Source organism: Dermacentor andersoni, chromosome 5, assembly GCF_023375885.2.
Source record: "Dermacentor andersoni chromosome 5, qqDerAnde1_hic_scaffold, whole genome shotgun sequence".
Classification (NCBI taxonomy): domain Eukaryota; kingdom Metazoa; phylum Arthropoda; class Arachnida; order Ixodida; family Ixodidae; genus Dermacentor; species Dermacentor andersoni.
Window position 1 is genome coordinate 3,165,883 of NC_092818.1, and position 144,179 is coordinate 3,310,061.

A 144,179-nucleotide genomic window follows, 5' to 3' on the forward strand; every position below is an offset into this window, starting at 1 on the left:
CCCAATTGCATAATGCCTGCATGACTGCTGAGGTTTTGACTGAATCAAACACTTGTAATCAATGAAAGCTATGTATAAGGGGTGGTATTAAAATTAGATCTTTCGTCTCCTGCGATAGCTTACTGGTATCCTGTCTAACGAAGTTACAACTGACTTCTATTGCATACTCCTTAATGATGCCCATAAGATTTTCGTTCATTGCTTCAACACTAAGGTTCTCTTCCCTAGTTAAAGCCCTATACCTCTTCTGTAGCTTGATCCGAAATTCCTCTATTTCCCCTCTTACCGCTTACTCATTGATCGGCTTCTTATGTACCAGTTTTTTCCATTCCCTCCTCAAGTCTAGGCTAATTCGAGATCTTACCATCCTATGGTCACTGCAGCGCACCTTGCCAAGCACATACACATCTTGTATGATGCCAGGGTTAGCACAGGGTATGAGGTCTATATCATTTTTAGTCTCGCCATTAGGGCTCCTCCACGTCCACTTTCGGTTATCCCGCTTGCGGAAGAAGGTATTCATTGTCCGCAAATTATTCCATTCTAATACTAATAATAACTACTAATAACTCTTCCCTACTATTCCTAGAACCTTTCCCATATTCCCCCAATGACTTTTCTCCAGCCTGCTTCTTGCCTACCCTGGCATTGAAGTCGCCCATCAGTATAGTGTATTTTGTTTTGACTTTACCTAGCTCGATTCCACGTCTTCATAGAAGCTTTCGACTTCCTGGTTATCATGACTAGATGTAGGGGCGTAGACCTGTATGACCTTCAATTTGTACCTCTTATTAAGTTTCACAGCAAGACCTGCCACCCTCTCGTTAATGCTATACAATTCCTGTATGTTACCAGCTATATCCTTATTAAACAGGAATCCGACTCCTAGTTCTCGTCTCTCCGCTAAGCCCTGGTGGCACAGCATGTGCCCGCTTTTTAGCACTGTATATGCTTCATTTGTCCTCCCAACCTCACTGAGCTCTATTATATCCCATTTAATGCCCGCTAATTCCTCCAATAGCACTGTTAGACTCTCCTCACTAGAAAACGTTCTAGCGTTAAACATTGCCAGGTTCAGATTCCAATGGCGGCCTGTCCAGATCCAGAGATTCTTAGCACGCTCTGCTGCATCACAGGTCTGACCGCCGCAATGGTCAGTTGCTTAGTAGCTGCTGGGGACTGAGGGCCGAGGTTTGATTGTTCTATTCATACAGAAGGTCAAGGACTGGCCAAGAACTGCACCAAGGTGGCCAATCCTGCTCTGGTGAGGGAGTGCATTACCGGTTCTGGTCACCGGGGTCAGGCCACCAGGCCTGTTTATACAGCTGTATCAACATGTGGATTTTTTTTTGTCCAGTGGAAAATTGCGTGGCACCGGGATTTGAATCACAGTCCTTTTGCACGTGAGGCAGATGCTCTACCTCTACGCTATCGCATCGGGGCGCAAGTAGTAAGTAATTATACAGAAAGCGTTTTATTTACTGTAATTGGAGGATTGGAGCAGATTAGTTCGACCACTCAAGGAGTGGGAATGGTTCAACTGTCAGAACCCCAACAAAAGGACTGGAATCACATAAACCACAACTCTGAAGGAATGAAGTGGGAATAGAATGGAGCGCCCCACTCTGCAATTCTGCACCATGCCGATATATCCTGTTCTTGGGCAATGCCAGCGCAGCTCTAGAACCACAAAGACGACCGCACTACCAGGGCGAAACACATCGAAGGCCCGTCAGCTGCTGCATGAGCACGTGCTGCCAACGAGCAATCCTGCACAACATATTATATATATATATATATATATATATATATATATATATACACACGCGCAGTGCACAGACTGGTGCCCTAGGTAGGGGCTAGGACTCGCAAAAACTATAGTGTTCTCCACAAATGTGACGAGTACCAGGCCACCAAACTCCTTGCCCTGTGCACGTTGCTGTCTATCTTCATGAGCCTAGATCCTGATGCAACCACTGGTGCCACACTGCTATTTTCAAAGGCCACCACTAGGTGAAGCGCCAGGGACCGCCCAGGCCAGGGGACATCGGCTTGGTCCGATACACAAACGACAGTAAACTTCGAATTGACAGGACTACGAATTGGATTAGTAAATTCTTAACTAACCGGTACCAATTTGTAACTACTAATTAACTTTCTTCTCCGCGATCGCTAGTAAGATCTGGTGTGGCACAAAGCTCTGTATTGGGACCAATTTTATTCCACCACAAACATGGCTCCACACAATAATTTTGTTTGAAAACATATGTGAGTGCATATGCTTGTATTGGACAGCGAGAATAATTAAGAGTCAGTAAGCAATGCCAAACACATGCAATCCGGCTTACAAAACAAAAGGAACTGGTCACTATTTAGTAATAGTTTTCCTTTGTGTGAAACAACTTCACCCTTGAAAAGTTCCTCATTTTCTCTTCAACATGGCGATGTGTCGCCTCGCGCGCGATCTGGATCGGATACCCGACCTAGGTTACACGCTCTACGCAGAGGACATCACGCTGTGGACGAGCAGAGGTTCACTAGGGGATAAGGAATATACGCTCCAAAGTGCAGTATTAGCGGTGGAGAAATTTTCTAGATGGAGTGGCCTGAAGTGCGCACCCGAAAAATCTGAGGTTATCCAGATACACGCGAAAGGCTACAAATCCAGAGGATCGATTAACATCGTGGTTGAGGGCCAATCAGTCCGAGAGGTACCCATGACGCGAGTCCTGGGATTGTGGCTTCAGAGCGACGGGAGAGCAGTACAGACACTCAAGACCCTCAAATCCACAGCCAACAACATAGCCCAAATGATACGTCGCGTGACGTATCGAAAAGCGGGAATGCGAGAAGACGATACCCTAAGGCTCGTACAGGCTTTAGTGGTTAGTCGAATAACGTATGGCTTACCGTACCAAATCGTGAACAGGGAGGAGGAAAAGCAGGCTAACACAATAATCCGAACCGCTTTCAAAGCTGCTCTGGGCCTGCCTAAATGTACTTCAACGGAGCGCATGTTAGCTTTGGGAGTGCACAATACTTTCGACGAACTGAGGCAAGCCACCCTGATGCGGCAGAGGGAGCGCCTCAGCTTCACAAAAACTGGTAGGGCAATATTGGCTAGACTCAATATCCCAGCATACCCCATTTATCTCACAGAGCAGGCCGTACCTCACCCTCCTTCGATGAGATCCAAAATTACAGTAGCCCCAATTCCAAAGAATATGCATCCCGAGTACAACAAAGAAAGGCGCAAAGCACACGTACAACACATTCAATCAGCCTACTCTAATAACCATAGGTACAACACGTACTACACAGACGCAGCTCTGTATGCAGAGGCGACTGGGCAGCGCTACCAAAGGAGGTACGCCCTGGCAGTCGTGAACGCTATCAGCCAACAGCATATTACTGCGTCGGCCTCGGCGGGATCCCCCACCTCGGCTGAAATATTAGCAGTGGCGATCGCACTCGCTCACGCGGAGCGTTCGCAAAGGGACTCGGTCGTGGTCACGGACTCCCAGGAGACATGTCGCATGTTTCTCAAGGGGCATGTGACTGCGGCTAGCCCCGCGATAATCCCCAAATCTTTCAACCACCATCATCGCCTACTCTGGTGCCCGGGCCACGCGGGGGTACAGGGGAACAAAAAGGCTAACGCGTTAGCTCGAGGGTTCACTAACCGAGCGACGGCGTCCTCTTCTAACCCCAACCACCCGCACTACCCCTCACAAAATTCCACCAATTTAAATGCCAAAGACATCCTTGCTGATCAGCGTGGAGTCTGAAGAAAATACCCGCCACCTCACCCACAACTTAACGGGAAAGAGGCCGCCGATTGGCGTAAAATACAGACCGGGGTGTTCCCCCATTTAAAGTTGCTAAACGCCATGTATCCCACTCGTTATAGGGCCAACTGTCCTTGGTGCGGTGGCATACCTACCCTAATACACATAACCTGGGAGTGCACTAAGCACCCTCATAGGCCAAATGCCAGTAGGACAATGGAGCAGTGGGAGGCACAGCTCGCCAGCTCCGACCTGGCAGGACAAAAGTCCTTAATTAGCCAGGTCAGGCAGGTGGCAGAGGCCAGTGAGGCCCTGGAATGAGAGGCTCCGACCACCCCTCCTTCAACTTTTTACAATTTCAATAAAGTTTCTCTCTCTCTCTCTCCTCATTCTACAAAGGTTTATATAGTGAAATATAGAAATATTTGGATGTATTTGAGTTATCACCTGGCCCAAGGAACTTCTAGTGGCAGCCTGTCTCGATCTCGCAATTCCTGGCACTGCCCAATATACAGCATGCTTGACTGCTGCAGTGGTCAAGTGCTCTGCAGCTGTAGGAAATCGAGGGATAAGGGTTGATTGCACAATTTATGGCATTTCCAAATTTTTAACTTAGTACCATCTCTATACTATGTCGACACTATGCCACTAGACCATTGCTGTGCTGCAGTCATCATAATATTAATTACTCATCGTATACACAAGCTAGACAACTGCTTAGGCAAAATATTAAACTGCGCGAGGAAGACAGGACGTGAACTGAAACATAGACACACACAAAGCACAGGCTTCCAACTGGTTTTATTTTGTGAAAGCAAAGAATATATAAGGTACTTCAATATAGCAAAACAAGGAGCAATTGCAAATAATTTGTGCACGAGGTATTGACGAAAAATATCAAGGCCATGTATGCATTAAGAGTGCAGGAGAGTCTTAATGTGCCCATCTAAGACTTCAATTCTTTCCTTGAGAATCTCCTCTTGCAGTGCAGGAGCTGCGACAGCAAAAGCTGCCTGCCTTATGAGGAACAGAATAAATTCCTTTCGAAGGCAAACTCAAGAACAGAAAGAGAAGTCATCAAGGCATTCCACATCGCTAAAAGGTGTGACAACTAAGTTAGCTCACCTTCTTGATCCCTATCAAGGAAAGAAATAGAATTCTTAGATGGGCACATTGGGACTCTACTGCGCTCTGAATGCACAGGTGGCCTTGCTATTTTTTGTCACTTCCTCGTGCACAACTTCATTGCGAATGTTCTTTGTTTTGCCATATTGAAGAACCTTATAAACTCTCTGCCTTCACCAAACAAAGCCAGTCGGAAGTCTACACTTTGTGCATGCATCTATGTTTTTGTTCATGTCCTGTCTTCCTCGCAGAGTTTAAAATTTTGCTGAAGCTACGAGCTGACTAGCCCAAAACATGCCTTACTTCAGTGTACAGCTGGGCTTGTTGGTAAAGCTACACAACGCAGCTCAAGTGTGTGTCTGCTCTTCCGTGTTCTCATGATGTGGCTCAGCCTTGAGTGCATGTGTAGTTTCAATACTGGCTACTACATTTTAACGACTAATACAATTTCTATCTTCAACTTCCAGCCAGACAGAGTACTTCATACTACATTCTGAACATTGCTGCAGTGTAGCAGGATTTCTGTCTAATGCATTGGCCTCTACCACCAAATGCCTGAGAAATTAAAAAAAGTTATGTAGATTCCAAGCACAGTGGGGATTCATGTTACAGGAGGCATACTGCAGGTAAATGGCTACATAGTGTTGGTTCGGGTTCTTCCAAACATTGCAGTGTTGACCAATGTGTTTGTGTATGGTGAGTGATTGCATATATGACACAAGCTTTGTGAGGAGAGTACGAATGCAAAGGCATGGTTTCTTTGCCTCTTTCCTAACACTGTGTGGCGGCTGCTGTTTTGACGAGTGGAAAACTTGGCTTATGCAGTATGCGCAAATGGGTTTGAGACTTTTAAGACCAATTTCCTTGAGGCAAAGTTTAGCATGGAGTCAGTTTTGTCACAAGGAAGTTATTCCTATTCACACATGCCTGTTTTGTTTTTTGTTTTTTCATTTAGTTTCAGGTCCACCTAAATTATTGCCGTCATGACAGCCGTCACATATATGGTAGCATCAATCTTTGTATTAATCATTCGAGTATTGAAATCTAAAAGTTTGCAGCAGTGTAAAAGGACAGGAGGACAAGAGGAGAGAGGAGAAGAGAGGTTGCAGTGTAACAGAAATAGGCAAGCACTAATTGAGCGACAAGACCACTGGACACAGGAAAAGCAGATTTAGCTGAAACACAGCAGCCTGTAAGGAAGAGACGGAACATAATTCTTTGTGAAGCTTAGTCTGCATCAGTTTTATATACCATCGGAGATCATGAACATGCCAGAGGCAAAGCATACTGTTACGGGGATGTTGGGAGTATAGAAAGACTGTATTTACAATATATATTGTCACGTGGTAGTGACGGTTGAGAAGGCAGCAAAACTATGATTGATGAAACAAGCGTTTTATTGGGCGAACTTGTGCCCTCAAAAGAGGCTACACTCAAAGAAGGATGGTAGCGGCGAACACAATCGGCGGTCGTCGAAAATCTGATGAGCGGGTCAAGCGCATCGGCTTTTATACATCTGTCGTCGAATGTTCCAGAGCAGTCACTGGGACCTGCGTGCCTTCCACAATGTTCCACATTATTCGCGTCGCGCACACATGCAATCAGATAACACAAGTTGCAGTGAAAGACAGTGGATGGAACCATCGATAACATTCCAGAAACTTCTTTTACATGCAGGCGCGTCCTGTGCTGTGCGATAACACTTGTTAGGTGGCGAGAAGTGGTCACCCAATAAAGATAAAGAAGTACACGTGTCAATATACAAGATGAGGCAGAGTAGTTAAGATGGCTGACCACCAACAGCACGCAGCAGCCAGCGTGCTGCAGTCTTCTTCCTCTCTTTTTTCATCCTTCCGTAACAGGACCCCCGGGTGGTGAAGCGCCGTCTTGGCTCATGGTAGGCAAAGAGTCGCGAGCGAAGTACGGCTTCAGCCGCGAAACATGCACGACATCAACAGGCGTCAGACTTGAGGATGCATCAAACTGAAGTGGTGAAATCTCGTAATTTACGTTGTTAACTTGACTTAGGACTTCATAAGGCCCTGTGTAGTGAGAGAGAAGCTTCTGGAAGAGGCCAACCCGACGACATGGTGACCTAAGGAGCATCCAAGCACCTGGTGCAAACTTAAAATCGCGATGGCATCAGTCATAACTCTTTTGGTATATGCTGCGGGGCTAATAAACGAGATCGGGCGACTTGACATGCCCTGTGAGCGCGATCGATGACTTCATGAGCATGGTCAGTTGCAACACGTGGCACAGAAGGGATTATGATGTCAAAGGGCAAAGTGGGGTTGCAACCATACAAAAGATAAAAGGGTGAATATCCTGCAGTGTCACGTCGGGACAAGTTATACACAAACGGCAGTAAGGCCAGCGTGGTGTCCCAGTCGCGGTGATCGTTGGAGACCTACATCGACAGCATCTCTGTGATCGTTCGGTTGAGACATTCCATAAGACCGTTTGTTTGTGGGTGGTAGGCGGACAGCTTATGCTCAGTGGCACAAGAGCGGACGAGGCCGTCGACAACTAGAGACAAGAATGAGCAGCTGCGGTCTGTAATAACTGTCGAGGTGCACCATGGTGGAGAATGACGTCGTGGAGGAGAATATCGACGACGTCTGTTGCACAGCTAGTCGGCAACGCCTTTGTTATCGCATAGCGTGTCATGTAATCAGTAGCGATGGCAGTCGACTTGTTAGCTCTAGTCGTCGTCGGAAAAGTGCCAGGTAAGTCAAGGCCTAAGCGAGAGAACGGTTCACAGGGAACTTCAACTGGATGGAGTCATCCGACAGGTGGTAGGGGAGGTTTCTTCCGGCACTGACACAATTCGCAAGTTGCGACATAACAGTGCACAAAGCAGTAGAGACCTGGCCAGAAGAACCGGCATTGTACATGATCGTATGTATGCAAAACTTCAAGGTGTCCCACCGTCGGTGCATTGTGAAGTTGTTCAAGAGCAACAGATTGCACATGATGAGGACGGCCAAGGAGCAACTCAGGGCCATCAGCGTTCATATTGCGGTGGTAGAAGATGCCGTTGCGTGGCAAGAACATGCAGCATGTGCCGTCAGTGCTGTCGGAGTGATTGCACTCCGGCAATGATGGACTGTAAGGACTCGTTGCGTTGTTGTTCGGTGCGCATGTCAGTCATGTCAGTGAAAGCCATCACGCAGGTCACCGGATCTTGCACAGAAGGATCAAGTGGATCCACGGGGTGACGAGAGGCAGTTAGTGTCCTTGTGGAGGCATCCAGCCTTGTAATTGACAATAAATGCAAATTCCTGGAGCCACAAAGCCCAGCCACCAAGCCGTCCTGTTGGGTCCCAAAGGGAAGACAGCCGGCAGAGTGCGTGGTGGTCTGTAACGACCGAAAATGTACGGCCGTACAAATATGGCCGGAACTTGACAACAGCCCAAACTAAAGCGAAGCACTCCCACTCGGTGATGGGGTAATTTCTCTCGGCAGGTGACAGCAGGCTGCTGGCGTAAGCTATCACGCACTCCGTACCATTCTGCTGTTGATCGAGAACAGCGCCGATGCCATGGCTGCTTGCGCCAGTGTAGACTTCGGTCGGTGCAGATGGATCAAAGTGGGCAAGTATGGGAAGGGTGGTCAGAAACCTGATGAGAGCGGCAAACGCATGAGCCTGCTCCGGGCCCCATGAGAATGGTGTGTTCTTCTTTTTGATCTGTCAAAGGCCGAGCAATGTTGGCAAGGTTTTTGATGAAATGATTAAAGTAAGAACACAGGCCGAAGAAGCAGCGCACGTCAGAAGCAGAATGTGGCACAGGGAAACTCGTATGGCACGAACTTTTTCCGAATCTGGTTGGAGACCGGATGCGTCAATGAGGTGCCCCAACACGGTAATCTGACGGTGCCCAAATTGACACTTCGTGGAGTTGGAGGCCAGCTTTTCAGAAGACCGCAATAATGGCAGTGAGTCGGGTAAGGCAGCTGCCCAACATGGGAGAAAAAACAGCTTCGTCAAGGTAACAAAGACAGGTGGTCCATTTGTAGCATCGCAAAAGAGAGTCCATCACAAGTTCAAATGTCGCAGGAGCATTGCATAGGCAAAAGGGCATGACTTTGAATTGATATAAGCCATCCGGTGTGATGAAGGCTGTCTTCTCCAACCATTTCATCAACCGAAATCTGCCAGTAGCTGGATCGAAGATCGATGGACGATAAGTATTTAGCTCTGTGCAAGCAGTCCAAGGCGTCATCGATGCATGGTAGTGGGTAGACGTCTTTTCGCGTGATCTCATTTAAGTGGCAATAATCGACGAAAATATGCCAGGCACCATCTTTCTTTTTTCACACGGACGACAGGCGTAGGGCTGGCTGCTGGCTAATGGCTCGATGACCCCTTTGCGGAGCGTTTTGCCCACCTCTGATTGGATGACTCGACGTTCAGCATGCGATGCACGATAGGGACGCTGACAAATAGGATTTGTGTCTCCAGTGTTTATATGGTAGTGAACAACAGATGTTCAGCCTAAAGGCCTGTTGCCGAAATCAAAGATTCCACTGTACGATTCAAGCAGGAGACGTATGTCCCTGGCCTGTGCAGAGGTGAGGTTAAGTGCAGTCATTTTCGCAAAGTCGTCCGTTAAGGAACCAGAGCTGGGCACTGCGATTGGCACTAATAAACCACTCTCAGAATTCAGACTCACAATATCAAATTCAGAACCACTAGAAACGGTGTCCAAGAACATGCTGGCCGGAATCACTTGAGGGCACAGGCTCAATTTCAGAAGAGGTAAAACAATGTCATTATTAGTAACCGTGACCGGTTCAAAGCACATCGATGATGGGGCCAAGCACATATTCACCATCAGGAAACTGTGGCTGGGCGGTCAAAGTGACGTAAGTAACTGCTTCGAGTGACAGACGCACATCACGAAGGAGCATCGGCGAGTTGAGGCAGTTCTAACTGAAGAACGTCGGCCGTGCAATCGAGGAGAGCAGAACGAGTGGATAAAAAGTCAAATCCTAGAATAACGTTGTGAGGGAAGATGTTGCTCACAGTAAAGAGAACAGAAGTAGGGCGGCCAGCTATACTTGCAGTACACATTCCAAGAACCAGCATTCCACCGTCAGCCATATGAAGCACTCGGGCAGCTGCTGGGGTGAGGACCTTCTTTAAACGACTACGCAGGCTAGCACACATCACAGGTATGTGGGCTCCACTGTCGATGAGTGCTTGGACAGCTATGCTGTCTATTTTAACACCAATTACACTTCTCCTTGTGTGCATAGACAGAGGATTTGCTGCAGCATTAGGCAATGCAGCACCACCTCCGAGGGCTGCATTTCTTAGTTTTACGAACGGGTGCGGCCAAACGCCACAGGGGACGAAAGGCGACGTGGCTGTGGCGAAAGCGAAGATGGGCGACGTGTTTGCGGTGAACGAGACTGGTGTCCGTGCGGCGATGGTGAGCGACTGTACCACATGTTCCTAGCAGAGTTGGCGCTGTTAGATTCGGCGGTGGGCGAAACATTGCGGGCATTTTCATCACAACGGCTCAGGTTGGTCGGCATGCGAAGTGTTAAGGGCCACGAGTTGTGACAGTATCAGGCGACATGACCAATGCGGCAGCAGGTGAAACATATCGGCTGGTCGTCCGCAGTGCTCTACTCAGTCGGGTTGCGATAACGCGGAGAGAAGCGTCGGGGTGGAGCAAAAATAGTAGAAGGGCGTTTGTTAGCTCTGGGATTGGCAACAGCACAGACAGAACGTAAGCCAATGTTTTCAAGTTCCTGGTGAATGATGGCTTGTAAGAAGGGGACTGAAAATGTTGTAGCATCAGGGATAGGCAAACAGAAATGCAGGCGCCATCGCATCCAGTTCACATCAACGATTCGCACCACATCCTCCGATGGCGACGCATGCTGCTGTGTGGGTTGATCTTCACACGTTGGCGTTGCAGCAGTAGTGGGAAGTCTGGCGAATGGTTGCAAGACGCATCGGCTTTTGGCGTGCTGGAATTGTTGGCACTCTTTAAAGATAACATCAACTGTAGAGCAGCTTTTGTTTGCACATGAGCAGATTAAAGGCGTCGTCAGCAACCCTTCAGCACATGCCCGACCTTCTCAGCTTCTGTCATGTCGTGATCGTGTTTGCTTTACGACAAAGTGCCAGCATGTCTTGGATGTACAAGAGATAGGACTCCGTGGGAGATTGGGTACAGGAGGCCTATTCCTGTTTTGCGTCAATTTTACGGCCGGCTGGTTTGCCAAACAACTCTGTCAACTTCTCTTTGCATTGGTCCCAGCTGGTTAGCTCCTTTTCGTGGTTTTCATACCACACCTTTGCCGTGCCTCTTAGGTAGAACAACAGGTTAACTAGCACACGCGTGGGGTCCCATCTGTTGATTCCACTCACACGTTCGTACATAGCCACCCACTTTTCAACATCGGTGCCATTGGTCCCACAGAAAGTTCCAGGATCCTTGGGTTGTGCAACCACAACCTTGGCTATGCCCGATGACAAGGTACAGCAAGATGCTACTTTACCCCCAGATGTCACCTCTTATGACATTTCAAGGCGAGACTGAGACTGCACTGTATTCAGCAGCACTGACAACCATGATGTAGAGGATTGACTTTCCCCCTATGTACAACACATCAGCAGAATAAGAACGAGGAAATGCCCCACACAGGTGCATGGCACTAAACTGGACGCACTACCTGCTGTATGCAAGAGAGAATGAGGAAGAATGAGCTTCCCGTTACTCCTGAGCACCTACCTACAACTGCTTTTATGGGCACAGCATTGAAGCAGCAATTGAGGTAATGCCTAACACCACATGAAATGCAAAGCACACTACGTCAACACAGGGAAACCAAAACAACTGCACACACTTCTCACCGAAATAGACACAACACCTGCTTTGTTGCATCTGAGCTGAAACGGGTGAATCCCAAACTCTGTGTCACATAACATCTGAAAAAATTAGATGCTACGAGAGAACCAATGAGATTAATCTGGCGCACTATGCATGCATATTTAGCCTAATGGGTAAAGAATTGGGCTGCTGCACTAAGGACCCAGATTAACGACCCACCATCAGGCACGTTACTAACTGTTATTGAGCCTATCTGACCGGATGTACCAAGAAGCCAGGAGACAGCTCATGATAATGCTTTGCATAAGAGACAACGAAGCTGAACCCACGTTTTCGGCCTTGTGCTTGCAATGCTCTACCAAGTGAGCTTCAACGGTAGTTGTCCCGATGTCAATTTTCTTGGATAGCTACGCATATGTACTAAGCAAAGCCATGGGAGTGCTAGGCAGCAGCACTCACAGTTATGATGGCAGACGTGTAGTATCCTTTAAAACACCCACATTACAAAGCACACGATCTTAGAAGCTGACAACTGGCTAATAAACACTCGTTTTCTACCATGAGGCCCCAAGGCAGCCGAAATCAAAACATTTGTATGTTATGAGCGAGAAAAATCAGGGGAATCATGCAGCTCAATTTTTTGTTTATAACAAGCATGTGATGGCAACAGACAATGAAGCAACAGTGACTATATAGAAAAATGGGTTAGCTGACGATAATCATTGGCAGCTCACACTATAATGCTTTCTGAAGTTTATTGTCGCAAGACATCTGGCAGCAAATCCTCTGGATTCTTCTTCTACTATGTCTTTTGCAACTGAAATTTTAAATGTGTGTAATACTTCATGGCAACTTAGAACACTTAAATGGTTAAGCATCTCCATACCTTAAATTTGTGGACCAGCTTTGTCACCTTTCTAGAACAATAACTCTCTGGTGTCATACATCACTCAAAGCAACTAATTCCCACTCAAACCACTACTTATTAAATCTACCTTTAGATGAGCAGTACCTGCATTAGACGCAGCTGCATACCCTTTTAGCAAATGGATATACATACCACGCTCAGACTGAGCACACATCAAACCAACAGCAACCAGTACTTGTGTCCATTTGTCTTCAACGAGGCAGAGACAGGCACAGGTCTTGACAAACAACAAATATAAGGTGCAGGCAGAGGAAATAAGCAGAAGCTGTAAAGACAGCAGCAAAGTGAAACAAATTAGACAAGTTCGCAGACAGTCAGCGATCTGGGCCGAGGACAATTCACAACGTTACTGCCACAATTAGAAGCAAATGCTCCTCATGCAACAAGAAAAAACACGTTTTAGCTGTAAACAGCACGACTGCACGGGGTTGGTTGATATTCTAAACACAGCACATACAACAATTAAAGCAGACACATTACTTGTGCCATCTGTCTTCTTGCTGTTTTTACAATATCGGTCACGGTTGCAAAGCTACGCACATGATCTATGAACGAAAGCAACGGACGTGCATATAAAGTTTGGTGAGCCGATTCATACTCATATAGGTTTAATTTTGAAAGTTCCCGTAAAAGTGATAGTAGCAGCAGCAGTAAAGTGGTTTCGTTTACCAGCTCGCTCACAACGTACGCATTGTATGATTTAACTCCACGGCTCGCAAAGGAGCTACTAAGAAGCTTTAAGTGAAGGAAATACGCTTTCGTTATCTCACTGCAACGAATGAAAGCCTCTGACGCCCATACCGCGGTCAGCAGTGAGAAAGGTAATTAAATGCAGCAATGCGCTGCATGGGTAAATAAGAAGGGCATAGCGTAGTCATCCTATAGAGATGGAGAAAAATAGACTTAAGAACGCGATAAACATCATAGGACGACATCCACGCTAGTTGAGTGCATGCATTTCTGGCGCGTGGAAGATGTCGCTGTTTTTTTGTTCATTTTTTTACATCGGTGCAACGCGTAGGAACTGCAGCGTTGAAGGCACGAACGAATAAATTATACTGCGATCACTGCGGGACCTGCGACAACCGTTTCGTGTTCCTTCGAATTTCGAGATCACATCGACCACAGCTCGAATGCGCAACCGGTTTTTTACGTGTCAGCAAGAGAACGGGTAATCGCACAACGCTTACCGTTGTTCCAAGTACGTCGCGGTAGCACCAGCAGCTGGGCAACAAATGTCATCAAGCCCTGGCCCACCGCAGTGTCCGCAACTTGAAGCTTCTAAGCATTCGCCAAAAACTAAAAGCGGACCACATCCATACGTACGCGCGCGAACCAGACGCGAGCCATGCCGTCTCAGTTCGAGAGTAGTTATTTCATAAAAGCAAAAACAAACAACAATGTGACGTCAGATCCGGTAAAGCCAACTTGTCCTCCTTTCTCACCTTCTCTCAGCTAACGCATGCGCAGCGACCACGGAGCCCTCGGGGGCGATGTTCAGGTGGCATGGTCGCCGGTCTCGGCGTGGCATAGCTGTAGTGCGCTGTGGTGCTCCCTCAAATCGTGCCCACGTGCGTGTGCACGCCTTGAAGAGATATATGCGGATCATGCGACCGCTAAGCGGTTGCATTTTTGCGCTCTTCTAGGTGTAATGAAACGGGACGAAGTACACGGATAAATTTCTTCGGTTGTCAGCAGAGGAAACATGGTAGACACCGGTTTGTTTCCTGCTCTCTCTGGCGATGATCCGCAGGTAACGGAACTGGAAAGCCTGTGCCTGCAATGCCGGGAAAACGGCATCACACGGTTGCTGCTCATCAAAATTCCTTTCTACAAGGAAGTCGTGGTGATGTCTTTCCGTTGTGAGCACTGCGGTTGGCAGAACAGCGATCTGCAGCCAGCTGCGACCATTCAGCCGACGGGGATCCGCTTCGAGCTTCTTGTGCGCACCAAGCAGGACTTGAACCGACAGGTGGTGAAGACAAAAGATGCTGCGGTGGTGGTGCCCGAAGTGGAACTCGAGATACCCGCGAGAACGCAGGAAGGCAGCGTCACTACTGTCGAAGGTGTGTTGCAGCGAGTGGCTCTAGGCCTGGAAACCGCTATGGCCGACTGTTCAGAAGGCGAGGGTCGTGATAAGCTTTCGGACTTTGTGTCCCGGCTGAAGAAGCTGCAGGAGCTGAAAACGCCGTTCCGTCTCATTTTGGATGACCCGTCGGGCAACAGTTTTGTGGAGAACCCGCAAGCTCCTGGTGCCGACCCGTCTATGACAGTGCGCCGATACCAGCGAACAGCCGACCAGGACTCCTCCTTGGGCATTGTTGCCTCGTCGGAGTCCAGCGAGCAAGACTTGCGCGACGACGTGCTGGGCTTTGCGACCAGCTGCAGCGAGTGCCAGGCGCCGTGCGAGACGCGGATGAAGCTCACGCAGGTTAGCTTTGCTGCAAAGCACACATTGTGCGATCATCATTGTGCGCATTGTTTTTCCACTGCAGCACAGTGTTCAGCGCCGGGAACTGCATTGATGCATCGGGTCTGTTCGATTCGCCTGCACCACTGTGAACCAGTTCACGGCGGTTCACGAGAAGTTCAGAAACTGCAGCTCGATTCCGGAGGTGCAGGCCCAGCGAAACACTCGAAACGAATGCAAAGGTGCAGACGCGGTGTAGGCGTTATGCTATGGGTCTGTTCGATTCGCCTGCACCAAAGTGAACCAGTTCACGGCGGTTCACGAGAATTTCAGAAACTGTGCAGCTCGATTCCGGAGGTGCAGGTCTAGTGAAACACTCGAAACGAATGCAAAGGTGCAGACGCGGTGTAGACGTTATGCTATGTCAGACTAATGTGCATGGAGTGCGTAAGCTTGAGAGGTCCTGAACTGCAGGTATGATCGGTTTCTGGGGCGTAAATAGACACTACAGTTGCGTATACACATCACACGTGTGTAAGCGGGCTTTTTACGGTGCTCGCGCCCGTGTGCTGCGTCGTCTGCTGCGTCGCTGCTTCGCACCTGTATGCCTGCACCAAGTCGGCACCGACAGTGGAGCGGGTGCAGCAAAATCATGAACCAGCCCTGCACCTTTCCTGCACCTTTTGAAACGAACGTCGGGGTTCTGCGGGCGCCATTGCAGCACCGCTGAAACGAATGGCAGGGTGCAGCACCTCGTGAACTGGTTCAAGTGGTGCAAGCGAATCGAACGTACCCTATGTCAGACTAGTGTGCACGGAGTGCGTAAGTTTGAGAGTTCCTGAACTGCAGGTATGATCAGTTTTTGGGGCGTAGTACACACCACAGTTGCGTAGACACATCAGACATGTGTAAGCGGGGTTTTAACGGTGCTCGTGTCCGTGTGCTGCGTCGTCTGCTGCGCCGCTGCTTCGCACCTGTACGCCTGCACCAAGTCGGCACTGACAGTGGAGCGGCTGCAGCAAAATCATGAACCAGTCTTGCACCTTTTGAAACGAACGTCGTGGTTCTGCGGGCGCCATTGCTGCACCACTGAAACGAATGGCATGGTGCAGCACCTCGCGAACTGGTTCAAGTGATGCAGGCGAATCGAACGTACCCATCGTATGCTTGTACGTTTGCAGTAAGGTAGTGGTATGATCGAGCTTGGGCATGTGAGGAATAATGCTATTTAATATTCATTGCGCAATGATTGCTCGATGCCCCGACCTTAATAAGGTGACATTAAGGAGTTGAAAGTAAAACATGCCCATATAACGATAGTAAAGTCGCATATGAGCCTGAATAGTATATGCTGGAGCGTGGTGGCTCACACCACCGCCTCGTTTCAAAGGGGCGTCACTCATCAACACTATACACCATAAAACATTTGGCCACTTGAGGTTCATTGTTGACACAGAAGCTTTTGCAGTGCGACTGACGAGGACAGAGACAAAGACTCACGGGAGCTGCACTTCGAATTAAGTTTATTGGAAAGATGCCATGCAACTTTACACAGTAATGCAGCAGAGCATGTATGAATATATCTTTTGGTCGTAAATCAAAGATGATTTCCATTGTTTTCGTGATCTTCGTGTACTCGATTAAATTTCGGTCAAATCTGATATACATATCGAATTGCTGCTGGAGAGTGGGCTGGTGTAACTATACTTACATGTGCATTTCGTTCTGCAAGCTTCATTTAGTGAAATGTACAATCACTATTTTAATTATATTGTCGAGTATTGGGGGGTTTACTCCTTGCACTGCCATCATATTGATCTTGTAGCTCATCAAAACTGAGCTGGGATAGCTGGGGTGGTTCCATCTTAACAAAGACTATGAGAAAGAGATGCAGTTTTTTTTTTATGATTCTGTAGCGTTTATAGCAAGTACTAAAGTCGGATTAATGTTATGTAAATATGTCACTGCTACAGGCAGTACTTGGAATTTGAGACTTTGAACTGATCTTGCATTTGCAACTTTCTTGCATAAAAATGTTACCATGGTTTTGTTGAGTGCACTAGTCTTCAATCAATGGGCATGATTTGAATAATGTTATTTTGTCACTGTATAACTCTACAAGGGGTAGCGATGTTGCTATGCTTTATTTTGTCTTAAGGTTTTTGACCGATATTCTCCTATGCACTCGGTCACCCATGAAGATCTAATTCCGAGATTCTTTATGAGTGGAAAAACCATGTAGAACAAATGAGTAGGATTAGTGTTAATGCAAATTTGCTGTATTTATAGTATGGAAACAAGAATTCATGATCGCCAGCCAGCCTCTAGAGTCTGTACAGGAACATGTTTATCTAGGTCAATTACTCAAACCTGACCCTGACCATGAGAAGGAAAGTTACAGAAGAATAAGAATGAGCTGGTATGCATACGGCAGGCATTACCAAATTCTGACTGGGATCAAAAATAACGTACAGCGCGAAGGACAAGGATTGCGAGAGACGACATACACAGCGCTGACTTCCAACAATATTTTATTGCGTTGCCACATCGTGTGTATATACACAAGAGAGGGCATGCGCAAAAAATGAAAGGCAGTCACAAGGGGTGTTCTAACAACAAGTCACTGTACTAAGAGCATGGCCACTTGGAAAAAAACTAACATTACGATTTCTATCTGTTTAGATATGTGACTTCACTAGGGGTGAGCGTAATAGAGGGGGCACTAATGCACATACTTGGTAGTATTGCTCCTTTTTCCTCTGTACAGCAGCGCATATCTTACCTAGCTTATTGCTAAGAATAGGGGCTAAGAATAAATATTGTTAAGAACAGCCCCTATTATTAGCAATATTTACCTGAGTAAGGTTGACAGCTGCTTAGAGAGTTAGGCTGCTGAGCACGAGGTCGCGGGATCGAATCCCGGCCACGGCGGCCGCATTTCGATGGGGGCGAAATGCGAAAACACCCGTGTACTTAGATTTAGGTGCACGTTAAAGAACCCCAGGTGGTCGAAATTTCCGGAGTCCTCCACTACGGCGTGCCTCATAATCAGAAAGTGGTTTTGGCACGTAAAATCCCATAACTTAACTTAGCTGCTTAGAGAAAGCCTTAGGTGATAGCGTTATCAAGATATTGACATGTGTACTTATCTTTATCGGGCAATCACGTTTCGCCGCCTAAAAAATGTAATCGCACAGCGTGGGACGCGCCTGCATGTATCCGAAGTTTCTGGAAAGTTATCGATGCTTCTATCCGCTGTCTCTTGTTGCCGAACCTTATGTTATCTGATTTCATCACCTGACGCGAATGGTGTAGAACTTTGTGGAAGGCACGCGGGTCCGAATAATTAGTCTGGAACATTCGACGACTGTTCTTTAAAAGCCGACGCGCTTGACCCGCTGATCAGATTTCCGACGATTGCCGACCGTGTTCGCCGCTATCGTTGTGCTATAAGTGTAGCCTGTTTTTGTGGGCACAGGTTCGCCCAATAAAAGCTAGTTTTGTATTCCACCGTATTGCTGCTTTCTTCTCCGTCACTGCCACGTGACATCTGGTGGAGCTGCTTGTGCGTTCATGTACCGAACGCCCCCACAAAGCCGCGATCCAAGCCTGAAGCCCGAGGACAGAACCAACATCGCGCAAGACCAGCATGCTAGCCGCAGACTGCAAGGACTGCCCCCAGAGCACGGACTTCTACCTGAGACGACAAAGAAGATCGTGGTCAAGACAACCCCAATGGCTACCCCAGCGTCCCCCGTTATCCTACAACAACCTCGGGACCCACCAACCTTCCATGGAGCAGCAACTGAAGACCCGGAAGCATGGCTGAAGACCTACGAACGAATCGCGACATTCAACAACTGGGACTCCGACGACAAGCTGCGGCATGTCTACTTCGCCTTAGAAGACGCCGCCAGAACGTGGTTTGAGAACAGGGAGTCGAGCTTGACAATGTGGGACCTGTTCCGTAGCGGCTTCCTGCGCTTCCTTTACAAGCGTCGTGCGCAAGGAAAGGGCCGAAGCTATGCTGGACGCCCGAGTGCAGCTACCGAACGAGAACGTTGCCATCTTTACGGAAGAAATGAGCCGTTTGTTCCGCCACGCCGACCCGGATATGGCCGAGGAAAAGAAAGTCCGCCTACTGATGCGTGGTGTAAAGGAGGAACTTTTTGCCGGAATGGTAAGAAGCCCACCGAAGACCGTCAAGTTTCTTCGTGAGGCGACGAACATTGAGAAGACACTCGAGATCCGAAACCGGCAATTCGATCGCCGCACAAACTCTACAAACTACGCCGGGGTTCAATCACTGGCTACCGACGATCTACGTGAGACTATCAGAGCGGTCGTACGAGAGGAGCTGCAGAAGTTCTACCCAAGGACGCAGTCCCAAGTGGATCCAATCGCTGAAATCGTCAAAGAAGAGGTTCAGCGATCGCTTGGAGTCCCTGAGGTGCAACCACGATCACCGCAACCTCAGCCGGAAGCGATGACCTACGCCGCCGTCAAGGTCCCCCTCCGCAACAACGCCAGGGCCCTGTAACACCGCAATTCTGTCGTCCACCGCCGCTGCCGCCAGCACGCCCACCCGTCGCCCAGCGCAGCTACGCGAGGATGACGGACATTTGGCAAGCCCCCGACCACCGCCCGCTCTGCTACCACTGCGGCGAAGCCGGCCATGTGTACGACCGATGCCCATACCGTCACCTGGGATTGCGAGGGTTCGCCGTCAATGCAACGCGCCCTCGGGAAGGTGAACGCCCTTGTGACATTGCCGACTACCTCGCCGCTACTCAGTGGAGCCCTCGACGACCATCCCGTTCGCCGTCACCAGGCCGCTACCTGTCGTCGCAGCGTCGACCATACACTGGCCCAGCCAGGGGCCGGTCAGCGAGCCCATATCCGGAAAACTAAAAGCAGCAATCGATGGAGATGCGGTGGCTGTTCGTCGAACTGACGAAGATCCTCCGCCGCCGACGAAGACGACGAAGAGACCATCTCGACATAATAACGACGCGCCGCCGTCCCGACGAAGTCAGGAAGCCAAGACTACACTGACGAAAGACGACTTGACGATGCCACGTTTCAGCTTCAGTTCAACACGATGCAGCCGTGATCTGACGCCAAAACCTAATTGCAATGCCAGACAAAGAACCACCGACCTCGACGTGCTTCTCAACAGCCACGCAGTCACCGCTTTAGTGGACACAGGAGTGGATTACTCCGTCATGAGTGGACCCATCGCCGCGCAGTTGAAGAAAGTTAAAACTGCATGGGAAGGCCCTCAAATTCGGACCGCTGGAGGACACCTCATCATGCCGACTGGAATCTGCATGGCAAGAATAACCATTCGTGACCGGACTTACCCTGCCACCTTCGTTATCCTCCAACAGTGTTCACGAGAAGTCATTCTCGGTATGGACTTCAATGACCAACACGGCGCAATCATCGACCTGAAGTTGAAGTCAATAACGCTGTCGGAAGATAAAGCGATACCGCCGGAGAGTCCTCGTAGTCACCACGCCTTGAGTGTGCTCGAAGATCAAGTGAGCATCCCGCCTCGCTCCAGCATTGTTATTTTGGTCGGCACCGAAACACCCGCTGACGTAGAAGGCGTCATCGAAGGCGACCAGCGTCTACTGCTCGACCGTGAAATTTGCGTCGCAAGAGGGATCGCTCGACTGCACGGAGGAAACACGAAAGTGTTGCTGACAAACTTCAGCAAGGAGTTCAAGCACATCAACAAGGGCACGACGATCACATACATCGAGGAAATTGTGGAAACCAGCGATGCCTTTGTCCTCTCGGATTCTGTCGCATCTACCCCGACGACCGTAGTTCCCGAACCAGACTACGACATTAATCCAAGTCTCCCCGTGATTAAGCAACAGCAGCTGAGAAGTCTGCTCCGACGATACAAAGGCTGCTTTTCAACGTCATCGAGGATTCGACGAACACCAGTCGCCAAGCATCGCATCATCACCGAGGAGTGCGCTCGACCACTTCGCCAGAGCCCTTACCGAGTTTTGCCGCGAGAACATAAAGCTATAAGAGAACAAGTGGACGAAATGCTGCGCGACGACATCATCCAGCCGTCGAAAAGCCTGTGGGCATCCCCTGTTGTCCTGGTGAAGAAAAAGGACGGAACCCTACGTTTCTGCGTCGATTATCATCGTCTGAACAAGATCACGAAGAAGGACGTATACCCCCTCCCACGGATTGACGACGCATTGGATCGGCTCTGCAACGCTAAATAATTCTCGTCAGTGGACCTCAAGTCTGGCTATTGGCAAATAGAAGTCAACGAAAGAGATCGCAAAAAGACGGCCTTCATCACCCTAGACAGCCTCTACGAGTTCAAGGTTATGTCATTCGGACTGTGCTCGGCGCCTGCAACGTTCCAGCGCGTGATGGACACGGTTTTAGCAGGATTGAAGTGGCAGACCTGTCTCGCTTAGTTGGATGACGTCGTCGTTTTCGCCGGAAATTTCGACGATCAACTGAGGCGGCTTGCGACAGTACTAGAGGCCATCAAGTCATCAGGGCTTACTCTGAAGCCAGAAAAGTGCCGCTTCGCTTACGATGAGCTTCTGTTCCTAGGCCACATCATCAGCAAGTCTGGAGTCCGCCCCGACCCGCAGAAGACAGCTGCCATTGCAAAGTTCCCGCAGCCCATCGATAAGAAGGCAGTGCGTAGATTTCTTCGTAGATCCATAGCATCCATGTGCCTACTACAGGCGATTTGTCAAGGACTTTTCACGCATCGCTGAGCCGCTGACAAAGCTAACTAAATGTGACATCAAGTTCAAGTGGGAAACGCTGCAGGCTGACGCATTTCAAGAACTCAAACGACGCATGCAGTCGCCGCCCGTACTTGCGCACTTCAACGAGCACGCCGATACCGAAATACACACTGACGCCAGTAGCCTAGTCCTCGGTGCCGTCCTAGACCAGAGAAAAGATGGACATGAACATGTGGTAGCTTACGCTAGCCGGTCGTTGTCAAAAGCGGAAGGCAATTATTCTACAACCGAAAAGGAATGCCTCGCCATCGTTTGGGCTACAGCGAAATTTCGCCCGTACCTATGTGGCAGGCCATTCAAAGTCGTCAGCGACCATCACGCTTTGTGTTGGCTAGCGAATTTAAAGGACCCTTCAGGACGGCTGGCACGGTGGAGCCTCAGACTACAAGAATACTACATCACTGTAACATACAAGTCCGGACGAAAACACTCAGATGCCGATTGCCTATCACGCGCCCCCATTGACCCGCCGCCGCAAGATGACGAGGATGACAACGCAAGTACTGCACGCCCTACATGACGATCCGACCGCCGGGCACCTTGGTTTCTCCCAGACGCTATCGAGGATACAAGACAGGTATTACTGGTCGCACCTAACCGCTGATGTCTTACGTCAAGACATGCCAAGACTGTCAGCGACGCAAGACACCACCGACAAGGCCAGCGGGATTACTACAGCCGATCAAGCCTCCTTACCGACCTTTTCAGCAGATTGGAATGGACTTGTTAGGACCGTTTCCGACATCAACATCCGGAAATAAGTGGATTGTCGTGGCGACGGACTATCTCACCCGCTTCGCTGAAACTAAAGCTCTACCGAAAGGCAGCGCAGCCGAAGTGGCGAAATTTTTCGTCGAGAACATCCTGCTGCGGCATGGTGCTCCAGAAGTCCTCATCACCGACAGAGGAACGGCTTTTACAGCAGAGCTCACGCAAGCCATTCTGCAATACAGCCAGACAAGTCACAGGAGGACAACTGCCAACCATCCGCAGACGAATGGTCTCGCGGAGCGCCTGAACAAGACCCTCGCCGACATGCTAGCAATGTACGTCGACGTCGAGCACAAGACGTGGGACGCGGTCCTGCCGTACGTAACCTTTGCTTACAACACAGCAGTACAAGAAACAACACAGATCACGCCGTTTAAGCTGGTTTACGGCAGGAACCCGACAACGACGCTTGACGCCATGCTGCCGTACGTCACCGACGAAGAGAATCTTGACCTCGCGACCTTTCTCCAGCGCGCCGAAGAAGCCTGGCAATTCGCCCGCCTACGGATCAAGAACCAGCAGCGTACCGACAGCCGACACTACAACCTCCAACGATGCTTCATCGAGTACTAGTCCGGTGACCGTGTTTGGGTTTGGGCCCCTATACGCCGACGAGGACTGAGCGAGAAGCTTTTGCGTCGCTATTTCAGACCGTGCAAGATCATCCGACGTATTGGCGCACTGGACTATGAGGTCGTGCCAGATGGCATTTCGCTATCACAGTGGCGCCGCTCACGACCTGAAATAGTCCACGTTGTGCGACTCAAGCGGTACTACCAGCGTTAATGAACTTTGGGACTTCACGTAACTACTGACCTTTGGACTTTGTTTCTTTTCGTTGTTTGTTACTTTTGTTTAATATGTGTCTTTTTGTTTTTTGCTCTCTTATATTTGTAGCATCGGGACGATGCTCTTTAAGAGGGGGGTAATGACACGTGTACTTCTTTATCTTTATCGGGCGACCACTTCTCACCGCCTAACAAATGTTATCGCACAGCGCAGGACGCGCCTGCATGTAAAAGAAGTTTCTGGAATGTTATTGATGGTTCCATCCGCTGTCTTTCCCCGCAACTTGTGTAATCTGATTGCACGTATGCGCAACGCGAATAGTGTAGAACTTTGTGGAAGACACGCGGGTCCCAGCGGTTACTCTGGAACATTCGACGACTGATCTATAAAAGCCGATGCGCTTGACCTGCTGGTCAGATTTTCGACGATCGCCGACCGGGTTCGCCGCTATCGTTGTGCTATAAGTGTAGCCTGTTTTTGTGGGCACTGGTTCGCCCAATAAACGTTAGTTTTGTCTTTCACAGTATTTGCTACTGTGTTCTTCAACGTCACCACCACGTGACATCTAGGACAGCTAGACGTGCCCCTTAGAGGCTCTTGCTCCAATTTTTGCAAGGACAAACACGTATAAATAGCTTCTTTCCGAAAACTGTCTTAGACTGGAACACTTTACCATCCCGTATTTTTGATGCAAATGACCCTGTAGGTAAATAAAGCGCCTTTATTGTGATTGTAATGTATGTTTTTCTTTCTTTCATAGCATCCATGTTTTCATTTTTCCTTTTCCGGCTAATCTGGTTGCCACTTGCTCGTTACGACTCTTGCTTGCTACTTGTATGGCCCCTCTGGCATGGACCACTCTGCAGTGGTCTGCAGTATTGACATAAAATTTTTCAAATGAGCACGCAATTTGGAGTGACTGTGTGTGCAGGTGCCGCACTTCAAGGAGGTACTGATTATGGCAACCATGTGTGACCGTTGTGGCCATCGTACCAACGAGGTGAAGAGTGGCGCGGGCATTGAGCCACAGGGGGTGCGACTGGAGCTGCGTGTCCTGGATCCTGCCGACCTGGCCCGGGACGTGCTCAAGTCTGAGACATGCACGGTACACGTGCCTGAACTAGAGCTGGAGGCTGGTGCGGGCCTCCTGTCGGGTCGCTTCACCACAGTTGAGGGCTTGCTGGACAGCATGCGCCGGCAGCTGGCCCAGGAGAACCCTTTCTTCCAGGCAAGTTTTTGCATTGCTTTATTTAATAAACACTTGGCTCTCTTGTTTGTGTGATCTGTCTAGACAGTCGTCGACCGGTAGCAAAATCGGCCCACTTCACTGTGGCAGTTTACTTCTTCAGCAGCAAAGGGTGCACGTGACAAGCAAGGTTGCAGATGCTTTAGCAAATGATATAGAGCAAGGAATTCAGTCTTGTGAAACTTATGCAAAAACAAAGCAGTGGCTAGGGCAGAATCCTTTTTGAAGCTATTGGAAGAAAAACGCAAGGCGCTCTGTAGCTTTTCAGTTGTTTATGCATACTAATGGCTACCGTTCTGCACTGCCAATGCTAACAACGCTGAATGCTTTCCCAGCTTCTGTCAGACAGGGCACTTTCACGGAAGCAGTGGCCCCTGACAGCATCATGACAGACAAGTTGTTCTAGAAAGCGATGCATCATTGCTATAACGGCAATCACTGGCGTACGGCGCCACAGTCGTAACCAGTCTTACTCTGTAGAGATAGACACTATTGTCAAGTGTTGGGGGTTTGTCCATGCATGAGTTCTTACTAGTACAAGCATGACAACCCGAGACTGTCGAGCACAGTTGTTTTGAATGAGCTGCTGATATTTTACTTAGTTTTTTTCTTTGCACGCACCATTTCCGAAATTAACTGTAAGTGGGGGTGATGGTTGGAGCTTTTTGCCCACCAAATGTGTAAAGGGGTCCAAAGTACCCTATAATCACTTTTGACCAATGATTATTTGCTTTGAAGAAAATATGTGCACGAATAAAAGGCAGGCGTGACGTGTAGCTTCAGTGCTCAATTGTAAATGAAATGTTTCAAGGCCCGGCGACTCAAATAGTATATACAACAAACAGTACAAGTCGTTTCATAATAAATGCAGAATTTACTGCACAACATATACATCCTGAGAAACACAACTTCAGTCATTACCAGAATATGTTATATTAATGAAGAAAAAGGCACCCAGTACTGTGGTGTGGGATATACAGTATACTTCAGCTTGTTTGACTTTGATTATTAGATTTTTCTGTTAATTTGTTTTCTACCGAAGATCCCGGATGGCACTCATGCATTTCTATGGGCAATGCTTTTGTGATTTCAATACTAAAATTGGCTTTCACTGGGTAATTCCACCTGACCCCTATGGTGACTACAATAGCGACTGTTGTAGTGGCAGTGTCTGTCTAGACACTGGGACAACAACGCTTATAGGACAGTGAATGTGTGAACACGTCATCTCCCATCGAAAACACCTATTTTCAAAACACACAAGATTCTCAAGCACTAAGTGTAGCTCACAATGTCTGATTACAGTATTTACCCCAATCTAATGTGCGCCCCCTTTTTTTTCTTATCTTTTTTTTTCAAGGAAATTGGGCCAAAATTTCTCTCAGCGGTACAATCGGATACAAAACCAAAATCACGTTGGCGGTGTCTGTGTGCTTTGCTGCGCAACACAGTGGTACTGTGGCAAAGCTGACTTTAACCCTTGCGGACCTGACAGTGTCAGTTGACGATATTACAGAAAACATACCACATGGTTCGTGTAACAAAGTAAATAGAAAAAGTTATGCTTTCATTGTAAAGCCATCATAGTCCTCAGGCAATTGCCAGAAGTTTAGGTCGAATGGAGCAAGACAACAATTGTTAATAAAGGGAAAATCAGACATCCACCCATTCGTAGCAATTGCTATGAAGAAAACCCCCATACGGGTTCCTCGAAAGGAAAGGAAAGGAAAGTTGAAGAAAAATTCGTCCTGTTCTGGGACTCAAACCCGGGACCACTGCCTTTCCGGGGCAGCCGCTCTACCATCTGAGCTAACCAGGCGGCTAGCAGATGGCAGGGCGAAGTCAAATTTGTTGACAACACGAAGCAAAGGCAAGAGTTTGATGTAATAGTTCTGTGGAAACTCGCAAGGTGGAGAAAAGTAATTAATAAAGGGAAAATCAGACATCCACCCATTCGTAGCAATTGCTACGAATGGCTTAGTACAACCTTGTCTTGTCTTACCACTAAAATTAATCTGGAGTGCCACCCACCATGGGGTCATAGTGGCTTTGCATGGCGTCGCACTGCTAAGCCTGAGGACGCGGGATCGAATCCTGGCCACGGCAGCGGCATTTCGATGGCGAAATCCAAAGATGCCTGGGTACTGTGCGTTGGGTACAGGTTAAAGAACTATAGGTGGTCAAAATTAGTCCGGAGTCCCCCACTATGGCATGCCTCATAATCATATCCTTGTTTTGGCCCGTAAAATACCAGAATTTAATCAATCTGGAGACCTCTTTTATGGTGTGCCTCATAAACAAGTCATAGTGTTTGCATTTAAAAGCCCAGGATTGAAGTAATTTTTTTTTCTTACTCTCAAGGTGAATTGTCATTTGAGCGTTTTATAACAGGATTCTTGCAAGGCAGCGCTTGTCTTGTTCATTTACTGTTCTTGTCCTGATGTGAGCTTTAATTCACAGTAATATGAAACACCGAAAAACAACAAAATCCCGATAAAGAAGGGCATCAGGCAGGGAGATACGATCTCTCCAATGCTATTCACAGCGTGTTTACAAGAGGTATTAGAGACCTGGATTGGGAAGTATTGGGGATAAGAGTTAATAGAGAATACCTTAGTAGCTTGCGATTCGCTGATGATATTGCCTTGCCTAGTAACTCAGGGGACCAATTGGAATGCATGCTCACTGACCTGGACAGGCAAACCAGAAGGCTGAGTCTAAAAATTAATCTGCAGAACACTAAAGTAATGTTTAACAGTCGCGGAAGAGAACAGCAGTTTACAATAGGTAGTGAGGCACTGGAAGTGGTAAGGTAATGCATCTACTTACGCAGGTAGTGACCGTGGATCCGGATCATGAGACTGAAATAATCAAAATAAGAATGGGCTGGGGTGCGTTTGGCGGGCATTCTCAGGTCATCAACAGCAGGTTGCCATTATCCCTCAAGAGAAAAGTGTATAACAGCTGTGCCTTAAGATGTCAACTAAGATGTCATTAACACGAGTTAATGACATCTTAGTTGAAATCAAGAAAAACAAATGGGCCTGGGCAGGGCATGTAATGAGGAGGGAAGATAACTGATGGTCGTTAAGGGTTACGGACTGGATTCCAAGAGAAGGGAATCGTAGCAGGGGACGGGAGAAAGTTAGGTGGGCGGATGAGATTAGGAAGTCTGCAGAACCAACATGGCCACAATTAGCACATGACCGGGGTATTTGGAGAAGTATGGGAGAGGCCTTTTCACTGCAGTGGGCAAAGGCCAGGCTGAGGATGATGATGAATATTAAATGCCAACTGGCCTGGCCTCAAACCATCTTGCAATAGTTTGCAACAGTCTTTGAAAGCCTTGAAAACCATTAAATTTTATCAAGTGCTTAAAAATCTTCGAGTTTATTTATTTTGTTTCAACACCTGGCCACAAAGTTACTGAAATCTGCAATTCATGCCAATCAAATCTTGTTAGCAGCTAGCTTTATGGTTGATGGTGAAGGTAAATATTAGTGGTAGTTTGCTCACTAAACTGTTCTCATATATACTAGAGGGGTTATAATAGTGAGTATGAATATTTGAGAAAAATTATCTTTGAATATCAAATCTTATGCCGAGTTTCATGGAGTCAGTTTAGTGAAGAAAAAAATGACAGGTTTATTTAAATTATATTTTGATACATGGAGTGCCATTCAAAACTGTGATTGAAGCATGATTGCAGCTGATGCACTATGACATGAAAGTAATAAACTAGACATCACTAGATGCACATTGTAGTTCTTTTAAGGAATTACTGCAGCAGCCCAGGCCAGTTTAAAGGGATGAAAACGTGGTGAAGTACTGAATAAATAATCAATTGCTTTGCCTGAACTGGGATGGCAAATTCATAGGATGTCTAATGCAGAGGCATTCTTGTTCGAATGACTGGAAATTAGAGCATAAGTTATTTCCTCCATGTGTTCACTAAGGAACTGGAGCTTTGAACAATTGCTGCTGTCCTGTAGCAGAATCATAAGGAATATCCACCATTTGCACCATTTATTCTGTCACTTTCGTCACTTCTTCCATACTAAGGAGTCTGACAATCAAGTTTTATGGAACCCACCCCCCCCCTTTTTTTAGTGCTTACTGGTCAGAATGTTCAATCTACAATGGTAATATGAAAAATGCTGCAAAAAATTTTTGCTCAGAAGTATTGAATCTGGAATCGCGATTGGGTATCATGAAGTCGTATGCTGGAAGATAATAGATGCATGCAATAGCAATTTTTTTCTTTATTTATTTAGAACATAAAATATAGTCAAATATTTTGTCAGCCCACCAAAGCAATGATGCTTTTGAGCGGGACTGGGCAGTGCTGTGGCCCAAATGACACAGTCTTGCGCTCTAAGAACAGAGGGAGCAATAGGAAAAGAGAAAAAATAAAAGTACAATAGCAAAATTAAGTTTCTTATATGTGCCACAAACAGTAACTTATAGTCTGCGAAAGCATCGATGCTTTTATGCGGACCACTGTGTATTTGCCTTCAACAAGGCATAATACAAGTACGCAATTTCAATCCCTCCTCCCTTCTATTCCCTTACCCTTTTCTTCCATCGCTCGGCTAATTTCTAGTATTTGTTCCTGCTATAGTTTAAGCAAAGACATATTACAGCAGCAAAATATATGTACAGCACAACCCTCTGTTTCATCATATACAGTTGTCAATGTTATGGAAAAGTAGCAGTCATCAATCACTATTAGAAAGTAAAAAGAACACAATACACATAGAAAGAACACAATACTCTAGTCTGTTTTAAACAATTGTTAGTACTGGCAATTGTGCACTGGCATTGGTGAGAAACAGACAAGTGCAGCCCTAGCTGTGAGAATAATATTTTGTTTATCAAGCTGATGTTCTTGCGCTTCGTGATTTCTCAAGTGCTCAATATTTCTACAATAATAGCTACATGCTTTCATGGTTACCTGTCCAACTGCTTTAATCACTGAGGTTTTTTAGCACACGAAAAGGGACGAAAGACAGTGGCAAGGCGCGGACACAGCGCTAACTTCCAACAATTGTTTTATTCCACGAAGCGGTACACATATATATAGGTAACACACACAACCGTACGCATGCGCATATGTACTGATTTCTAGTCAAATGAGACAGCAACGAGACGTGTAATGGAAAGTTAAGATGATATCAAAGATGAAAGAACGACCATGCATAGCCAAAAAAAATTTTTTTTTGTAATTGCAAGATTAAAATGTAATCTCCATCAGGCCACCCTCTGTGTCACGTTTAAAAAATCGAATTCTTTACTTGAAAGATCTATTGAAGGCGCGCTAACACAAGCGCTCCCTAAACTAGCGATCTTCGCCGCTTCAATAATCTCACGTGTTGTTTTGCGCTGGGCTTCTTCCTATCACCGTGTACTGTTTATAAATGGGACTGCACCCATGCTTTCTGCAGTGAAAAGCCAGATGCCCCACTGCTCCAGTTCGCACATTATTTGCGTGTTCACGCAACCTGTCATTTACGCACCTTCCGGTTTGGCCGATGTATTTTTTGCCGCACGACAGGGGCAGTTCATACACGATATTACTCTCACAATGAACATAGCGTTCCTAGTGATTTGTCTGGCAACCGGGCTTCTCAGAACCACAGTAGCTGGCCTTGCACAAGTTAGGAGCGGGACTTTAATCATATACTCTTGCCCGCTCCCACCTTGCACAAGGTGGAAGCGGGCTTTAATCATATACAGTAAAAGCTCGTTAATTCACTACTCGTTAATTCGAAATTTCGGATAATTCGAACTAGTTGCCGCGGTCCGTCCCACAATGTATTGAAAGCGATATGTAACACATCCCGCTAATTCACACTGAAATCCGCACCGCCACCGATAATTCGAACTCCGCATCATCGTGGATGGGGAGAGTGCTAGTGCGCGGGAGCACGCTGGCGTCGCCGCGCGGGTCGCGCAGCTTTGCTTTTTCGATCAGTGGCAAGGACGATAACACCCTCGCCGCGCGCCATGTTCTTTGCGTACGAGCGTGCGAGGGTGAGCCGGCGAACGCGGCTCAATCTCGCGTGCGCGAGAGGGGAAGGTGGGGCGGAGCACGCCCTCTCTTGTCGCGCGCGAGGCGAGGGAGGGACCGGGGGACGATCTTCGGCGGCTGAGGCGGCTGCTGCTTACGGCGCGGCCATGCGGCAGCCGCATCTTGAAAGCGATCTGCGTCGTGGCCAAAGTGCGCGCCCGCGTGGGCCTCGTCTTCAAAGCGATCTGCGATGTTTGCAGAGTGCGCGTATTGCCGGTAGCTTCATATGCGATGTGCTTTCTACGTTTCGTTCGCGTTAAAGCGAGGGCTGTACGAACGTCAATTCGCTCGCTGCTACTGCTGCGTGCCCTCACTCCAGCGTTTTTCAGCGAGTTTCCGCGGTCATCGAGCGAGATGCGTTCATGCTCACCTGTGCGCGCGTGACACAGTGCTTGTTAATTTAGTTGGTAAGCAAATGCTCACAAGTTTATACGTCCGATAAAACTATTATCCTTACTTCGTATAGCTATCTACTAATTTTCTATTGCAATCGATGCTTCGCTTTTCGCGTGAGACCGAGACTTCTTTTTTTTTCTCCGTCCCAGTCAGCGCGACAAACGCGCGGATGGAGCAAGAGCCATCTCGACGTCGGGCGCGTCGGACCGCGCTGGCCGCGTCCGGTTACGTTGGCTGCGCTAGAGCTTCGAAGTATAGACGTTGTTCACGCCAACGTGACGTAGCGTGTGCGCGCCTGCTCACGCCACGTCAGACTATATATGCGCCTTAACCGAGCGATTTTTTTCTCTGACTTTCATTAGTTCGAATTTTCATAGCATCCCCGCGGAATTCGAATTAACGAGCTTTTACTGTACAAGTGAAGGCATTCATTTTAGCCAAGCCAAGCTAAGTTTAGAAAGTGAAATGATGCTTTTACATGTGATACGCAGTTTACCGTGTTGCTGTAGTGCGCCTAATTTCGATTTAGAAGCATGGCTTGTGTATATCGCAGGGAGACCACAGAACTCTGGGTACTTGCATGCACACAAAAGCACTCGTGTGCACCACTGCACAAGGAGGAATGCCACAACTTCCCATGGGTCTGCCATTCCACTCGTTACCATGAAAGCAGCACCGCTTGTTAGCATGGACTTTCTTTAGCATCACATAAAGCATAAACTTTCCCCTAAATGCGAAGGGGCTCGAAAATTTGTTCGAGCTAAAAGAAGCTTGAATTAAAAAAAGGACTTGTTTGTGAAGTATTCGTGCATTGTAGCAAGATGCACGAGCGGTTCGAGTCACGAAATATTGCGGCGCACAAGCACACAGCGAGCGAGGACCACGAAACTGCCCACTCCGGCCAAAGCTCATTTCCCGATAACGGCAGTAAATGAAACGTAAAGGAGCGGGCTAAGCTGTCGCTGTGCCTGCTCTGAGGCGGGCGCACGTGGAGACCTTCGAAGATGAGAAGTTACGAGGGAGGGTGAGGAGAGCATAGTTGTGAGGAAGGACGGGAGGGAAGTGGATATGCTTTCCCACCAGCTCGCTGGATGGCTTTAGTTATGTCTGCCGCCTACTGCCACTGAAGCAGCGGAGTTGCCAAGGCCAGGACTGGGCCACCACTGCTGCTTCCCTTGCATGCTCGTGTTTTTTTTTTCGTCTGCTGACAGATAAAAGCTGTGTTTATGTTCTTCATCCTGCATTCTTAACGCGAGTCATGTCTTATGAAGAAGACAAAGTTGTTGCCCCTGATCATAATCATGTTGGTGTGCTCTCTTCTGTTGCGGTGCTGCCGTGTTAAAAAGACAAGGAGAATGAGGTACTGGGTGTCGCCTTCGCATCCTTGCTTCGTATTCAGGCTCTGTCTTGTCGTACAGAATCATACATGGCGCGCTGTCTCCAATAACCTTTCCATCCGGATGTCTGGGTTTAGACTCATCGTGGTTGACTTTACGACTATAGATCATAGTCTTTTTATTGTCACCAACATCGACTGCAAAAATAGTGACTGGCATATTAAGAAATGGAATGAATCTGTGTGACCAAGTTCACGGACCGCTGCTACATTAGCACTGCCTGTGTTACCAGCCCTTTGCGAAGTGCGGCTTTCCCTGAGGTTAAAAAAAATTCGCTCATCCGCCAGCGTTATATTGTTAGCCTTCAAACAAAGGACTTCAACCCCGGAATGTTGGCAAGAGTGAGTACCACTCGTTACTTAGTTGCAAAGAGAGTAGCGCCACTACCTGGCATAGTAAGCTTCTCGCACATTTACACACATACACTCCAACTCACACGTAAATTTACACCCAATCTATTGCCAGTGTATAAATAATAAATGAATGATGGTGCACACTTCAATCAATGCGCCGAAGCATCGGTAGAGCTGGATGTTTCATAATGGTCCACAGAATAAGCGAGTGATCAGTGGTAGTGCACCTTTGCTACAAGCTATTAAAAAGTACAGAACATCTACGTTCTAAGCTTTAGGTATAGCAAGAACAAATCTATCACAACAAAGCACACCACAAGCAATTATGCAGAAAATGACCAATTGGATAGTGACTGCACCAAGGAAGTTTAAGTCAGAAACTTGACAAGCTGCTGCTTCAAAGTGTTTGCCGAACGAAGAGCAAAACACACTGATCCTGATTTAATTCGCAATCGCAAAGTTTGGACAGGTTGGAATACATTTCTAGCCCCACATTTAGTACAAGCACCGTATGAGCTGCTTGCACAATTTTAACAATGTGTAATGAGCTCGCAAATCACTTGCATGTCTTTTGAAGGTATGGCCAAAGCTTTGTGTCCAACCAGTCATCGTCTGCAATATCTGTCGATACAGAGGTTTGCTGAGCCGCACCATGTGTCACACATATCAATTGTGAACATGGAAGCAACGGAGGCAAGCAATGGACGCCTCACCACAGTATCAAACATGGCCACAACACTCGCTTCATCGCTCTGAAATGGATCTATATGCTTCTTTTTGCTAGTGCATAATAAAAAGTTATCTTAGTGTTGACATTGGTATGTTTTCAAACTCTCAAAAATAATGTTCCCTTATTCCCAATTCCCAGAGTCTTGCATTTCTTTGCCCAAAAACTTCTACAAGAGCTATTTGTGCATGCCAAACTGGAGTACCACTATGTCTCAAATTTTACAATATGTAAAATTAAATTAATATGTTAAATACTGTGGCTATACACATTTAATTCTGATTATTAGTTACGAGTATTATTGTACATAATGAAGTTCAGTGTTTGACGGAAGCCCGTCTGGTTCGGATAAAACATGGTGAAAAGGTAGACAAAACCCGAGGCACTACGCCGACCAGATTAAAATCTTAAATAAAAGAAGACTTTTCGGCTCCCACACAGGAGCCCTGTTCACAGGTAAAATAAACAAAGGTGTTCGAACAGCTCGTCTAAATAGTCTTGAACACGTGACGCAGGCAGCGTGCATACACTGACGGCAGATTGCCATCACTCCTGTTCAGAGTGTGTGGCGTAGTCTGAATCATGAACGACTCAAGATAAAAGCGTCGAGATAGCTCTTTTTCCCTGGCAAAGACATGTGCCTTCCCCCAGTTGATTTCGTGGCCACTTGAAGTGGCATGCTCAGCCAAAGCACTGGATCTCACATTTTCTTTTCTCACGTCATAATTGTGCTGTTTAAGACGCTTTCAAAGTCGCCAGTTTCGCCAATATACACATAGTCACCATCCGTGCATGGGACAACGTACACAACAACTAGGAATTTCTCTTTTGGTAATTTGTCCTTAACATTGACGAGTGATTGTCGTAGTTTCTGGTTTGGAATGTGTGCCACTTGAACATTGTAAGAATGCAGAACACGGCTTAGAGCTTCACTTGTGGACAGGATATATGGTATTCCAGCGCACTTCTGACTTTTGACAACAATATTCGCAGACTTCAAGCCCACCGAAGTGACGTTCAACGCAAAGCAGGGAAGTGCACGGTTCTCAACAAGTCCTCGTACGAACCCGATGAAACTGAGCTTTCGGTCCTCAGCCTTGGGCTCAATTTCAACGCCAGAGCTGCAACGGATAAAAAGAAGTTTGTATGTGCTGTAGAGAACGTCGTTAGTCAAGTTGATCCAGCGCACAGTGATGAGGCCTGCACTTGTGTTGTGTCTGTTCTCTCCATACTCCGAGGCCCCCCTTCTTTGTCCCTGTCTTCAGGAGAGCATCGAGCGGTAAAGAGGCTTCGCGGCAACTGCAAGGTTGTGATCCTTCCTGCGGACAAGGCGAATGTGACTGTTCTGTTAGACAAAGTCGACTACTCCCAGAAGATGTTGACGCTGTTAGAGGACACGAACACGTACGTTCAGCTTGACCAAGATCCTACGCCCAAGGTGCGGAGACTACCAGAAGCTTTTGGCCGATGTCTTCCGCGGGGTCACCCCTGAACCCCAGTCACTGTGTTTCACATTACTTTGTCATAATGGTTCGGCATCAGCTCTTTATGGCCTCCCCAAGGTTCACAAGCCAGGCATCCCCATGCGTCCAATTGTAGATTTTATGTGTTCCCCCCTGCACAAGCTATCAGGATTTTTGCATCATGTCATTTCGCCCCTTGTCAGACAACGTGCCACTCACATACACAACTCCTATGACTTGATGGACAAAGTCCGTAACGTCATACTGGATAAAAATAACATCTTCGTCTCTTTTGACGTGAAATCGCTTTTCACTTGTGTGTCAACGGAACTGGCCATGGATGTATACAAGACCGCTCTGGAGTCGGATGAAGCTCTACCCGAAAGATCGCCCATCGATGCACCAGACCTGGCTCGGCTGTTGCAGTTCTGTTTGTCAAACACATACTTTACGTTCCAAAAGTGTTTCTATAAACAGGGCCATGGAACGGCTATGGGAGCTTCTATATCGGTAACCGCCGGTAATTTGACAATGGAAGCTCTTGAATGTAGAGCGCTGTCTTCATTCAGCCCTGCTCCAAAGGCATTTTTTCGCCACGTGGATGACTGTTTTTGCATCATTCACAAAGAAGCAGTTCACTCGTTCACTTCGCGCCTGAGCAGCGTGGAAGCAGCAATCCAGTTCACGGTGGAAGAGGAAGTCGACGGCAAGCTCCTGTTCCTTGATATGCTGATTGAAATAAAGGGGTCTACTTTCTCGTTCGGAGTTTTAAAAAAGCCAACTCACACAGGATGCTACTTGCATTTCGGCTCTATGCAACCTGCTTCTCACAAAAGGGCAGTGGTTTCTATGCTTCTACGACACGCAGAGAAAATCTGCACAAGACAGGAAGACTACGCAGCCGACATAAGTGTGGTACGGCAGGAACTATCCACCTGTCGTTAGCCGTGTTCTTTCTTGAATGCTGTTGAATGACATATGGCACGTCCACAGTTATCCTATGTTGCCTGTAGTCAAAAGCGTGCCTGAATACCATATATCCCGTCTACAAGTGAAGCTCTAAGCCGTGTTCTGCGTTCTTACACTGTTCAAGTGGCACACATTCCAAGCCAGCAGCTACAACAATCGCTCGTCAATGTTAAGGACAAATTACCAGAAGAGAAAGTCCCAGGTGTTGTGTACGTTGTCCCTTGCGCGGATTGTGACAACGTGTATATTGGCGAAACTGGTGACTTTGAAAGGCGTACTATTATGACGTGCAGGCGTACAGTACAATTATGACGTGAGAAAAGAAAATGTGAAATCCAGTGCTTTGGCTGAGCATGCTGCTTCAAGCGGCCACGCAATCAACTGGGGGAAGGCACGTGCCCTTGCCAGGAAAAAAGGGCTATCTTGATGCCTTTATCTTGAGTAGCTCATGATTCAGACTACGCCACGCACTCTGAACAGGAGTGACGGCAATCTGCCATCGGTGTATGTGCGCTGCCTGCATCACGTGTTCAAGACTATTTAAATTAGCTGTTCGAACACCTTCGTTTATTTTACCTGTGAACAAGGTTCCCGTGTGGGAGCCGAAACGTCTTTTAAATTTTACTTTGGTCAGCGTAGTCCCCCGGGGTTTGTCTGCCTTTTCACCATTGTACATAATTGTGAGACTATTACCCAGCTTTCATTGTGTTTGGGTACGTATCTCCTTCTGTTCACTCGTAAAAGCTTGTTTTTTAGATGCCTGCTTTTTCTTGGAATCTACACCGAATCTTCTGATACAAAGCTTTTGGAAGCTTTATATCTAGCCCACTATCGTGCACTGTGTGACATGGTGTGGCATCATCTGCAGCTGAGCTTTCAGTGACGATGTGGTGTGATCACATGACAAGAGCAACAGAGCATTTCACTGCCTCGAGAGGTTTTCCATGTGTGGCAGGGTCAACAGCCTTCTAGCATTTTATCTCTTTTATGGTGTTGCGTGGACGGCCCTTTGGCCACCATTGTGACATATGCTGCAAATTTATGCACTTTCTGCAGCATCAAGTGGCTTGTGCTTAAAAAAACAAGTCTTATTGTCACTCAGCTGGTATATTCACTTATTCATTCAGTATGAATTTATTAGCACGACAACAGGGCGGCTCAAGAAAAATGTATGTATTCTTCAATATGATGCAGGGATGTTCTGCTCATGCTCGATACTACGAAAAAATCTTTCATTTGGCATTTCATTTCAATTCACACAACACCTGTGTATGCATTTCATTCACAACTAGGCCTATAAAATATGCTTTATGCTTTCAGGCATGTAATTTCTGTTGGCATCATTTGGAGTTTCAGACTCTTTCTGCATCTGTGTCCTTAGTTGCCCAGGGAATACCGCATTATTAACACCCGAAAAAATTTGGCCACTATCTTTGTTACTTCCTTACACACGCTTTCATTCCATAAACATGCCCAGGTTTGTCACATTTTAATGCTATATATCTGTCTTGGCTCGTAGATAAGAAGTCAAAGCACTATATTGAGTGTTTCTTTAGACTACCATACACAGAATTTTTTTTTTAATTGCCTGTGGCAGATAGCACAGTTGCAGTTGTTGGGATGGATTACTCAAGGAGGCGGACCTTTTTGCCTGAGAAATTGAATGGTGCAATGGACTAATAAAAAAATATAATTAAGGCTTCAAATAATTATTTTACAGCATATATTGCAATTGAGCTGTTGCGAATTTCACAACTAATAGGACCCGAGAAAGGTGCTCACCGCACCTTTTTTATTTGGTGACTAGAATTATTTCACCTGCTACACAGCATTGTGCCGTAAGGTACATAGTATCTTGCACAGAACCATTACTGCCTAGATAGACACCTCTCACATTGCCCATCTTCATTGCCTTGGTGATATTCTTTATTTGGAGATGCCAGTTTTAGGTTTCACAATAAATGTAGTCGGTATCCTCGGACAAGTGCAAAATGCTTTCTTTGCTTTGCAAAATGATGTCACCTTCTTCTTTGTGTGCGCTGAATTTAAATAATTCTATTCACTCTCTTTGGTTCTGTGTATGTGCTCCTAGTAAGCAGTCCAAACTTGTGGCACTTCACAATTGAGCTGTGAAAGAATTGCTAAATCCAAAATTGCGAAACACACAAACAAACCACATCGCTCTGCTTCCAACAATTTAGCTTTGTCTGTCTCGTTGTGTTTGCAATGCAATGCAAACACAGCGAGCATTTAGCAATGCAATACCACAAGCCCAAGCATTCGCTATTGTGAACTCTGTGAAAGAGGTTAAAAACATTTTTGTGTGCAGGCAGCATGTAGGCATGAAAGGTTAAGCAGAAACAAGCTATGTATTTCTAATGACAGAGAGAGTTTAGGCATCGCTGCTGTTGCTTGGCTCTTGGCATCCCTTGAGACCAGAGCTGCTTAAAACTATTCAGTGCTAGGCTCACTGCTTGGAGCCAATAAACCCTGTTACACTATAGTGCTCTAAGACGTGGCCAGTTTAACATTTGTTGAAACAAGATGAATTATATACTGCAGCTTTACATTGTGAGACTATTTCAGAAATGAGCTACTCAAGTATTGTTTTGACTTCATGGAACAAAGTAAATCTTTTATTCAAATTGTGCTGTGTTGGTCACCATCTTGTGGCATGCAAGAGGCACATGGTCAAAGCCGTGTTGATAGTGATCTTTAAGGACTTCTGAGGCCCTGACAAAGCATTTGGAATGGCTAAAATAACATTTTGTTTTATAGCTTGAAAACAAAAGGCATTGTCGCCAGCAATGAGCAAAGGAGCACAAATGGAAAAGCTACATAAAGAAGGCTTATTGGATAGCCACCACCACTCACCACCGCCGTGCTGACAGGATTGGATAGTCTTGAGTTTAGGTAGCGCCAACCTTGTGGCCATATGTCGAAATTATATCTGCGAAGCATTGAATGCACTTGAACATTTTTACGAAGACACAGGCACCCTTAACAAGTATTAGGTATTGCACTGAATAGCCGCACAATGCAAGATTGCAGGGAGAGGCCTTCGTCCTGCAGCGGACATAAAACAGGCTGCTGCTACTGCTGCTGCTGCTGATGATGATGATGTAACTATAAGTTGCTTCTATTATTTGTAATTATTAGCGCATGTATATTACGTGTTATACATTTTTGTATTCTGCACGTGCATTATTTAACTTTGTGTAATTCCTCGTCTGTTTACGTGCTCATTGCAGTCTACATCACAGCCGCTTGTGTGTGTTTGTGACTGTTTACGAACTCATTGTGGTGCGACTTGCATTTGCCTTTTATATTTATGTTCTTATGGTTAATGTTGAACCGGCTTTATTTAAGGATGAAGTTGATGGTGAAGTAAAGATGGCGTCCCGAGGCTGCGCCAGCTGTCTTCCTCCTCTTCTCCTCGCCCGGCTCATGCCGTAGCTATCCCCGGTTACCAGACGAAGCCCGCTGGGCAAGTCCAAATCACTCAGAAAGCATAGGGTGAAACTGCTTAAGACGAGCAACATGTACTAACTGGGTCTGGCTAGACCGACGACCAGCAGACGTCAAGTGTGCCACCACGTACGTCAAGTCACTCAAGCAATCTACAATGACGAATGGGCCCGTGTACTGGGGTAAAAACTTTTCGCATAAGCCACATTTACGTTCCGGAATCCGCAACCACACAAAGTCTCCTTTAGCGTACAAGACAGACTGGTGTTGGCTGTCACAGCGCTCTTTCGATCAGTGTTGCAATGCCACAGTATGAAGACGAGCAATACGCCGGGCTTCTTCGGCAAGACAAAGTGTCTTGGCAGCAAAGTACTCGCTGTGAAAGTCAAACGGCAGTATAGTGTCAATGCAGCTTAGCGGTGAACATGCGTAAAGGAGATAAAAAGGACTGTAATCGGTCGTCTCATGCTTTGCAGTATTATAAGCATAGGTGGTGAAGAGGAGTATGTCATCCCAGTCTCTGTGATCGGAAGATACGTATGTGGCCAGCATGTTGGAGTTCTGTTCGTACGTTCTACAAGCTCATTTGTCTTAGGGTGATAAGGCGTTGAATGGCTGAACTGCGAACTGCAGAGATGAAGCAGTTCTTCTACGGCGTCCGCAATGGACAACCGCGATTGCTAATGATAACACGGGGGGGACCATGCTGAAGAATACTGAATCGAAGCAAAAACGTTGCTATGGGCGCAGTTGTTGAAGATAGTATGGCCGCCGTTTCTGCGTAACGGGTCTACACATACGATCACCCATCAGTTGTCATTAGATTATCGGGGAAATGGGCCCAGAAGATCGATACCCTGTTGTTCAAATGGCAGGCAATGCGGCAGCAGAAGTTGGAGAAGACCTGGCGGAGTGGTCATAGGGCGCTTGTAGCATTGACATCGTTCGTAACTGGCGACGTAGTGCTTGACTGTGTCCCGCATTCTGGGCCAGTAAAAATGCTCCTGTGTCCGGTTTAAGGTTCTGATGAATCCTAGATGGCCAGAGGTTGCATCGTCATGCATGGCTCTCAGTATGTCCGCTGGCAGACTCTGCAGCACCACCAGAAGGAAGCTTGCGCCTTTAGCCGAATAATTGGTCTTGTAAAGCAGGCCGTCACGGACACAAAATCGGCTGGTGGCTCCAGGACGCGATGCGGCTGCAAATAGAGGTTTCAAACTAATATCATTTTCCTGCTCTGCCTTGAAAGTCATCGAGTCTGAGAATGTAGAAGAAATGAGAGCAAAAAAGTCATCAAAATTGTCTTCTTCACACTCCGTCGTTGTCAGAGCAAAGCGGGAGAGACAGCCCGCATCTGCATGGTGACGCCCAGACTTGTAGGAAATAACGAAGTCGTACTCCTGCAGTTGAAGAGCCCAACGTGCCAGTCGTCCATTCAGGTCACGGAAATTCACCAACCAGCATAATGTGTGGTGGTCAGTAACGATAGTAAATGGGCGACCGTAGATATAGGGCCAAAATTTGTGGACTGCAAAAACAGCTGCCAAGCATTCTTGCTCGGTCACAGTGTAATTGCGTTCTGCCTTAGTCAAAGAGCAACTAGCATAAGCCACAACGTGTTCAGCTCCTTGATGATGTTGCACTAGTACAGCACCGATGCCGATACCACTGGCATCCGCGTGCACTTCCGTAGGTGAGGATGCATCGAAGTGATGCAATATGGGCCCTGACATTAGTAGAAACTTTAGCTGGAGGAACGCGTCGTTGCAAGTTGATGTCCAGTTGAAAGGGACGGCTTTTTGGAGAAGACGTGTTAGGGGGTACACCACGTTTGCGAATCTTCGGACGAAGCGACGAAAATACGAGCACAGGCCCAAGAATCTCAACTCCCGCACTGACTTCGATGCTTCGAAGAAGCTGACTGCCTCAATCTTTCGTGGATCTGGCCTCGCACCGTTTTTGTTGACTAGATGCCCAAGTACTAACGTCTCGATTTCCTCAAAACGACATTTCTTGGAATTTAGGATCAAGCCGGCTTGTTTGACACAATCCAGAACAAGACTGAGGTGGCTGTTATGCTCACTCAATGTGCTGCCAAAATCACCACATCATCGAGGTAGCACAAACAAATTTCCCATTTCAGTCCTCGGAGAGTAATGTCCATGAATCGTTCGAATGTTGCTGGCGCATTACAAAGGCCGAACGGCATAACATTAAATTCATAAAGACAGTCTGGTGTCATGAAGGCCGTTTTCTCCTTATCGTTTGGGGTGCATGGGTATCTGCCAATAATGATCGCAAATCCAGTGATGAAAAGTAGGCAGCGGAATGTAGACAGTCGATGACATCATCAATTCTAGGAAGCGCATTGTTACGTTTCGCCTACGACGCGCGGTATAGCCGGCGCGGATGCAACGGACGCCGGGGCTTCGTTCAAAGCGGCGGACATTTTGGCCCGTTCAGCGCCGCCGATACGCCTCCCCGCCAAGCGCGTCCAGGCGTGTTTCAGTGCCACGTGTCTTCGTGTGTGCGTGTGTGTGTGTGTGCCCACGCTTGTCAAAGCGCGGCAGCCGGGGAGAGGAGCTCCCCAAGAGTGAAGCGAGGAGGTCTGACCACGGCGCCGGCCTGGCGATGCGTCACTACACTCGTCTCAACCTGTCTCTCAGCGTGTCCGTGGCGCCGTCACGTGCGCCAGTGACGAGGCGTTCCTTCTCGCCCTCAACTCCGAGACTATAAGAGCAGCTGCCCCCGGACGCCGAGAGAGAGGCTCCGATTTCTTCTGTCGAGTTACGTGCTCTCCCGTCTCTCACTTCGGTCGACCTGACCGCCCGCTCTTTTGCGATGTTAGAATAAACCAGTTGTTCTGTTACCAGTCGACTCATGCTTTGCCGAGACCTTCAGATGCTTCCAGTGCCCCAGGCCGCCAGGCCAACGCTACCCTTGGGGCTTGCGACCCGATTGCAACAACGGGTGTCAGCGCTGAGTTTGCAACAACTCGTGCCAGCGGTGCGATTCTAACAACTGGCTGGTAGCGGTGAGATCGCGACAACGGAGGCCAGCAGCGAAGATATGCGGTTGACTGTATGCTGAGCAGCACAACGACCATCCGGGAGCAGTGCAACGAGCCCTGTGTGATGACTGGTTGCCTGCAGCGGAACGACTGCGCTGAGGTCTTGGCTGCAAGGTTTGGTGAGTGCGGGACTTTCTTCTTCTGAGTTTTGCCAGGCTTTTGTTAGTGTCAGAAACAGAGCTGGTAATTGTGGTTGTCGTTGCTGCCGGGTTAGTTTGCGGCAAGACAATAGAAGGCAGTAGAGAAAGCAGCATTCATAGCAGCCATGGATTTGAAGTCGTTGCGCAAACCGAAATTGCTGGAGCTTGCAAGAGAGTTGGGTCTCGAAGTCTCAGACAAACTCAGAAAACCAGAACTGCTAAGGGCTATTCTTGAGTTAGAGGCTGAGGATGACGAGCTGTCGGAATGCCTTGAGACCATTGAGGAGAGGGAGACGGCAAAAAGACAGGAGCGCGAACGTACAGAACAGAAAGAGAAAGATGAGCGCGAACGAAAAGAACAAAAAGAGAGACAGGAGCGCGAACTTAAAGAACAGAAAGAAAAAGATGAGCGCGAACGAAAAGAACAAAAAGAGAAAGAAAAAGAAGAGCGCGACCGTCAACACGCTTTGGAAATGAAGCGTCTCGAGGTAGAGATGGAACGCGCTCGTAATGGAAGTCAGGCACACGGTGCAGGAGAACGAGTATCGTTCAAAATGACTGACCTGATGCGGCCGTTTAAGCTTGGAGAGGACATTGGTTTGTTCCTGGTTAACTTTGAGCGAACGTGTGAGAAGCAGGGGTTCTCTCGGGAAACGTGGCCACAGCGCTTGCTCACTTTGTTACCCGGCGAGGCGGCCGACGTAGTCGCTCGCTTGAAGAGAGAGGAGGCAGAGGATTTCGACCAAGTGAAATCGAGTCTGCTAAAAAAGTACAGGCTGTCCGCGGAGGCGTTCCGTCGGAAGTTTCGGGAAAATGAGAAAGGCAAAAGTGAGTCATATACAGAGTTTGCCTACAGGCTAATGTCAAACATGCAGGAGTGGCTCAAAGAAGAGAAAGCGTTTGGTGACCACGAGAAAGTTCTGCAGTGTTTCGGGCTGGAACAGTTTTATAGTCGGTTACCTGAGAACGTGCGGTACTGGGTCTTGGATAGGCCAGACGTTAGTACGGTGGCTAGAGCCGCTGAGCTAGCCGAGGAGTTTGTGACGCGTCGGGCTCGCGGAGCTAAGGACGGTCAAAAGGGTGAATTTGGCTCCAAGTTTGAGAGGCCGAAGTTCACACCCATGAGAGCAAAGGGGGACACACGTAGTGCGGATGCGAGTCAAAGCAGTCCGACCGAACGTAAGGAGACGGCGGCAGCCGAAGCCGAACGCAGAAAGCGGTTCGAGACGAGGCAAGTGCGCGTGTGTTATACGTGTCAGAAGCCGGGTCACTTTTCGGCGCAGTGTCCAGAAACAAAAACAAAAGTCGTGTTTTTGTCCTTATGCAGCACTGACGAGAACATGAAGCTTCTCGAGCCTTACATGCGAGACCTCCTCGTGAACGGGAAAGAGTGCCGAGTGCTTCGCGATTCCGCAGCTACAATGGATGTAGTTCACCCCTCTTACGTAGAACCCGATATGTTCACGGGCGAGTGCGCATGGATCAAGCAAGCCGTGGAAGCTCATAGCGTGTGTCTGCCCGTAGCAAAAGTGCTTATTGAAGGACCTTTCGGAGCACTTGAGACGGAGGCCGCAGTGTCATCTATGCTGCCCCCCCAGTACCCGTACCTATTTTCGAACAGGTCCGATCACCTCCTGCGCGAGAAAGGGCTTTTGTTTGGTGAGGCTAGCGTTCAGGCCTTAACCAGATCGAAGGTTCGGGAGCTCGCTGCAAAGGCGGTAGTTGCGGGACCGACGTTGTCGAACGATGAGAAAGGGTCAGAGGCGCAGCAAGCTGATATTCAGAGCACGCCCGAACTGAATAAGATTGAGCCTGTAGCGTTAAAGGCACCAGATACTGGAGAGGAAATTCCCGATGCGGGAAAGTTAGAAGAGCTATCTGCAGATTTGCTCATCGCGCCTACGTCAGATGGACTTAATAGGTTGCTAAAAGTCAGCCGGTCGGCTTTGATAGCCGAGCAAAAGAAGGATGGCAGCCTAGAAAACATCCGCTGCATTGTCAAGGAAGGTATCGCCAAGAAAAATGCTCGCTTTGTGGAAAGAGGTGGGGTCCTGTACCGGAAGTATCTAGACCGCAGGGGAGTGGAGTTCGATCAGCTGATCGTGCCTCAGTGCTACCGTCAGGATCTGTTGCGCTTGTCGCATGGGGGTTCGTGGTCCGGACACCTAGGAGTTAAGAAAACTAAGGACCGTCTCTTGCAAGAGTACTATTGGCCAGGGTGTTTTCGGGACGCAGACCACTTTGTGAGGACATGTGACACCTGTCAGCGGGTGGGCAAACCAGGGGACAAATCGAGGGCGCCGTTGAAGTTGGTGCCTATCATTACGGAGCCTTTCAGACGGCTCGTTATTGATACAGTGGGACCTCTGCCGGTAACAGCCACGGGGTACAGACACATTTTGACTGTGATCTGCCCAGCGACAAAGTTCCCTGAAGCAGTGCCGCTTAAAGAACTAAGCTCAGTTGAGATAGTCAATGCACTACTGTCCATAATTGCGCGAGTTGGTTTTCCTGCGGAAATCCAGTCAGATCAGGACACAGTGTTTGCTAGCCCTTTGACGACAGCCTTTCTCGAAAGGTGTGGGGTAAAGCTGTTAGACAGCTCAGTGCACCACCCCCAGTCGAATTCCGTTGAGAAGCTCCACTCCGTCATGAAGCGCGTGTTGAGAGCATTGTGGTTTGAACAACAAACTGACTGGGAGCTGTGTCTGCCTGGGGTGACGTTGGCATTAAAGACCGCGCCGCATGCGGCTACGGGGTTTTCGCCAGCTGAGCTAGTGTACGGTCGCTCGCTGCGATCTCCGCTTCGCATGCTTCGAGACGGATCACTGCCCTCTCCAATGGCTGCAGACTATCTCTTCCACAAATGGCCGCCTCCTGCGCTGGAGCCTCGCTTTGCAACAACATTCCTTTGAGGTGCGTTACAAAAAGGGGAGTCTCAACGGTAACGCCGATGGCTTAAGTCGAAGCCCCTAACGTGGGAATCAGCCTCAAAATTGTTTGTTACTGATGTTTTTCTTCCTGAGGCAGGATTTTTAACATATTGCTTTTGTGTAGTGTTTCAAAGTGATGATGTGCTTTCTAGTGCAATTTTCCGATTTATGGACGCGTTCTGAGTGCTGCTAAACTACTTTAAGGAACTAGGCAGTAGTATAAAAGGGGAAAGAGCCTGGCAGGGCTTAGTGAGGGTTGTGCCGTGCTTGCTGACTGAGCGGTTGACTTTCGGCGTAGTTCTAGCGCTTGCCGGGAACGAGAACAAAAATGTCAACTCTCCCGAAGTCACATTGCAGTGTCCTGTGTGAACCTGAACGAGAGAACGAGGCCTTCTCCGTGCGCTGCGCTCAAGAAACGCCGACGGACGCCCGACTTCGGTTATGTGCATCATCGAGCGACATCCCTCCGGACAGCGGATGCAGTCCCCTGACCATCGGGATCTCCTTCCCCCGGCGGGGCGGTCTGTTACGTTTCGCCTACGACGCGCGGTATAGCCGGCGCGGATGCAACGGACGCCGGGGCTTCGTTCAAAGCGGCGGACATTTTGGCCCGTTCAGCGCCGCCGATACGCCTCCCCGCCAAGCGCGTCCAGGCGTGTTTCAGTGCCACGTGTCTTCGTGTGTGCGTGTGTGTGTGTGTGCCCACGCTTGTCAAAGCGCGGCAGCCGGGGAGAGGAGCTCCCCAAGAGTGAAGCGAGGAGGTCTGACCACGGCGCCGGCCTGGCGATGCGTCACTACACTCGTCTCAACCTGTCTCTCAGCGTGTCCGTGGCGCCGTCACGTGCGCCAGTGACGAGGCGTTCCTTCTCGCCCTCAACTCCGAGACTATAAGAGCAGCTGCCCCCGGACGCCGAGAGAGAGGCTCCGATTTCTTCTGTCGAGTTACGTGCTCTCCCGTCTCTCACTTCGGTCGACCTGACCGCCCGCTCTTTTGCGATGTTAGAATAAACCAGTTGTTCTGTTACCAGTCGACTCATGCTTTGCCGAGACCTTCAGATGCTTCCAGTGCCCCAGGCCGCCAGGCCAACGCTACCCTTGGGGCTTGCGACCCGATTGCAACAACGGGTGTCAGCGCTGAGTTTGCAACAACTCGTGCCAGCGGTGCGATTCTAACAGCATACACATCCTTTTTGGTGACCGCGTTCAGTTTCCTGTAATCAACGCAGAACCGCCACAATCCATCCTTCTTTACTAAGGTTACTGGTGCTGCCCACGGGCTAAAGGACTCTTGAACACTTTTCCGTAGCATGTCTTTCACCTGTGCAGCGATAACTATCCTCTCTGTTGAAGAAACGCAGTAAGGCTTTTGCCGAATAGGGTGCGCAGATCTGGTGTCAATTCTGTGGTGAGCACGAGAATGCGGGAGTGAAGACTGCTAGTCGCCTTGTGTGAAATCGAACACAAAAAGATGTGCTCGCAAAACTTGTGCGAGAGTGTGGCACTCATGTGAGGGCAGCACCTTGTTGATCATCCGTAGGATCTGCTCTTAAGAAGTGCTTCGGTGGGGATCGCTAGTATGAGACTGCTCCTCCTCGCTGTAACTGTAATGGAGGTGTAAGTAATCTCTACAGATTCAGTGAGCTTCATACCATGCGAGAGAACAGTAGGGACGCAAACTGTCCGGCGACCTTACCTCCATTGGCCGCGCCGGCTAGTTTCCCGACGGTGGTGGTGACGGTGAACGGCGTTGTTGGGGGAGTCAGGCTGCGGTCTGAAGCTGGCGCGCCATTCCTACTATATTGACGGAAGGTATTCCGGGGTGGCGGGCCTGTGGTGCGTGCAGTATCGGGGTCTGTTGGCCAACGATCATCATAACTGTCACGTTCAAAATTAGGTGAAGCTGGTGGTGGGCCATATGTTGTCTGTCGGCACCGGCGACAAAAACGAGCAATGTGTCCTGAGGCGCCACAGCTGTAACACACAGGCGATGCGTAGCCAACATTGTAAACCTCAGGGTCAACCCTGGGACGCTGCGAATAATAAACACGGTCTTCCGAATTCTAATTCGTGGTGGTAGCTCGACGAGTGTGTTGATTGTGCATCCTGTCGTCAGGAAAGAAACGTCGGTGCTGTCGCAGCTGATTGACTCAACAGTCTGCAACGCCTGGCATGGCAGACAATGCAGACACAGCAGATGCATGTTCTTGAGGTTGGTTGGAAGCGCAACCAAGCCGTTCTACATCCGCCTCTTTGGTCTGTCGTTCAAGTTGTTCGCGGACAATTTGCCTTATAGTTGCCGCAAGGTCAAATTGAAAACTAGTTGTCGTTATAGTCAACGCTTGCCACCGTTGTGACATTCGCTAACCTGCCGAACTTTGGCGTGATACGGCGCAGCTTCGAGGCCTCAAATGGACGGCAATGCTTGATGAGGTCGGCGACCGAGGTGAGACTCTCCTTTCCGATTAAATCATTGTAAACATCGTTGGCTATGCCTTTGAGAAGGTGTCCAACTTTGTCCTCTTAAGACATTCGAGGATTGACCATTTTGCAAAGCTTCAGGATCGCCTCTGTGTACGTAGTACAGGTCTCACCTGGGACCTGAGCGTGCTGAAGCAATGTCTGCTCCGCCCGCTTCCTTTTCGTGGTGGAATCGCCAAAGCACTCTGTGAGGTCAGTAACGAAGCTGTCCCACGTTGTGAAGGTATCTTCATGGTTCTCGAACCACACTAGCGCAGTGTCTGTGAGGAACAGAATGACATTGTCGAGCTGAGCCGTGGAGTTCCAGCCGTTGTACTTGCTCACAAGCTTGTAGTGGGTGAGCCATTTCTCCAGGTACTCGCCGAATTTTCCTGAGAAAGGGCGGGGCTCCATCTGATGCATCCAGCTGCCAGTTCACACTGGAGGAGCCAGAGAAGGCTGTTGGTCGCCACCGTGGGACATCGGGATCTCAAGTGGTGTCGGAGGCAGTCGAGTGATGCGTTAGCTCCGGCATGGCACTTGCTACAGCAGCTCCGTCGTCTTGGTCGAAGTACCCAGCACCTCCACCACAAAACTGTTACGGTTAATGTTGAACCAGCTTTATTTAAAGGATGAGGTTGATGGTGAAGTAAAGATGGCATCCTGAGGCTGCGCCAGCTAACGTCTTCCTCCTCTTCTCCTTGCCCGGCTCATGCCGTAGCCATATGTTTGTGGGTGTATAGGACTGTGTGCCGTGGATTCTTGGCCCTATGACATGGTTTCTTTTCATTTTCTTACTACATGTTGCCGCGACGCCATCTGTGCCCAATCACGCTGACGACGAAGACGACGACCGCGTGTGTGCAAGCAAGGTGCTACAGAAAAAGAAGCCTGAACTGAATGCTCATTCTAACTGTCTCGATTAAATACCGGTCTCCACTCTTGTCTCAAGTGAGCCGTGATACTAGCGGAGGGGCTGGGTATCGCATCATTGCCTAATGATAGGGATGAATCCTGCGAGTAGCCCTGCATCCAGCTCTTCAAGACATCATCCACGCGTAGAGACACCTGTGCACCACGCAAGCCACCGCCTGCAAGGTCAGTGCCCGGAATTCGGTCTCTTGCAAGGAACTTTTTCAGCGACCTCACCGACTCAGGAAATGGGGCTTGCAAGTCAAACACAGGAGACTGTTCAAAACAATCTAGTCCCCAAAAGCTTCCACGATGACACGTATGAAGACGCCGAAGGCTGGCTGGACCAGTACGAATGCGTAGCTAAGGTCAATCAGTGGCGTCCGGACCAGAAGCTTTCCAATGTGTACTTCGCTCTTGAAGGTAGCGCAAGGACGTGGTTCCAAAACCGCGAGGCCAATTTGACAACGTGGGACGAATTTTGCCATCGGCTACTTGATACCTCCGGAAGCACTGATCGCCGAGATAATGCACAACGCCTTCTTGAGTGGCGCATTCAGAAGGCCAACGAAAGTCTCTCCATGTTTGCCGAGGACATGTCTCGTTTGTTTCGCCATGTGGATCCCAAACATGCCTGATTCGAAGAAGCTGAGCCATCTCATGCGTGGTGTCAAAGAACAACTATTCGCTGATCTCGTGCGTAGCCCACCTACAACAGTGGAAGTTTTCATTAAACAATCGAGCGGGCGCTCCAGCAGCGTTGCCGGCAATACGAACGCCTGACTAACGATGCACCTGCAGGAGCCGCGGTACTGACAGTGACAGACGAGACCTCGCTGCGTCAACTGATAAAAGACATTGTGCGCAAGGATATTGCGAAGCAAACTGTGACACCGAAGGAGTTTACTGTTGCTTCGGTCGCTGAAGTTGTTCGTCAAGAAATTCGGCAAGCATTTGCATCTCCTGAGCCACTCCCTGTACCTTGTCCCGAGCCGCGCTTCGAGCCACGCGCATATAGCTACGCAGACCCTGTCCATCGCCCGCTTTCTACCGTGCCAGTACAGCAGTACCACCAGCGGCCATCTATTGGTGCCTGGATACAGAGGGAGCATTTGAGGTGACCCCAGCTTCGCAGGACCGACGTATGGCGCACTGCTGATTGCCGACCATTGTGTTTTCATTGTGGCGAACCTGGACACATTTATCATTTTTGCCCTCATCGCCAGGGTGGCACTCAGGAAATGTCACCTGCCACTCTGCGGCAGTTTCCAGAGAGACATCCACGCTTCCATGACAGTGTCACTCGGGAACAAGGCAGCTCAGCTAATCTTTGGTCGCGCTCGGCGTCTCCATTACATTATTCTTTGCCGAGCCGTCGCAGTTTCGCCGATGTGGTAAGAGGCCGCTCTCCAAGCCCACGGCGGGGAAACTGAAATCAGTGACCTCCAGGGGGAAGGTTGCAAGTCGTTGAACTGCCAAAAATCCCCCATTATTACTGAGAAACGAGCAGAGCAACCCAGCGAAATGGAACGCCGACGAATTTGTTAGTGACGACCTACTCTTAACGATTGATGGACACGACGTAACAGCTTTACTTGATACTGGCGCAGACTTTTCGATAATGAGTGAGCAGTTGGCAGACCAGCTTAAGAAAGTCAAAATGCAATGGGGCGAGCCCTTATATTCGAAATGCCGGAGGCCAGGTAATGATACCTACAGGAAGATGTACAGCACGGCTCCAGATAGGAAATACAGCTTTTGTCGCCACTTTTATGATTTTAAAAGAGTGCTGCAGATCACTCATCCTTGGAATGGACTTCTTGTGGGAGTACGGCGCCGTGGTTAACATACAGGACAATGAAATAACCTTGTCAACTAGTACAGACACGAGCCACGACGAAGAGAGCCAACCTACATTGTTACATGTCGCCGACGACGACGTCTGCATACCACCACTATCATGCAGTCTTGTCTCCGTCAGTTGCGGAGAACAGTTTAAGAAGGACAATGTAGCCGAACAACTAACTGCACTTCTGTTCCATCAAGGTGTTGCCATTGCTCGGGGTATCGTCGGCCTAATCGGTGGTCGCACAGAGGTACTACTGACAAATTTTACCAATGAACGCCGGCACTTCAGTAAAGGCACCGCTGTGGCATACTTTGACGAAATTTACCACATCCAATACTGCTTTGCTGTAAACGAGGAATCAACCACCGATACGGTGCCACCTGCACCCGTCATCGACATTGACCCAGGTTTAGCGCCGCAACAGAAACAAAGGCTCGGGGAACTGCTTGACTATTTTAAAGACTGCTTCTCTACAACGTCGAGTGCGCCAAACGCCACTGACGAAACACCACATCATTACCTTAAAAACCTGAATATAGGTTGAACTTTTTTTCAAAAAGCCATTGCGAAAAGTCGACCGTCGACTTTTATATACCGGACTTTGGTGGAAAAACTATGGAAGTCTTGCAATAAAGGGTGGATGAAGTAAACAGCCGCCTTCGCCATCAGCAGCAGCTTGGCGTGGCAACATTGTGGCACCGGCATTTTGAGTTTCCATTGTCACAAAGTTATATTGGTTAAAGGCTGCTTTTTCACATTTTGTTTCAAAATCAGTGGAAGCCGACGTCAATTCAGCATCGCCTTCAAGAATAAAGTGATTGAGTACGTGGAAGCCCACGGCAACCTGGCGGCACAGCGCAAATTTGGAGTATCCAAAAAGAGCATTCGGTAGTGGCGGAGGCAAAAGCAATGTATTACAACTTGCAGCAACCAAAAGAAAACGTGATTTCGTGGGCGGATCGCAGTGCAGGCCGCAGAACTGGAAGACAAGGTTGCAGAGTTTGTCCGGGAGCTGCGTGTAAGATTGCTGCCTGTGACTGCCTATGGACTGGGCAGTGAAAAGCACTCGTCATCCGACGTTAGTTCGGATGACTCTGATCAAAGGCGTTGCTCTGATCTGGAGTAGCGCTTACGCACTTCGTGCCCTTCTGTGTACTGTACACCCGGCCAATTTTTAACAGTATCGCGCGACCATCGACCCACGTGTTTGTCAGCACCTTATCACGGCACGGAGCGGAGAAATAGCGAAAGTAAGCGCATATGTACACATGCGCACGAATCGATGGTCGCACAATACTGTTAAAAACTTGGCCAGGTGCACATGCAAGCAGCGTTTAAATAAATACTGTCACCATTGTGCAACTTGCTAAGTCGCATTTGTTTCAAGGTAAGGGTGTCTTTCGGTACTTTTGCCATTGAAAAATATTTTTTTCATTTTTAGAATTCGTTAGTTGGGGGTCGACCTATAGTCCAGTTTTTAGGGTACGGAGGAAACAGCAATACCCATCCGACAGCATCCGTATCGCGTGGCTGAGAAAGAGCGTGAAGCAATACAGCAGCAAGTCAAGAAAATGCTAGAAGGTGATGTCATCCAGCCATCAAAAAGCCCTTGGGCATTGCCTGTGGTACTCGTTAAGAAGAAGGATGGTAGCCCGCAGTTTTGTATTGATTATCGCAAGCTCAATCGGGTTACGAAAAAAGATGCGTATCCCTTACCACGCATAGACGATTCCCTCGACAGGCTACGACATGCACGTTACTTCTCATCCATGGACCTAAAAAATAGATACTGGCAAATAGAGGGCGATGAGCAGGATCGTGAAAAGACTGCTTTTGTGACGTCTCATGGGCTCTATGAATTCAAAGCTCTCCTGTTTGGTTTGTGCTCTGCCCCAGCGATGTTCCAAAGGCTAATGGATACTGTTCTCTCAGTCCTTAAGTGGAAGACTTGCTTAGTGTACCTAGACGATGTGATTGTTTATTCTGCCACATTTGATGAACATCTCAGACGGCTACGGTCAGTTCTTCAAGCCATACAGTCCGCTGGGCTTACCTTAAAGCCTGAAAAGTGCCACTTTGGCTATAAAGAACTACAGTTTTTGGGCCACGTTGTCAGTCACATAGGTATCAGACCTGATCCTGAGTGTTAGCGTTGGGGCACGCAGGAGTGAAGAGCTTTAGAATAGGGTTTTACGTTTGCGGATAGCGTCTTGCGCTGACAGCACCACTACGGCGTCAAAGAAAAGCTATTAGAAATAATAAAAAAATATATACCATTTTATGATAGGAATAGTAATTTTGACTTGCGTGTATTCGCGTTTAATTACAATTTAGAGGTCATTCTGTAAGCAACAAATTAGTTTTGAGCAAACCAACTTTACGTGCCTTCACAAGCCAAGCTTAGCCGTGTTATGCCTACGAGCTATAAAATCCACAATCGAATTCGGAATCAGCGGCATCTAATGAATCTTGATAACACATGCTAGTTGGGAGAAAGCGATAACCACAGTCACTTCTCCTAGCTTGCAAACTTCATGCGTTACCACGAATTGAACCCAGTTTGGTGCTAGGTTAGAGCCGTCGCTTCGATGGGTGCTGCCATGTTTGCTGACGCAAAGCTTTTGGGGCCGCTATTTGGGCTCCCGCTAAATCGGCGAAATAGCGTTCCCAACGCAAAACCCAGACACAGTTTGCGTCTTGCGCATGCGCAGTGGCTTCAACGCTATTTCTTTGGGGCCCCGAAACGTTTGGGGCCCATATTCTAAAGCTCTCTTTTGTGTTCAAGGAGACCACTATTAACCCTGTCAATTGTGTTCTGCTGGCAATCTGCAGGGCGACTCGGCCACAGGGACTAGCCGGCTGCGTATGGGTGCTGTGGTGGACCAGCTGGCAAAAGCAGCAGCCGGCACACTACCAGTCACCTTAGTGCTGGATGACCCTTGCGGCAACAGCTATGTGCAGAGTCTGTGTGCCCCGGACCCCGATCCAGCCCTGAGGGTGACTCACTATGAGCGCACTTTCGAGCAGAATGACGAGCTTGGGTTGAACGACATGAGGACTGAGGACTACTCTTGACTTCTGCCTGCATCCAGAAAAATTGTGCAACAGTGTGCCTGCTATGAAAGTAATTAAACCCATGAGAAACATTGTACAGCAATGTGCCCTTGCCTTCTGTGCATTGACCATGTCATTTGTAGTCCAGCTTAATCACCACTATTTTCACAAGCAGTTTTTGTACGCAGTTTAAATACAGGATTTCACTATTCATGCATTATCACACACTCGATAGAACATGCACACTGCAAGAATGCTTTAATAGCCTGGAATAACTTTGAGCTGGTCTGGGTGGTATGCTAGATTGATGTTCGTATTTTTCAGTGTCGTAGCTTACCTTGTCTCCTGTCAGTCTTATTCTTAGTGGTACTGAAAAGCATCGTCAATTAGCTACATGTCTATAGTGTGTGAATGTAAAGCATGCTGCTGGCACTTTACAGAAACCAGAAATAAAGACCCTATAAAATTGAAAGAACTAGGATAAGAAACAAGGAGAGATTACAATAAAAATAAATTCAAGGGGCACTTAGTTATCCCTATGTGAATGAATGCGAAAGCATTGCGGCCACATTCGACAACGTCCGGTGGCACCACTGGCGGAATCTCGTGACTGGAGCACCCTTGCCAGCAGAAGCACTGCAACATGACCAATGGTGTTCATCACAACGTGCGCACAACATAATGTCATGAATTCAATGCCCACCAAAGGTTATGAATTCATAGCCTTCTTGGACCACAGCATGGTCACGCCAACTACACCCGATTTTCCGCCGTATAATGCTTTCGCGTTAAAACTATCTGTCTCTGTGTATGGATGGTGGTGCTTTCCAAGAACAATGATGATAAGTTGTTGATACATTCCTCACATGCCATGAGTGTAGCCTTGGGAATGACATGAATACAATCATCTTTATACCTGCTGACTACACGGGTACTCTCAAAACACTGGTCTACGGCCAGCGATGTAAGTGCCAGGAAACCCTGTATACAACCAAAGCTAGATAAGTTGCAGCCGATGAGCTTGGATGGCACCTGCATATTAATCCTTCGGGTTAATTTTTTACTGATTGTGCTGAAAGGAACTTCAGCAGATGTTTGCTGTCTGCAAAGAATGCCCGAATTCACTTGATTGAATTCACTTGATCACGAGGTGCCAGAAAATAACTCAATCAGATCACTGGATCCAATACAGTTCATCTTTACTCTGATCTACACCTGTTGGAAGTAGAAGGTTTGAGCACAGGAACCCTACGACGTGTGTACAGCACATGTTGACACGGCAAGTCAAGGGGGGCATCATTTTCGCACACTGCGAATGTGCTAGATAAATCTTGCCATCGCAAGAACAAACAGCAGTTTTGCCGAGCACGATGTATCTACACTCATTGCTCATCTCGGTCACAGAGGCGATTCACAGGAAGTTAAACTGTCGCACTGAAAGCAAGAAAGTAGCTGCTAGGCATGTGTGTAGGCATGGCAAGATTGCATGTCTCATAACTGGCTGGGCCAGCAGTCAGGAGTCCAGTTTTCTTATTGCATTGGCATTCTTTGGGTACTTCACGCACTTTTCAGGGCCTATCTATCATCTATTTTTATATCAACTTTTCCTGCCTACCTGGGTCACTGGGTAGCTCGTGGTCAGATTGGTAGCACATCGGGCTGCTGTGCTGAGATAACAGGGTTTTAAACCAACCGTTGGAAGAACTTGGGTCACAGAGTATGTGGCAATGTGTACATACGTGCCGCTCTTTAAGGAACCTTTTGCTTGTCAACATGGGTCACTAGGCACAGGACTAGGTAGGTACCACTGTTTAAAGAAACTCTGACGCTGACTTGGAACACTGGGTATGCACCACTCTGTCTGTGCTGGTCTCCAGTGAACCTCCTTGATGCTGACTTTGATGCCAGTAGGTGTGTGCCACCCTTCAATGGATGTCTTTGATGCCAACTTGTATAACTAGGTATGGGAATGTGTCACCATACAATGACAAAAAAGATCCCTTAAATTTCTCCGATGCTGAGCAGAAATGAACTCGCATCACAAGAATTTTGACATTTTCAGACTGCGCCCCAAATATGCTGGGTATGTGCTGCTCTTCAGTGAAGGCCTTTCATGCCAATGCTTTAGCCAGCTGTGCCATTAATGCACTGGGTATGTGCCACTCTTCAAAGAAGGCTTCGCCAACTTGGATAAATGAATATGTACCACTGAGTGTGCGGCAAGCAAGGGAACAATTTTCGTCGTTCGTAGGCACTGGCATGCCACACTTCTTGGAGGCCATGCGCACACTTCTCGGCAGCGCCACTGAAACACACACCTTGAAAACACACGTGACAATGCTGATACTGTTTCAATTTTGGATCTTGTATTTCTTAGCAAAAATATGACAGAGCTCGATGTCCGAGTGGAGGAGGGCATATCAGACCACAAGCTTGTGCTGGTCAGTAGTAGGCTTGATAGTTGTGAAAGGAAGCACATTAAGCCCTGCAAAACTGTTAAAGACTTTATTAATGCCAACGATCAATCTATCCTTGATAAACTTTGGAAGCTGGTCGACAACTTACCAAAAACTGATGTTACCTCACTGTGGCGTGCGTTTGTGACCTGCGTTAACTACTGTATTGATGCCTTCGTGCCAACTAAACTTATTAAACCACAACAAAGAAGCCCATGGATTGAAAGAAAAATTATACATATAAAACGCAGGTTAAAATGCGCCAAAATATGCTGGAACAAAAACCCTGAAGTTATTAGCCACCTGCAAGTCCAGCTTTCAGACGCATTGTCTTTTGCTCGTCAAAAATATTTTTCCAATACTTTGCCGAATTACATAAAAACCAGTCCCGATAAATTTTGGCGATATCTTGGCAGTGGAAACACGCATTTGCAATAAGGCAACGCGACATTGTGATCACCGATCCTCAGGAAATATCTAACATAATGAATGAATATTTCCATTCTGTGTTCACCCGCGCTGATAGAGCCATGGAGGCTTCTTCTCCATGCCAAGTGTCAGACTTCATATCTTTTGAAAGTGTGTTTTCCTTATTGCTTAATGTTAGAAAAATCTGGGGGACCGGATGGCATACCAAATACTTTTCTTTACCGTTAGGCCTAGCCTGTTGCACACATCTCAACAGCTGTCTTTTCTTTATGAGCACAGCGACTTTACCTGATGACTGGCGTGTGGCTCGTGTCATTGCAGTCCACAAAAAGGGTGATCGCCTAAGCATTGAAAACTATCGTCCCATTTCGTTGACATCCACGTGCTGTAAAACACTAGAACACATCATCGCTCATTATATAACTAATTTTCTTGACAGTAACAACTTGCTCTATCCATTTCAGCATGGCTTTCGAAAGAAACTGTCAACATCTATGCAACTTTTAACAACTGTTCACGAAATCGCTCTAACGTTTGATTCTTCCGGACAAGTTGATCTTATCTTCCTTGATTTCAGTAAAGCGTTTGATCGCCTCCCTTATGGTAAACTTCTTGGAAAACTTACTAAGCTCGGCCTTCCTACATTTATAATAAATTGGATAAGAGCCTACCTTTCAAACCATAGTCAGTTCGTAGATGTTAACGGCCATGCTTCTACTGCATTACCAGTTCCGTCCGGAGTACCCCAAGGAAGCGTACTCAGCCCAATCCTTTTCTTAATCTATGTTGATGATATAACTAGCACAACTCATCCACACGTTAGCATCAGATTGTTCGCAGATGATTGTCTTGTCTTTAAAGAGATTACTTGCCTTGATGATCAAGTTCAGTTAAGCACTAGCTTAGTCAGACTTAATGAATGGTGCACCACCTGGTCTATGACCCTAAATGATGACAAAACTGTCTTACTTCGTGTCACGAACAAAAAGCAACCGACGGCATTTCCATATTGCATCAATAGTACACAAATAAAGGAAGTCTCTGAATATAAATATCTAAGCATAACGATTACCAATACTCTATCGTGGTCGAAACGTATTGCAAACGTTTGTGCATCCGCCTCTCGAAAGCTTGGCTTTCTGCGTCATAAACTGAAAACAGCACCTTCAAATTTAAAACTTCTAGCATACAGAACTTATATATTGCCAAAACTAGAATACGCCTCAATAGTATGGGACCCCTATTACATAAAGGATAAGCACAAGCTTGAAATGGTTCAGAGGCGAGCAGTGCGGTTCATTTTCAACAAGTTTAGGTCCACTGATTCGCCGTCACAACTTGGCAGCGGCGGCAGCAACGTGTCTACATCACTAACGGCGAAACTGCTCCTGTTGCAGATCGTACTTCACCTTCCTGAGCACTCCTGCGGCCGGGAACCTGGAAAACCGACAGTTCTGCTGCTGGGAACCTACGGCATTTTGAAGCCATCACCACTGAGCTTGATCATCGAATGCCAGGTGTGCTACTGTCTGCGCAATCTGCCGTCAGCGCGCTGCCGTCAGCCCTGAGACAATCTGCGCAGGCGCTGACTGGGAGCCCGTACAAGATAAAACGCGAGCACTTGGACCGTTCGGCTACTTGGCAGCGGCGGCAGCAACGTCTCTACATCGCTAACGGCGAAACTGCTCCTGTTGCAGATTGTACTTCACCTTTCTGAGCACTCCTGCGGCCGGGAACCTGGAAAACCGACAGTTCTGCTGCTGGGAACCTACGGCATTTTTGAAGCCATCACCACTGAGCTTGATCATCGAATGCCAGGTGTGCTACTGTCTGCGCAATCTGCCGTCAGCGCGCTGCCGTCAGCCCTGAGACAATCTGCGCAGGCGCTGACTGGGAGCCCGTACAAGATAAAACGCGAGCGCTTGGACCGTTCGGCTACTTGGCAGCGGCGGCAGCAACGTGTCTACATCGCTAACGGCGAAACTGCTCCTGTTGCACATTGTACTTCACCTTCCTGAGCACTCCTGCGGCCGGGAACCTGGAAAACCGACAGTTCTGCTGCTGGGAACCTACGGCATTTTTGAAGCCATCACCACTGAGCTTGATCATCGAATGCCAGGTGTGCTACTGTCTGCGCAATCTGCCGTCAGCGCGCTGCCGTCAGCCCTGAGACAATCTGCGCAGGCGCTGACTGGGAGCCCGTACAAGATAAAACGCGAGCGCTTGGACCGTTCGACTACTTGGCAGCGGCGGCAGCAACGTGTCTACATCGCTAACGGCGAAACTGCTCCTGTTGCAGATTGTACTTCACCTTCCTGAGCACTCCTGCGGCCGGGAACCTGGAAAACCGACAGTTCTGCTGCTGGGAACCTACGGCATTTTTGAAGCCATCACCACTGAGCTTGATCATCGAATGCCAGGTGTGCTACTGTCTGCGCAATCTGCCGTCAGCGCGCTGCCGTCAGCCCTGAGACAATCCGCGCAGGCGCTGACTGGGAGCCCGTACAAGATAAAACGCGAGCGCTTGGACCGTTCGGCTACTTGGCAGCGGCGGCAGCAACGTGTCTACATCGCTAACGGCGAAACTGTTCCTGTTGCAGATTGTACTTCACCTTTCTGAGCACTCCTGCGGCCGGGAACCTGGAAAACCGACAGTTCTGCTGCTGGGAACCTACGCCATTTTTGAAGCCATCACCACTGAGCTTGATCATCGAATGCCAGGTGTGCTACTGTCTGCGCAATCTGCCGTCAGCGCGCTGCCGTCAACCCTGAGACAATCTGCGCAGGCACCAACTGGGAGCCTGTACAAAATAAAACGCGAGCGCTTGGACCGTTCGGCTACTTGGCAGCGGCGGTAGCAACGTGTCTACATCGCTAACAGCGAAACTGCTCTTGTTGCAGGTTAGTGCAATATTACTTAAAGTTGAACTGGATTGTGCCAAAAGCCACTACCGCTGCTGCCTCCTCTGCTGTTATTGATTGCTTGTCTGAACGTACTTTGTGCCATTTTGCTGAAATGTCCGATCACGAAAACCAAGTGTCTAGCGTGTGTTCGTCCTGTAAGTCACCTATTTGTGACGATGGGCCGAGAGGGACATGCACGGAGTGTCAATACGCATATCATTTTGGTAAATGTGCGGGCGTGACGGAGAAATCATTTAGAGCAAAAAACAATGCTGCAAAGCAATCGTGGTGCTGTCTCATGTGCAGGGAAAATGTTTCTCGCAGAAGTAGCAAAGTAGGCAATGATCCTGATCTTGATGTCAGGCATGCTCTTGCCTCTATCCTCGAGAAACTTGATAATTTGCCAGAATTAACAAAAAAAGTAGCAGAAATGGAAGAATCTGTGCAACATATGTCTAAAAAGTTTGATAAATTTGAAAGACATGTTTCCCGCCAGGACACTGAGATCAAGGTGCTGAAGAAGAAAGTAGTGGAACTAGAAGCAAACGACGACATGACCCAAGTAGTGCAAACAAAGCTGCAACAAGATGTTAACGACCTTGAGTACCGAAGCAGGAAGCTTAACTTGGAGATACACGGCATTGCGGTTGCACCCAACGAAAATCTACTTTCCTTATTATACGCGATTGCCCCGAAGCTTGAAGTCCCGCTCTTAACGGCAGAAGACATTCAAACAATACACAGATTGCCTGCTCGACAGGGTAGGACGCCGGGAATAATCGCACGTTTCGCCAGACAACAAGAGACTCATGGCTGAAAGCTAAGAACAAAGCTAAAAATGGTGAACCGCGCATCATTATCCAGGAAAACATGACTCGATATAACAGAGACTTGCTTCGAACTGCGAAAGAAAGGGCAAAAGATAGCGGTTATCGTTTTGTCTGGCATACGAATGGGAAGATCCTCGTCCGCAAAGATCAAGGAATGAATGTAATTCATATCAAAGGAGCAAACGACCTGGACGATCTTAAATAAGTACTACGTAAGCACAGTACGTCAAGAAAGAAAAAATGATACAGTGTCCGTATCACCTTCCGAATGACCTGAACTGCATTGCTTCGTCTTTTTCATCTGCATCCATTAAAGCGGTACATATCAATGCACGATCAGTGAAAAATAAAGCAGAATTGCTAGAAGAATTCTTTGGTGAGTTTCAATTTAAGTTCTCTGTGATAATGTTGAGTGAAACATGGAGCACTAGCGCAGATAATGTCTATAGAATGGCAAATTATAGAACATACTACCTTAACAGACCTGTTGGTCGTGGTGGGGGAGTAGCACTACTGCTGGATGAGAATGAAAATTGTGAAATTTTGAACCCGTTCAGTACAATTACACTGGATTATGAGATAATGTCATTGTGTTTGGGTAAATTTCTTTACTCTGTCTGTTACCGCCCACCAAGTGGAAATGTAGCTTCTTTTTTTAAATTCGACGACAATTTTTTGTGTTATGTAGCAGACGGTGGTTACACGCTTATTGCTGGAGGTGATTTCAACATAGATTTGAGCAGTGATAATCATTGTACTAGAGAATTTAAGATGTTATTGGCTTCGAATGGTTTTATGAATGTGCTCGAAACACCTACTAGAATAGCAGCTGAAAGTCAGTCTACTTTAGATTTGTTCATTACAAATTTCTCCCATCCTAAATTCGAGACTGGTGCCTTATCATGCCCTATCAGCGACCATCTACCAGTGTTCTTGTGCATGGAGACAGTAACCGAAACACTAAAACAGTCAAAAGGTATTACATACCAACGTATAACCAATGTTACTCTTGATAATTTTTGGGATGCTGTTAAGCAAGTTGATTTTACGTATATTGCTTGCCTTAATAATGCCAATGAAGCCTATGATAAGTTTATTCATCTCTTTAAACAGCTATACCACTCCTACTTTCCCTCTAAAACATGTAAACAATCTCAAAAAATTCGCAAACCGTGGATCACCCCTGAGTTGCGGAATGAAATTAAGTATAAAAATAAGCTATAAAGAAGGTTTATAATGACACGTGCCGCAGAAGATCTGCATTTATTTGAACAGTTTCAATATAGGTTAACAAAGACACTGCGATCAGCTCGAACGGAATATTACTCCACATATCTAGACGTGAAGAAGGGCTGCCATTATGTGATTTGGACCTGTCTAAACTCACTGCTACATTGTAATCAGTCACAAAACCATGTGCACAATTTAAATATTGGTGGTAAAGAGCTAACGGGAACTAAACTCGCAAACGCCTTCAATGATTCTTTTACAAATAGAAAAACTAATGGGTCGTTGTCAGAAATATATGAGTACATAAACTTTCATAATGATAATACAGTATTTTTAGATCCTGTGACAAGGGATGAAATACTAACTGTTATACTCAGCCTAAATAATAGTAGATGCCGAGATATTGACGACATTCAGTTAAAGCCTGTAAAATATGTTGCAGATATCATAGCGCCAACCATCACACATATTTTTAACCTTTGTTTAGCTACATCGATAATTCCAGAACAAATGCAGATTGCAAAAGTAACTGTTTTATTTAAAAAGGGAGATAGAAATGACTTCGGCAATTATAGACCTGTGTCCGTACTACCTGTCTTCTCCAAAGCACTAGAGAAAATTTTGCACTCTAGATTTACTAAATTTATAGATAAATACAATTTGCTAACACCATGTCAATTCGAATTCCAAAAAAACAAATTTACTGAACTGGCGCTCTTAGAACAAAAAGAGTATATTCTGTCACAATTTGAAAACAGATCTTTTGTGATCGGAATGTTCGTCGACTTCTCGAAAGCATTTGATCTTGTAAACCATGAATTACTTCTAGAGAAACTATGGTACTATGGAATCCGAGGACAGGCTGCAAAACTAATAAAATCTTACTTGTCTAAAAGGCAACAAACGGTTAACATACATAATGCATATTCAGAAGTAAAACCTGTTTATTCTGGTGTCCCACAAGGCAGTATATTAGGACCACTACTTTTCAGCATTTACCTTAATGACATTGTAAACATTAACCCAAATGCCAGATTCATAACATATGCAGATGATACAAGCATTTTTTTCTCCGGAAGTGACATTCACGAACTGATACAATCGTGCAACACGACGATGATCTCGCTGGAAAAATGGTCCCAGTCTAATCATATGCATGTTAATGAGGGCAAGACAAAAGCGGTAATCTTCAGGACGAAAAATAAACTTGTTCCTCCTCACAAAAGTATCCTATTTAACTCCAAACAAATAGAAATAGTTGACTATTTTAAATGTCTTGGTGTAGTATTTTCTTCAACTTTGTCATGGACAGCACATGTGGACCAAGTTGTCAAGCAATTCGCTAGAATAACTGGCGCAATTGGCTGCATTAGATACATTCTTCCTAAACCAATTAAACTGCTTCTCTACAACTCATTATCTTATTCTCACATTAACTATTGCGAGCTGGTATGGGGCACTGCAACACCGTCCTGCCTACAGAAAATTTATATTTTGCAAAAAAAGTTTCTTCGCAATGTCTTTAATGCAAATTACGGAACAACCACCAAACGCATTTTTCTTGAAACTGATATAATCAAAATTTTTAATTTGTATCAGTATTGGCTCAGCGTTCGTTTTAAAATAGAAACAAGAAATAATATAAGTAACATTCGGCATCTAGCAAACTTACAAGAAAATAAAAAGAATTACCCTTTTAGACACCCCGAAAACTGGTTGGTGCCAACAACATGCATCAATACCGGGAAAGAGCGCCTTCAACAAACACTTCCTTCCCTACTCAACGCGTACGAATCTGCTTACATCAACTTGTTTACCTGTACCCAACGAGATATACGTGCCATATGCAATTCATATGCAAAGGAATGTGCCACTGAATCATCATTAGGTATAGTTAATGCTTAATATAGGATGTATTCTTTGTCATTTGTGCTTTTATTTGATTAATGTTATTTGACGATTATGTTAAGTGTAATCCTGCTTGTGACGAAGCAACTTGGTTTCTGCACATGTAAGTGCAGATAAGATTTTGTTTAGTCTTCGTATGTTCTTGCTATATCGTTCTTCTTTTTTTTTCTTTATCATGAAGCCATCATGTCTGCGATGAGATTGCCTGTCGCTGCTGCTTTGTATTTCGGGGCTGCGGCCGAGTCAAGCTGTTTATGACAGCTTTTTCTGCAGCTCCCCCTGTCTGTATTTTTTGAGGCAGAATTTTGAGGCATTATAACTAATGACCGAAAACCATATCCCTACCTTAGAAGCACGAAGAACTGTGGCACGACTAAAATTTATTTTCGCTATGTACGAAAAGTCGCTTGAATTTAATGGACGAACATACATTCAATGTTACCTGTCAGTGCGTCTTGACACTGTCACGCTCACAACTTGCTCCCTTTCCGTGCACGCACTAACCTAATTAAAATTCGTTCTTTCCTCGTACTGTTGTTCAGTGGAATGATCTACTCTCAGAAATTTTCTCTGCTGATAATTTTGAGCAGGCACTACTCATGTATTTTGCACAATGATATGGACTGTTATTTTTCCCCCTCTTTTATTCGTGTTATTTTTACTATCGCCTATGCAAGTGCATTTTGTTCTGATGAGAACTTGTTATTTTGATGTGATATTGACTATCCCAGTGCATTTTTCTGATGGTGTGAATATCGTCCTTTGCAATACAAAAAGGCCAACTTGTTACTTTTTTTTTCCTCTTTGCTCTCATCCTTTTTCTGTTCCATATGTCTAGCACAAGAGCACATATTATTCTTGTCCTACATGAGTGTTTGCAGAAATACACCCACCTGCTTGGTCTGTATAGACTGCAGTATGTACAAATAAATGAATAAATTAGCTGGTGCAGCATGTCCAGAAAGAAGCACGAGAGAAGAGCCCAGCTGTCCCATGATGCATTTCTCAGCGTTTGCATGCGCTGGCACGCCATTCATCGGAGGTCACGCGCAGACTTTGCGATGGCGGTGTTAGATGGCAGTGTGTGTTCTTAGGGAAGCACAAAAGAGGAGTCCCGCTGCAGTACACACCTCATACATAATTTGTTTCGACTGTGGCAATACCTTGCATTGCTATGCTGATTCAATGCTAACGCATTGCTGTCGACAGTCATTGTGAGATGAGTCCTGCCACAATTTTTTTTTTCAGTTTCACATTAGCTATCAGAAATAGCAAAGAGCACCTGTCTATGCAAGGTAAGGTATTGCACACAACATGTAAACTATTTGTACCATGGTTTCTACAGAATACCACTTTCGTATGGTGCATGCTATGCCGGTAAGTCTGGCAGACGTTCGAATGTGCAAAATGCAATAGAGGGACTGTAGACTCTTGGACTAGTTGGTCATGCATATGTATCATTGTGCTGAGCGGGAAAATTGTCTGGAAAAGAGAGGTCAGGTGGATTTATTGAAACCTTCCTGTGAGCAACAGAAGTGTGCATGCACTGGGACATGCACCTAAGATGAAGCGGGCGCTGGACATTTCTGAGAGGAGGAGGAGGAGGAACTTTATTATTGCAGAAACTGTTGCACGGTTTATTCCTGGGTGGTTCCCTCTGTCAGGGCTCCACCGGCGATCGCGGCTCTACGGGCCTGATCGAGGGTCGCCAGTTGGCTTCCCAGGTCCAGTTCGGAGAGTCTCGCCTCCCAAGACCACGTAGTGAGTGTGTGTGTTGTGACTCGTGGCGAAATTACGTCGCCCGGACGGTCGGTACATTCGTGTGTTATGTGTGCGAGTGTTGCTGTGTGGTTGCCACACCAGGGACATGTCCGGGACGTATAACTGTCTGGGGAGATTGCGTGTAGACGAGACAAGTGTGGGTATGTGTTAGTTTGCAGGCGGCGCCAGTTCCTTGCCTGGAGCTTATTGAGAGCTTTGTGTGGGGGAGCGTATTGCATTCTTCCGAGACGTTGGTCCTGTAGTATTTGTTGACCTGTTGTTAATAACTCGTGGGTCGCTCGTCGGTCTGTTGGGGACTGAAGAACGGTGTGGTCTGCCGCTCGGCTAGTGAGACCTCGAGCTGCGCAGTCCGCCTCTTCGTTTCCCCGCAGGCCTCTGTGCCTGGGGCACCAGACGATACCGTGGGTCCATTCTAGTGAGAGACCCAGGATTCGAATGGCTTGTATAGGGAGCGTTCCATTCATGTATAAACGACACGCCGCTTGTGAGTCGGTAAGGACGCGGGCGGAGGTTCCCTTGCTCTCAGCGTCGCGAAGTGCAAGAGCGATCGCTGCTGCTTCTGCTGCTGCGCTGCATGTGGCGCGGATGGAGGCAGAGACTACCAGGTTCCCCTGATTGACAACGGCAAGTGTGTATTTGGGCCCACAACGTGGCGACGAGGGATACGGGCTAGCGTCCGTGTAGTACGTATCCGGGTCTCTGAAACAACGTTTGTGCAACATGCGGGCACGCGCTGCTCTTCTCTCCTGATTGTGGGTGGGGTGCATGTTTTTGGGGATAGGGTCTACTACAATGTTCTCTCTAATGTGGTTAGGCAAGAGTTGTGTTTCTTCTTTGCAGTACTGAGGTGTCAGCGGGTACCCTAGCCGTTGAAGAAGGTGTCTTCCCTGATGAGTCTTGTTGAGGCGCTCCCTCTGCGCTATGAGCGTGGCACTTGCTAGCTCCTCAAAGGTGTTGTATACATTTAGCGCTAGTAATTTCTTTGTGCTTGTGCTTGACGGTAGCTGTAAAGCCGGTTTGTACGCCATTCTTATGAGAGTGTCCATGCGCTCTGTCTCGCTTTTGCGCTTTACTTGATACCGGAGTGCGTACGTGACACGGCTGATGACGAGGGCTTGTACCAGTCTTAAGATATCGTCCTCTGTGAAACCATCTTTGCTGCGCGCTACTCTGGTAATGAGTGATGCGGTGCTTCTTATAATGTGATTTAATTTCTCTGAGGCTACCTTTATGCCGTTGTTCTCCTGGACATGCATACCTAGTAAGCGTGCGGTTGGGACGCGCTTTAGAGGTTGTCCAGCAATCTCGAGATGTATTGGCGGGGCTCGATGTTCCTTAGTTTGCTTGGGCCAGACTTGAAGGTACTCCGACTTGTGTGGGGCACACCTCATTCCTGCTGTGGTTAGGTATGACTCGATGTGTCCGATAGCTGTGAGTAATGTGTTTTCTCTGTCGCCGTATAAACCCTTGGTTGCCCATAGGGTGATATCGTCGGCATAGAAGGCACATCCGAGTTTTGGGATGTTTTCCAGCTGTAAAGCAAGTTTTCTAAGTCTGATGTTGAAGAGGAAAGGAGATATTATTGATCCTTGCGGAGTACCCTTCTGCGGTAGATCATATATCTCTGATTGTAGGCCTGCTATGCCGATGCGGGCTTTGCGGTGGCTGAGAAAAGCCACGGTATAATTGTATACTCGCTCTCCGCAACCTATGGCGGCGAGGCCATCTAGGATGGTTTCGTGTGCTATATTATCAAATGCTTTTTCCACGTCAAGGGCTAGGAGTATGTTGTTGTTGCTGCCCGGTTGTGGGTTGAGGACCTCTTCCTTGAGCAGGAGGAAGACATCCTGTGCTGACATGCCTTTCTGAAATCCGTACATGCAGTTGGGGTGTAGTCCATGTTCTTCCATGTGTTGCTCTATTTGAGTGAGTACAATTCGTTCAAGAAGCTTGCCCAGGCAAGACGTGAGCGAGATTGGTCGTAATTGATCGAGCCTGCGCGGTTTTCCCGGTTTGGGCACAAGGACTATGTGAGCTATAGTCCATTCCTTGGGTAATGTTCCACCTGGTGTCCATATTTTTTCATTCAGCTGCTTTGTAAAGTCTCGCAGGGTTTCATCACTCAGGTTTCTCAAGATGGCGTTGGTGATCCCGTCGGGACCCGGTGCCGTGTTTTTCTTGAAGCTCTGTGCTGCCGCGTATACCTCCGCATACGTGATAGGTGCATCAGGTATCTCGTTCGGAGGTCCCGGATATTGAGGGTATGGTTTCGGATGCCCAGTCCGGATTCCCGTGTATGTTTGCTGTAGTTCCTGTAAGAGTTCATCCTGGGTTCCCGGATATTCGCCAACGAGTTTTTGCAGGGTTGTGTTTGTTTCTGTTTTCGTATTTGAAGGATCGATGATGCTGCGGAGTATGCTCCACGTCTTTTTGGTGCTTAGCGTGCCTTTAAGCGAATCGCAGAAAGTGCGCCAATTGTCCCTATGAACCTTCAGGGCATAATTGCTGGCCTGTTTTGTGACGTTTGATATCCTAAGTCTAAGTTTGCGATTTAGCTTCTGTTTGCGCCATCTTTTTGTGAGGCCTCCGCATGCTTCCCATAAGTGTATCAGATGGTTGTCGATTGCCGGCGTGTCGGTATCGGTTCGGTACACTTTAGTGTTGGCGTCAAATAGTTCTTTGATGCGTTGGGCCCACTCCTTGATCGTGGTCAAGCGGCCTTGATGTTCCGGGAAGGGCGGATTTGTATTCAAATCGAGCTGTTGCCTCTCCCTAAACTTAGGCCAATTTGTAATTTTGGCTTTCCCTAGGGGTCGGAGTAGTTTGGCCGAGGCGCTGGTGATTTCGATAATGTAGTGATCACTACCCAGCGAGTCGTCTAGGACCCTCCAGCTTATTCCCACGGTATCATTGGTGATGGTGAGATCAGGAGTCGTGTCCCTGCTGGCGCTGTTTCCTATTCGAGTAGGCGTACCTGGTACAGTAATTAGAGTATTCGTGGCGCTCTATGGCTTCTAGGAGCTTGGTGCCCTTGGTGTCTGCTTTCGAGTAGCTCCACGTGTTGTGCTTTGCATTGAAATCTCCGGTTATAATTAGGCGATCGCGGTGTTCCAGCATTCCCTGTAGGTGCCAGAACAATGACGCGAAGTCATTTTTCACACACACACACGCACACACGGCACTCGCATACACAGACACTTTGCTATGAACTTGTAATCACACTTCAGAAGTGTGATTGGACACCATGCTCTTAGATTAGAGCTTCTTGACTTATCCTTGCAAAGGAGAGTGATTAGCCCCTGTCGTTCAGACGCTGACAAAGTCCCTTTACTGAGTAGCCTGTTTCACCAATGATGTGAACGGCTGCCCTAACAATGTCCAAAACTTCACATAAAATTCGACTGTCAGACCATCAGATCCTGCACTGTGATTATGCTTCATAGACTTCAAAGCCGAAAATTGTTTGTCCTTGTCTATGGCTGAGTCACAGACTTTCGGTGGCTCAGCTGGTGAAACAAATGGAAAGACAACTGGAGAGGCATACAAAGTTAAGTAAAACTGCCTCGCCAGTGCAAGAACTCCATCTGGTGAATCAACTATTCTTCCATCACTTGGATCTACTAGGGAAGAGAGAGTTGTGCTCTTCCTTGAAAGATGCCTACATAGGACATTTCTGCTGCACCACGCTTCCATTTCCCATTGCTCTGCTCGGGTTCTGGCTCTCAAGCCATCCCAGTGTCGCTGCAGGAGAATCCGAAGTTCCTTTCGGAGTGAGGCCAGTGCTGGAGCAACACCAGGCCCACCGGACAGTGGCCTCGAGAGCAGAAGGATCGCTTCAGAGATGATTTTAATCTCCTCGCGCGCTCGACGCTTGCCCCAAGACCTGAAGCACTCATGCACTCTGACCTTGACGTCATCCCATTCTGTGCCATCTAGATTCTCTCTGTTGTGCAGCGATCGAAAGAGAATGGATGATACCTCTGTGGTTGCCTGCCTGTCCTTTAGGAGACATGGATTTAGACGCCACGGTCTTGGCGCGGAACGTCCGCGCCGCTTGCCAATCCGAGCCAAAGAGGAAGGGCCCACTTAAAGCCCCTTGATAATTTGAAAGTAGCGACACTCTCCTCCTCACGGCGCTTTCCTCCTCGATTCTCCTTGCCCGCCGGCTGCGCACGGCGCGCTATTCCTCCTGGGCTCCCGCAGACGGGCCGCAGCATTCTATGGAGGCGTGTTATTTTGGGCCAGTTGCGCGCCCCAGTGGGGTTGAAAATTTTGAGAAATGCTAATAACAGCATCGATAGTGCTGGAGGCAACGTTTATGAGGATGTTGGTTTTTTCTTAAAGCCGTATGAACGGGGTATACCGATGTAAAGGGAGCTTTGAGGCGAGTTCTATATTCTAGACAATTTTTCTGCCACATGATCAGATGCTTTACTTCGTGCGTCTGACCTAGTATTGCTTGTGACACATCCCTTTGTGTGTGGCTTTTTAAGTGAAAGCCTTAGACCTGTTTCAAGGTCCCGTTGTGAGCTACAGAAAATATCACGTGACCGAAGGAAGGCGGGAAGCGAACCAAAGCATGTGCAGCCGCGTATAAGAGATGATTAATGATTAGCATAGTAATGATTGATTAGTGATTGGATTAAGATGAATTCGGGTGTATTAAGGAGGATTAAGGTGGATTAAAGTCGTTGAAGGTGCATTAAGGTGAATGAAGGTGCATAAAGGAGGACAAGGTTGGATTAAGGTCGATGAAGGTAGATTAGGATGGATGCAGGTGCGTTGAGGTGCATTAAGGACGATTATAGTGGATTAGGGTGGATTAAAATGCATGAAGAAGGATTAAGGTGCATTAAGGAGGATTATGGTGGGCTAGGGTGAATAAAAGTGAATAAAGGAGTATTACTGTGAATTAAGGAGGACAAAGGTGGATGAATGTGGATTAAGGTGAATTAAGAACGATTATAGGGGATTAGGCTGGATTAAAGTGAATGAGGAAGCATTAGTGTTGATTACGGAGGATTAGGGTGCATTAAGGAGGACTGTCGTGGATTATGGTGGATTAAAGTTAACGAAGGAGGATTAAGGTCGATGAATGTGGATTTGGTGGATTAATGTGCATTAGGAGGATTATAGTACACTAATCGGTCTTAATACTCAATGAACCCTAATTCACCTTAGTCCACCCTAATACACGTTAATGCTCCTTCATCCACCTTAATCCAGCTTAATACTCCCAATCCACCTTAATACAACCTAATCAACCTACATCGCCCCTAATGCACCTTAGCCTACCCTATACGGTCTTAATCCTCCTTCATCCACCTTAATCCTTATTCATGCACCTTAACCCAACTTAATCCTGCTTAATAATCCCAATCTACCTTAATACACCCTAATCCACCTCTATCAAACCTAACCCAGCTCCATGGCCCCTAATCCACCTTAGCCTACACTAATCCATTCTAATCGGTCTTAATCCTCCTTTATCAACCCCAATTCACCTTAATCCACATTAATCGACCGTAATATACCTTTATCCACCTTAATCCTCGTTCATTCACCCTAATCGGTCTTAATACCTTTCATCAACCCTTCACCTTAATCCACCATAATCCGCCTTAATCCCCCTCCACCCACCTTAATCTTTATTCATGCATCTCCATCCTTAATGCACTCTAAGCCACCTTAATCTTCTTTAATACACTCTAATCAACCTTAATCCTCCCTAATCCAGCTTATGTCAATCACTAATGATTCATTAATTAACTTGGGTAATCATTGTCTTATACAGGGGTGGACATGCTTTGGGTCACCTCTGGCCTTCCTTGGGTCACGTGATACTTCCAGTTTACCACGCGACCTTGAAACAGATCTAAAGGATTTCGCCTTAAAACTTGTCACAATTTTTTTTCAGGGTGCAAAGCAGAATCTATAATGCTGCACTTCCGACTGAATAACAAGAGTTAGCGACGTGCTAGGTGGTGGAGCCGCCCCAGAATATTAAGCATACTGAGGACAACCGCAACAAAAACGCTGGTGAGCAGGCCGGAAGAATGAAAAAAATATGCAGCATTACGGGATGCTTTGCTACGAGCTATGAGAAAGACGCCTCAGCTCGCAAACAACGCTGTTCTTTTTCGGAACAAAGTTCTTTCGGCCAATGTCATGCAGCCACTGCTTCCTGCGCAAGCCGTCACGCTTTCCTTGTGGTATCATAAAAACGGCATAACCATCTTCAGGCTTCTTGCTGCAACAGCCCGGCACAGCGCTAGCACATAGAGCAAGAAACACAGCGTACAACGTTCGCTACGCCGAGCTAAAGCGCCGAGCCAGCCGTGCTCAGGAGGAAAATGGCGCGAACGAAAAAGAAAAACGTAAGCAAAACTCAAGATCCGCGCGTTTCCAAGGGCAACGGCAGGGAGACCAATCGTCGTGCAGAAAAACGGGGGCAAAACTGGTTGCCGCGGGGGAACGCGCAAGGGGCGAGGAGGAGGCGAGGAGGTCGCGCGGCGGCGGCAAAGTTCAAAGAGTGTCGCTACTTTAAAATTATCAAGGGGTTTTAGGCCCACTCCCTATCGCGCGCGCGCGCTCCTTACGGCCGGTCTCTAGGGGAGCGCGCGCGCGCACCCCATAGAATAAAGAACAAACTTAGAGAAGGGAAACTGTACCTTCCACCGTGGTTCGAAAATAAGCAGCGGTAGCGCATGGAACTTACTTTGGCGGACGCCAGATGACGTTGCTCAATCCGGAAGCGGAAGTGCAAAATTTTTTTTAGAGCAAAATTCAATATGGCCGTTTTTTGCCGGTCGCGTACACTGGTACGCGCCGTGCTTGCCCTGCAGGCTATGCGGCATGCCTCAATGCCTTCGCTGCCGCGTAGCTGGTGCGTTCTAATTGCCAAGAGCCTCTACTGACGCCCATACAAACAAGCCACAAGTGAGTGAACAGAATGCGCGACTTTATTGGCAGAAGACAAGCAGTGTACATTCTCGTGCAATAGCAGAAATAAAATTTGCATGTCGAGATACGCTGGAATCATTGACGCGAGCTCGTAAACGGCTCACCATCGTCGTCGCACGTGGTGGTCAGGTTAACGAGCAACAACCAGCAGCGGAAACATATTGGACAGAGTGTGCCACTTGTTTGCAGCGACAGCCGCCGTTAAAAATGCCCAAATTGCATTGCGAAGCAATCGGGAGACGCAGGCATCTGCTGCCGCAGCCTACACAGCGACATGGGCTACCCCAGATTTTAGCCGTTCACTCCTTTCCAACCTGCACGTTTCTTTTCTTTCGGGGGCCGCTAATGTGTGGCTCACACTTGGTGTCTCACATTGTCTCACTATGGACAAGTCGCTTTCGTGGGCATCGCTTCCATCAGCTACTTTTGCGGGCCTTTCCAACCATCTGGCTATCAACTTCATACGCATCGGACTATGTAAGCACGTATGCTGGTCTCCGTTCATGCCTAATCGCGGCCGAGAAAGGCCAGAGGCACAATATGCCCATTGCTGCAGCAGGAAAGCGCGAACGGGGAGCACGAATCACGGTGCATGAAAATTGGGAGTCTACGTCGCTGTGCAGGCTGCAGGAGCGAATGCTTACTTCGAGAGACTGCTTCCCAGTGCAACCGACCAGGCCGCAATATTCGAAAAACATAACACTGCGACCATAGCCAAGTGACATAACAGCAAAATTAAACAGCAATCAGTCACCGCATGAGGTTCAGACAATACATTATACATTGGCGACGAACCATATGGCAACAGTGAGCATTCAAATACACGGGTCTCTTAGGGTACATTGAGCTGCCTACCTACAGGCGTAGTGCCTGCCTTCATGGCACGTGGTGGTCTACTAACGAGCAACAACCAGCAGCAGAAACAGATTGGACAGAGTGTCCCACCTGTTTGCGGCGACAGTCGCTGTTAAAGATGAGCAACTTGCAGTGCAAAGCAATCGGGTGACGCAGGCATCTGCTGCCGCAGCCTACACAGCGACATGGACTACCCATCATTTTAGCATTGACTCCTTTCCAGCCTGCATGTTTCTTTTCTTTTGGAGGCCGCTAATGTGTGGCTCACACTTGGTGTCCCACATCGTCTCAATATGGACAAGTCGCTTTCGTGGGCATCACCTTCATCAGCCACTTTTGCGGGCCTTTCCACCCAACTTCATACACGTCCGACCATGTAAGCACTTATGCTGGTCTCCGTTCATGCCTAATCGCGGCCGAGAAAGGCCAGAGGCACAATTTGCCCATGGCTGCAGCAGGAAAGGGTGAACGGGGAGCACGAATCACGGTGTGCGTAAATTGGGAGTCTATGTCGCTGTGCAGACTGCAGGATCAAATGCTTACTACGAGAGGCTGCTTCCCAGTGCAACCGACCAGGCCGCAATATTCGAAAAACATAAAACTGCGACCGTAACCAAGTGACATAACAGCAAAATTAAACAGCAATCAGTCACCGCATGAGGTTCAGACAATACATTATACATTGGCTACGAACCATCTTACAGGCATAATGCTTGCCTTTGTCACATGTGGTGGTCTGGTAACGAGCGACAACCTGCGGTACAAACAGATTGGACAGAGCCTCGCACCTGTTTGAACCAACAGTTGCCGTTGAAGATGAGCAACTTCCATTGCGAAGCAATCAGGTGACGCAGGCATCTGCTGCCGCAACCAACACAGCGACATGGACTACCCGGCATTTTAGCGTTAACTCCTTTCCAACCTGCACATTTATTTTCTTTCGGGGGCCGCTATGTGTGGCTCACACTTTGTGTCCCACTTTGTCGCAATGTGGACAAGTCGCTTTTGTGGGCATCACCTTCGGCAGCCATTCTTGCGGGCCTTTCCACCCATACGGCTATCAACTTCATACACTTCGAACCATGTAAGCACATATGCTGGTCTCCGTTTTGAGCAAATCATGGCCGAGGTAGGCCACAAGCACAATTTGCCCATGGCTGCAGCAGGCCAGAACGAATGGGGCGCACCAGTTACGGTGTGTGTATACTGGGAGTCTATGTCGCTTTGCGGACTGCAGGAGCAAATGCTTACCTCGAGGGACTGCTTACCAATGCAACTGACCAGGCCCCCACATCTGAGAAACGTAACACAGTTACCACAACCAAGTGTGGCAGCAAAACCAGATTCTGCAATCAATCACTTCACTGTAGCTTGCACAAAGACCCAGGTTATCAAGGAAGAGGAGCAATCATCAACGAGACTAGGAATATGGAAAATGAGAAAGCTTGCATTCAAGACAGAAGCCACTCTGCTCTGCAAGCATTGAAGGCTAAAAGCATCAAGAAAAGTGTGGAAGAAAAGCTATGTGGATCACAATGTGTAATCTGGGGCAGTTCTTGATTCTAGTCTTTTCTTTTTCCGCCGTCGATATGAGCTGACTTATCAGAAAGCGAGAGGCCAGACTGGCCAAGAAAGTCTGCAGTGTTGTTGAGGGCTTGTTGCATCATTCTTGATTTCTGTATAAGATAGCTTTCCCACAGACTGTAATACACCATAGGCTGTAGTGTTTCTTGTAGTATTCCCGCGTTGTTGGTGTGTGTGGGCCAAATCTACCTCCAACTCTCACCTGGAATTTTGTCTTTCAGAAATTTACTGTTTATGTGCTCTACCAGAAATGTTTTTGCTCATCGTTCTTCTTATTAGAGTAGCATGAGGTACTGCTGTTAAAAGCCTCTTCACTCTTTTCATTCCTTCATAAGCGGTATTACACAATGTCCTGCAATAAAGTTTCTGCTGCTTATGGCCCACTCATATCTGCCAGAAGGGACAACTCTTGAAAAAGGTTTTCTTTGTGCTATGTGTGCGACGTAGCATGAGCATTCATGCCTTGACATTTATACATCTGTAGAACCAGCTTCCTACTTGCTATACCTGATCATGCTTATTTGTGCAGTGCTGTTGAACAATACATATTGATCCAATGAATATTTACACACTCAAATTATCACGAAAGATGGTTGTTTGACAATCCTGCCCTTTGCTTTCTATTGGTGCATAAGCATGCCCCCCTATGCAATAGTATTTTGAAGTTTAAGGGTTCAGTGAAAGGTGATGAACTGAATCTAAGTGCAAGAGCTTTTTTTTTTTTTCACCTACGACTCCCATCAAAATGCGACTTCCATGGCTGGAAAATCAACCCCTCGCCTTGTGTTAGCAGCAGAATGCTATAGCCACAGTGGCAGGTGAACAAATTGAAGAACGATATGTCTGTCTATAATTTTTTTTCTTGCCTGTATGTAAGTAAAGTTTGGAATAAGTTTGTCACTGCAAACAAGCCCAGTTTGTGGTCTTTTATTGAATAAACCACATGTTGTGTATAGTTGAAATGCAGAAATTTGTTCTAAAATCCTCGGGTGATATATGTTCTTGCAAGTAGCATGGTATTTCATTACTTATAAAGATAGTAATCGCAGCGGATATCGTTACATGGGTTTACACACTAATATATGTGATCACAAACTTATTAGAAACTTACTAGAAACTTAATTAGAACTTACTAGGCATGAATGTTTCTGCACACTTGATCAGCTGTGAACGTGCAAGAACTGCTTCTACTGGCTGACTTCACTGCACAGTTTTGATTTACTTTTCTTCAGCGTGTCGTTTTATACTGTTTTATCCCCACAAGAACAGGCCGTTTGCCTGGTTTTCGCATTGTTGCACGAGGTCTACATGTTTGTGCAGGAGGGTACGTTGTCACTGTGCCACTATAGCAAGCAATTTACTTAATCTACTAGCTGTACAGTTAATTACGTTGCAGAGCAAGTGTTCATACAGATGCAGTAAGGATACAAAGTCCGCAACATAGTCAATGTTTATTGGTTTCTGTGCAAGGAAAAAAAATTCTCCAGAGAAGAGGTGCAACTTAACGCGCATGTAATATTTTATTCAAGCCACGGATTTAATGCTATCGTAGCAAATTCATTACGACAGCTTGCACTTTTGCTCTGTCAAATTTAATAAGAGGCAAGATAAGCTTTCAAGATGCATCGGGAAATTCATGCTTGAAAACCGACAAGAAAATGCAACTGAACGGCACCGCGTTCAGCGCAACGTTGAAACTTCGGGTACTTTGCTGTCTTGTCATTTGCCCTTGCCGAGGTTGAAATAATTCAAGCTGCTCCGTAAGCGCAATTTTTGCATGCTACTCAACAAAAGAAAATTGTGACGACCTCGTCGTCTCCTGGGGATCGAACACCTCCTAGCACTGACAACTCACAAAGGCGTACGAAGCAAACGTGAAAATGCACTTTATTTGCTGCGTACCGTGTCGACAAATGTACATAAATGGGAGAATCGAATATGCGGTACAAGTATTTTATTCTCCCTTCGCGTACGTACCGAATTCGACAATCCACGTCTCCGCGCATTGCACTTGTCGTGCCAGACGCCATTTTCCAAAACAAACCGGCGAAATAGCTCCGTTGACAGCTCTCCGCGCAATTTCGACGGAAAATCGCAGCCATCGGTGCGACGGTGCGACTGTGCGACCAACCGGTTGGTCGCAGCCGAAAATCGGGGGATCGGCACTGCGACTGCGATTTTTATCGCAAACGACGGAAATCGCACTTCCGGTGCGACGAAAATCGCATCATGTGAAACAGGCTTAACACTTGGGGCGCGATATATCGCTGCACGCTCTCGCTACGTTAGAAAAGGGTTGCATCGCCTTGATTTGCATACGCAGTCTCCTGGGGATTACGCTGCTCGCTATAAAGACCTTTCTGAAACTGACACACGTCGCATAACACTTGGGGCGCGATATATCGCTGCGCGCTCTCGCTGCAACGTTAGAAAAGGGTAGCATCGCCTTGATTTCACAGGCAGTTTCCTGGGGATTACGCCGCTCGCAATAAAGACTTTTCTGAAACTGACACGCGTCGCATAACACTTGGGGCGCGATGTATCGCTGCGCGCTCTCGCTACAACGTTAGAAAAGGGTTACATCGCCTTGATTTGCACAGGCAGTCTCCTGGGGATTACGCTGCTCGCAATAAAGACTTTTCTGAAACTGACACGCGTCGCATAACACTTCGGGTGTGATATATCGCTGCGCGCTCTCGCTACAACGTTAGAAAAGGGCTGCATCGCCTTGATTTGCTCACGCAGTCTCCTGGGGATTACGCTGCTCGCAATAAAGACTTTTCTGAAACTGACACGCGTGGCATAACACTTGGGGCGCGATATATCGCTGCGCGCTCTCGCTACAACGTTAGAAAAGGGTTGCATCGCCTTGATTTGCACAGGCAGTCTCCTGACGATTACGCTGCTCGCAATACACTGCTCCGAAACGGAGACGCGTCGCATAACTTTTGGTGCACGATATATCGCTGCGCTCTCTTGCTACAACGTTATAAAAGCGTTGCATCGCCATGATTTGCACAGGCAGTCTCCTGGGGATTGCGCTGCTCGCAAAAAAGACTTTTCTGAAACTGACACGCGTCGCATAACACTTGGGGCGCGATATATCGCTGCGCGCTTTCGCTACAACGTTAAAAAAGGGTTGCATCGCCTTTCCTTGCACTAGTCTCCTGACAATTACGCTGTTCGCAATACACTGTTCGGAAACGGAGACGCGTCGCAAAACACTTGTTGCGCCATATATCGCTGCGCGCTCTCGCAACGTTAGAAAAGGGTTGCATCGCCTTTCGTTGCACAAGTATAGTCTCCTGGGGATTACGCTGTTCGCAATAAAGACTTTTCTGAAACTGACACGCGTCGCATAACACTTGGGGCGCGAAATATCGCTGCGCGCTTTCGCTACAACGTTAAAAAAGGGTTGCATCGCCTTTCCTTGCACTAGTCTCCTGACAATTACGCTGTTCGCAATACACTGTTCGGAAACGGAGACGCGTCGCAAAACACTTGTTGCGCCATATATCGCTGCGCGCTCTCGCAACGTTAGAAAAGGGTTGCATCGCCTTTCTTTGCACAAGTATAGTCTCCTGGGGATTACGCTGTTCGCAATAAAGACTTTTCTGAAACTGACACGCGTCGCATAACACTTGGGGCGCGATATATCGCTGCGCGCTTTTGCTACAACGTTAAAAAAGGGTTGCATCGCCTTTCCTTGCACTAGTCTCCTGACAATTACGCTGTTCGCAATACACTGTTCGGAAACGGAGACGCGTCGCAAAACACTTGTTGCGCCATATATCGCTGCGCGCTCTCGCAACGTTAGAAAAGGGTTGCATCGCCTTTCTTTGCACAAGTATAGTCTCCTGGGGATTACGCTGTTCGCAATAAAGACTTTTCTGAAACTGACACGCGTCGCATAACACTTGGGGCGCGAAATATCACTGCGCGCTCTCGCTACAACGTTAGAAAAGGGTTGCATCGCCTTTCTTTGCACAGGTATACTCGCCTGGGGATTACGCTGTTCGCAATAAAGACTTTTCTGAAACTGACACGCGTCGCATAACACTTGTAGCGCGATATATCGCTGCGCGCTCTCGCTACAACGTTGGAAAAGGGTTGCAACGCCTTGATTTGCACACGCAGTCTCCTGGGGATTACGCTGCTCGCAATAAAGACTTTTCTGAAACTGACACGCGTCGCATAACACTTGGGGCGCGATATATCACTGCGCGCTTTAGCTACAACGTTAGAAAAGGGTTGCATCGCCTTCCTTTGCACAGGTATAGTCTCCTGGGGATTACGCTGTTCGCAATAAAGACTATACTGAAACTGACACGCGTCGCATAACACTTGGGGCGCGAAAAATAACTGCGCGCTCTCGCTACAACGTTAGAAAAGGGTTGCATGGCCTTGATTTGCACACGCAGTCTCCTGGGGATTACGCTGCTCGCAATAAAGGCTTTTCTGAAACTGACACGCCTCGCATTACACTTGGGGCGCGATATATCGCTGCGCGCTCTCGCTACAACGTTAGAAAAGGGTTGCATCGCCTTGATTTGCACAGGCAGTCTCCTGACGATTACGCTGCTCGCAATACACTGCTCCGAAACGGAGACGCGTCGCATAACTTTTGGTGCACGATATATCGCTGCGCTCTCTTGCTACAACGTTATAAAAGCGTTGCATCGCCATGATTTGCACAGGCAGTCTCCTGGGGATTGCGCTGCTCGCAAAAAAGACTTTTCTGAAACTGACACGCGTCGCATAACACTTGGGGCGCGATATATCGCTGCGCGCTTTCGCTACAACGTTAAAAAAGGGTTGCATCGCCTTTCCTTGCACTAGTCTCCTGACAATTACGCTGTTCGCAATACACTGTTCGGAAACGGAGACGCGTCGCAAAACACTTGTTGCGCCATATATCGCTGCGCGCTCTCGCAACGTTAGAAAAAGGTTGCATCGCCTTTCGTTGCACAAGTATAGTCTCCTGGGGATTACGCTGTTCGCAATAAAGACTTTTCTGAAACTGACACGCGTCGCATAACACTTGGGGCGCGAAATATCGCTGCGCGCTTTCGCTACAACGTTAAAAAAGGGTTGCATCGCCTTTCCTTGCACTAGTCTCCTGACAATTACGCTGTTCGCAATACACTGTTCGGAAACGGAGACGCGTCGCAAAACACTTGTTGCGCCATATATCGCTGCGCGCTCTCGCAACGTTAGAAAAGGGTTGCATCGCCTTTCTTTGCACAAGTATAGTCTCCTGGGGATTACGCTGTTCGCAATAAAGACTTTTCTGAAACTGACACGCGTCGCATAACACTTGGGGCGCGATATATCGCTGCGCGCTTTTGCTACAACGTTAAAAAAGGGTTGCATCGCCTTTCCTTGCACTAGTCTCCTGACAATTACGCTGTTCGCAATACACTGTTCGGAAACGGAGACGCGTCGCAAAACACTTGTTGCGCCATATATCGCTGCGCGCTCTCGCAACGTTAGAAAAGGGTTGCATCGCCTTTCTTTGCACAAGTATAATCTCCTGGGGATTACGCTGTTCGCAATAAAGACTTTTCTGAAACTGACACGCGTCGCATAACACTTGGGGCGCGAAATATCACTGCGCGCTCTCGCTACAACGTTAGAAAAGGGTTGCATCGCCTTTCTTTGCACAGGTATACTCGCCTGGGGATTACGCTGTTCGCAATAAAGACTTTTCTGAAACTGACACGCGTCGCATAACACTTGTAGCGCGATATATCGCTGCGCGCTCTCGCTACAACGTTGGAAAAGGGTTGCAACGCCTTGATTTGCACACGCAGTCTCCTGGGGATTACGCTGCTCGCAATAAAGACTTTTCTGAAACTGACACGCGTCGCATAACACTTGGGGCGCGATATATCACTGCGCGCTTTAGCTACAACGTTAGAAAAGGGTTGCATCGCCTTCCTTTGCACAGGTATAGTCTCCTGGGGATTACGCTGTTCGCAATAAAGACTATACTGAAACTGACACGCGTCGCATAACACTTGGGGCGCGAAAAATAACTGCGCGCTCTCGCTACAACGTTAGAAAAGGGTTGCATGGCCTTGATTTGCACACGCAGTCTCCTGGGGATTACGCTGCTCGCAATAAAGGCTTTTCTGAAACTGACACGCCTCGCATTACACTTGGGGCGCGATATATCGCTGCGCGCTCTCGCTACAACGCTAGAAAAGGGTTGCATCGCCTTGATTTGCACAGGCAGTCTCCTGACGATTACGCTGCTCGCAATACACTGCTCCGAAACGGAGACGAGTCGCATAACTTTTGGTGCACGATATATCGCTGCGCTCTCTTGCTACAACGTTATAAAAGCGTTGCATCGCCATGATTTGCACAGGCAGTCTCCTGGGGATTGCGCTGCTCGCAAAAAAGACTTTTCTGAAACTGACACGCGTCGCATAACACTTGGGGCGCGATATATCGCTGCGCGCTTTCGCTACAACGTTAAAAAAGGGTTGCATCGCCTTTCCTTGCACTAGTCTCCTGACAATTACGCTGTTCGCAATACACTGTTCGGAAACGGAGACGCGTCGCAAAACACTTGTTGCGCCATATATCGCTGCGCGCTCTCGCAACGTTAGAAAAGGGGTGCATCGCCTTTCTTTGCACAAGTATAGTCTCCTGGGGATTACGCTGTTCGCAATAAAGACTTTTCTGAAACTGACACGCGTCGCATAACACTTGGGGCGCGATATATCGCTGCGCGCTTTTGCTACAACGTTAAAAAAGGGTTGCATCGCCTTTCCTTGCACTAGTCTCCTGACAATTACGCTGTTCGCAATACACTGTTCGGAAACGGAGACGCGTCGCAAAACACTTGTTGCGCCATATATCGCTGCGCGCTCTCGCAACGTTAGAAAAGGGTTGCATCGCCTTTCTTTGCACAAGTATAGTCTCCTGGGGATTACGCTGTTCGCAATAAAGACTTTTCTGAAACTGACACGCGTCGCATAACACTTGGGGCGCGAAATATCACTGCGCGCTCTCGCTACAACGTTAGAAAAGGGTTGCATCGCCTTTCTTTGCACAGGTATACTCGCCTGGGGATTACGCTGTTCGCAATAAAGACTTTTCTGAAACTGACACGCGTCGCATAACACTTGTAGCGCGATATATCGCTGCGCGCTCTCGCTACAACGTTGGAAAAGGGTTGCAACGCCTTGATTTGCACACGCAGTCTCCTGGGGATTACGCTGCTCGCAATAAAGACTTTTCTGAAACTGACACGCGTCGCATAACACTTGGGGCGCGATATATCACTGCGCGCTTTAGCTACAACGTTAGAAAAGGGTTGCATCGCCTTCCTTTGCACAGGTATAGTCTCCTGGGGATTACGCTGTTCGCAATAAAGACTATACTGAAACTGACACGCGTCGCATAACACTTGGGGCGCGAAAAATAACTGCGCGCTCTCGCTACAACGTTAGAAAAGGGTTGCATGGCCTTGATTTGCACACGCAGTCTCCTGGGGATTACGCTGCTCGCAATAAAGGCTTTTCTGAAACTGACACGCCTCGCATTACACTTGGGGCGCGATATATCGCTGCGCGCTCTCGCTACAACGTTAGAAAAGGGTTGCATCGCCTTGATTTGCACAGGCAGTCTCCTGACGATTACGCTGCTCGCAATACACTGCTCCGAAACGGAGACGAGTCGCATAACTTTTGGTGCACGATATATCGCTGCGCTCTCTTGCTACAACGTTATAAAAGCGTTGCATCGCCATGATTTGCACAGGCAGTCTCCTGGGGATTGCGCTGCTCGCAAAAAAGACTTTTCTGAAACTGACACGCGTCGCATAACACTTGGGGCGCGATATATCGCTGCGCGCTTTCGCTACAACGTTAAAAAAGGGTTGCATCGCCTTTCCTTGCACTAGTCTCCTGACAATTACGCTGTTCGCAATACACTGTTCGGAAACGGAGACGCGTCGCAAAACACTTGTTGCGCCATATATCGCTGCGCGCTCTCGCAACGTTAGAAAAGGGGTGCATCGCCTTTCTTTGCACAAGTATAGTCTCCTGGGGATTACGCTGTTCGCAATAAAGACTTTTCTGAAACTGACACGCGTCGCATAACACTTGGGGCGCGATATATCGCTGCGCGCTTTTGCTACAACGTTAAAAAAGGGTTGCATCGCCTTTCCTTGCACTAGTCTCCTGACAATTACGCTGTTCGCAATACACTGTTCGGAAACGGAGACGCGTCGCAAAACACTTGTTGCGCCATATATCGCTGCGCGCTCTCGCAACGTTAGAAAAGGGTTGCATCGCCTTTCTTTGCACAAGTATAGTCTCCTGGGGATTACGCTGTTCGCAATAAAGACTTTTCTGAAACTGACACGCGTCGCATAACACTTGGGGCGCGAAATATCACTGCGCGCTCTCGCTACAACGTTAGAAAAGGGTTGCATCGCCTTTCTTTGCACAGGTATACTCGCCTGGGGATTACGCTGTTCGCAATAAAGACTTTTCTGAAACTGACACGCGTCGCATAACACTTGTAGCGCGATATATCGCTGCGCGCTCTCGCTACAACGTTGGAAAAGGGTTGCAACGCCTTGATTTGCACACGCAGTCTCCTGGGGATTACGCTGCTCGCAATAAAGACTTTTCTGAAACTGACACGCGTCGCATAACACTTGGGGCGCGATATATCACTGCGCGCTTTAGCTACAACGTTAGAAAAGGGTTGCATCGCCTTCCTTTGCACAGGTATAGTCTCCTGGGGATTACGCTGTTCGCAATAAAGACTATACTGAAACTGACACGCGTCGCATAACACTTGGGGCGCGAAAAATAACTGCGCGCTCTCGCTACAACGTTAGAAAAGGGTTGCATGGCCTTGATTTGCACACGCAGTCTCCTGGGGATTACGCTGCTCGCAATAAAGGCTTTTCTGAAACTGACACGCCTCGCATTACACTTGGGGCGCGATATATCGCTGCGCGCTCTCGCTACAACGTTAGAAAAGGGTTGCATCGCCTTGATTTGCACAGGCAGTCTCCTGACGATTACGCTGCTCGCAATACACTGCTCCGAAACGGAGACGAGTCGCATAACTTTTGGTGCACGATATATCGCTGCGCTCTCTTGCTACAACGTTATAAAAGCGTTGCATCGCCATGATTTGCACAGGCAGTCTCCTGGGGATTGCGCTGCTCGCAAAAAAGACTTTTCTGAAACTGACACGCGTCGCATAACACTTGGGGCGCGATATATCGCTGCGCGCTTTCGCTACAACGTTAAAAAAGGGTTGCATCGCCTTTCCTTGCACTAGTCTCCTGACAATTACGCTGTTCGCAATACACTGTTCGGAAACGGAGACGCGTCGCAAAACACTTGTTGCGCCATATATCGCTGCGCGCTCTCGCAACGTTAGAAAAGGGTTGCATCGCCTTTCGTTGCACAAGTATAGTCTCCTGGGGATTACGCTGTTCGCAATAAAGACTTTTCTGAAACTGACACGCGTCGCATAACACTTGGGGCGCGAAATATCGCTGCGCGCTTTCGCTACAACGTTAAAAAAGGGTTGCATCGCCTTTCCTTGCAATGGTCTCCTGACAATTACGCTGTTCGCAATACACTGTTCGGAAACGGAGACGCGTCGCAAAACACTTGTTGCGCCATATATCGCTGCGCGCTCTCGCAACGTTAGAAAAGGGTTGCATCGCCTTTCTTTGCACAAGTATAGTCTCCTGGGGATTACGCTGTTCGCAATAAAGACTTTTCTGAAACTGACACGCGTCGCATAACACTTGGGGCGCGATATATCGCTGCGCGCTTTTGCTACAACGTTAAAAAAGGGTTGCATCGCCTTTCCTTGCACTAGTCTCCTGACAATTACGCTGTTCGCAATACACTGTTCGGAAACGGAGACGCGTCGCAAAACACTTGTTGCGCCATATATCGCTGCGCGCTCTCGCAACGTTAGAAAAGGGTTGCATCGCCTTTCTTTGCACAAGTATAGTCTCCTGGGGATTACGCTGTTCGCAATAAAGACTTTTCTGAAACTGACACGCGTCGCATAACACTTGGGGCGCGAAATATCACTGCGCGCTCTCGCTACAACGTTAGAAAAGGGTTGCATCGCCTTTCTTTGCACAGGTATACTCGCCTGGGGATTACGCTGTTCGCAATAAAGACTTTTCTGAAACTGACACGCGTCGCATAACACTTGTAGCGCGATATATCGCTGCGCGCTCTCGCTACAACGTTGGAAAAGGGTTGCAACGCCTTGATTTGCACACGCAGTCTCCTGGGGATTACGCTGCTCGCAATAAATACTTTTCTGAAACTGACACGCGTCGCATAACACTTGGGGCGCGATATATCACTGCGCGCTTTAGCTACAACGTTAGAAAAGGGTTGCATCGCCTTCCTTTGCACAGGTATAGTCTCCTGGGGATTACGCTGTTCGCAATAAAGACTATACTGAAACTGACACGCGTCGCATAACACTTGGGGCGCGAAAAATAACTGCGCGCTCTCGCTACCACGTTAGAAAAGGGTTGCATGGCCTTGATTTGCACACGCAGTCTCCTGGGGATTACGCTGCTCGCAATAAAGGCTTTTCTGAAACTGACACGCCTCGCATTACACTTGGGGCGCGATATATCGCTGCGCGCTTTAGCTACAACGTTAGAAAAGGGTTGCATCGCCTTTCTTTGCACAGGTATAGTCTCCTGGGGATTACGCTGTTCGCAATAAAGACTATTCTGAAACTGACACGCGTCGCATAACACTTGCGGCGCGATATATCGCTGCGCGCTCTCGCTACAACGTTAGAAAAAGGTTGCATCGCCTTGAATTGCACACGCAGTCTCCTGGGGATTACGCTGCTCGCAATAAAGACTTTTTTGAAACTGACACGCCTCGCATAACACTTGGGGCGCGATATATCGCTGCGCGCTTTAGCTACAACGTTAGAAAAGGGTTGCATCGCCTTTGTTTGCAGAGGCAGTCTCCTGGGGATTACGCTGCTCGCAATAAAGACTTTTCTGAAACTGACACGCGTCGCATCACACTTGGGGCGCGATATATCGCTGCGCGCTTTCGCTACAACGTTAAAAAAGGGTTGCATCGCCTTTCCTTGCACTAGTCTCCTGACAATTACGCTGTTCGCAATACACTGTTCGGAAACGGAGACGCGTCGCAAAACACTTGTTGCGCCATATATCGCTGCGCGCTCTCGCAACGTTAGAAAAGGGTTGCATCGCCTTTCTTTGCACAAGTATAGTCTCCTGGGGATTACGCTGTTCGCAATAAAGACTTTTCTGAAACTGACACGCGTCGCATAACACTTGGGGCGCGAAATATCACTGCGCGCTCTCACTACAACGTTAGAAAAGGGTTGCATCGCCTTTCTTTGCACAGGTATACTCGCCTGGGGATTACGCTGTTCGCAATAAAGACTTTTCTGAAACTGACACGCGTCGCATAACACTTGTAGCGCGATATATCGCTGCGCGCTCTCGCTACAACGTTGGAAAAGGGTTGCAACGCCTTGATTTGCACACGCAGTCTCCTGGGGATTACGCTGCTCGCAATAAAGACTTTTCTGAAACTGACACGCGTCGCATAACACTTGGGGCGCGATATATCACTGCGCGCTTTAGCTAGAACGTTAGAAAAGGGTTGCATCGCCTTCCTTTGCACAGATATAGTCTCCTGGGGATTACGCTGTTCGCAATAAAGACTATTCTGAAACTGACACGCGTCGCATAACACTTGGGGCGCGAAAAATAACTGCGCGCTCTCGCTACAACGTTAGAAAAGGGTTGCATCGCCTTGATTTGCACACGCAGTCTCCTGGGGATTACGCTGCTCGCAATAAAGGCTTTTCTGAAACTGACACGCCTCGCATTACACTTGGCGCGCGATATATCGCTGCGCGCTTTAGCTACAACGTTAGAAAAGGGTTGCATCGCCTTTCTTTGCACAGGTATAGTCTCCTGGGGATTACGCTGTTCGCAATAAAGACTATTCTGAAACTGACACGCGTCGCATAACACTTGGGGCGCGATATATCGCTGCGCGCTCTCGCTACAACGTTAGAAAAGGGTTGCATCGCCTTGAATTGCACACGCAGTCTCCTGGGGATTACGCTGCTCGCAATAAAGACTTTTTTGAAACTGACACGCCTCGCATAACACTTGGGGCGCGATATATCGCTGCGCGCTTTAGCTACAACGTTAGAAAAGGGTTGCATCGCCTTGATTTGCACAGGCAGTCTCCTGACGATTACGCTGCTCGCAATACACTGTTCGGAAACGGAGACGCGTCGCATGACACTTGGTGCACGATATATCGCTAGGGTGGCTAGAAGGGGAGGTGTGAATACCGGCGGCGCTTTCCTTCGGGCGCGCGTGACCCCCTTGCGCACCGATGCCACCAGGGGGAACGTGGCGCTGCTGCTCGCGGCGTGGTATTATGGCGTGGTACTCCCGCGCTGGCCTGCGCCCTCCGCTGTCAGTTGGTCTCGTCGCCTGTTTTGGAGTGTTTCTCCCGATATTCCGTCATTCGAGGGCGAGATGCTGTGGACCACCAAAGTTATGTTGAGCACCGCAGCGACGCACGGCTAGTTTATTACATTGCAGGTTATGTGGCGAGAAGACGTGTTTTGCCCACACATTGTGCAGACTGCGAAGCACCATAAAGCAATATCCCCAGAGAGCTTCCACCAGAGGCATCCAAAGAGTGGGACCTTGAGGGCCTTTTATATCCGTCAGAATCGTTCTATAAGCTGGACAATGCCCTTGAAAACAAACTCACTCGTTTATTCAGTGTAACACCCGCCGTGGTTGCTTAGTGGCTATGGTGTTGGGCTGCTGAGCACGAGGTCGTGGGATCGAATCCCGGCCACGGCGGCCGCATTTCGATGGGGGCGAAATGTGAAAACACTCGTGTACTTAGATCTAGGTGCACGTTAAAGAACCCCAGGTGGTCAAAATTTCCGGAGCCCTCCACTACGGCGTGCCTCATAATCAGAAAGTGGTTTTGGCACGTAGAACCCCATAATTTTTAATTCAGTGTAGCACGCTAGCATGCCAAAGCTGTGGCCGAGATTTTGCAGTCAATTGGTTAAATGTCAAAGATTGGTTGCCTAGACCATTCTGCTACCCTGACAGCCTCAGTTATACGTTTTTATTGCCTCACAAGGATTCACTTTTTGCTTAAAGGTGTCAATCAGCAGAGCAGTGAGAAGAAACGGAAAACACTGAAACCTTGTGTGTTGTATATCTTTTTGCTCACTTGTTAATAAACGATTTCATGACCAGATCTGTTGCTTCACTGTCTGCAATCATAGTAAATTCCTTATGGGCACCCTGCAATGCAGTTTGCCGGTACATGTCGCGCCACCTGGCAGCGGCGGTGAGCACCCGCGGGTAGGCCCTCACCGTCATTTCACCATTGTCCGTGGTGCGCTCAGGCCCGCCTGCAAGCCTGCTTTTCCAATTTTCCAATGGATTCCCCGCGACCTCTTGGCAGCTCCTTCGTGAGAAGTGTGAACAAAAAGAACAAGCGCAGATACTGCTGCGTTAAGAACTGTCACAACCGCGAAGGGGATGTCGGCATCAAATTGTACCGCTTCCCTTTAAAACCGGGGGAAGCAACCGGGCGGCTGAAGTGGATCGTCGCGGTTCATGTCGGTCTTGCGAATTTCTGTTAAACGAACTAGGACGTAAGTGCAAAAGCAAGAAAAAGAAATGAAAAACAACCAGCAGCGGCATCTGTAAAAACACACAATAAATCGTCAACTGCATAGAAATGCGTGAACTGATTCCGGCTGTTGTAAATCAGTTATGGTAGTTGTTTAGCTCGTCTTGCTCCAAAACAAACTCGCAGTGGTTGTTAGGTGTCAAATCTAGCTTCGTAAGCGCTCCGTGCTGGAGCTTTGTATGCGCTGTGCTTCTTCCTGCGCCAAGATCAAGACGCGAATGCTGGAACCGAGCTCATTCGTGCCGATGCTTTCTCGCGCTTAGAACAACAGAACTAAAGTTGGAGTACACTGCAGAACACGTCAATTATTCGAAAATTAGCATTTCCCTCGCGCACACAAGCGCATGTTTGTTCAGTCTTCATGTTGTTTAGTCTCAACTGATTGCTCTCTATGATGCTTCAGCAGTAATGCCCTCTCACATTCGAGCCCGAACGACAAAGGCACTTCGTCAACGGAGAAAAAAAGCACTTACCTGCCAATTCGCCAAAACTTATACAATGTGAGGTGCAAGGCACGCTCCAAGTAAGGAAGCCACAAATGACAGTTCAAAGACGTCCACGGCCGTGTTTGCTCACTTTAGTGGCATAAAATAATGATTCATTAACGCACTTCGAGATCGACGTCATAAGCATACCTACTTTGTTGTGACAAATACTTCGCGACCTGCAGTGGTTGCTTAGTGTCTACGGTGTTGGGCTGCTGAGCGCGAGGTCGCGGGAATAAATCCCGGCCACGGCGGCGGAATTTCGATGGGGTCAAAATACCAAAACACCCATGTAATTAGATTTAGGTCCACTTTAAAGAACCCCAGGCGGTCCAAATTATTCCGGAGTCTCCCACCACGGCGTGCCTCCTAATCAGATCGTGGTTTTGGCACCTAAAACACCACAATTTAATTTAAGCATCTCACTGTGATGTCCGTGCTGTTTACTTCTTTGACACGGTATACGTGGTTGTAGTAAAAGATTTTACGTCCTTTCTCAAGCGTCGGTGGGCCAAAATGCATGGGCCTCGACGTTTTCGACTGCCTTAAAACCGTAATTTAGAACGTCCGAAAGGTTTCAAATGAGCGCCGCAAAAGCATGCCTCCGCAGCAGCGGCCGCCTCGGTGTTTCGCGCAAGTGACACGGTGGCGCTGACGGCTGAGCCGATCGCCGCGCCGCCTGACCATTGCAGGGAGCCCATATGAGCATCAAAATGACATGCTACAGGTCTGCAAGCGCAAAAAAAAAAAAGTGGTTTGTAAATACGTCCAGACTTTATCAGGTAATGTCTGCAGTTTACAGGTCCTACGGCACGCATAGGGTGATTGACTGCTGATCTCGAGGACGACGGTCGCATTTTCAGGGAGGCGATATGCAAGGCGCCCGTGTGCCGTATGATGTCAGTGCGCGTTAAAGAAACCGAAGTAGTCGAAATTATTTCGAAGCCCCCACTAGCTCCTAACACCCAAAGCCAGCTCACGAAATGCGCACAGACAAAACGCGTTTTAATCTCGATACAGTGCGAGCTGGGCCCGTAAAATTTCACAGGAGTAATGATTTGGGCTGACATAACATTGTTTTCATGATAAAGATTCATTGTTTGACGCTCGCAGAAAGCGCGCGATACCCGAAACGGGCTCACTTTCACTTCGCTGGTAGAGATGCAGCCGACGCGAGGCTGGCGAGGCGCTCATTTCGGCTGCGTACTTACCCCGCCTTGGTCAACAGCGCCGCCCCGCGGCATCGGTGCGCTGTGGGGTCACGTTTGCGCCGCCGGTATTCACACCTCCCCTTCTAGCCACCCTAATATCGCTGCGCGCTCTCGCTACAACGTTAGAAAAGGGTTGCATCGCCTTGATTTGCACACGCAGTCTCCTGGGGATTACGCTGCTCGCAATGAAGAATTTTCTGAAACTGACACGCGTCGCAAGACACTTGGGGCGTGATACATCGCTGCGCGCTTTAGCTACAACGTTAGAAAAGGGTTGCATCGCCTTTCTTTGCACAGGTATAGTCTCCTGGGGATTACGCTGTTCGCAATAAAGACTATTCTGAAACTGACACGCGTCGCATAACACTTGTAGAGTGATATATCGCTGCGCGCTCTCGCTACAACGTTAGAAAAGGGTTGCATCGCCTTGATTTGCACAGGTATAGTCTCCTGGGGATTACGCTGCTCGCAATAAAGACTTTTCTGAAACTGACACGCGTCGCATGACACTTGGTGCACGATATATCGCTGCGCGCTCTCGCTACAACGTTAGAAAAGGGTTGCATCGCCTTGAATTGCACACGCAGTCTCCTGGGGATTACGCTGCTCGCAATAAAGACTTTTTTGAAACTGACACGCCTCGCATAACACTTGGGGCGCGATATATCGCTGCGCGCTTTAGCTACAACGTTAGAAAAGGGTTGCATCGCCTTTCTTTGCACAGGTATAGTCTCCTGGGGATTACGCTGTTCGCAATAATGGCTATTCTGAAACTGACACGAGTCGCGTAACACTTGTAGCGTGATATATCGCTGCGCGCTCTCGCTACAACGTTAGAAAAGGGTTGCATCGCCTTGATTTGCACAGGTATAGTCACCTGGGGATTACGCTGCTCGCAATAAAGACTTTTCTGAAACTGACACGCGTCGCATAACACTTGGGGCGCGATATATCGCTGCGCTCTCTCGCTACAACGTAAGAAAAGCGTTGCATCGCCTTGATTTGCACAGGCAGTCTCCTGGGGATTGCGCTGCTCGCAAAAAAGACTTTTCTGAAACTGACACGCGTCGCATAACACTTGGGGCGCGATGTATCGCTGCGCGCTCTCGCTACAACGTTAGAAAAGGGTTACATCGCCTTGATTTGCACAGGCAGTCTCCTGGGGATTACGCTGCTCGCAATAAAGACTTTTCTGAAACTGACACGCGTCGCATAACACTTGGGGTGTGATATATCGCTGCGCGCTCTCGCTACAACGTTAGAAAAGGGCTGCATCGCCTTGATTTGCTCACGCAGTCTCCTGGGGATTACGCTGCTCGCAATAAAGACTTTTCTGAAACTGACACGCGTCGCATAACACTTGGGGTGTGATATATCGCTGCGCGCTCTCGCTTACGTTAGAAAAGGGCTGCATCGCCTTGATTTGCTCACGCAGTCTCCTGGGGATTACGCTGCTCGCAATAAAGACTTTTCTGAAACTGACACGCGTCGCATAACACTTGGGGTGTGATATATCGCTGCGCTCTCTCGCTACAACGTTAGAAAAGCGTTGCATCGCCTTGATTTGCACAGGCAGTCTCCTGGGGATTACGCTGCTCGCAATAAAGACTTTTTTGAAACTGACACGCCTCGCATAACACTTGGGGCGCGATAAATCGCTGCGCGCTTTAGCTACAACGTTAGAAAAGGGTTGCATCGCCTTTCTTTGCACAGGTATAGTCTCCTGGGGATTACGCTGCTCGCAATAAAGACTTTTCTGAAACTGACACGCGTCGCATAACACTTGGGGCGCGATATATCGCTGCGCGCTCTCGCTACAACGTTAGAAAGGGTTGCATCGCCTTTCTTTGCACAGGTATAGTCTCCTGGGGATTACGCTGTTCGCAATAAAGACTATTCTGAAACTGACACGCGTCGCATAACACTGGGGGCGCGATATATCGCTGCGCGCTCTCGCTACAACGTTAGAAAAGGGTTGCATCGCCTTGATTTGCACAGGCAGTCTCCTGGGGATTACGCTGCTCGCAATAAAGACTTTTCTGAAACAAAACGCGTCGCATGACACTTGGTGCACGATATATCGCTGCGCGCTCTCGCTACAACGTTAGAAAAGGGTTGCATCGCCTTTCCTTGCACTAGTCTCCTGACAATTAAGCTGCTCGCAATAAAGACTTTTCTGAAACTGACACGCGTCGTATAACACTTGGGGCGTGATACATCGCTGCGCGCTCTCGCTACAACGTTAGAAAAGGGTTGCATCGCCTTTCTTTGCACAGGTATAGTCTCCTGGGGATTACGCTGTTCGCAATAAAGACTATTCTGAAACTGACACGCGTCGCATAACACTTGGGGCGCGATATATCGCTGCGCGCTCTCGCTACAACGTTAGAAAAGGGTTGCATCGCCTTTCTTTGCACAGGTATAGTCTCCTGGGGATTACGCTGTTCGCAATAAAGACTATTCTGAAACTGACACGCGTCACATAACACTTGGGGCGCGATATATCGCTGCGCGCTCTCGCTACAACGTTAGAAAAGGGTTGCATCGCCTTGATTTGCACACGCAGTCTCCTGGGGATTACGCTGCTCGCAATAAAGACTTTTCTGAAACTGACACGCGTCGCATAACACTTGTAGCGCGATATATCGCTGCGCGCTCTCGCTACAACGTTAGAAAAGGGTTGCATCGCCTTGATTTGCACAGGTATAGTCTCCTGGGGATTACGCTGCTCGCAATAAAGGCTTTTCTGAAACTGACACGCCTCGCATTACACTTGGCGCGCGATATATCGCTGCGCGCTTTAGCTACAACGTTAGAAAAGGGTTGCATCGCCTTTCTTTGCACAGGTATAGTCTCCTGGGGATTACGCTGTTCGCAATAAAGACTATTCTGAAACTGACACGCGTCGCATAACACTTGGGGCGCGATATATCGCTGCGCGCTCTCGCTACAACGTTAGAAAAGGGTTGCATCGCCTTGAATTGCACACGCAGTCTCCTGGGGATTACGCTGCTCGCAATAAAGACTTTTTTGAAACTGACACGCCTCGCATAACACTTGGGGCGCGATATATCGCTGCGCGCTTTAGCTACAACGTTAGAAAAGGGTTGCATCGCCTTGATTTGCACAGGCAGTCTCCTGACGATTACGCTGCTCGCAATACACTGTTCGGAAACGGAGACGCGTCGCATGACACTTGGTGCACGATATATCGCTGCGCGCTCTCGCTACAACGTTAGAAAAGGGTTGCATCGCCTTGATTTGCACACGCAGTCTCCTGGGGATTACGCTGCTCGCAATGAAGAATTTTCTGAAACTGACACGCGTCGCAAGACACTTGGGGCGTGATACATCGCTGCGCGCTTTAGCTACAACGTTAGAAAAGGGTTGCATCGCCTTTCTTTGCACAGGTATAGTCTCCTGGGGATTACGCTGTTCGCAATAAAGACTATTCTGAAACTGACACGCGTCGCATAACACTTGTAGAGTGATATATCGCTGCGCGCTCTCGCTACAACGTTAGAAAAGGGTTGCATCGCCTTGATTTGCACAGGTATAGTCTCCTGGGGATTACGCTGCTCGCAATAAAGACTTTTCTGAAACTGACACGCGTCGCATGACACTTGGTGCACGATATATCGCTGCGCGCTCTCGCTACAACGTTAGAAAAGGGTTGCATCGCCTTGAATTGCACACGCAGTCTCCTGGGGATTACGCTGCTCGCAATAAAGACTTTTTTGAAACTGACACGCCTCGCATAACACTTGGGGCGCGATATATCGCTGCGCGCTTTAGCTACAACGTTAGAAAAGGGTTGCATCGCCTTTCTTTGCACAGGTATAGTCTCCTGGGGATTACGCTGTTCGCAATAATGGCTATTCTGAAACTGACACGAGTCGCGTAACACTTGTAGCGTGATATATCGCTGCGCGCTCTCGCTACAACGTTAGAAAAGGGTTGCATCGCCTTGATTTGCACAGGTATAGTCACCTGGGGATTACGCTGCTCGCAATAAAGACTTTTCTGAAACTGACACGCGTCGCATAACACTTGGGGCGCGATATATCGCTGCGCTCTCTCGCTACAACGTAAGAAAAGCGTTGCATCGCCTTGATTTGCACAGGCAGTCTCCTGGGGATTGCGCTGCTCGCAAAAAAGACTTTTCTGAAACTGACACGCGTCGCATAACACTTGGGGCGCGATGTATCGCTGCGCGCTCTCGCTACAACGTTAGAAAAGGGTTACATCGCCTTGATTTGCACAGGCAGTCTCCTGGGGATTACGCTGCTCGCAATAAAGACTTTTCTGAAACTGACACGCGTCGCATAACACTTGGGGTGTGATATATCGCTGCGCGCTCTCGCTACAACGTTAGAAAAGGGCTGCATCGCCTTGATTTGCTCACGCAGTCTCCTGGGGATTACGCTGCTCGCAATAAAGACTTTTCTGAAACTGACACGCGTCGCATAACACTTGGGGTGTGATATATCGCTGCGCGCTCTCGCTTACGTTAGAAAAGGGCTGCATCGCCTTGATTTGCTCACGCAGTCTCCTGGGGATTACGCTGCTCGCAATAAAGACTTTTCTGAAACTGACACGCGTCGCATAACACTTGGGGTGTGATATATCGCTGCGCTCTCTCGCTACAACGTTAGAAAAGCGTTGCATCGCCTTGATTTGCACAGGCAGTCTCCTGGGGATTACGCTGCTCGCAATAAAGACTTTTTTGAAACTGACACGCCTCGCATAACACTTGGGGCGCGATAAATCGCTGCGCGCTTTAGCTACAACGTTAGAAAAGGGTTGCATCGCCTTTCTTTGCACAGGTATAGTCTCCTGGGGATTACGCTGCTCGCAATAAAGACTTTTCTGAAACTGACACGCGTCGCATAACACTTGGGGCGCGATATATCGCTGCGCGCTCTCGCTACAACGTTAGAAAGGGTTGCATCGCCTTTCTTTGCACAGGTATAGTCTCCTGGGGATTACGCTGTTCGCAATAAAGACTATTCTGAAACTGACACGCGTCGCATAACACTGGGGGCGCGATATATCGCTGCGCGCTCTCGCTACAACGTTAGAAAAGGGTTGCATCGCCTTGATTTGCACAGGCAGTCTCCTGGGGATTACGCTGCTCGCAATAAAGACTTTTCTGAAACAAAACGCGTCGCATGACACTTGGTGCACGATATATCGCTGCGCGCTCTCGCTACAACGTTAGAAAAGGGTTGCATCGCCTTTCCTTGCACTAGTCTCCTGACAATTAAGCTGCTCGCAATAAAGACTTTTCTGAAACTGACACGCGTCGTATAACACTTGGGGCGTGATACATCGCTGCGCGCTCTCGCTACAACGTTAGAAAAGGGTTGCATCGCCTTTCTTTGCACAGGTATAGTCTCCTGGGGATTACGCTGTTCGCAATAAAGACTATTCTGAAACTGACACGCGTCGCATAACACTTGGGGCGCGATATATCGCTGCGCGCTCTCGCTACAACGTTAGAAAAGGGTTGCATCGCCTTTCTTTGCACAGGTATAGTCTCCTGGGGATTACGCTGTTCGCAATAAAGACTATTCTGAAACTGACACGCGTCACATAACACTTGGGGCGCGATATATCGCTGCGCGCTCTCGCTACAACGTTAGAAAAGGGTTGCATCGCCTTGATTTGCACACGCAGTCTCCTGGGGATTACGCTGCTCGCAATAAAGACTTTTCTGAAACTGACACGCGTCGCATAACACTTGTAGCGCGATATATCGCTGCGCGCTCTCGCTACAACGTTAGAAAAGGGTTGCATCGCCTTGATTTGCACAGGTATAGTCTCCTGGGGATTACGCTGTTCGCAATAAAGACTATTCTGAAACTGACACGCGTCGCATAACACTTGTAGCGCGATATATCGCTGCGCGCTTTAGCTACAACGTTAGAAAAGGGTTGCATCGCCTTTCTTTGCACAGGTATAGTCTCCTGGGGATTACGCTGTTCGCAATAAAGACTTTTCTGAAACTGGCACGCGTCGCATAACACTTGGGGCGCGATATATCGCTGCGGGCTCTCGCTACGTTAGAAAAGGGTTGCATCGCCTTGATTTGCACACGCAGTCTCCTGGGGATTACGCTGTTCGCAATAAAGACTATTCTGAAACTGACACGCGTCGCATAACACTTGTAGCGCGATATATCGCTGCGCGCTCTCGCTACAACGTTAGAAAAGGGTTGCATCGCCTTGATTTGCACAGGTATAGTCTCCTGGGGATTACGCTGCTCGCAATAAAGACTTTCCTGAAACTGACACGCCTCGCATCACACTTGGGGCGCGATATATCGCTGCGCGCTCTCGCTACAACGTTAGAAAAGGGTTGCATCACCTTTATTTGCACAGGCAGTCTCCTGGGGATTACGCTGCTCGCAATAAAGACTTTTCTGAAAGTGACACGCGTCGTATAACACTTGGGGCGTGATACATCGCTGCGCGCTCTCGCTACAACGTTAGAAAAGGGTTGCATCGCCTTTCTTTGCACAGGTATAATCTCCTGGGGATTACGCTGTTCGCAATAAAGACTATTGTGAAACTGACACGCGTCGCATAACACTTGGAGCGCGATATATCGCTGCGCGCTCTCGCTACAACGTTAGAAAAGGGTTGCATCGCCTTTCTTTGCACAGGTATAGTCTCCTGGGGATTACGCTGTTCGCAATAAAGACTATTCTGAAACTGACACGCGTCACATAACACTTGGGGCGCGATATATCGCTGCGCGCTCTCGCTACAACGTTAGAAAAAGGTTGCATCGCCTTTCTTTGCACAGGTATAGTCTCCTGGGGATTACGCTGTTCGCAATAAAGACTTTTCTGAAACTGGCACGCGTCGCATAACACCTGGGGCGCGATATATCGCTGCGCGCTCTCGCTACAACGTTAGAAAAGGGTTGCATCGCCTTGATTTGCACAGGTATAGTCTCCTGGGGATTACGCTGCTCGCAATAAAGACTATTCTGAAACTGACACGCGTCGCATAACACTTGTAGCGCGATATATCGCTGCGCGCTTTAGCTACAACGTTAGAAAAGGGTTGCATCGCCTTGATTTGCACACGCAGTCTCCTGGGGATTACGCTGTTCGCAATAAAGACTACTCTGAAACTGACACGCGTCGCATAACACTTGTAGCGCGATATATCGCTGCGCGCTCTCGCTACAACGTTAGAAAAGGGTTGCATCGCCTTGATTTGCACAGGTATAGTCTCCTGGGGATTACGCTGCTCGCAATAAAGACTATTCTGAAACTGACACGCGTCGCATAACACTTGTAGCGCGATATATCGCTGCGCGCTTTAGCTACAACGTTAGAAAAGGGTTGCATCGCCTTTCTTTGCACAGGTATAGTCTCCTGGGGATTACGCTGTTCGCAATAAAGACTTTTCTGAAACTGGCACGCGTCGCATAACACTTGGGGCGCGAAAAATCACTACGCGCTCTCGCTACAACGTTAGAAAAGGGTTGCATCGCCTTGATTTGCACAGGCAGTCTCCTGGGGATTACGCTGCTCGCCATAAAGACTTTTCTGAAACTGACACGCGTCGCATAACACTGGGGGCGCGATATATCGCGGCGCGCTCTCGCTACAACGTTAGAAAAGGGTTGCATCACCTTTATTTGCACAGGCAGTCTCCTGGGGATTACGCTGCTCGCAATAAAGACTATTCTGAAACTGACACGCGTCGCATAACACTTGTAGCGCGATATATCGCTGCGCGCTTTAGCTACAACGTTAGAAAAGGGTTGCATCGCCTTTCTTTGCACAGGTATAGTCTCCTGGGGATTACGCTGTTCGCAATAAAGACTTTTCTGAAACTGGCACGCGTCGCATAACACTTGGGGCGCGAAAAATCACTACGCGCTCTCGCTACAACGTTAGAAAAGGGTTGCATCGCCTTGATTTGCACAGGCAGTCTCCTGGGGATTACGCTGCTCGCCATAAAGACTTTTCTGAAACTGACACGCGTCGCATAACACTGGGGGCGCGATATATCGCGGCGCGCTCTCGCTACAACGTTAGAAAAGGGTTGCATCACCTTTATTTGCACAGGCAGTCTCCTGGGGATTACGCTGCTCGCAATAAAGACTTTTCTGAAAGTGACACGCGTCGTATAACACTTGGGGCGTGATACATCGCTGCGCGCTCTCGCTACAACGTTAGAAAAGGGTTGCATCGCCTTGATTTGCACAGGCAGTCTCCTGGGGATTACGCTGCTCGCAAAAAAGACTTTTCTGAAACTGACACGCGTCGCATAACACTGGGGGCGCGATATATCGCTGCGCGCTCTCGCTACAACGTTAGAAAAGGGTTGCATCGCCTTGATTTGCACAGGCAGTCTCCTGGGGATTACGCTGCTCGTCATAAAGACTTTTCTGAAACTGACACGCGTCGCATAACACTTGGGGCGCGATATATCGCTGCGCGCTCTCGCTACAACGTTAGAAAAGCGTTGCATCACCTTTATTTGCACAGGCAGTCTCCTGGGGATTACGCTGCTCGCAATAAAGACTTTTCTGAAACTGACACGCGTCGCATCACACTTGGGGCGCGATATATCGCTGCGCGCTCTCGCTACAACGTTAGAAAAGGGTTGCATCACCTTTATTTGCACAGGCAGTCTCCTGGGGATTACGCTGCTCGCAATAAAGACTTTTCTGAAAGTGACACGCGTCGTATAACACTTGGGGCGTGATACATCGCTGCGCGCTCTCGCTACAACGTTAGAAAAGGGTTGCATCGCCTTTCTTTGCACAGGTATAGTCTCCTGGGGATTACGCTGTTCGCAAGAAAGACTTTTCTGAAACTGACACGCGTCGCATAACACTTGTAGCGCGATATATCGCTGCGCGCTCTCGCTACAACGTTAGAAAAGGGTTGCATCGCCTTGATTTGCACACGCAGTCTCCTGGGGATTACGCTGCTCGCAATAAAGACTTTTCTGAAACTGACACGCGTCGCATAACACTTGGGGCGCGATATATCGCTGCGCGCTCTCGCTACAACGTTAGAAAAGGGTTGCATCGCCTTGATTTGCACAGGTATAGCCTCCTGGGGATTACGCTGCTCGCAATAAAGACTTTTCTGTAACTGACACGCCTCGCATAACACTTGGGGCGCGATATATCGCTGCGCGCTTTAGCTACAACGTTAGAAAAGGGTTGCATCGCCTTTCTTTGCACAGGTATAGTCTCCTGGGGATTACGCTGTTCGCAATAAAGACTATTCTGAAACTGACACGCGTCGCATAACACTTGGGGCGCGATATATCGCTGCGCGCTCTCGCTACAACGTTAGAAAAGGGTTGCATCGCCTTGATTTGCACAGGTATAGTCTCCTGGGGATTACGCTGCTCGCAATAAAGACTTTTCTGAAACTGACACGCGTCGCATCACACTTGGGGCGCGAAAAATCACTGCGCGCTCTCGCTACAACGTTAGAAAAGGGTTGCATCGCCTTGATTTGCACAGGCAGTCTCCTGGGGATTATGCTACTCGCAAAAAAGACTTTTCTGAAACTGACACGCGTCGCATCACACTTGGGGCGCGAAAAATCACTGCGCGCTCTCGCTACAACGTTAGAAAAGGGTTGCATCGCCTTGATTTGCACACGCAGTCTCCTAGGGATTACGCTGCTCGCAATAAAGACTTTTCTGAAACTGACACGCGTCGCATAACACTTGGGGCGCGAAAAATCACTGCGCGCTCTCGCTACAACGTTAGAAAAGGGTTGCATCGCCTTGATTTGCACACGCAGTCTCCTAGGGATTACGCTGCTCGCAATAAAGACTTTTCTGAAACTCACACGCGTCGCATAACACTTGGGGCGCGAAAAATCACTGCGCGCTCTCGCTACAACGTTAGAAAAGGGTTGCATCGCCTTGATTTGCACACGCAGTCTCCTAGGGATTACGCTGCTCGCAATAAAGACTTTTCTGAAACTGACACGCGTCGCATAACACTTGGGGCGCGATATATCGCTGCGCGCTCTCGCTACAACGTTAGAAAAGGGTTGCATCGCCTTGATTTGCACACGCAGTCTCCTGGGGATTACGCTGCTCGCAATAAAGACTTTTCTGAAACTGACACGCGTCGCATAACACTTGGGGCGCGATATATCACTGCGCGCTCTCGCTACAACGTTAGAAAAGGGTTGCATCACCTTTATTTGCACAGGCAGTCTCCTGGGGATTACGCTGCTCGCAATAAAGACTTTTCTGAAACTGACACGCGTCGCATCACACTTGGGGCGCGCTATATCGCTGCGCGCTCTCGCTACAACGTTAGAAAAGGGTTGCATCGCCTTGATTTGCACAGGCAGTCTCCTGACGATTACGCTGCTCGCAATACACTGTTCGGAAACGGAGACGCGTCGCATAACACTTGGGGCGCGATATATCGCTGCGCGCTCTCGCTACAACGTTAGAAAAGGGTTGCATCGCCTTTCTTTGCACAGGTATAGTCTCCTGGGGATTACGCTGTTCGCAATAAAGACTATTCTGAAACTGACACGCGTCGCATTACACTTGGGGCGCGATATATCGCTGCGCGCTCTCGCTACAACGTTAGAAAAGGGTTGCATCGCCTTGATTTGCACACGCAGTCTCCTGGGGATTACGCTGCTCGCAATAAAGACTTTTCTGAAACTGACACGCGTCGCATAACACTTGGGGCGCGATATATCGCTGCGCGCTCTCGCTACAACGTTAGAAAAGGGTTGCATCGCCTTGATTTGCACACGCAGTCTCCTGGGGATTACGCTGCTCGCAATAAAGACTTTTCTGAAACTGACACGCGTCGCATAACACTTGGGGCGCGATATATCGCTGCGCGCTTTAGCTACAACGTTAGAAAAGGGTTGCATCGCCTTTCTTTGCACAGGTATAGTCTCCTGGGGATTACGCTGTTCGCAATAAAGACTATTCTGAAACTGACACGCGTCGCATAAAACTTGGGGCGCGATATATCGCTGCGCGCTCTCGCTACAACGTTCGAAAAGGGTTGCATCGCCTTGATTTGCACACGCAGTCTCCTGGGGATTACGCTGCTCGCAATAAAGACTTTTCTGAAACTGACACGCCTCGCATAACACTTGGGGCGCGATATATCGCTGCGCGCTTTAGCTACAACGTTAGAAAAGGGTTGCATCGCCTTGATTTGCAAAGGTAGAGCCTCCTGGGGATTACGCTGTTCGCAATAAAGACTATTCTGAAACTGACACGCGTCGCATAACACTTGGGGCGCGATATATCGCTGCCCGCTCTCGCTACAACGTTCGAAAAGGGTTGCATCGCCTTGATTTGCACACGCAGTCTCCTGGGGATTACGCTGCTCGCAATAAAGACTTTTCTGAAACTGACACGCCTCGCATAACACTTGGGGCGCGATATATCGCTGCGCGCTTTAGCTACAACGTTAGAAAAGGGTTGCATCGCCTTTCTTTGCACAGGTATAGTCTCCTGGGGATTACGCTGTTCGCAATAAAGACTATTCTGAAACTGACACGCGTCGCATAACACTTGGGGCGCGATATATCGCTGCGCGCTCTCGCTACAACGTTCGAAAAGGGTTGCATCGCCTTGATTTGCACACGCAGTCTCCTGGGGATTACGCTGCTCGCAATAAAGACTTTTCTGAAACTGACACGCGTCGCATAACACTTGGGGCGCGATATATCGCTGCGCGCTTTAGCTACAACGTTAGAAAAGGGTTGCATCGCCTTTCTTTGCACAGGTATAGTCTCCTGGGGATTACGCTGTTCGCAATAAAGAATATTCTGAAACTGACACGCCTCGCATAACACTTGGGGCGCGATATATCGCTGCGCGCTCTCGCTACAACGTTCGAAAAGGGTTGCATCGCCTTGATTTGCACACGCAGTCTCCTGGGGATTACGCTGCTCGCAATAAAGACTTTTCTGAAACTGACACGCGTCGCATAACACTTGGGGCGCGATATATCGCTGCGCGCTTTAGCTACAACGTTAGAAAAGGGTTGCATCGCCTCGATTTGCATAGGTATAGTCTCCCATGGGGATTACGCTGTTCGCAATAAAGACTATTCTGAAACTGACACGCCTCGCATAACACTTGGGGCGCGATATATCGCTGCGCGCTCTCGCTACAACGTTCGAAAAGGGTTGCATCGCCTTGATTTGCACACGCAGTCTCCTGGGGATTACGCTGCTCGCAATAAAGACTTTTCTGAAACTGACACGCCTCGCATAACACTTGGGGCGCGATATATCGCTGCGCGCTTTAGCTACAACGTTAGAAAAGGGTTGCATCGCCTTGATTTGCACAGGTATAGCCTCCTGGGGATTACGCTGTTCGCAATAAAGACTATTCTGAAACTGACACGCGTCGCATAACACTTGGGGCGCGATATATCGCTGCGCGCTCTCGCTACAACGTTCGAAAAGGGTTGCATCGCCTCGATTTGCACACGCAGTCTCCTGGGGATTACGCTGCTCGCAATAAAGACTTTTCTGAAACTGACACGCCTCGCATAACACTTGGGGCGCGATATATCGCTGCGCGCTTTAGCTACAACGTTAGAAAAGGGTTGCATCGCCTTTCTTTGCACAGGTATAGCCTCCTGGGGATTACGCTGCTCGCAATAAAGACTTTTCTGAAACTGACACGCGTCGCATAACACTTGGGGCGCGAGATATCGCTGCGCGCTCTCGCTACAACGTTCGAAAAGGGTTGCATCGCCTTGATTTGCACACGCAGTCTCCTGGGGATTACGCTGCTCGCAATAAAGACTTTTCTGAAACTGACACGCGTCGCATAACACTTGCGGCGCGATATATCGCTGCGCGCTCTCGCTACAACGTTCGAAAAGGGTTGCATCGCCTTGATTTGCACACGCAGTCTCCTGGGGATTACGCTGCTCGCAATAAAGACTTTTCTGAAACTGACACGCCTCGCATAACACTTGGGGCGCGATATATCGCTGCGCGCTTTAGCTACAACGTTAGAAAAGGGTTGCATCGCCTTGATTTGCACAGGTATAGTCTCCTGGGGATTACGCTGTTCGCAATAAAGACTATTCTGAAACTGACACGCGTCGCATAACACTTGGGGCGCGATATATCGCTGCGCGCTCTCGCTACAACGTTCGAAAAGGGTTGCATCGCCTTGATTTGCACACGCAGTCTCCTGGGGATTACGCTGCTCGCAATAAAGACTTTTCTGAAACTGACACGCGTCGCATAACACTTGGGGCGCGATATATCGCTGCGCGCTTTAGCTACAACGTTAGAAAAGGGTTGCATCGCCTTTCTTTGCACAGGTATAGCCTCCTGGGGATTACGCTGCTCGCAATAAAGACTTTTCTGAAACTGACACGCGTCGCATAACACTTGGGGCGCGAGATATCGCTGCGCGCTTTAGCTACAACGTTAGAAAAGGGTTGCATCGCCTTGATTTGCACAGGTATAGTCTCCTGGGGATTACGCTGTTCGCAATAAAGACTTTTCTGAAAGTGACACGCGTCGCATAACACTTGGGGCGCGATATATCGCTGCGCGCTTTAGCTACAGCGTTAGAAAAGGGTTGAATCGCCTTTCTTTGCACAGGTATAGTCTCCTGGGGATTACGCTGTTCGCAATAAAGACTATTCTGAAACTGACACGCCTCGCATAACACTTGGGGCGCGATATATCGCTGCGCGCTCTCGCTACAACGTTCGAAAAGGGTTGCATCGCCTTGATTTGCACACGCAGTCTCCTGGGGATTACGCTGCTCGCAATAAAGACTTTTCTGAAACTTACACGCCTCGCATAACACTTGGGGCGCGATAAATCGCTGCGCGCTTTAGCTACAACGTTAGAAAAGGGTTGCATCGCCTTTCTTTGCACAGGTATAGTCTCCTGGGGATTACGCTGTTCGCAATAAAGACTATTCTGAAACTGACACGCGTCGCATAACACTTGGGGCGCGATATATCGCTGCGCGCTCTCGCTACAACGTTAGAAAAGGGTTGCATCGCCTTGATTTGCACAGGTATAGTCTCCTGGGGATTACGCTGCTCGCAATAAAGACTTTTCTGAAACTGACACGCCTCGCATAACACTTGGGGCGCGATATATCGCTGCGCGCTCTCGCTACAACGTTAGAAAAGGGTTGCATCGCCTTTCTTTGCACAGGTATAGTCTCCTGGGGATTACGCTGTTCGCAATAAAGACTTTTCTGAAACTGACACGCGTCGCATAACACTTGGGGCGCGAAAAATCACTGCGCGCTCTCGCTACAACGTTAGAAAAGGGTTGCATCGCCTTGATTTGCACACGCAGTCTCCTGGGGATTACGCTGCTCGCAATAAAGACTTTTCTGAAACTGACACGCGTCGCATAACACTTGGGGCGCGAAAAATCACTGCGCGCTCTCGCTACAACGTTAGAAAAGGGTTGCATCGCCTTGATTTGCACACGCAGTCTCCTGGGGATTACGCTGCTCGCAATAAAGACTTTTCTCTCACACGCGTCGCATAACACTTGGGGCGCGAAAAATCACTGCGCGCTCTCGCTACAACGTTAGAAAAGGGTTGCATCGCCTTGATTTGCACACGCAGTCTCATGGGGATTACGCTGCTCGCAATAAAGACTTTTCTGAAACTGACACGCCTCGCATAACACTTGGGGCGCGATATATCGCTGCGCGCTTTAGCTACAACGTTAGAAAAGGGTTGCATCGCCTTGATTTGCACAGGTATAGCCTCCTGGAGATTACGCTGTTCGCAATAAAGACTATTCTGAAACTGACACGCGTCGCATAACACTTGGGGCGCGATATATCGCTGCGCGCTCTCGCTACAACGTTCGAAAAGGGTTGCATCGCCTTGATTTGCACACGCAGTCTCCTGGGGATTACGCTGCTCGCAATAAAGACTTTTCTGAAACTGACACGCCTCGCATAACACTTGGGGCGCGATATATCGCTGCGCGCTTTAGCTACAACGTTAGAAAAGGGTTGCATCGCCTTTCTTTGCACAGGTATAGTCTCCTGGGGATTACGCTGTTCGCAATAAAGACTATTCTGAAACTGACACGAGTCTCATAACACTTGGGGCGCGATATATCGCTGCGCGCTCTCGCTACAACGTTAGAAAAGGGTTGCATCGCCTTGATTTGCACACGCAGTCTCCTGGGGATTACGCTGCTCGCAATAAAGACTTTTCTGAAACTGACACGCGTCGCATAACACTTGGGGCGCGATATATCGCTGCGCGCTTTAGCTACAACGTTAGAAAAGGGTTGCATCGCCTTTCTTTGCACAGGTATAGTCTCCTGGGGATTACGCTGTTCGCAATAAAGACTATTCTGAAACTGACACGCCTCGCATAACACTTGGGGCGCGATATATCGCTGCGCGCTCTCGCTACAACGTTCGAAAAGGGTTGCATCGCCTTGATTTGCACACGCAGTCTCCTGGGGATTACGCTGCTCGCAATAAAGACTTTTCTGAAACTGACACGCCTCGCATAACACTTGGGGCGCGATAAATCGCTGCGCGCTTTAGCTACAACGTTAGAAAAGGGTTGCATCGCCTTTCTTTGCACAGGTATAGTCTCCTGGGGATTACGCTGTTCGCAATAAAGACTATTCTGAAACTGACACGCGTCGCATAACACTTGGGGCGCGATATATCGCTGCGCGCTCTCGCTACAACGTTAGAAAAGGGTTGCATCGCCTTGATTTGCACAGGTATAGTCTCCTGGGGATTACGCTGCTCGCAATAAAGACTTTTCTGAAACTGACACGCCTCGCATAACACTTGGGGCGCGATATATCGCTGCGCGCTCTCGCTACAACGTTAGAAAAGGGTTGCATCGCCTTTCTTTGCACAGGTATAGTCTCCTGGGGATTACGCTGTTCGCAATAAAGACTATTCTGAAAATGACACGCGTCGCATTACACTTAAGGCGCGATATATCGCTGCGCGCTCTCGCTACAACGTTAGAAAAGGGTTGCATCGCCTTGATTTGCACACGCAGTCTCCTGGGGATTACGCTGCTCGCAATAAAGACTTTTCTGAAACTGACACGCGTCGCATAACACTTGGGGCGCGATATATCACTGCGCGCTCTCGCTACAACGTTAGAAAAGGGTTGCATCGCCTTGATTTGCACACGCAGTCTCCTGGGGATTACGCTGCTCGCAATAAAGACTTTTCTGAAACTGACACGCGTCGCATAACACTTGGGGCGCGATATATCGCTGCGCGCTCTCGCTACAACGTTAGAAAAGGGTTGCATCGCCTTTCTTTGCACAGGTATAGTCTCCTGGGGATTACGCTGTTCGCAATAAAGACTATTCTGAAACTGACACGCGTCGCATTACACTTGGGGCGCGATATATCGCTGCGCGCTCTCGCTACAACGTTAGAAAAGGGTTGCATCGCCTTGATTTGCACACGCAGTCTCCTGGGGATTACGCTGCTCGCAATAAAGACTTTTCTGAAACTGACACGCGTCGCATAACACATGGGGCGCGATATATCGCTGCGCGCTCTCGCTACAACGTTAGAAAAGGGTTGCATCGCCTTGATTTGCACACGCAGTCTCCTGGGGATTACGCTGCTCGCAATAAAGACTTTTCTGAAACTGACACGCGTCGCATAACACTTGGGGCGCGATATATCGCTGCGCGCTTTAGCTACAACGTTAGAAAAGGGTAGCATCGCCTTTCTTTACACAGGTATAGTCTCCTGGGGATTACGCTGTTCGCAATAAAGACTATTCTGAAACTGACACGCGTCGCATAACACTTGGGGCGCGATATATCGCTGCGCGCTCTCGCTACAACGTTCGAAAAGGGTTGCATCGCCTTGATTTGCACACGCAGTCTCCTGGGGATTACGCTGCTCGCAATAAAGACTTTTCTGAAACTGACACGCCTCGCATAACACTTGGGGCGCGATATATCGCTGCGCGCTTTAGCTACAACGTTAGAAAAGGGTTGCATCGCCTTGATTTGCACAGGTATAGCCTCCTGGGGATTACGCTGTTCGCAATAAAGACTATTCTGAAACTGACACGCGTCGCATAACACTTGAGGCGCGATATATCGCTGCGCGCTCTCGCTACAACGTTCGAAAAGGGTTGCATCGCCTTGATTTGCACACGCAGTCTCCTGGGGATTACGCTGCTCGCAATAAAGACTTTTCTGAAACTGACACGCCTCGCATAACACTTGGGGCGCGATATATCGCTGCGCGCTTTAGCTACAACGTTAGAAAAGGGTTGCATCGCCTTTCTTTGCACAGGTATAGTCTCCTGGGGATTACGCTGTTCGCAATAAAGACTATTCTGAAACTGACACGCGTCGCATAACACTTGGGGCGCGATATATCGCTGCGCGCTCTCGCTACAACGTTCGAAAAGGGTTGCATCGCCTTGATTTGCACACGCAGTCTCCTGGGGATTACGCTGCTCGCAATAAAGACTTTTCTGAAACTGACACGCCTCGCATAACACTTGGGGCGCGATATATCGCTGCGCGCTTTAGCTACAACGTTAGAAAAGGGTTGCATCGCCTTTCTTTGCACAGGTATAGTCTCCTGGGGATTACGCTGTTCGCAATAAAGACTATTCTGAAACTGACACGCGTCGCATAACACTTGGGGCGCGATATATCGCTGCGCGCTCTCGCTACAACGTTAGAAAAGGGTTGCATCGCCTTGATTTGCACAGGTATAGTCTCCTGGGGATTACGCTGCTCGCAATAAAGACTTTTCTGAAACTGACACGCCTCGCATAACACTTGGGGCGCGATATATCGCTGCGCGCTCTCGCTACAACGTTAGAAAAGGGTTGCATCGCCTTTCTTTGCACAGGTATAGTCTCCTGGGGATTACGCTGTTCGCAATAAAGACTTTTCTGAAACTGACACGCGTCGCATAACACTTGGGGCGCGAAAAATCACTGCGCGCTCTCGCTACAACGTTAGAAAAGGGTTGCATCGCCTTGATTTGCACACGCAGTCTCCTGGGGATTACGCTGCTCGCAATAAAGACTTTTCTGAAACTGACACGCGTCGCATCACACTTGGGGCGCGAAAAATCACTGCGCGCTCTCGCTACAACGTTAGAAAAGGGTTGCATCGCCTTGATTTGCACACGCAGTCTCCTGGGGATTACGCTGCTCGCAATAAAGACTTTTCTGAAACTGACACGCGTCGCATAACACTTGGGGCGCGATATATCGCTGCGCGCTCTCGCTACAACGTTAGAAAAGGGTTGCATCGCCTTGATTTGCACAGGTATAGCCTCCTGGGGATTACGCTGCTCGCAATAAAGACTTTTCTGAAACTGACACGCCTCGCATAACACTTGGGGCGCGATATATCGCTGCGCGCTTTAGCTACAACGTTAGAAAAGGGTTGCATCGCCTTTCTTTGCACAGGTATAGTCTCCTGGGGATTACGCTGTTCGCAATAAAGACTATTCTGAAACTGACACGCGTCGCATAACACTTGGGGCGCGATATATCGCTGCGCGCTCTCGCTACAACGTTCGAAAAGGGTTGCATCGCCTTGATTTGCACACGCAGTCTCCTGGGGATTACGCTGCTCGCAATAAAGACTTTTCTGAAACTGACACGCCTCGCATAACACTTGGGGCGCGATATATCGCTGCGCGCTTTAGCTACAACGTTAGAAAAGGGTTGCATCGCCTTTCTTTGCACAGGTATAGTCTCCTGGGGATTACGCTGTTCGCAATAAAGACTATTCTGAAACTGACACGCGTCGCATAACACTTGTAGCGCGATATATCGCTGCGAGCTCTCGCTACAACGTTAGAAAAGGGTTGCATCGCCTTGATTTGCACAGGTATAGTCTCCTGGGGATTACGCTGTTCGCAGTAAAGACTTTTCTGAAACTGACACGCCTCGCATAACACTTGGGGCGCGATATATCGCTGCGCGCTTTAGCTACAACGTTAGAAAAGGGTTGCATCGCCTTTCTTTGCACAGGTATAGTCTCCTGGGGATTACGCTGTTCGCAATAAAGACTTTTCTGAAACTGACACGCCTCGCATAACACTTGGGGCGCGAAAAATCACTGCGCGCTCTCGCTACAACGTTAGAAAAGGGTTGCATCGCCTTGATTTGCACACGCAGTCTCCTGGGGATTACGCTGCTCGCAATAAAGACTTTTCTGAAACTGACACGCGTCGCATCACACTTGGGGCGCGAAAAATCACTGCGCGCTCTCGCTACAACGTTAGAAAAGGGTTGCATCGCCTTGATTTGCACACGCAGTCTCCTGGGGATTGCGCTGCTCGCAATAAAGACTTTTCTGAAACTGACACGCGTCGCATCACACTTGGGGCGCGAAAAATCACTGCGCGCTCTCGCTACAACGTTAGAAAAGGGTTGCATCGCCTTGATTTGCACACGCAGTCTCCTGGGGATTACGCTGCTCGCAATAAAGACTTTTCTGAAACTGACACGCGTCGCATAACACTTGGGGCGCGAAAAATCACTGCGCGCTCTCGCTACAACGTTAGAAAAGGGTTGCATCGCCTTGATTTGCACACGCAGTCTCCTGGGGATTACGCTGCTCGCAATAAAGACTTTTCTGAAACTGACACGCGTCGCATCACACTTGGGGCGCGAAAAATCACTGCGCGCTCTCGCTACAACGTTAGAAAAGGGTTGCATCGCCTTGATTTGCACACGCAGTCTCCTGGGGATTACGCTGCTCGCAATAAAGACTTTTCTGAAACTGACACGCGTCGCATAACACTTGGGGCGCGATATATCGCTGCGCGCTCTCGCTACAACGTTAGAAAAGGGTTGCATCGGCTTGATTTGCACACGCAGTCTCCTGGGGATTACGCTGCTCACAATAAAGACTTTTCTGAAACTGACACGCGTCGCATAACACTTGGGGCGCGATATATCGCTGCGCGCTCTCGCTACAACGTTAGAAAAGGGTTGCATCGCCTTGATTTGCACACGCAGTCTCCTGGGGATTACGCTGCTCGCAATAAAGACTTTTCTGAAACTGACACGCGTCGCATAACACTTGGGGCGCGATATATCGCTGCGCGCTCTCGCTACAACGTTAGAAAAGGGTTGCATCGGCTTGATTTGCACACGCAGTCTCCTGGGGATTACGCTGCTCGCAATAAAGACTTTTCTGAAACTTACACGCGTCGCATAACACTTGGGGCGCGATATATCGCTGCGCGCTCTCGCTACAACGTTAGAAAAGGGTTGCATCGCCTTGATTTGCACACGCAGTCTCCTGGGGATTACGCTGCTCGCAATAAAGACTTTTCTGAAACTGACACGCGTCGCATAACACTTGGGGCGCGATATATCGCTGCGCGCTCTCGCTACAACGTTAGAAAAGGGTTGCATCGCCTTGATTTGCACACGCAGTCTCCTGGGGATTGCGCTGCTCGCAATAAAGACTTTTCTGAAACTGACACGCGTCGCATCACACTTGGGGCGCGAAAAATCACTGCGCGCTCTCGCTACAACGTTAGAAAAGGGTTGCATCGCCTTGATTTGCACACGCAGTCTCCTGGGGATTGCGCTGCTCGCAATAAAGACTTTTCTGAAACTGACACGCGTCGCATAACACTTGGGGCGCGATATATCGCTGCGCGCTCTCGCTACAACGTTAGAAAAGGGTTGCATCGGCTTGATTTGCACACGCAGTCTCCTGGGGATTACGCTGCTCGCAATAAAGACTTTTCTGAAACTGACACGCGTCGCATAACACTTGGGGCGTGATATATCGCTGCGCGCTCTCGCTACAACGTTAGAAAAGGGTTGCATCGCCTTGATTTGCACACGCAGTCTCCTGGGGATTACGCTGCTCGCAATAAAGACTTTTCTGAAACTGACACGCGTCGCATCACACTTGGGGCGCGAAAAATCACTGCGCGCTCTCGCTACAACGTTAGAAAAGGGTTGCATCGCCTTGATTTGCACACGCAGTCTCCTGGGGATTACGCTGCTCGCAATAAAGACTTTTCTGAAACTGACACGCGTCGCATAACACTTGGGGCGCGATATATCGCTGCGCGCTCTCGCTACAACGTTAGAAAAGGGTTGCATCGCCTTGATTTGCACACGCAGTTTCCTGGGGATTGCGCTGCTCGCAATAAAGACTTTTCTGAAACTGACACGCGTCGCATCACACTTGGGGCGCGAAAAATCACTGCGCGCTCTCGCTACAACGTTAGAAAAGGGTTGCATCGCCTTGATTTGCACACGCAGTCTCCTGGGGATTACGCTGCTCGCAATAAAGACTTTTCTGAAACTGACACGCCTCGCATAACACTTGGGGCGCGATATATCGCTGCGTGCTTTAGCTACAACGTTAGAAAAGGGTTGCATCGCCTTTCTTTGCACAGGTATAGTCTCCTGGGGATTACGCTGTTCGCAATAAAGACTATTCTGAAACTGACACGCGTCGCATAACACTTGGGGCGCGATATATCGCTGCGCGCTCTCGCTATACAACGTTCGAAAAGGGTTGCATCGCCTTGATTTGCACACGCAGTCTCCTGGGGATTACGCTGCTCGCAATAAAGACTTTTCTGAAACTGACACGCCTCGCATAACACTTGGGGCGCGATATATCGCTGCGCGCTTTAGCTACAACGTTAGAAAAGGGTTGCATCGCCTTTCTTTGCACAGGTATAGTCTCCTGGGGATTACGCTGTTCGCAATAAAGACTATTCTGAAACTGACACGCGTCGCATAACACTTGGGGCGCGATATATCGCTGCGAGCTCTCGCTACAACGTTAGAAAAGGGTTGCATCGCCTTGATTTGCACAGGTATAGTCTCCTGGGGATTACGCTGCTCGCAATAAAGACTTTTCTGAAACTGACACGCCTCGCATAACACTTGGGGCGCGATATATCGCTGCGCGCTCTCGCTACAACGTTAGAAAAGGGTTGCATCGCCTTTCTTTGCACAGGTATAGTCTCCTGGGGATTACGCTGTTCGCAATAAAGACTTTTCTGAAACTGACACGCGTCGCATAACACTTGGGGCGCGAAAAATCACTGCGCGCTCTCGCTACAACGTTAGAAAAGGGTTGCATCGCCTTGATTTGCACACGCAGTCTCCTGGGGATTACGCTGCTCGCAATAAAGACTTTTCTGAAACTGACACGCGTCGCATCACACTTGGGGCGCGAAAAATCACTGCGCGCTCTCGCTACAACGTTAGAAAAGGGTTGCATCGCCTTGATTTGCACACGCAGTCTCCTGGGGATTACGCTGCTCGCAATAAAGACTTTTCTGAAACTGACACGCGTCGCATAACACTTGGGGCGCGATATATCGCTGCGCGCTCTCGCTACAACGTTAGAAAAGGGTTGCATCGCCTTGATTTGCACAGGTATAGCCTCCTGGGGATTACGCTGCTCGCAATAAAGACTTTTCTGAAACTGACACGCCTCGCATAACACTTGGGGCGCGATATATCGCTGCGCGCTTTAGCTACAACGTTAGAAAAGGGTTGCATCGCCTTTCTTTGCACAGGTATAGTCTCCTGGGGATTACGCTGTTCGCAATAAAGACTATTCTGAAACTGACACGCGTCGCATAACACTTGGGGCGCGATATATCGCTGCGCGCTCTCGCTACAACGTTCGAAAAGGGTTGCATCGCCTTGATTTGCACACGCAGTCTCCTGGGGATTACGCTGCTCGCAATAAAGACTTTTCTGAAACTGACACGCCTCGCATAACACTTGGGGCGCGATATATCGCTGCGCGCTTTAGCTACAACGTTAGAAAAGGGTTGCATCTCCTTTCTTTGCACAGGTATAGTCTCCTGGGGATTACGCTGTTCGCAATAAAGACTATTCTGAAACTGACACGCGTCGCATAACACTTGTAGCGCGATATATCGCTGCGCGCTCTCGCTACAACGTTAGAAAAGGGTTGCATCGCCTTGATTTGCACAGGTATAGTCTCCTGGGGATTACGCTGTTCGCAATAAAGACTTTTCTGAAACTGACACGCCTCGCATAACACTTGGGGCGCGATATATCGCTGCGCGCTTTAGCTACAACGTTAGAAAAGGGTTGCATCGCCTTTCTTTGCACAGGTATAGTCTCCTGGGGATTACGCTGTTCGCAATAAAGACTTTTCTGAAACTGACACGCCTCGCATAACACTTGGGGCGCGATATATCGCTGCGCGCTCTCGCTACAACGTTAGAAAAGGGTTGCATCGCCTTTCTTTGCACAGGTATAGTCTCCTGGGGATTACGCTGTTCGCAATAAAGACTTTTCTGAAACTGACACGCGTCGCATAACACTTGGGGCGCGAAAAATCACTGCGCGCTCTCGCTACAACGTTAGAAAAGGGTTGCATCGCCTTGATTTGCACACGCAGTCTCCTGGGGATTACGCTGCTCGCAATAAAGACTTTTCTGAAACTGACACGCGTCGCATCACACTTGGGGCGCGAAAAATCACTGCGCGCTCTCGCTACAACGTTAGAAAAGGGTTGCATCGCCTTGATTTGCACACGCAGTCTCCTGGGGATTGCGCTGCTCGCAATAAAGACTTTTCTGAAACTGACACGCGTCGCATCACACTTGGGGCGCGAAAAATCACTGCGCGCTCTCGCTACAACGTTAGAAAAGGGTTGCATCGCCTTGATTTGCACACGCAGTCTCCTGGGGATTACGCTGCTCGCAATAAAGACTTTTCTCAAACTGACACGCGTCGCATAACACTTGGGGCGCGAAAAATCACTGCGCGCTCTCGCTACAACGTTAGAAAAGGGTTGCATCGCCTTGATTTGCACACGCAGTCTCCTGGGGATTACGCTGCTCGCAATAAAGACTTTTCTGAAACTGACACGCGTCGCATCACACTTGGGGCGCGAAAAATCACTGCGCGCTCTCGCTACAACGTTACAAAAGGGTTGCATCGCCTTGATTTGCACACGCAGTCTCCTGGGGATTACGCTGCTCGCAATAAAGACTTTTCTGAAACTGACACGCGTCGCATAACACTTGGGGCGCGATATATCGCTGCGCGCTCTCGCTACAACGTTAGAAAAGGGTTGCATCGGCTTGATTTGCACACGCAGTCTCCTGGGGATTACGCTGCTCGCAATAAAGACTTTTCTGAAACTGACACGCGTCGCATAACACTTGGGGCGCGATATATCGCTGCGCGCTCTCGCTACAACGTTACAAAAGGGTTGCATCGCCTTGATTTGCACACGCAGTCTCCTGGGGATTACGCTGCTCGCAATAAAGACTTTTCTGAAACTGACACGCGTCGCATAACACTTGGGGCGCGATATATCGCTGCGCGCTCTCGCTACAACGTTAGAAAAGGGTTGCATCGGCTTGATTTGCACACGCAGTCTCCTGGGGATTACGCTGCTCGCAATAAAGACTTTTCTGAAACTGACACGCGTCGCATAACACTTGGGGCGCGATATATCGCTGCGCGCTCTCGCTACAACGTTAGAAAAGGGTTGCATCGCCTTGATTTGCACACGCAGTCTCCTGGGGATTGCGCTGCTCGCAATAAAGACTTTTCTGAAACTGACACGCGTCGCATAACACTTGGGGCGCGATATATCGCTGCGCGCTCTCGCTACAACGTTAGAAAAGGGTTGCATCGGCTTGATTTGCACACGCAGTCTCCTGGGGATTACGCTGCTCGCAATAAAGACTTTTCTGAAACTGACACGCGTCGCATAACACTTGGGGCGCGATATATCGCTGCGCGCTCTCGCTACAACGTTAGAAAAGGGTTGCATCGCCTTGATTTGCACACGCAGTCTCCTGGGGATTACGCTGCTCGCAATAAAGACTTTTCTGAAACTGACACGCGTCGCATCACACTTGGGGCGCGAAAAATCACTGTGCGCTCTCGCTACAACGTTAGAAAAGGGTTGCATCGCCTTGATTTGCACACGCAGTCTCCTGGGGATTACGCTGCTCGCAATAAAGACTTTTCTGAAACTGACACGCGTCGCATAACACTTGGGGCGCGATATATCGCTGCGCGCTCTCGCTACAACGTTAGAAAAGGGTTGCATCGCCTTGATTTGCACACGCAGTCTCCTGGGGATTGCGCTGCTCGCAATAAAGACTTTTCTGAAACTGACACGCGTCGCATCACACTTGGGGCGCGAAAAATCACTGCGCGCTCTCGCTACAACGTTAGAAAAGGGTTGCATCGCCTTGATTTGCACACGCAGTCTCCTGGGGATTGCGCTGCTCGCAATAAAGACTTTTATGAAACTGACACGCGTCGCATAACACTTGGGGCGCGATATATCGCTGCGCGCTCTCGCTACAACGTTAGAAAAGGGTTGCATCGCCTTGATTTGCACACGCAGTCTCCTGGGGATTGCGCTGCTCGCAATAAAGACTTTTCTGAAACTGACACGCGTCGCATCACACTTGGGGCGCGAAAAATCACTGCGCGCTCTCGCTACAACGTTAGAAGAGGGTTGCATCGCCTTGATTTGCACACGCAGTCTCCTGGGGATTGCGCTGCTCGCAATAAAGACTTTTCTGAAACTGACACGCGTCGCATAACACTTGGGGCGCGATATATCGCTGCGCGCTCTCGCTACAACGTTAGAAAAGGGTCGCATCGGCTTGATTTGCACACGCAGTCTCCTGGGGATTACGCTGCTCGCAATAAAGACTTTTCTGAAACTGACACGCGTCGCATAACACTTGGGGCGCGATATATCGCTGCGCGCTCTCGCTACAACGTTAGAAAAGGGTTGCATCGCCTTGATTTGCACACGCAGTCTCCTGGGGATTACGCTGCTCGCAATAAATACTTTTCTGAAACTGACACGCGTCGCATCACACTTGGGGCGCGAAAAATCACTGCGCGCTCTCGCTACAACGTTAGAAAAGGGTTGCATCGCCTTGATTTGCACACGCAGTCTCCTGGGGATTACGCTGCTCGCAATAAAGACTTTTCTGAAACTGACACGCGTCGCATAACACTTGGGGCGCGATATATCGCTGCGCGCTCTCGCTACAACGTTAGAAAAGGGTTGCATCGCCTTGATTTGCACACGCAGTCTCCTGGGGATTGCGCTGCTCGCAATAAAGACTTTTCTGAAACTGACACGCGTCGCATCACACTTGGGGCGCGAAAAATCACTGCGCGCTCTCGCTACAACGTTAGAAAAGGGTTGCATCGCCTTGATTTGCACACGCAGTCTCCTGGGGATTACGCTGCTCGCAATAAAGACTTTTCTGAAACTGACACGCGTCGCATAACACTTGGGGCGCGAAAAATCACTGCGCGCTCTCGCTACAACGTTAGAAAAGGGTTGCATCGCCTTGATTTGCACACGCAGTCTCCTGGGGATTACGCTGCTCGCAATAAAGACTTTTCTGAAACTGACACGCGTCGCATCACACTTGGGGCGCGAAAAATCACTGCGCGCTCTCGCTACAACGTTAGAAAAGGGTTGCATCGCCTTGATTTGCACACGCAGTCTCCTGGGGATTGCGCTGCTCGCAATAAAGACTTTTCTGAAACTGACACGTGTCGCATCACACTTGGGGCGCGAAAAATCACTGCGCGCTCTCGCTACAACGTTAGAAAAGGGTTGCATCGCCTTGATTTGCACACGCAGTCTCCTGGGGTTTGCGCTGCTCGCAATAAAGACTTTTCTGAAACTGACACGCGTCGCATCACACTTGGGGCGCGAAAAATCACTGCGCGCTCTCGCTACAACGTTAGAAAAGGGTTGCATCGCCTTGATTTGCACACGCAGTCTCCTGGGGATTGCGCTGCTCGCAATAAAGACTTTTCTGAAACTGACACGTGTCGCATAACACTTGGGGCGCGATATATCGCTGCGCGCTCTCGCTACAACGTTAGAAAAGGGTTGCATCGGCTTGATTTGCACACGCAGTCTCCTGGGGATTACGCTGCTCGCAATAAAGACTTTTCTGAAACTGACACGCGTCGCATAACACTTGGGGCGCGATATATCGCTGCGCGCTCTCGCTACAACGTTAGAAAAGGGTTGCATCGCCTTGATTTGCACACGCAGTCTCCTGGGGATTGCGCTGCACGCAATAAAGACTTTTCTGAAACTGACACGTGTCGCATCACACTTGGGGCGCGAAAAATCACTGCGCGCTCTCGCTACAACGTTAGAAAAGGGTTGCATCGCCTTGATTTGCACACGCAGTCTCCTGGGGATTGCGCTGCTCGCAATAAAGACTTTTCTGAAACTGACACGTGTCGCATCACACTTGGGGCGCGAAAAATCACTGCGCGCTCTCGCTACAACGTTAGAAAAGGGTTGCATCGCCTTGATTTGCACACGCAGTCTCCTGGGGATTGCGCTGCTCGCAATAAAGACTTTTCTGAAACTGACACGCGTCGCATCACACTTGGGGCGCGAAAAATCACTGCGCTCTCTCGCTACAACGTTAGAAAAGGGTTGCATCGCCTTGATTTGCACACGCAGTCTCCTGGGGATTGCGCTGCTCGCAATAAAGACTTTTCTGAAACTGACACGTGTCGCATAACACTTGGGGCGCGATATATCGCTGCGCGCTCTCGCTACAACGTTAGAAAAGGGTTGCATCGGCTTGATTTGCACACGCAGTCTCCTGGGGATTACGCTGCTCGCAATAAAGACTTTTCTGAAACTGACACGCGTCGCATAACACTTGGGGCGCGATATATCGCTGCGCGCTCTCGCTACAACGTTAGAAAAGGGTTGCATCGCCTTGATTTGCACAGGTATAGCCTCCTGGGGATTACGCTGCTCGCAATAAAGACTTTTCTGAAACTCACACGCCTCGCATAACACTTGGGGCGCGATATATCGCTGCGCGCTTTAGCTACAACGTTAGAAAAGGGTTGCATCGCCTTTCTTTGCACAGGTATAGTCTCCTGGGGATTACGCTGTTCGCAATAAAGACTATTCTGAAACTGACACGCGTCGCATAACACTTGGGGCGCGATATATCGCTGCGCGCTCTCGCTACAACGTTCGAAAAGGGTTGCATCGCCTTGATTTGCACACGCAGTCTCCTGGGGATTACGCTGCTCGCAATAAAGACTTTTCTGAAACTGACACGCCTCGCATAACACTTGGGGCGCGATATATCGCTGCGCGCTTTAGCTACAACGTTAGAAAAGGGTTGCATCGCCTTTCTTTGCACAGGTATAGTCTCCTGGGGATTACGCTGTTCGCAATAAAGACTATTCTGAAACTGACACGCGTCGCATAACACTTGTAGCGCGATATATCGCTGCGCGCTCTCGCTACAACGTTAGAAAAGGGTTGCATCGCCTTGATTTGCACAGGTATAGTCTCCTGGGGATTACGCTGCTCGCAATAAAGACTTTTCTGAAACTGACACGCCTCGCATAACACTTGGGGCGCGATATATCGCTGCGCGCTTTAGCTACAACGTTAGAAAAGGGTTGCATCGCCTTTCTTTGCACAGGTATAGTCTCCTGGGGATTACGCTGTTCGCAATAAAGACTATTCTGAAACTGACACGCCTCGCATAACACTTGGGGCGCGATATATCGCTGCGCGCTCTCGCTACAACGTTCGAAAAGGGTTGCATCGCCTTGATTTGCACACGCAGTCTCCTGGGGATTACGCTGCTCGCAATAAAGACTTTTCTGAAACTGACATGCCTCGCATAACACTTGGGGCGCGATATATCGCTGCGCGCTTTAGCTACAACGGTAGAAAAGGGTTGCATCGCCTTTCTTTGCACAGGTATAGTCTCCTGGGGATTACGCTGTTCGCAATAAAGACTTTTCTGAAACTGACACGCCTCGCATAACACTTGGGGCGCGATATATCGCTGCGCGCTTTAGGTACAACGTTAGAAAAGGGTTGCATCGCCTTTCTTTGCACAGGTATAGTCTCCTGGGGATTACGCTGTTCGCAATAAAGACTTTTCTGAAACTGACACGCCTCGCATAACACTTGGGGCGCGATATATCGCTGCGCGCTCTCGCTACAACGTTAGAAAAGGGTTGCATCGCCTTGATTTGCACACGCAGTCTCCTGGGGATTACGCTGCTCGCAATAAAGACTTTTCTGAAACTGACACGCGTCGCATAACACTTGGGGCGCGATATATCGCTGCGCGCTCTCGCTACAACGTTAGAAAAGGGTTGCATCGCCTTGATTTGCACAGGTATAGTCTCCTGGGGATTACGCTGCTCGCAATAAAGACTTTTCTGAAACTGACACGCCTCGCATAACACTTGGGGCGCGATATATCGCTGCGCGCTCTCGCTACAACGTTAGAAAAGGGTTGCATCGCCTTTCTTTGCACAGGTATAGTCTCCTGGGGATTACGCTGTTCGCAATAAAGACTTTTCTGAAACTGACACGCGTCGCATAACACTTGGGGCGCGAAAAATCACTGCGCGCTCTCGCTACAACGTTAGAAAAGGGTTGCATCGCCTTGATTTGCACACGCAGTCTCCTGGGGATTACGCTGTTCGCAATAAAGACTTTTCTGAAACTGACACGCGTCGCATAACACTTGGGGCGCGAAAAATCACTGCGCGCTCTCGCTACAACGTTAGAAAAGGGTTGCATCGCCTTGATTTGCACACGCAGTCTCCTGGGGATTACGCTGCTCGCAATAAAGACTTTTCTGAAACTGACACGCGTCGCATAACACTTGGGGCGCGATATATCGCTGCGCGCTCTCGCTACAACGTTAGAAAAGGGTTGCATCGCCTTGATTTGCACACGCAGTCTCCTGGGGATTACGCTGCTCGCAATAAAGACTTTTCTGAAACTGACACGCGTCGCATAACACTTGGGGCGCGATATATCGCTGCACGCTCTCGCTACAACGTTAGAAAAGGGTTCCATCGCCTTGATTTGCACAGGTATAGCCTCCTGGGGATTACGCTGCTCGCAATAAAGACTTTTCTGAAACTGACACGCCTCGCATAACACTTCGGGCGCGATATATCGCTGCGCGGTTTAGCTACAACGTTAGAAAAGGGTTGCATCGCCTTTCTTTGCACAGGTATAGTCTCCTGGGGATTACGCTGTTCGCAATAAAGACTATTCTGAAACTGACACGCGTCGCATAACACTTGGGGCGCGATATATCGCTGCGCGCTCTCGCTACAACGTTCGAAAAGGGTTGCATCGCCTTGATTTGCACACGCAGTCTCCTGGGGATTACGCTGCTCGCAATAAAGACTTTTCTGAAACTGACACGCCTCGCATAACACTTGGGGCGCGATATATCGCTGCGCGCTTTAGGTACAACGTTAGAAAAGGGTTGCATCGCCTTTCTTTGCACAGGTATAGTCTCCTGGGGATTACGCTGTTCGCAATAAAGACTTTTCTGAAACTGACACGCCTCGCATAACACTTGGGGCGCGATATATCGCTGCGCGCTCTCGCTACAACGTTAGAAAAGGGTTGCATCGCCTTGATTTGCACACGCAGTCTCCTGGGGATTACGCTGCTCGCAATAAAGACTTTTCTGAAACTGACACGCGTCGCATAACACTTGGGGCGCGATATATCGCTGCGCGCTCTCGCTACAACGTTAGAAAAGGGTTGCATCGCCTTGATTTGCACAGGTATAGCCTCCTGGGGATTACGCTGCTCGCAATAAAGACTTTTCTGAAACTGACACGCCTCGCATAACACTTGGGGCGCGATATATCGCTGCGCGCTTTAGCTACAACGTTAGAAAAGGGTTGCATCGCCTTTCTTTGCACAGGTATAGTCTCCTGGGGATTACGCTGTTCGCAATAAAGACTTTTCTGAAACTGACACGCCTCGCATAACACTTGGGGCGCGATATATCGCTGCGCGCTCTCGCTACAACGTTAGAAAAGGGTTGCATCGCCTTGATTTGCACACGCAGTCTCCTGGGGATTACGCTGCTCGCAATAAAGACTTTTCTGAAACTGACACGCGTCGCATAACACTTGGGGCGCGATATATCGCTGCGCGCTCTCGCTACAACGTTAGAAAAGGGTTGCATCGCCTTGATTGGCACAGGTATAGTCTCCTGTGGATTACGCTGCTCGCAATAAAGACTATTCTGAAACTGACACGCGTCGCATAACACTTGTAGCGCGATATATCGCTGCGCGCTCTCGCTACAACGTTAGAAAAGGGTTGCATCGCCTTGATTGGCACAGGTATAGTCTCCTGTGGATTACGCTGCTCGCAATAAAGACTTTTCTGAAACTGACACGCCTCGCATAACACTTGGGGCGCGATATATCGCTGCGCGCTCTCGCTACAACGTTAGAAAAGGGTTGCATCGCCTTGATTTGCACAGGTATAGCCTCCTGGGGATTACGCTGCTCGCAATAAAGACTTTTCTGAAACTGACACGCCTCGCATAACACTTGGGGCGCGATATATCGCTGCGCGCTCTCGCTACAACGTTAGAAAAGGGTTGCATCGCCTTTCTTTGCACAGGTATAGTCTCCTGGGGATTACGCGGTTCGCAATAAAGACTTTTCTGAAACTGACACGCGTCGCATAACACTTGGGGCGCGAAAAATCACTGCGCGCTCTCGCTACAACGTTAGAAAAGGGTTGCATCGCCTTGATTTGCACACGCAGTCTCCTGGGGATTACGCTGCTCGCAGTAAAGACTTTTCTGAAACTGACACGCGTCGCATAACACTTGGGGCGCGAAAAATCACTGCGCGCCCTCGCTACAACGTTAGAAAAGGGTTGCATCGCCTTGATTTGCACAGGCAGTCTCCTGGGGATTACGCTACTCGCAAAAAAGACTTTTCTGAAACTGACACGCGTGGCATAACACTTGGGGCGCGATACATCGCTGCGCTCTCTCGCTACAACGTTAGAAAAGCGTTGCATCGCCTTGATTTGCACAGGCAGTCTCCTGGGGATTACGCTGCTCGCAATAAAGACTTTTCTGAAACTGACACGCCTCGCATAACACTTGGGGCGCGATATATCGCTGCGCGCTCTCGCTACAACGTTAGAAAAGCGTTGCATCGCCTTGATTTGCACAGGCAGTCTCCTGGGGATTGCGCTGCTCGCAATAAAGACTTTTCTGAAACTGACACGCGTGGCATAACACTTGGGGCGCGATATATCGCTGCGCGCTCTCGCTACAACGTTAGAAAAGGGTTGCATCGCCTTGATTTGCACAGGTATAGCCTCCTGGGGATTACGCTGCTCGCAATAAAGACTTTTCTGAAACTGACACGCCTCGCATAACACTTGGGGCGCGATATATCGCTGCGCGCTCTCGCTACAACGTTAGAAAAGGGTTGCATCGCCTTGATTTGCACAGGTATAGTCTCCTGGGGATTACGCTGCTCGCAATAAAGACTTTTCTGAAACTGACACGCGTCGCATAACACTTGGGGCGCGATATATCGCTGCGCGCTCTCGCTACAACGTTAGAAAAGGGTTGCATCGCCTTGATTTGCAAACGCAGTCTCCTGGGGATTACGCTGCTCGCAATAAAGACTTTTCTGAAACTGACACGCGTCGCATAACACTTGGGGCGCGATATATCGCTGCGCGCTCTCGCTACAACGTTAGAAAAGGGTTGCATCGCCTTGATTTGCACAGGTATAGCCTCCTGGGGATTACGCTGCTTGCAATAAAGACTTTTCTGAAACTGACACGCCTCGCATAACACTTGGGGCGCGATATATCGCTGCGCGCTTTAGCTACAACGTTAGAAAAGGGTTGCATCGCCTTTCTTTGCACAGGTATAGTCTCCTGGGGATTACGCTGTTCGCAATAAAGACTATTCTGAAACTGACACGCGTCGCATAACACTTGGGGCGCGATATATCGCTGCGCGCTCTCGCTACAACGTTCGAAAAGGGTTGCATCGCCTTGATTTGCACACGCAGTCTCCTGGGGATTACGCTGCTCGCAATAAAGACTTTTCTGAAACTGACACGCCTCGCATAACACTTGGGGCGCGATATATCGCTGCGCGCTTTAGCTACAACGTTAGAAAAGGGTTGCATCGCCTTTCTTTGCACAGGTATAGTCTCCTGGGGATTACGCGGTTCGCAATAAAGACTGTTCTGAAACTGACACGCGTCGCATAACACTTGGGGTGCGAAAAATCACTGCGCGCTCTCGCTACAACGTTAGAAAAGGGTTGCATCGCCTTGATTTGCACAGGTATAGTCTCCTGGGGATTACGCTGCTCGCAATAAAGACTATTCTGAAACTGACACGCGTCGCATAACACTTGTAGCGCGATATATCGCTGCGCGCTCTCGCTACAACGTTAGAAAAGGGTTGCATCGCCTTGATTGGCACAGGTATAGTCTCCTGTGGATTACGCTGCTCGCAATAAAGACTTTTCTGAAACTGACACGCCTCGCATAACACTTGGGGCGCGATATATCGCTGCGCGCTCTCGCTACAACGTTAGAAAAGGGTTGCATCGCCTTTCTTTGCACAGGTATAGTCTCCTGGGGATTACGCGGTTCGCAATAAAGACTTTTCTGAAACTGACACGCGTCGCATAACACTTGGGGCGCGAAAAATCACTGCGCGCTCTCGCTACAACGTTAGAAAAGGGTTGCATCGCCTTGATTTGCACACGCAGTCTCCTGGGGATTACGCTGCTCGCAGTAAAGACTTTTCTGAAACTGACACGCGTCGCATAACACTTGGGGCGCGAAAAATCACTGCGCGCTCTCGCTACAACGTTAGAAAAGGGTTGCATCGCCTTGATTTGCACAGGCAGTCTCCTGGGGATTACGCTACTCGCAAAAAAGACTTTTCTGAAACTGACACGCGTGGCATAACACTTGGGGCGCGATACATCGCTGCGCTCTCTCGCTACAACGTTAGAAAAGCGTTGCATCGCCTTGATTTGCACAGGCAGTCTCCTGGGGATTACGCTGCTCGCAATAAAGACTTTTCTGAAACTGACACGCCTCGCATAACACTTGGGGCGCGATATATCGCTGCGCGCTCTCGCTACAACGTTAGAAAAGCGTTGCATCGCCTTGATTTGCACAGGCAGTCTCCTGGGGATTGCGCTGCTCGCAATAAAGACTTTTCTGAAACTGACACGCGTGGCATAACACTTGGGGCGCGATATATCGCTGCGCGCTCTCGCTACAACGTTAGAAAAGGGTTGCATCGCCTTGATTTGCACAGGTATAGCCTCCTGGGGATTACGCTGCTCGCAATAAAGACTTTTCTGAAACTGACACGCCTCGCATAACACTTGGGGCGCGATATATCGCTGCGCGCTCTCGCTACAACGTTAGAAAAGGGTTGCATCGCCTTGATTTGCACAGGTATAGTCTCCTGGGGATTACGCTGCTCGCAATAAAGACTTTTCTGAAACAGACACGTGTCGCATAACACTTGGGGCGCGATATATCGCTGCGCGCTCTCGCTACAACGTTCGAAAAGGGTTGCATCGCCTTGATTTGCACACGCAGTCTCCTGGGGATTACGCTGCTCGCAATAAAGACTTTTCTGAAACTGACACGCCTCGCATAACACTTGGGGCGCGATATATCGCTGCGCGCTTTAGCTACAACGTTAGAAAAGGGTTGCATCGCCTTTCTTTGCACAGGTATAGTCTCCTGGGGATTACGCTGTTCGCAATAAAGACTATTCTGAAACTGACACGCGTCGCATAACACTTGTAGCGCGATATATCGCTGCGCGCTCTCGCTACAACGTTAGAAAAGGGTTGCATCGCCTTGATTTGCACAGGTATAGTCTCCTGGGGATTACGCTGCTCGCAATAAAGACTTTTCTGAAACTGACACGCCTCGCATAACACTTGGGGCGCGATATATCGCTGCGCGCTCTCGCTACAACGTTAGAAAAGGGTTGCATCGCCTTGATTTGCACAGGTATAGTCTCCTGGGGATTACGCTGTTCGCAATAAAGACTTTTCTGAAACTGACACGCGTCGCATAACACTTGGGGCGCGAAAAATCACTGCGCGCTCTCGCTACAACGTTAGAAAAGGGTTGCATCGCCTTAATTTGCACACGCAGTCTCCTGGGGATTACGCTGCTCGCAATAAAGACTTTTCTGAAACTGACACGCGTCGCATAACACTTGGGGCGCGATATATCGCTGCGCGCTCTCGCTACAACGTTAGAAAAGGGTTGCATCGCCTTGATTTGCACAGGCAGTCTCCTGGGGATTACGCTACTCGCAAAAAAGACTTTTCTGAAACTGACACGCGTCGCATAACACTTGGGGCGCGATATATCGCTGCGCGCTCTCGCTACAACGTTAGAAAAGGGTTGCATCGCCTTGATTTGCACAGGCAGTCTCCTGGGGATTACGCTACTCGCAAAAAAGACTTTTCTGAAACTGACACGCGTGGCATAACACTTGGGGCGCGATACATCGCTGCGCTCTCTCGCTACAACGTTAGAAAAGGGTTGCATCGCCTTAATTTGCACACGCAGTCTCCTGGGGATTGCGCTGCTCGCAAAAAAGACTATTCTGAAACTGACACGCGCCGCATAACACTTGTAGCGCGATATATCGCTGCGCGCTTTAGCTACAACGTTAGAAAAGGGTTGCATCGCCTTTCTTTGCACAGGTATAGTCTCCTGGGGATTACGCGGTTCGCAATAAAGACTTTTCTGAAACTGACACGCGTCGCATAACACTTGGGGCGCAAAAAATCACTGCGCGCTCTCGCTACAACGTTAGAAAAGGGTTGCATCGCCTTGATTTGCACAGGCAGTCTCCTGGGGATTGCGCTGCTCGAAAAAAAGACTTTTCTGAAACTGACACGCGTCGCATAACACTTGGGGCGCAAAAAATCACTGCGCGCTCTCGCTACAACGTTAGAAAAGGGTTGCATCGCCTTAATTTGCACACGCAGTCTCCTGGGGATTACGCTGCTCGCAATAAAGACTTTTCTGAAACTGACACGCGTCGCATAACACTTGGGGCGCGATATATCGCTGCGCGCTCTCGCTACAACGTTAGAAAAGGGTTGCATCGCCTTTATTTGCACAGGCAGTCTCCTGGGGATTACGCTACTCGCAAAAAAGACTTTTCTGAAACTGACACGCGTGGCATAACACTTGGGGCGCGATACATCGCTGCGCTCTCTCGCTACAACGTTAGAAAAGGGTTGCATCGCCTTGATTTGCACAGGCAGTCTCCTGGGGATTGCGCTGCTCGAAAAAAAGACTTTTCTGAAACTGACACGCGTCGCATAACACTGGGGGCGCGATATATCGCTGCGCGCTCTCGCTACAACGTTAGAAAAGGGTTGCATCGCCTTGATTTGCACAGGTATAGCCTCCTGGGGATTACGCTGCTCGCAATAAAGACTTTTCTGAAACTGACACGCCTCGCATAACACTTGGGGTGCGATATATCGCTGCGCGCTCTCGCTACAACGTTAGAAAAGGGTTGCATCGCCTTGATTTGCACAGGTATAGTCTCCTGGGGATTACGCTGCTCGCAATAAAGACTTTTCTGAAACTGACACGGCTCGCATAACACTTGGGGCGCGATATATCGCTGCGCGCTCTCGCTACAACGTTAGAAAAGGGTTGCATCACCTTTATTTGCACAGGCAGTCTCCTGGGGATTACGCTGCTCGCAATAAAGACTTTTCTGAAACTGACACGCGTGGCATAACACTTGGGGCGCGATATATATCGCTGCGCGCTCTCGCTACAACGTTAGAAAAGGGTTGCATCGCCTTGATTTGCACAGGTATAGCCTCCTGGGGATTACGCTGCTCGCAATAAAGACTTTTCTGAAACTGACACGCCTCGCATAGCACTTGGGGCGCGATATATCGCTGCGCGCTCTCACTACAACGTTAGAAAAGGGTTGCATCGCCTTGATTTGCACAGGTATAGTCTCCTGGGGATTACGCTGCTCGCAATAAAGACTTTTCTGAAACAGACACGTGTCGCATAACACTTGGGGCGCGATATATCGCTGCGCGCTCTCGCTACAACGTTCGAAAAGGGTTGCATCGCCTTGATTTGCACACGCAGTCTCCTGGGGATTACGCTGCTCGCAATAAAGACTTTTCTGAAACTGACACGCCTCGCATAACACTTGGGGCGCGATATATCGCTGCGCGCTTTAGCTACAACGTTAGAAAAGGGTTGCATCGCCTTTCTTTGCACAGGTATAGTCTCCTGGGGATTACGCTGTTCGCAATAAAGACTATTCTGAAACTGACACGCGTCGCATAACACTTGTAGCGCGATATATCGCTGCGCGCTCTCGCTACAACGTTAGAAAAGGGTTGCATCGCCTTTCTTTGCACAGGTATAGTCTCCTGGGGATTACGCTGTTCGCAATAAAGACTTTTCTGAAACTGACACGCGTCGCATAACACTTGGGGCGCGATATATCGCTGCGCGCTCTCGCTACAACGTTAGAAAAGGGTTGCATCGCCTTGATTTGCACAGGCAGTCTCCTGGGGATTACGCTACTCGCAAAAAATACTTTTCTGAAACTGACACGCGTGGCATAACACTGGGGGCGCGATATATCGCTGCGCGCTCTCGCTACAACGTTAGAAAAGGGTTGCATCACCTTTATTTGCACACGCAGTCTCCTGGGGATTACGCTACTCGCAAAAAAGACTTTTCTGAAACTGACACGCGTCGCATAACACTTGGGGCGCAATACATCGCTGCGCTCTCTCGCTACAACGTTAGAAAAGCGTTGCATCGCCTTGATTTGCACAGGCAGTCTCCTGGGGATTGCGCTGCTCGAAAAAAAGACTTTTCTGAAACTGACACGCGTCGCATAACACTGGGGGCGCAATACATCGCTGCGCTCTCTCGCTACAACGTTAGAAAAGGGTTGCATCGCCTTTATTTGCACACGCAGTCTCCTGGGGATTACGCTGCTCGAAAAAAAGACTTTTCTGAAACTGACACGCGTGGCATAACACTGGGGGCGCGATATATCGCTGCGCGCTCTCGCTACAACGTTAGAAAAGGGTTGCATCACCTTTATTTGCACACGCAGTCTCCTGGGGATTACGCTACTCGCAAAAAAGACTTTTCTGAAACTGACACGCGTCGCATAACACTTGTGGCGCAATACATCGCTGCGCTCTCTCGCTACAACGTTAGAAAAGGGTTGCATCGCCTTGATTTGCACAGGCAGTCTCCTGGGGATTGCGCTGCTCGAAAAAAAGACTTTTCTGAAACTGACACGCGTCGCATAACACTGGGGGCGCGATATATCGCTGCGCGCTCTCGCTACAACGTTAGAAAAGCGTTGCATCGCCTTGATTTGCACAGGCAGTCTCCTGGGGATTGCGCTGCTCGAAAAAAAGACTTTTCTGAAACTGACACGCGTCGCATAACACTGGGGGCGCGATATATCGCTGCGCGCTCTCGCTACAACGTTAGAAAAGGGTTGCATCACCTTTATTTGCACAGGCAGTCTCCTGGGGATTACGCTGCTCGCAATAAAGACTTTTCTGAAACTGACACGCCTCGCATAACACTTGGGGCGCGATATATCGCTGCGCGCTCTCGCTACAACGTTAGAAAAGGGTTGCATCGCCTTGATTTGCACAGGTATAGTCTCCTGGGGATTACGCTGCTCGCAATAAAGACTTTTCTGAAACAGACACGTGTCGCATAACACTTGGGGCGCGATATATCGCTGCGCGCTCTCGCTACAACGTTCGAAAAGGGTTGCATCGCCTTGATTTGCACACGCAGTCTCCTGGGGATTACGCTGCTCGCAATAAAGACTTTTCTGAAACTGACACGCCTCGCATAACACTTGGGGCGCGATATATCGCTGCGCGCTTTAGCTACAACGTTAGAAAAGGGTTGCATCGCCTTTCTTTGCACAGGTATAGTCTCCTGGGGATTACGCTGTTCGCAATAAAGACTATTCTGAAACTGACACGCGTCGCATAACACTTGTAGCGCGATATATCGCTGCGCGCTCTCGCTACAACGTTAGAAAAGGGTTGCATCGCCTTGATTTGCACAGGGATAGTCTCCTGGGGATTACGCTGCTCGCAATAAAGACTTTTCTGAAACTGACACGCCTCGCATAACACTTGGGGCGCGATATATCGCTGCGCGCTCTCGCTACAACGTTAGAAAAGGGTTGCATCGCCTTGATTTGCACAGGTATAGTCTCCTGGGGATTACGCTGTTCGCAATAAAGACTTTTCTGAAACTGACACGCGTCGCATAACACTTGGGGCGCGAAAAATCACTGCGCGCTCTCGCTACAACGTTAGAAAAGGGTTGCATCGCCTTAATTTGCACACGCAGTCTCCTGGGGATTACGCTGCTCGCAATAAAGACTTTTCTGAAACTGACACGCGTCGCATAACACTTGGGGCGCGATATATCGCTGCGCGCTCTCGCTACAACGTTAGAAAAGGGTTGCATCGCCTTGATTTGCACAGGCAGTCTCCTGGGGATTACGCTACTCGCAAAAAAGACTTTTCTGAAACTGACACGCGTCGCATAACACTTGGGGCGCGATATATCGCTGCGCGCTCTCGCTACAACGTTAGAAAAGGGTTGCATCGCCTTGATTTGCACAGGCAGTCTCCTGGGGATTACGCTACTCGCAAAAAAGACTTTTCTGAAACTGACACGCGTGGCATAACACTTGGGGCGCGATACATCGCTGCGCTCTCTCGCTACAACGTTAGAAAAGGGTTGCATCGCCTTAATTTGCACACGCAGTCTCCTGGGGATTGCGCTGCTCGCAAAAAAGACTATTCTGAAACTGACACGCGCCGCATAACCCTTGTAGCGCGATATATCGCTGCGCGCTTTAGCTACAACGTTAGAAAAGGGTTGCATCGCCTTTCTTTGCACAGGTATAGTCTCCTGGGGATTACGCGGTTCGCAATAAAGACTTTTCTGAAACTGACACGCGTCGCATAACACTTGGGGCGCAAAAAATCACTGCGCGCTCTCGCTACAACGTTAGAAAAGGGTTGCATCGCCTTGATTTGCACAGGCAGTCTCCTGGGGATTGCGCTGCTCGAAAAAAAGACTTTTCTGAAACTCACACGCGTCGCATAACACTTGGGGCGCAAAAAATCACTGCGCGCTCTCGCTACAACGTTAGAAAAGGGTTGCATCGCCTTAATTTGCACACGCAGTCTCCTGGGGATTACGCTGCTCGCAATAAAGACTTTTCTGAAACTGACACGCGTCGCATAACACTTGGGGCGCGATATATCGCTGCGCGCTCTCGCTACAACGTTAGAAAAGGGTTGCATCGCCTTTATTTGCACAGGCAGATCTCCTGGGGATTACGCTACTCGCAAAAAAGACTTTTCTGAAACTGACACGCGTGGCATAACACTTGGGGCGCGATACATCGCTGCGCTCTCTCGCTACAACGTTAGAAAAGGGTTGCATCGCCTTGATTTGCACAGGCAGTCTCCTGGGGATTGCGCTGCTCGAAAAAAAGACTTTTCTGAAACTGACACGCGTCGCATAACACTGGGGGCGCGATATATCGCTGCGCGCTCTCGCTACAACGTTAGAAAAGGGTTGCATCGCCTTGATTTGCACAGGTATAGCCTCCTGGGGATTACGCTGCTCGCAATAAAGACTTTTCTGAAACTGACACGCCTCGCATAACACTTGGGGCGCGATATATCGCTGCGCGCTCTCGCTACAACGTTAGAAAAGGGTTGCATCGCCTTGATTTGCACAGGTATAGTCTCCTGGGGATTACGCTGCTCGCAATAAAGACTTTTCTGAAACTGACACGCCTCGCATAACACTTGGGGCGCGATATATCGCTGCGCGCTCTCGCTACAACGTTAGAAAAGGGTTGCATCACCTTTATTTGCACAGGCAGTCTCCTGGGGATTACGCTGCTCGCAATAAAGACTTTTCTGAAACTGACACGCGTGGCATAACACTTGGGGCGCGATATATATCGCTGCGCGCTCTCGCTACAACGTTAGAAAAGGGTTGCATCGCCTTGATTTGCACAGGTATAGCCTCCTGGGGATTACGCTGCTCGCAATAAAGACTTTTCTGAAACTGACACGCCTCGCATAACACTTGGGGCGCGATATATCGCTGCGCGCTCTCACTACAACGTTAGAAAAGGGTTGCATCGCCTTGATTTGCACAGGTATAGTCTCCTGGGGATTACGCTGCTCGCAATAAAGACTTTTCTGAAACAGACACGTGTCGCATAACACTTGGGGCGCGATATATCGCTGCGCGCTCTCGCTACAACGTTCGAAAAGGGTTGCATCGCCTTGATTTGCACACGCAGTCTCCTGGGGATTACGCTGCTCGCAATAAAGACTTTTCTGAAACTGACACGCCTCGCATAACACTTGGGGCGCGATATATCGCTGCGCGCTTTAGCTACAACGTTAGAAAAGGGTTGCATCGCCTTTCTTTGCACAGGTATAGTCTCCTGGGGATTACGCTGTTCGCAATAAAGACTATTCTGAAACTGACACGCGTCGCATAACACTTGTAGCGCGATATATCGCTGCGCGCTCTCGCTACAACGTTAGAAAAGGGTTGCATCGCCTTGATTTGCACAGGTATAGTCTCCTGGGGATTACGCTGCTCGCAATAAAGATATTTCTGAAACTGACACGCCTCGCATAACACTTGGGGCGCGATATATCGCTGCGCGCTCTCGCTACAACGTTAGAAAAGGGTTGCATCGCCTTTCTTTGCACAGGTATAGTCTCCTGGGGATTACGCTGTTCGCAATAAAGACTTTTCTGAAACTGACACGCGTCGCATAACACTTGGGGCGCGATATATCGCTGCGCGCTCTCGCTACAACGTTAGAAAAGGGTTGCATCGCCTTGATTTGCACAGGCAGTCTCCTGGGGATTACGCTACTCGCAAAAAATACTTTTCTGAAACTGACACGCGTGGCATAACACTGGGGGCGCGATATATCGCTGCGCGCTCTCGCTACAACGTTAGAAAAGGGTTGCATCACCTTTATTTGCACACGCAGTCTCCTGGGGATTACGCTACTCGCAAAAAAGACTTTTCTGAAACTGACACGCGTCGCATAACACTTGGGGCGCAATACATCGCTGCGCTCTCTCGCTACAACGTTAGAAAAGCGTTGCATCGCCTTGATTTGCACAGGCAGTCTCCTGGGGATTGCGCTGCTCGAAAAAAAGACTTTTCTGAAACTGACACGCGTCGCATAACACTGGGGGCGCAATACATCGCTGCGCTCTCTCGCTACAACGTTAGAAAAGGGTTGCATCGCCTTTATTTGCACACGCAGTCTCCTGGGGATTACGCTGCTCGAAAAAAAGACTTTTCTGAAACTGACACGCGTGGCATAACACTGGGGGCGCGATATATCGCTGCGCGCTCTCGCTACAACGTTAGAAAAGGGTTGCATCACCTTTATTTGCACACGCAGTCTCCTGGGGATTACGCTACTCGCAAAAAAGACTTTTCTGAAGCTGACACGCGTCGCATAACACTTGGGGCGCGATATATTGCTGCGCGCTCTCGCTACAACGTTAGAAAAGGGTTGCATCACCTTTATTTGCACAGGCAGTCTCCTGGGGATTACGCTGCTCGAAAAAAAGACTTTTCTGAAACTGACACGCGTGGCATAACACTGGGGGCGCGATATATCGCTGCGCGCTCTCGCTACAACGTTAGAAAAGGGTTGCATCACCTTTATTTGCACACGCAGTCTCCTGGGGATTACGCTACTCGCAAAAAAGACTTTTCTGAAACTGACACGCGTCGCATAACACTTGGGGCGCAATACATCGCTGCGCTTTCTCGCTACAACGTTAGAAAAGGGTTGCATCGCCTTGATTTGCACAGGCAGTCTCCTGGGGATTACGCTGCTCGCAATAAAGACTTTTCTGAAACTGACACGCGTCGCATAACACTGGGGGCGCGATATATCGCTGCGCGCTCTCGCTACAACGTTAGAAAAGCGTTGCATCGCCTTGATTTGCACAGGCAGTCTCCTGGGGATTGCGCTGCTCGAAAAAAAGACTTTTCTGAAACTGACACGCGTCGCATAACACTGGGGGCGCGATATATCGCTGCGCGCTCTCGCTACAACGTTAGAAAAGGGTTGCATCACCTTTATTTGCACACGCAGTCTCCTGGGGATTACGCTACTCGCAAAAAAGACTTTTCTGAAACTGACACGCGTCGCATAACACTTGGGGCGCGATATATCGCTGCGCGCTCTCGCTACAACGTTAGAAAAGGGTTGCATCACCTTTATTTGCACAGGCAGTCTCCTGGGGATTACGCTGCTCGAAAAAAAGACTTTTCTGAAACTGACACGCGTGGCATAACACTGGGGGCGCGATATATCGCTGCGCGCTCTCGCTACAACGTTAGAAAAGGGTTGCATCACCTTTATTTGCACACGCAGTCTCCTGGGGATTACGCTACTCGCAAAAAAGACTTTTCTGAAACTGACACGCGTCGCATAACACTGGGGGCGCGATATATCGCTGCGCGCTCTCGCTACAACGTTAGAAAAGCGTTGCATCGCCTTGATTTGCACAGGCAGTCTCCTGGGGATTGCGCTGCTCGAAAAAAAGACTTTTCTGAAACTGACACGCGTCGCATAACACTGGGGGCGCGATATATCGCTGCGCGCTCTCGCTACAACGTTAGAAAAGGGTTGCATCACCTTTATTTGCACAGGCAGTCTCCTGGGGATTACGCTGCTCGCAATAAAGACTTTTCTGAAACTGACACGCCTCGCATAACACTTGGGGCGCGATATATCGCTGCGCGGTCTCGCTACAACGTTAGAAAAGGGTTGCATCGCCTTGATTTGCACAGGTATAGTCTCCTGGGGATTACGCTGCTCGCAATAAAGACTTTTCTGAAACAGACACGTGTCGCATAACACTTGGGGCGCGATATATCGCTGCGCGCTCTCGCTACAACGTTCGAAAAGGGTTGCATCGCCTTGATTTGCACACGCAGTCTCCTGGGGATTACGCTGCTCGCAATAAAGACTTTTCTGAAACTGACACGCCTCGCATAACACTTGTGGCGCGATATATCGCTGCGCGCTCTCGCTACAACGTTAGAAAAGGGTTGCATCGCCTTTCTTTGCACAGGTATAGTCTCCTGGGGATTACGCTGTTCGCAATAAAGACTATTCTGAAACTGACACGCGTCGCATAACACTTGTAGCGCGATATATCGCTGCGCGCTCTCGCTACAACGTTAGAAAAGGGTTGCATCGCCCTTCTTTGCACAGGTATATATTCTCCTGGGGATTACGCTGCTCGCAATAAAGACTTTTCTGAAACTGACACGCGTCGCATAACACTTGGGGCGCGATATATCGCTGCGCGCTCTCGCTACAACGTTAGAAAAGGGTTGCATCGCCTTTCTTTGCACAGGTATATATTCTCCTGGGGATTACGCTACTCGCAATAAAGACTTTTCTGAAACTGACACGCGTCGCATAACACTTGGGGCGCGAAAAATCACTGCGCGCTCTCGCTACAACGTTAGAAAAGGGTTGCATCGCCTTAATTTGCACACGCAGTCTCCTGGGGATTACGCTACTCGCAATAAAGACTTTTCTGAAACTGACACGCGTCGCATAACACTTGTAGCGCGATATATCGCTGCGCGCTCTCGCTACAACGTTAGAAAAGGGTTGCATCGCCTTTCTTTGCACAGGTATATATTCTCCTGGGGATTACGCTACTCGCAATAAAGACTTTTCTGAAACTGACACGCGTCGCATAACACTTGGGGCGCGATATATCGCGGCGCGCTCTCGCTACAACGTTAGAAAAGGGTTGCATCACCTTTATTTCCACAGGCAGTCTCCTGGGGATTACGCTGCTCGCAATAAAGACTTTTCTGAAACTGACACGCGTGGCATAACACTTGGGGCGCGATATATATCGCTGCGCGCTCTCGCTACAACGTTAGAAAAGGGTTGCATCGCCTTGATTTGCACAGGTATAGCCTCCTGGGGATTACGCTGCTCGCAATAAAGACTTTTCTGAAACTGACACGCCTCGCATAACACTTGGGGCGCGATATATCGCTGCGCGCTCTCACTACAACGTTAGAAAAGGGTTGCATCGCCTTGATTTGCACAGGTATAGTCTCCTGGGGATTACGCTGCTCGCAATAAAGACTTTTCTGAAACAGACACGTGTCGCATAACACTTGGGGCGCGATATATCGCTGCGCGCTCTCGCTACAACGTTCGAAAAGGGTTGCATCGCCTTGATTTGCACACGCAGTCTCCTGGGGATTACGCTGCTCGCAATAAAGACTTTTCTGAAACTGACACGCCTCGCATAACACTTGGGGCGCGATATATCGCTGCGCGCTTTAGCTACAACGTTAGAAAAGGGTTGCATCGCCTTTCTTTGCACAGGTATAGTCTCCTGGGGATTACGCTGTTCGCAATAAAGACTATTCTGAAACTGACACGCGTCGCATAACATTTGTAGCGCGATATATCGCTGCGCGCTCTCGCTACAACGTTAGAAAAGGGTTGCATCGCCTTGATTTGCACAGGTATAGTCTCCTGGGGATTACGCTGCTCGCAATAAAGATATTTCTGAAACTGACACGCCTCGCATAACACTTGGGGCGCGATATATCGCTGCGCGCTCTCGCTACAACGTTAGAAAAGGGTTGCATCGCCTTTCTTTGCACAGGTATAGTCTCCTGGGGATTACGCTGTTCGCAATAAAGACTTTTCTGAAACTGACACGCGTCGCATAACACTTGGGGCGCGATATATCGCTGCGCGCTCTCGCTACAACGTTAGAAAAGGGTTGCATCGCCTTGATTTGCACAGGCAGTCTCCTGGGGATTACGCTACTCGCAAAAAATACTTTTCTGAAACTGACACGCGTGGCATAACACTGGGGGCGCGATATATCGCTGCGCGCTCTCGCTACAACGTTAGAAAAGGGTTGCATCACCTTTATTTGCACACGCAGTCTCCTGGGGATTACGCTACTCGCAAAAAAGACTTTTCTGAAACTGACACGCGTCGCATAACACTTGGGGCGCAATACATCGCTGCGCTCTCTCGCTACAACGTTAGAAAAGCGTTGCATCGCCTTGATTTGCACAGGCAGTCTCCTGGGGATTGCGCTGCTCGAAAAAAAGACTTTTCTGAAACTGACACGCGTCGCATAACACTGGGGGCGCAATACATCGCTGCGCTCTCTCGCTACAACGTTAGAAAAGGGTTGCATCGCCTTTATTTGCACACGCAGTCTCCTGGGGATTACGCTGCTCGAAAAAAAGACTTTTCTGAAACTGACACGCGTGGCATAACACTGGGGGCGCGATATATCGCTGCGCGCTCTCGCTACAACGTTAGAAAAGGGTTGCATCACCTTTATTTGCACACGCAGTCTCCTGGGGATTACGCTACTCGCAAAAAAGACTTTTCTGAAACTGACACGCGTCGCATAACACTTGGGGCGCAATACATCGCTGCGCTCTCTCGCTACAACGTTAGAAAAGGGTTGCATCGCCTTGATTTGCACAGGCAGTCTCCTGGGGATTGCGCTGCTCGAAAAAAAGACTTTTCTGAAACTGACACGCGTCGCATAACACTGGGGGCGCGATATATCGCTGCGCGCTCTCGCTACAACGTTAGAAAAGTGTTGCATCGCCTTGATTTGCACAGGCAGTCTCCTGGGGATTGCGCTGCTCGAAAAAAAGACTTTTCTGAAACTGACACGCGTCGCATAACACTGGGGGCGCGATATATCGCTGCGCGCTCTCGCTACAACGTTAGAAAAGGGTTGCATCACCTTTATTTGCACAGGCAGTCTCCTGGGGATTACGCTGCTCGCAATAAAGACTTTTCTGAAACTGACACGCCTCGCATAACACTTGGGGCGCGATATATCGCTGCGCGCTCTCGCTACAACGTTAGAAAAGGGTTGCATCGCCTTGATTTGCACAGGTATAGTCTCCTGGGGATTACGCTGCTCGCAATAAAGACTTTTCTGAAACAGACACGTGTCGCATAACACTTGGGGCGCGATATATCGCTGCGCGCTCTCGCTACAACGTTCGAAAAGGGTTGCATCGCCTTGATTTGCACACGCAGTCTCCTGGGGATTACGCTGCTCGCAATAAAGACTTTTCTGAAACTGACACGCCTCGCATAACACTTGTGGCGCGATATATCGCTGCGCGCTCTCGCTACAACGTTAGAAAAGGGTTGCATCGCCTTTCTTTGCACAGGTATAGTCTCCTGGGGATTACGCTGTTCGCAATAAAGACTATTCTGAAACTGACACGCGTCGCATAACACTTGTAGCGCGATATATCGCTGCGCGCTCTCGCTACAACGTTAGAAAAGGGTTGCATCGCCCTTCTTTGCACAGGTATATATTCTCCTGCGGATTACGCTGCTCGCAATAAAGACTTTTCTGAAACTGACACGCGTCGCATAACACTTGGGGCGCGATATATCGCTGCGCGCTCTCGCTACAACGTTAGAAAAGGGTTGCATCGCCTTTCTTTGCACAGGTATATATTCTCCTGGGGATTACGCTACTCGCAATAAAGACTTTTCTGAAACTGACACGCGTCGCATAACACTTGGGGCGCGAAAAATCACTGCGCGCTCTCGCTACAACGTTAGAAAAGGGTTGCATCGCCTTAATTTGCACACGCAGTCTCCTGGGGATTACGCTACTCGCAATAAAGACTTTTCTGAAACTGACACGCGTCGCATAACACTTGTAGCGCGATATATCGCTGCGCGCTCTCGCTACAACGTTAGAAAAGGGTTGCATCGCCTTTCTTTGCACAGGTATATATTCTCCTGGGGATTACGCTACTCGCAATAAAGACTTTTCTGAAACTGACACGCGTCGCATAACACTTGTAGCGCGATATATCGCTGCGCGCTCTCGCTACAACGTTAGAAAAGGGTTGCATCGCCTTTCTTTGCACAGGTATATATTCTCCTGGGGATTACGCTACTCGCAATAAAGACTTTTCTGAAACTGACACGCCTCGCATAACACTTGGGGCGCGATATATCGCTGCGCGCTCTCGCTACAACGTTAGAAAAGGGTTGCATCGCCTTTCTTTGCACAGGTATATATTCTCCTGGGGATTACGCTACTCGCAATAAAGACTTTTCTGAAACTGACACGCGTCGCATAACACTTGTAGCGCGATATATCGCTGCGCGCTCTCGCTACAACGTTAGAAAAGGGTTGCATCGCCTTTCTTTGCACAGGTATAGTCTCCTGGGGATTACGCTGTTCGCAATAAAGACTATTCTGAAACTGACACGCGTCGCATAACACTTGTAGCGCGATATATCGCTGCGCGCTCTCGCTACAACGTTAGAAAAGGGTTGCATCGCCTTTCTTTGCACAGGTATATATCCTCCTGGGGATTACGCTACTCGCAATAAAGACTTTTCTGAAACTGACACGCCTCGCATAACACTTGGGGCGCGATATATCGCTGCGCGCTCTCGCTACAACGTTAGAAAAGGGTTGCATCGCCTTGATTTGCACAGGTATAGTCTCCTGGGGATTACGCTACTCGCAATAAAGACTTTTCTGAAACTGACACGCCTCGCATAACACTTGTAGCGCGATATATCGCTGCGCGCTCTCGCTACAACGTTAGAAAAGGGTTGCATCGCCTTTCTTTGCACAGGTATATATTCTCCTGGGGATTACGCTACTCGCAATAAAGACTTTTCTGAAACTGACACGCGTCGCATAACACTTGTAGCGCGATATATCGCTGCGCGCTCTCGCTACAACGTTAGAAAAGGGTTGCATCGCCTTTCTTTGCACAGGTATATATTCTCCTGGGGATTACGCTGCTCGCAATAAAGACTTTTCTGAAACTGACACGCCTCGCATAACACTTGGGGCGCGATATATCGCTGCGCGCTCTCGCTACAACGTTAGAAAAGGGTTGCATCGCCTTTCTTTGCACAGGTATATATTCTCCTGGGGATTACGCTGTTCGCAATAAAGACTATTCTGAAACTGACACGCGTCGCATAACACTTGTAGCGCGATATATCGCTGCGCGCTCTCGCTACAACGTTAGAAAAGGGTTGCATCGCCTTTCTTTGCACAGGTATATATTCTCCTGGGGATTACGCTGTTCGCAATAAAGACTATTCTGAAACTGACACGCGTCGCATAACACTTGTAGCGCGATATATCGCTGCGCGCTCTCGCTACAACGTTAGAAAAGGGTTGCATCGCCTTTCTTTGCACAGGTATATATTCTCCTGGGGATTACGCTACTCGCAATAAAGACTTTTCTGAAACTGACACGCGTCGCATAACACTTGTAGCGCGATATATCGCTGCGCGCTCTCGCTACAACGTTAGAAAAGGGTTGCATCGCCTTTCTTTGCACAGGTATATATTCTCCTGGGGATTACGCTACTCGCAATAAAGACTTTTCTGAAACTGACACGCGTCGCATAACACTTGTAGCGCGATATATCGCTGCGCGCTCTCGCTACAACGTTAGAAAAGGGTTGCATCGCCTTTCTTTGCACAGGTATATATTCTCCTGATTACGCTACTCGCAATAAAGACTTTTCTGAAACTGACACGCGTCGCATAACACTTGGGGCGCGATATATCGCTGCGCGCTCTCGCTACAACCTTAGAAAAGGGTTGCATCGCCTTTCTTTGCACAGGTATATATTCTCCTGGGGATTACGCTACTCGCAATAAAGACTTTTCTGAAACTGACACGCGTCGCATAACACTTGTAGCGCGATATATCGCTGCGCGCTCTCGCTACAACGTTAGAAAAGGGTTGCATCGCCTTTCTTTGCACAGGTATATATTCTCCTGGGGATTACGTTACTCGCAATAAAGACTTTTCTGAAACTGACACGCGTCGCATAACACTTGTAGCGCGATATATCGCTGCGCGCTCTCGCTACAACGTTAGAAAAGGGTTGCATCGCCTTTCTTTGCACAGGTATATATTCTCCTGGGGATTACGCTACTCGCAATAAAGACTTTTCTGAAACTGACACGCGTCGCATAACACTTGTAGCGCGATATATCGCTGCGCGCTCTCGCTACAACGTTAGAAAAGGGTTGCATCGCCTTTCTTTGCACAGGTATATATTCTCCTGGGGATTACGCTACTCGCAATAAACACTTTTCTGAAACTGACACGCGTCGCATAACACTTGGGGCGCGATATATCGCTGCGCTCTCTCGCTACAACGTTAGAAAAGCGTTGCATCGCCTTGATTGGCACAGGCAATCTCCTGACGATTACGCTACTCGCAAAAAAGACTTTTCTGAAACTGACACGCGTGGCATAACACTTGGGGCGCGATATATCGCTGCGCGCTCTCGCTACAACGTTAGAAAAGGGTTGCATCGCCTTGATTTGCACAGGTATAGCCTCCTGGGGATTACGCTGCTCGCAATAAAGACTTTTCTGAAACTGACACGCCTCGCATAACACTTGGGGCGCGATATATCGCTGCGCACTCTCGCTACAACGTTAGAAAAGGGTTGCATCGCCTTGATTTGCACAGGCAGTCTCCTGGGGATTACGCTACTCGCAAAAAAGACTTTTCTGAAACTGACACGCGTCGCATCACACTTGGGGCGCGATATATCGCTGCGCGCTCTCGCTACAACGTTAGAAAAGGGTTGCATCGCCTTGATTTGCACAGGTATAGCCTCCTGGGGATTACGCTGCTCGCAATAAAGACTTTTCTGAAACTGACACGCCTCGCATAACACTTGGGGCGCGATATATCGCTGCGCGCTCTCGCTACAACGTTAGAAAAGGGTTGCATCGCCTTGATTTGCACAGGTATAGTCTCCTGGGGATTACGCTGCACGAAATAAAGACTTTTCTGAAACTGACACACCTCGCATAACACTTGGGGCGCGATATATCGCTGCGCGCTTTAGCTACAACGTTAGAAAAGGGTTGCATCGCCTTGATTTGCACAGGTATAGTCTCCTGGGGATTACGCTGTTCGCAATAAAGACTATTCTGAAACTGACACGCGTCGCATAACACTTGGGGCGCGATATATCGCTGCGCGCTCTCGCTACAACGTTAGAAAAGGGTTGCATCGCCTTGATTTGCACAGGTATAGCCTCCTGGGGATTACGCTGCTCGCAATAAAGACTTTTCTGAAACTGACACGCCTCGCATAACACTTGGGGCGCGATATATCGCTGCGCGCTTTAGCTACAACGTTAGAAAAGGGTTGCATCGCCTTGATTTGCACAGGCAGTCTCCTGGGGATAGCGCTGCTCACAAAAAAGACTTTTCTGAAACTGACACGCGTGGCATAACACTTGGGGCGCGATATATCGCTGCGCGCTCTCGCTACAACGTTAGAAAAGGGTTGCATCGCCTTGATTTGCACAGGTATAGCCTCCTGGGGATTACGCTGCTCGCAATAAAGACTTTTCTGAAACTGACACGCCTCGCATAACACTTGGGGCGCGATATATCGCTGCGCGCTCTCGCTACAACGTTAGAAAAGGGTTGCATCGCCTTGATTTGCACAGGTATAGTCTCCTGGGGATTACGCTGTTCGCAATAAAGACTATTCTGAAACTGACACGCGTCGCATAACACTTGTAGCGCGATATATCGCTGCGCGCTCTCGCTACAACGTTAGAAAAGGGTTGCATCGCCTTGATTTGCACAGGTATAGTCTCCTGGGGATTACGCTGCTCGCAATAAAGACTTTTCTGAAACTGACACGCCTCGCATAACACTTGGGGCGCGATATATCGCTGCGCGCTTTAGCTACAACGTTAGAAAAGGGTTGCATCGCCTTTCTTTGCACAGGTATAGTCTCCTGGGGATTACGCTGTTCGCAATAAAGACTATTCTGAAACTGACACGCGTTGCATAACACTTGTAGCGCGATATATCGCTGCGCGCTCTCGCTACAACGTTAGAAAAGGGTTGCATCGCCTTGATTTGCACAGGTATAGTCTCCTGGGGATTACGCTGCTCGCAATAAAGACTTTTCTGAAACTGACACGCCTCGCATAACACTTGGGGCGCGATATATCGCTGCGCGCTCTCGCTACAACGTTAGAAAAGCGTTGCATCGCCTTGATTTGCACAGGCATAGTCTCCTGGGGATTACGCTGTTCGCAATAAAGACTTTTCTGAAACTGACACGCCTCGCATCACACTTGGGGCGCGATATATCGCTGCGCGCTCTCGCTACAACGTTAGAAAAGGGTTGCATCGCCTTGATTTGCACAGGTATAGCCTCCTGGGGATTACGCTGCTCGCAATAAAGACTTTTCTGAAACTGACACGCCTCGCATAACACTTGGGGCGCGATATATCGCTGCGCGCTCTCGCTACAACGTTAGAAAAGGGTTGCATCGCCTTGATTTGCACAGGTATAGTCTCCTGGGGATTACGCTGCACGAAATAAAGACTTTTCTGAAACTGACACACCTCGCATAACACTTGGGGCGCGATATATCGCTGCGCGCTTTAGCTACAACGTTAGAAAAGGGTTGCATCGCCTTGATTTGCACAGGTATAGTCTCCTGGGGATTACGCTGTTCGCAATAAAGACTATTCTGAAACTGACACGCGTCGCATAACACTTGGGGCGCGATATATCGCTGCGCGCTCTCGCTACAACGTTAGAAAAGGGTTGCATCGCCTTTCTTTGCACAGGTATATATTCTCCTGATTACGCTACTCGCAATAAAGACTTTTCTGAAACTGACACGCGTCGCATAACACTTGGGGCGCGATATATCGCTGCGCGCTCTCGCTACAACCTTAGAAAAGGGTTGCATCGCCTTTCTTTGCACAGGTATATATTCTCCTGGGGATTACGCTACTCGCAATAAAGACTTTTCTGAAACTGACACGCGTCGCATAACACTTGTAGCGCGATATATCGCTGCGCGCTCTCGCTACAACGTTAGAAAAGGGTTGCATCGCCTTTCTTTGCACAGGTATATATTCTCCTGGGGATTACGTTACTCGCAATAAAGACTTTTCTGAAACTGACACGCGTCGCATAACACTTGTAGCGCGATATATCGCTGCGCGCTCTCGCTACAACGTTAGAAAAGGGTTGCATCGCCTTTCTTTGCACAGGTATATATTCTCCTGGGGATTACGCTACTCGCAATAAAGACTTTTCTGAAACTGACACGCGTCGCATAACACTTGTAGCGCGATATATCGCTGCGCGCTCTCGCTACAACGTTAGAAAAGGGTTGCATCGCCTTTCTTTGCACAGGTATATATTCTCCTGGGGATTACGCTACTCGCAATAAAGACTTTTCTGAAACTGACAAGCGTCGCATAACACTTGGGGCGCGATATATCGCTGCGCTCTCTCGCTACAACGTTAGAAAAGCGTTGCATCGCCTTGATTGGCACAGGCAATCTCCTGACGATTACGCTACTCGCAAAAAAGACTTTTCTGAAACTGACACGCGTGGCATAACACTTGGGGCGCGATATATCGCTGCGCGCTCTCGCTACAACGTTAGAAAAGGGTTGCATCGCCTTGATTTGCACAGGTATAGCCTCCTGGGGATTACGCTGCTCGCAATAAAGACTTTTCTGAAACTGACACGCCTCGCATAACACTTGGGGCGCGATATATCGCTGCGCACTCTCGCTACAACGTTAGAAAAGGGTTGCATCGCCTTGATTTGCACAGGCAGTCTCCTGGGGATTACGCTACTCGCAAAAAAGACTTTTCTGAAACTGACACGCGTCGCATCACACTTGGGGCGCGATATATCGCTGCGCGCTCTCGCTACAACGTTAGAAAAGGGTTGCA

The 144,179-nt window shown here is 48.7% G+C and overlaps 1 protein-coding gene across 2 annotated transcripts; it reads left to right on the forward strand.

Annotated features, from left to right (window-relative positions):
* Positions 1 to 14,188: 14,188 nt before the first annotated feature.
* Positions 14,189 to 64,725, forward strand: Zpr1 (zinc finger protein Zpr1). 2 transcript variants are annotated; one of them, XM_055070096.2, is made up of 4 exons: positions 14,189 to 15,124; positions 24,395 to 24,691; positions 53,746 to 54,037; positions 58,250 to 64,725. In XM_055070096.2, the coding sequence occupies exons 1-3, from the start codon at positions 14,399 to 14,401 to the stop codon at positions 53,986 to 53,988; spliced, it is 1,266 nt and encodes a 421-aa protein (XP_054926071.1). In that variant the 5' UTR covers positions 14,189 to 14,398; the 3' UTR covers positions 53,989 to 54,037; positions 58,250 to 64,725. The 2 variants fall into 2 exon arrangements, with proteins under 2 accessions (XP_054926071.1, XP_050033309.1); XM_050177352.3 differs by lacking the exon at positions 58,250 to 64,725 and having other exon boundaries at positions 14,190 to 15,124; positions 53,746 to 54,064.
* The last annotated feature ends 79,454 nt before the right edge of the window (positions 64,726 to 144,179 follow it).

Bases quoted from the DNA above. Each gene is read 5' to 3' on its own strand.
- Zpr1 (XM_055070096.2), top strand. From the start codon at position 14,399: ATGGTAGACACCGGTTTGTTTCCTGCTCTCTCTGGCGATGATCCGCAG. The intron at 15,125-24,394 runs GTTAGCTTTGCT...CTGTGTGTGCAG, and splicing joins CGCGGATGAAGCTCACGCAG to GTGCCGCACTTCAAGGAGGT. The intron at 24,692-53,745 runs GCAAGTTTTTGC...GGCAATCTGCAG, and splicing joins AGGAGAACCCTTTCTTCCAG to GGCGACTCGGCCACAGGGAC.